This window comes from Parasteatoda tepidariorum, chromosome 6, assembly GCF_982258835.1.
Source record: "Parasteatoda tepidariorum strain Cologne lab strain chromosome 6, Ptep-v5.0, whole genome shotgun sequence".
Lineage (NCBI taxonomy): Eukaryota > Metazoa > Arthropoda > Arachnida > Araneae > Theridiidae > Parasteatoda > Parasteatoda tepidariorum.
Window position 1 is genome coordinate 24606729 of NC_141760.1, and position 101660 is coordinate 24708388.

Here is a 101660-nt window from a genome sequence, read left to right on the forward strand (position 1 = left end):
AATTTTTAAAATAAGTTTTCAATTCTTTATTACCTATTTGCAGCACTATACTGCGACGTACTTACCATTGCAATTAGTATTAAACAACATCAATTCACTAGTATATAAGACATGCTAACTCTATTTAATCTTTAGGTACCTTATGATCAATGAAGGTTGATATTGTAGATAACTCTCTCTCCACAGTACTTTCATTGATTTAAATTTGAATCTTTATTTTTCTCACTGGAGTCATTTTGTTGATGAGTCATTAGACTAAGAGTCATTTGTTGTCATGTATATCATTATCTTCATGTTTTAGATAGCCATTGTTAGTTTTCCTATTAATACATTAACACTGAACGTTTTTATTTCAGTTATTTAAATAAGGTGAATTCATTTCACTTGTGAAAAGTGCATTATAAGGAAGAGGAATTTTTTCTAATAGTTGAAAGCACATTAAACTCAGACTGGCTTAATCCTATTCACTCCAAATAATTCTTATAAGTTAAAATTTATTGAAAAGCACTTAACTTTTTTGCTAGAGCTAAAAATTGTCTTATACGAACTAAAAACAATTTAACTATGGAGACATAATCCAGATAAAGTAGACTCGAGAAATAAATCTGTTTCAAAACAAACATATTTTTTTAATCTTGTTTTCCGAAAAAGTGATTTGTTTGTAAAGTCTTTTATAAAGTGTTTTTAAAACCAATATTTGTTTTAAACACAAAATATGTATATATATATATATATATATATATATATATATATATATATATATATATATATATATATATATATATATATATATATATATATATATATATATATATATATATATATATATATATATATATATATATATATATATATATATATATATATATACATATATATATATATATATATATATATATATACATACAGTCGAACCCCGCTATAGTGAACACGGTTTATAGTGAATTCCTGGATATAGTGAACGAAATGTTCAGTCCCGTGCTTTGCTATACACGTATAACGTTATTTTTTGTGGATATAGTCAACCAAAAAAGTGAAGAAATTGAATATAGGGTAAACCAACCAGTGAAGGAACACGACCCAGTGAAGGAACATTTCATATATATTGATTAAAAATAAGAATTTGAAAGTTTTTCGTTAGATTGATTGGTAACAATAGCTTACTGCCAAGCAATAGGAAGTCATCTAGCAATGTTTTGGATTACCTGCTCAAATATACTTCTCTGGAAAAAATTTTGAATTTGTTATTATCTCTGCAACGCCTTGTTTCTTTGAAAAAATTATAAGGTGAGTATTTGTACTTATATGTTTAAAGTGGAATTAATTGCATGTAAAAGTTTTATTTTTCTCACTGTGAAAAGGAGAATTCAAAATATAGTTATTGAATTTACGTTTTATTTTTTTTAAAGCACCATAGCATAATCAAGTACTGAGATAAGGGGGTGTTTATTCACTGGATCACCAAACGATGAAAAACCAGTGAAGGAACAAGTGTTCCTTTACTGGCTTTTTTTCCCAATTAATGAAAATAAAATAATTTTTTGAATTTTTTTGTACTTTTGGTCATATTATACATCAAAATTCTGTTTAAAAGACAAAAAACAACTTCTAACCAGTGAAGGAACAGGCATGTTCCTTCACTGGATCACCAGACGATGAAAAACCAGTGAAGGAACAAGTGTTTCATTACTAGGTTCTTTTCCCAGTTAATGAAAATAAAATAAATTTTTTAATTTTTCTGTACTTTTAGTCATATTATACATTAAAATTCTGTTTCAAAGACAAAAAACAACTTCTAACCAATGAAGAAACAGGCATGTTCCTTCACTGGGAATACTTCCAGTGAATGAACAGTAATGTGTGAAATATGATTTTACATGACTCTAGGATGAGTACTTCTGCTATATAGAGGACAACCGAAATTTTGTTAAAAATTGCATGAATAATTCCTGAAATAATTTCAGTTCAAAATGTAAATTTAATAGTTTAATTTATGAAAAAATTATAATTTATATTTATTAATGGGGTGTGTAGTTGCGTCAAATGTTAGGCAACTTAATAAACTATGTTTACAAATCGAAAACTAATTAAATATAATCATAAAAATTTGAATAGAACATTGTTTCGCTGGCTTTTGCTCAAAGAACTGATAATAAGTTATCATTATAGGATATCAGCGTGATTATATAATTTATAAAAACTACTTTACTATGTTAGATTTTAGAAGCAAGCTCCTCAACAAAAAACAGAGTTAAACAGAAACGATACTCAATTTCTTCAGAAGCTTGAGAGGGAAATCCCTCAAGATATGTTGCAAATTTTTAACGCAGCATTGACTGAAGAGTCTAATATCGAAAATGTCCAGGAGCCTGTACTTTTTTCAATATGGAAAAAGTACGTATTAAAGGAAGACCACTTGGTTAAGTCAAACTTAGGAACTGAAGCTAGTATTGATAATGAATGCATCTTAGATATCGAATTTGAAATGAGTCCTCATGCTGATCCTCTCTTAGTTGAAAAAACAAATGATTCTATAAGTAAAATCAGTACTTCTAAAGATCCTCTAGATACAAGTCAACAAGAGATGGATTTTCCTCAAACTTCAAGACACCTTTCCCCCGTCTATTTTCGAGAAAGGCGTTGTAGAAATGCTACTGAAAAATCAGAAGAAGTTTGGAAGAACCATTTACATTGGTCAAATATTTATGATAAAAAGAAAGGTCAAATAAGAAGAAAAACGAATAAATTACCTTTTGCTCTAACTTCAGAGAAATGGCAAAAATTTCAAGAGGCTGAAAGATCTAAAAAAAGTTAAAACAAGAGAATATGGAGAAGAAAAAAAAAGAAAAAATACTTAAAAAAGGAAAAAAAAGCTTCAAGAAATAAGAGGAAAAAGAGTAAACTAAAAGGTGATAAAATGATAATGATAATAAACAGCATCGGATGACACAATGATTCAGATTTGATTGTCAAATTATAAGAAAGAATGATTTTTTAAAATTTATTTTGTATTTAACATCACTTTAATTTCTAGTTCATGATTACAGAATGAAGTTAGCATTTAACAAGTACTTGTATGTTATAATTTCATAAATAGTCTTGTTTTTATATATTTGTATGGCTAATGAATTCATAAAGAGCATTAAAATATAACCAAAATTAAGTGTTCCCTTACTGGGCAATTTTGTGTTCCTTCACTGGTAAGAGCTGTTCCTTCACTGGGTCTTCTTACTACTTGTTATTTGAACCTCCAAAACTTTAAAACATTATTATGTAAGTTCTCTACAATTTTTTTACATAATTTGCAATTAGTAACAAATATGTTGACACTGTCATTTAACTAAAATTACGAAATTTGAAATTAATATAATTTTTTAAGAGGCAAGCGAAGCTTAAGTGTTCCTTCACTGGTTAGTTTACCCTAATGAACATTTTTCTGTCTTCGACTGATTTTTTTCTTCGTTTTTTTTTTCGTAATAATTTTGAAATTCCCACTTCGAAATAAATACATATACCTATTTTTAAAACCATCTATAGAGGGGAATGTAGCGATTATAACTTTTTCTTGTTGGCTTCTTTTATCTCACTTTCACATCCCTAAACAAACCGAGAAAATGTTGCCAACCCAGGCAGATGATATACCTGTAAGGAGTCAGTGGGATCAATACGCATTTTCTGTCAGAGGGAATGAGTAATTATTCATTATTGGTCAAAGGGTTGGACACCATGTGTTGATAAGGCCCTCATTTCAACTCCTTTTTGCTCTTAGTTCAGTTAAAAAAATACTGCAAACAAATGTCTCAAATTTAACCATGGCGAGCAGTAAGCGTAAAACGTTCTCCATTGATGATAAAATGGGCGTAATCAGGAAAATTGAAAATGGGGGCAATCAAGCTGATATTTGAAGGGGAATATAAACTATCCATATATGCAGCTTGTAACATATGGAAAAATAGGCAATTAATAATTTCTGCTCCTAAAAAAAATTTAGATGGCAGAAAAAAGTTGAGAAAAGCAGATCACAGGAATGTTGAAGAAGCATTACTGAAGTGGTTCACGATTCGAAGAAACCGCAATTTTCCAGTATCTGGACAAATGTCGATGAATTTGCTAAGCGATTTTATGAGACTACTTTTATGTGCTCTAATGACAGGTTAGACACGTTTAAAAAGCGGAATAACAGAAATTCAGGAATAATTATCTGAGAGAAAGATTACTAACTTTTTTTGTACGTAAGACGAAGAGTAACACATTTTTTGAAATAACGTAAAGTAACACATTTTTTGCTACTACATAATATTTTTCAGTCATTTAATTGAATAATGTGTAATAAAAGGGAGGAGTTTGGGAACTATTAGTTTAATTGCCTACGTAACGGATATAGTGAACTCCCGGTTATAGTGAACCGAAATTTCGGCCCCTTGAAGGTTCACTATAGCGGGGTTTCACTGTATATATATATATATATATATATATATATATATATATATATATATATATATATATATATATATATATATATATATATATATATATATATATATATATATATATATATATATATATATATATATATATATATATATATATATATATATATATATATATATATATATATATATATATATATATATATATATATATATATATATATATATATATATATATATATATATATATATAGTTTTTAAACATTTTCAGTTGTTGTTGTTAAAAAAAATTTCCCTTACCTATTTGCCTTCATGACACTCAATCAGTGTGAATCAGTAATTGATTGGACAATACATAAAAAATTTTCAATTCGTAAAACTTTTATTTTACTAATAGAAAAAGTAAAATTTTTTCAATTCGCTTAAAAATTTCTCGAGATATAGCGCAATACGCAAAAAGTAAAATGAACGTTAAGGGGTCCAAACTTTGGATCGTTCTCCTGCCCAACTATAGACACCATATTTCTCAGATTGCTGATACCCCCTATCTTTTGGGGGTCGGAAATACAAATCTGCCGAAAAAAAGGTATGTTTATTCAGAGAAAGTCTGCTTTTGTTTCTGATTTCGTAACTTAAAATATCATCTGCACTTATTAATTAGCATATTTGAGGTCACCCCCTCGAGTCATTAAGATTGAGTCCTAGAACGCGAAAATCTGATCAATAAATCAAAAGTTATTCAGGGTTGTCCGCTTTTTTGGGGGGATACCTGCAAGCGACGTAGAGTGGGTATCTTGATCGTGATTGGTTGCTGAAACGTGGTATTTGTTAGCTTTAGAGACTGCTCTTTTCATTCTATTTCGAGTAAGCCATGCCTGTCAAGTATCAGTTCTTTCCAGTGACACATTCTATATTCTTTAACGTAGATTCTTTCACTATATATTTACTCAACACACAAACACAGGCACACTTAACACAAAGACAGGAACGAAGCCATGTAGAACATAAACAAACTAATTATGCATCGAAGTTGCCAGGTACACAAAACAAAAATATATCACGGTTAAAATAAAAGGCATAAAAAATTAATAAATCTAAGTTAAGTAAAAGATATAGACGAGAACGAATTATATTTCAATAAATTCGATATGCGATACTGTGCTGTATTTAATTAACTTCACGTTAATTAACATATGGGGAGAAACTTAACTTGACTTTTAACACGCCATTTTGCTGATAAACAATCAGCTGCCACTGACGTCATGGGTCACATGTGTGGGATAGTGAAGATTTCATCTCTCAAAAAAATTTCGAGTCGAACGTTTTGTACCACCGATTCCACAATTCTGCTTTAAAGATATATTTTTTGAGATTCATAGCAAACTGCTAATCTTAAATATATTTGTTTATTTCATGTTTATATGAATCTAAAACTTTTTGCACACTATGATAAATTATCTTACATAAAGACAAAAATCTAATTGATTAAAAATATTTATTATTATTATTGTTTATATTGAAAATATTCAAAATAGTTCCATTGTAAGATATAAAATAATTTTATATTTTTTAACTATCCAGTTTTAAATGACATAAACTAAAACTTGAATGAAATCATCCACATAGTTCTTCATAAAAGAATATTTAAAAAAACTAATTTCGTATTTTGTCAGTGGAAATTATATCGTCTGAAAATTCAAATATTTTCAACAATTAATAAATAAAATAATAAAAATTATAATGTGCATAAAATTATATTTAGATAAAAAAATGTTTTATAACTATATACAAAAAGTTTTATAAATCGCTTAAATTACACTGTAAAACATTCCGGATAAAATTGCAGTAAAAAGTATAAGCACTATTTACCTTAAAATTTATTATTATTGGGATATGTTACGGAGCCATCAATCTGGTATACCATAATTTTTACAGTGATAATTACCGTAAAATAACTGTATCTCTCTATTTAAATAAACATTACTGTAAAAGTTACGGAATAATATTTTATGGATGAAGTAACCAAAGAGTTTACTTTACTAGTTACTTTATATCGTAATTAGATCTGGAATATTTTGCATAGTTCCAGAGAGAAATATGTAAAAAAGAAAATAACATTACGGAGTTCAAACTTTTGATCAATATACTCAATTATTGGGACAATATTTTCCACATTATGATTTCCACTCCCATATTTTAAGGACTAAAACTCTCATATTTTAAGGAAAAAATGCATTATTAAGCAGTTTTGTTTATAAAAAATAAAGTACTCTTTTGCATCGAACTTGATAACTTTATTATCTGTCATAACTAATTAGAATATTTAAAGTTAGACTCTCGAACCATATTACGAATCATATTGAGTGAAATTCACAAATACAATATCAAAAATTACATCTAATACAAAACAGTGAACTGAAATACAGTATCAAAAGTTATAAGTGTCATGCACGCACAAAGAGGATCATTAAGTTTTCTTCAAGCGCTGCAAGGGCAAATTGAGATTATATCGTATTCTTAACTATTAAAAATAATTTTAAATTTTTAATTAAATTTATCAAGATGTAAGAATATTCAAAAGACCATTTAAAATTTGAAGTGTGAATTTTTTCTAAAACATTTCTTATGGTTTTGGATTGAGTAATGTAAAAAAAATCAATACCATTCGTCATATAAATACCTTAAAACCGAATAGTAGAACGAAGTTAATGATAAACAGGTGTTAAACAACAGAAAAAAGCATTGTATTATTATGCATATAACTTTAATGACTGATTATTCTTAATAAGAAAGGTTTTTCTTTTTCAACAAATTAGTTTTGTTTTTCTATTCGTAGTCGTGAAATGTTTCTGATGAAAAAGAATTTCATTTGAATGTTTTAATTTGAAATATTAAATAAATTATTATCCCTTAAAGCAATTAAAACGTTTAAATTTGATTTACAGCCAATTACATTTTTTTTGCTTTAAATAAGGAGAATTACAAAATTTAATATGGTTATATTTGTAATTGTGATTTTGTATTTAATTTTAAAATGTGTTTTGACTGAAATTTCTATATTATTGCAAGCCGTATACATTATAAAACCTACAGATGGTAATAAAATCACTAAGATAATAAAATGTATTTATTTCGTATTTTAAGAAAAAATTCCTCTCAGACTCCTGTGTATCTTGAAACAATTCAAGTTCTATTTCAATCAAATCAAATTTACTTCTTTTTTGGGATTTTCTTTTAACAAAACACCCATGAAATTTAACTTTACTTCACAAGTCATTTTTGAAAGTTTTCTTGATGCAATAATTTTTCATTAAATTTTTCCATTGTTATTAAACTCGTAGTGTTATATATTTATACAATTGAGTTATTGATAAGCATTTCATTTTTTTACACATTTTTTACCCATACATTAACACTTCATACCATTGAAAAGATTGATATTTAATGATATTTCGTTAACTAGTTTGATATTCAAGGTCATTCAAGTTAGTTGTGTTTGTTTATTTTTTAAATTAAACTAATGATTCAAAAAATAAAATTCATTATAAATAATTAACTTTCTCAGAAATAGAACTCTCACTTTTGACGATTCAGCAATCTTGAGCTATATTTTGTTGATTTGGAGAATACCACGAAATCACGTGATTTGTGACGAAATGCGAATTCTCTAATGTAGGAAGAAAATGTTTCCTCAATTACAAACTTCTTCGTAATACATTGTTGGAGATTATTAACTAGAATGACAAAATTAGAATGAATACTAAACTATCGAAAATTAAGTAGTAAAGTAAGCCGACACGTCTATATGGTGGTCAAGGAATTGTCCGCGTACCAGAAGGATTCCGCGATCGAATCCCGCGTCGGACATGGGTGCAATTTATTCTCTCGCCTCTCAACCATTGGTAAAGACAAAAAGTTAGTTAAATAGGTTCCGCAAGAACTGAATGAAAAGAAAATTCTTTTCTTATCTGCAGTTCTTAGCTTTTAAGAAATAAAAGGGAATATTTTTGAACAGAAATATCACCTGTGATGAAAAATGGATCTTTTATGACAATAGGCATCGTTCAGTGCAATAGTTAGATATAGATGAAAGTCCAAAAACAATACCAAAAACTCCGCTGCACCCTAAAAAGGCAATGATTACTGTTTAGTGGTCTATGTCCAGAATAATTCATTATAAATTTTTAAATGCTGGCGAAACAAAAACAGCAGAGAAGTGCCGTGCAGAAGTTGAATTTATGCATGAAACATTACGTCAAATGCAGCAGAAACTGGGAAAAGTATCCCTTTTGATTTATGATAACGAACGACAACGTGTTTCACTGATCGTTACAAACAAGTTAACCGAATTAGAATACGACATTCACCACATCCACCGGACATGTCTCCAACTGGTAATCACTTTTTTTTTAAAAATATTTGGACAACTTTCTCTGTGATAAAAAGCTCACCAATCTAGAGCAGATCAAAAAAGACTTTCAATATTTATTGACACCAGAGAGCCATATTTTCATGAAAGTGGTAGCCAAAAACTAGCAACACATTGGCAAAACTTTGTTGTGATGATTTTTACTTTGATTCATAAAATAGTTTATAGAAAAGTTATGCTTATTTAAATTACAATTATAAATCCGAGATTTCATATGTAACAACATAATATATTATAGAGTTAAAAATATGTAATGAATGGGCACTCAAGAGTTAATCACTTTCGATTTTTTTGATTTCTAGTCTTTCGAAAAAAAATGATTTTCCTTTTCTTCTGTTTCTTGTAAGAATTAAGTTATCTGAAACTACAAAAAAGTTAGTACAGGAAATGACAGATCAGCACTCTCCCAGCAAGTTCAATTTCTTACTTCTCCTTATTAAAAAAAATGAATCATTTCCGATGAAATGCAACGAACTACATTTTTTGTTCATAAACAAATATCTTTTCCCTCCAAAAAACATGCAAGAAGCCAATTATGTTTTATTAATATTTATAAAGACACAATCATGTAACTGTTTTTATAATCTATTTATTAATTTTTTACGTGTAACATAAATCTTACATAAGTGCACAACTTAATAACAACTATAGATCATAACGATTCTTTGACTATAATCTATGTCACTATATCAACTACTCAAAATTCTAATGTCTTGATATACTTTTGCCATAGAGATAATTCATATGATGACGTATGCAATCTATTAAGTTTTAAGTTGGAACAAAGAAGCTATCTAGCTTACTTGAACTGTAACGATATACGATATAATTTCGAAATGATCACGCACTTCGGTTATTTTTCTGAGAAGTAGGCAACGGAGATATAAACAAACTGGCAAATTACAGATTTAACTTTCTGTCAATCGATGATTCCGAACAGAAAGGGTTCATCGATTATTTCTTTTGTTTCGTTGCTTAGCATTTGAAGTTGAAGTACATATGTATGTTAGTTTCGATATGACTTAATATTTAATTCTTTTAGCTTTTTAGGACTTTTCAGCTTTTATTTGAAAGATTGCCAATGAGGTTAAGTAGGAAACATACTAGCTTTCATTTATGAGTGATTAACATAAATTTTTTTCAAATGATACATTTTTTGAGGGACTAGTTAAAACTGTTTAAGAATTAAGGTCAAACAATTTACTAGTCATTTAACTATTTAGAATAATCTTAATCACTCTGATTGAAACTAGGTTTTGTTTTCTTCTTTTAAAGCAAAACTCTTTAAAGAATTGTTGTTAATAAGTTAAAATCAAATGCATTTACATTTTTCAGTGTTATACCTAATATATTTTTTTATATTTTATATCTTCGTAAACTTATAAGTACATACAGGGGGTCCCAGGATTATTGGGACAAACTTTAAGGGGAGGGACATCTCAAGTATTCAGAATTGCATATAGATCGGAAATGCCATGAGAAAGTAGTATGACAGGTACAAGAAACATAGAGACACAAGACTGAAATCATTTGAAATATTTATTGGTCAAAGATATCACATGTGATGTGGTTGATGATCTGGGAAAGCGTCACGAGAGATGTTCGAAATTTTTACCATTTTTAGCGATGCGTGCTTTACAGCATAGGGTCCGGCGGACTCGCTCTAATGCATCTAGATTTCGTTGCATACCAACAGTAGCACAGACGATTCATGTTACCAGATCTATTTCGGAATCGACAGATGTTGCATCTTTCAGTGCATCCCCAAAGAAAGAAATCCATGAGGGCTAATACCAAGAAGGCGTGGTGGCCGAAGAACTGATCCACCAAGCCCAATTCAGCTTGTGTACACCACCTAGTGGCGACCATGGGTTGTTATGCAAATCTGAATATTTAGAATGTCCTCTACCTGCTTTTAAAGTTTGTCCCAATAATCCTGTGACACCCTGTATATTCGAATCTGATCAAAATTGGGACTTTCTTTAATCGGAAAAGTTTGTTTTAAATTCATTGATTACTTGTAGTGGTTTGTAGCATAAGGATAGGACTTAAGTAAAAGTAAGTTGTTTACAGATAAAAGTTGAGCTATTAATTTTAAGGATCGGTTAAATAAGTCCAAAAATCTACACACGATTTTACACATTCATTAAATATTTATTTCATTTTATTTTATCATAATACACATCTCTACTTGACTTTTGAAACTTTTTTTAAAGCTTTTCCTTATACTCTTAAATTTATGCTTAACGGTCTAAACTTCAGTTTTTAGGTCGAAATTTTTTTTCTATCTTCGTCGTCATCAAAGTTTATTCCTTTAGCAATTTTTTTCAGTTTCGGAACTTTTTTCTTATTTCAATTCTGATATAAAAAATTTCTTAATATCTTCGACATCATCTACGCTTATACTTTCAAAAAATTTTTCAGTTTTGGAACTTGTTTTTAAATTTCAAATCGGATGTCAGGAGTTTCTTATTATCTTTGACATCATCCATGCTAATTCTTTTAGCAATTTTTTCATTTTTAGAACTTTTTTTTCTTCAATTCTAATGTCAAAAATTTCTTAATATCGTCGACATCACTTACACCTACTCTTTTATCAATTTTCTCTGTTTTGGAGCTTTTTTTTTAACCTTAATTCTGAAGTCAAGATTAGCGTAATATTTACGCTATCATTTACTCGTATTCCTTCAGAATTTTTTTTTTCAGTTTTGAAAATAAAAAGAAAGCTTGATGGTGAAAAGTCCAGATAGCTTTTACAACGTACTCATTTTTTTAAAAAAAATATTGATAATAGTTTACAATCGGGAACCCTTCCTATTTTGGTGATTTGAAAAAAAAAAAGCAAGATATCTGAAAATATGCCAAAAACCAATTACGTAACGGAAAGCAAAAGTTCCGGTAACCCGAAGATGACTTCATTGAAATCAAAGATAGCAAAGAATATCAAGGTAATCAGAAACGGGGGTTTCAGCAAAACTGAACGAAAATTGTAGCCAAACCAAGCGCATCTCGATTCCACATCTTAACAAGGCTTTTCGAACCTTTTTCGCCAAGGAAAATATAAAAGCAGCAGTTTAAATGCCATCCAATTGAAGAAAAGCTTTAATTTTGAGCATTTTACTGTAAGGAATTATCTGTGCTTTAGAATGGACAAATAGCTAAAATATTTTAAAAGTTATTAATCTCTTTTAAAAATCGCCAATTTTGGTGACATTTTTCCACCTACATGAAAATTATCAAAATCAATGTCTTATTCCTATTTTTTTGCAAATTCTTATGAGCTCAGGTAATGCAACATTAGAGTAAGTTTCTAAATATTTAAATATCAGACCACAACGCTTTTCATTTTCTCAAAACTATAGCATTTCTCCATATTAACTCTTTGCGCCATTTTTAAAATAATCATAGAGGGCGCTGGCTAAAGATGGGCTAAAATTGGCCTAACGGTCATGAATAACTGTTGCAGGTGCACATCAGTTTAGAAAAAAAGCATTTTATTCGCAAAAAAAGCATCATTTCATGCGACTACAGAGCCTTTGAAAACAGCCCACAGATAAAGCCAGGGAAAACATTATTTTTCTTCTTAGAACCTGCTAAACTCGAAAGCATTCTTTATATTTTGCACACGAGCTAAATGACTTCTATGAGCTCAAGTAAAATGATTATTACATTTAGGGTTTAAATCAAATTAAACTTACAAGTAGAATACATTTGAAGTAACTTTAATAAGTTGCTGATAAGGATTTTAATATGTATTTTTTGGAATTTTGATAGGTAATTTGAATTTGAAACAATTCGAAGATAATAAAAACAATAACTGCGAATTTTCAACTGTGTGATACTGCGAATAACAATTACTGTGAATATTTAACTGTTAATTTTAAATATGCAGAAAAATAAAATGAAGTGTAAAATTGCGCAGCGTTAAAATCCCATATCCTAAATATTGTTGGTGAATTTTTAATTAATTTTAATTAATGTTTAATCAAAGGGCCTTATGTGCCTAAATTACTAGGGAAATCATTAGTTATTGATTCATGTATCATTACGATAGCATAGTTCGGCAGTTCATTACCGGCAGTACACAAGACGAATCCGAATCAAGGATTTATCAGTATGTATCATATCGAGGTGTTTCAATAAATAAGCGAGGACACGACCTGAATATTTTAAAGTCTAGTCAACCTTGACTGAGGATTAAAAGTAACCATGGTAACACATTTCAGTGTGCAGGACATTTTCCAATCTCATGATGATTCCGACTGAACCGTTGAATTTTAAAGCACAATGAATTTGTTACAACTTAGATTTTCGGCTTAGCGAGACTTCTGCTCTTTCCTAAGTAATGTGACTTATTCTAAATAGTAATTATTATCAAACTCTGGAAGTTCTATTAATGAGGAAAAGACATTTAATGTGTTCGAAAGTGAACTATGTTATCCATCATTTATTTAGTTTCAGTTTATTTTTGATGTATGAAAAATAAATTATTAAGTTTCTTTGGCGTAAAATAATCAACCATATTTATATACAAATTGCATTCATTTGTTTTTTTAAATGTAATAAAGAATTCTGAAGAATTTGATTTTATTATAGGATAACAAACTTATGTTAGTAGTCTGAGTAGACTTCAGATATTAGTTTATGAAAACTACTAATTTTACTATTAGTTCCATTAATCTTATGAAATGTGCATCGTTGTATCATCAGTTGCTATGAATAATTATAATAAAGTATAGTTAGTAACGAGTGAATTAAGGAAAAAGGAATGAGTTCATAAAGTAAATAAATGAATCGATGAATTAAAGCATAATTAACTTTTTTCTTGCAAATCGATGAATTGGCGTATTTTTAACAAATCGTGGTATCGACGTATTTTTAGCAATTCAGGAAATCGGCAAAATTTTAGCAAATCAGCGCATTATTGCATCAACGAATAGGCGATAATTAGTGAATTAATTAGTAAATCGATGAAACAGAAAATAAGAAAATCAATTAACCGTGAATTAGAGAATCGTCACATTTACAAAGACCAGATGAAAAACTTTGTTGGCTCAAGGGATAAAGCGTTCGCCACCCTATGACGTGACCCGGGTTCGAATCCTAGCGATGGCTGCTCGACATGAATTCCACACCTGGCTCGTACTAACTACAGTTCTGACGTAAAACTATCATCAGTGGTAGATGGATCATGGGTTAGAGTCCCATCGTCGTCAAGCTAACCGGGGAAGCGTTTCGTGGCTTTCTTCTCCGTGTAAACAAATGAGGGTTAGTTCCATCAAAAAAAGTCCTCCACGAAAGCAGATTACTCCTACTACTTGATCATTGAGTTCCCTTGTCTTCTGAATTGGGTTCAAAACTACAAGGCTATGGGGTTGAACTTTGGTTGTCATAAACTCAAAATTGGGTAGGCTGCTCAACAATACGCATAAAATAAAATTGGAAAAAGACCAGATAAACTGGATACTAAAACAGCAGTTATTTGTCATAATTATGAAAAGAAGAGTTCAGTGATTGATAACCAGATCAAGCTAGCTTAGCATTTTGAACAACAAACATGGAAACTACAAAACTACAGAATAAAAAGCTAAGCAGTTAACAAAACAGATGTTTAAGAAATATTCCAAAAATATTCTGTCCTCAAACCATATCAAGTTAAGACATCTCCGATAAAACCAAACAGGTACCAATCACGCTTAATGTAAAAAGAAGAAAAAAAATATAGGTCGAATTTTGCGAATGCTTTTTGTAAGAATGCCATCAGTAGCCTTAACATAGGCCCCAAAAAGCAATCTAAAGAGAGGCAGACCTAGGCTATCATGGAGGAGATAAGTAAAAAAGAACGAACGCAAGCAGGTTGGACAAGGTGATTCGAGATTAGAGACTGTACTGGTGAGGTGACTGGCGAAGAAAGTTAAGGGCCTTATGTGCCACAGGGCACGAGGAAGGTAAATACATCTGCTGCTTCAATTTATACTTAAAAGAACACTAATGAGAGGAACTTTTTGCTTCTCAGTTTTAGATTTACTGTGTTAACACCCTCCACTTTCTTAAGCAGCCATACTTGTTTTTTTTTCTATTGCCAGTATTACAGATACTTTAGTAGCCTCATGGTGTGTTTTAATGTGAGGGTGGGGAGATCTATTGATAAATAATATAATTTTTCATCAAAATATGTTATATATAACTTTTTAAGGAAATTAAAGAATTTAATATAATGATTCAACCCCTACTGTATTGTCTTGAGGTCATTTGTTTCAATTTTTAACTCAATTCATCTTAAGAGACATTAGCTGGATGTTGTATTTGCATCAGTTAAGATTTCTGTCCTCACCCATCTCGTCAAAGAGACTTATATCATAAAAATGAAATATTACCCTTTTTTTCAATTAAAATACATATGACGTATTGAATTAATTAATGATAAATATGATAAATGTTCACAACTGTTTTAAATTACTATTAATAATACTTTTACTAATGATATTTATTAATGATAATTAATTAATGATAAATGTCCATCAGCAGCAATTTTAGTATGAAATATTGTGTTATGATTTTTTAGTTTTAAATCAAAATAATAATAATAATTGAAAACCACGCCTCAATTTTTCAAAATCTTTTAATAAATGTATGCGTAACGCCATCTGTCGAAAACATTTCTTGAATAAAATCAGGAACCCTAGGAGGAAAAATGAAGGCCCTGCCACATGAATTTGCTGCAAGAATTGCTTAAAAGAAAAAAAGAAAAGAAAAAAAAACGTAACTTTTTCTCTAATATATATTTTCGCGAACCATAAGACTTATATAAAATGCATGTACAGTGCTCCAAAAAATAAACAAAACACCTTAAATAACTTTTGATCTAATGATCGAGTTTTCACATACTAGGACTTATTCCTGGTGGTTCGAGAGAGTAACTTCAAGTATGCTAATTAATTATAAAATAAACTTGTAACTTATTTTATAGTGCAGACGATATTTTAAGTTATACGAAATCAGGCACTAAAAAGTACTTCCTCTGAATAAACTTACCCTTTTTCCGGCTGTTTTGAATTTTTAACCCCCATAATTTAGTGGGTAGTAGCAATCTGGGAAATATTGACCCAATAGTTTGATCAGGAAAGCAGTCAAAAGTTTGAAGCGCCTTACTGTTGAACTTACTTTTGAGTATTTCACCAAATCTCGAGAACTTTTTAAGTTAAGAGAAAAATGATTGCACTCAAATATAAAATTCGTTTATTCGAAGATAATTCCATGCAAAAAATAACTTTTAATAAATATTCATTATTTTTTAGTATTTTATTTAGTCATGATCAGAAATATTTTGGTATGTAATGTATACAATTTTACATTATTTTAAAGAATGTGATTTTGCATGGCAACATACAAAATTTGTACTAAGTCGCACGAATAGTTCCCGAGAAATCTGAAAATTTGAAACTGAATTTTAAAAAGTCAGATATTTAAAATTCGATTTCTCAGGAACTATTCAACCAATTTCTTCAAATTTTGTATTTTGACTTAAAAATTATATTCGTTAAAATGGTGAAAAATTTTGTAAACCTTACAATTTAAATTTTTTCGACCATTAGTAACTAACTTATATATAATATATATTAAATATATAATAAAATAGTATATAATAAAATAATATATAATAAAATATTATATAGTATAATAATATATAATTAAATAATGTATGGTAAAAAATAACTCATTATTATTAGAAATTATTTTTTGCAGGAAATTTTCTTGGTATAAACAAATTTTATAATTGTGTGCAAAAATGTTTCAAGTCGTTTAAAAAACTAGAGATATATGCGAACTAAGCAGTATAATTATCATTATAGGGATACAAACTTTGGACAGCTCTCCTGACCAAACTATGAAGACCATATTTCCCACCTCCTATATTTAGAGATCTACCTCCGATATTTAGAGATCAGAAACCTAAATCAGTTAAAAAATGTTTATTCAGAGAAGGTATATTTTTGCATCTGTGATCTTGTAACTTAAAATATCGTCTGCACTAACTAACTAGCATATTTGAGGTCACACTTCGAATTATTAAAATTGAGTCCCAGTTCGTGAAAATCCGACAATTAGATCAATAGTTATTCACGGTGTTTCGTTTATTTTGTTACGCTCTGTACATGTACAAATATTTCATCACACCACAATGAAATCTAAATTCTAACTTTCTCTTATTAGTTTTTTCTTCGTTTGCTTTTATTAACTTTTTCATTACAATTCTTTTTTCTTTCAAATTTAATTTTTTTATTTGATTTCAGCCAATTTGTGACTCCCATTATAATTTTTACTTAACAACACCAGTGTTTAAAAAGTTTAAATGTTATGAGGTTCTCTGTTACAAAATATTCTTCTTTTTTAAACAGCTTCAGACCGTGAGAACTAAAAACTAAGCCAGTTGTAAATACTTTTTTTTTTAAACTTAAACACTTCAAATACATCAAGAAATCGGATATTGGCATTGAAAAGATTGGTATTCGATTTCATCTAGGATAGTCACAAATCAAATGTCGAAAAAACACCAAACGAAGAAGCGAAATTGCTTCTACATCTCATTCAACACATCAGAAGTAGGGTTGCCTATAATATAATGTCAATCATAGATGCACGCGACCGATGAGTACAGGCCTTGATAAAGCATGAAAAAGGGAAAAATTCTAAAAAAAAGGAACAAGTCATCGAACATCCACTGGTAAGGGTCTTTTTCCTTTTTATTCGAGGGGAAACAGGTGCCTCCTGTTCAATAAAGGGTGTCCAAGCGATCGATTATGTAATCCCAGTAGCCCCCCAAAATGTACCACCCCTTCCTCTGCGAGGTCGAATGGGTGCAATGTTTCCGTATCCCCTCTTTCCTCATCTGTTGCTTATTATTTTTGATGAAACAGCTGCTTAACCCTATAGAGCGCATCACCGTTTACTTGTTGCTCTGTTGTTTCTGCGATGATATAGCTTTTATATTGAAGATAAAAACCATATTCAATGCTTGAATTCAACCCTATTTTGAGGTAAATCCTATAACGATATTGTCTAAGTTTACTATAGAGTTTTTCTTTTTTATTTGAAAATTTAGGGTGAAATCTACTATTGTTTGTTCGATCCATATCTTCCTACATACAACTTCCTTTGACCTAGCCTCCAATATATTGGGAAAACATTTGGCATAATTTAATCATCTAAAAATAATATTTTAAGATTATTCTTTCTCCGAGTATGTTTTTACAAAAAAATTGTCCAAGTAAAAATATAACTGTATTTATCCCTGTTGGTCAGAGTTTTTCATTATAACTTAAATAACATTATAAACTTAAATTTCAAATTTTAATTTCGAATTATGTTTGCGTAAATATTTGTATATTATATTAATATAAATATGTTTGGATAAAATCTCCATTCTCCCTTAAAACTGAAATAATTGGATTCCTGCAAGTAGACTCCATCATAGGTAAATCCTGTCATTTGTCTAAGCCAATCAGGTTCGACACACATGTTTGACGTCACTTACAGGTATCCAATTAAATCTGATTTTAATCACCCAATCAAGTACCGATCAATACCTAATTGTTCAGAATTCTTTGATTAAAATTTGATTCGTTGATCCTAACTTTTGGATGCCACAATATACTTAATCAAATACAATTAATCTGTTGTATAAACTCAAAAATAAGAAAGTAGAAACTAAAAAAGAATGTTCATTCCGTAAACCTTTTAGAATGTCGCTTGAAAGAATTTAAATTGGGCTGGATTTATTGGCTTTATTTAAGTCAATAATAAAAGAATTATAAGACTTCGTAAAATATTTACAAAAATTAATATTTCAGCATACCTATGTCAGTATATATCTCATAAAAATTTAACACACTTCTACTTCTATTAAATTTAAATTTAGCATTTTAGGTATAAATTTTAAAATATTTTTGGAATACAGCTATGTTTTAATACACTGGTTATCATAAATTAAGGAAAATTCACAAAAATCGCGATAACTCAAGAAATTACACATGGAATTTTATGAAACTTACCCACAATATACAACACATAGTAAGGTATTAAACAACATAAAAAGAAATTATCAGACATTAATAGTAGTATAGAAATTAGCACATGTATAAAATAAACAAATTGGAAGTATCGGTTTGCAATAGAAAAAGTACCTTTAATATGGAATATGATTGCCTCTAGAAGCAATACAGCACAAACAGCGATGTGTGATGCTTTCAATTATGCGGTCTATCAGTTCAATAGGAAGTGAGAGCCATTGCTCTTGTAAAGCAGTTGCAAGCGTGGCAAGGGTCTGAGGGGGCGGATTGATGGCAGATACACGCCTCCCTAGAGCATCCCAAACGTGCTCGATAGGATTCAAGTCCGGGGATCGAGCTGGCCACTCCATGCGAGTAATTGTTTCCTGTTGAAGATAATCATCAACAATGCGAGCTCTGTGTGGTCTTGCATTATCGTCCTGTAACAGGAAGCAATCACCAATTGCCCCGGCATATGGGCGCACATAAGCATCAAGGATGTTGTCTCGATAAACCTGAGCATTCACGGTTCCCCTTGGAAAGACATGGAGGTATGTGCGCCCTCCTAAGGATATGCCTCCCCAAACACAGACACTGCCTCTTCCGTATGCATCTCTTTCACGGATGTTTGATGGATGATAACGGGTCCCAGGTTCTCTCCATATCAAATAACGTCTACTGTCACTTTCTAGACTAAACCTGGACTCATCCGTAAAGAGAACAGGCCTCCATTGATCTGACGTCCAGTGGACATGTTGTCGGGCCCACTGCAAACGGTCTCTCCTATGGCGTGATGTGAGCGGCACGCAAATGGCTGGTCGTCTCGCATACAGACCACCTTCGTGGAGCCTTCTGCGCACAGTTGACGTTGACACCAACCTTCCGGTGGCTGCAGCAAGAGAGGATCTAAGATGTGTCGGAGTAGCGGTTCTATTCCTGCGTGCACTTAATGTCAAATATCGGTCATCGGCACTGGTCGTAACAGTTGGCCGTCCTTGACTGAACCTCCTAGATGCCGAATCTGTGGTTTGAAATTGCCTCCAAAGTCTATGAACCACAGATGGACTCACATTTAGCCATCTGGCCACTTCTGATTGACTCTGCCCTGCCTCTAGTCTCCCGATGGCTCTCCATCGTAGTTCTTCAGGCAAATGATGCCTAGAGGTCATTATTACGAATTGGCTATCTCAGATTTTCAATGTCGCAATCACAGTAAAATTTGTGTGCTTTCTCTCAAACTTGGACTTTTATGCTCCAGGCAGATGACGTAAGCCGAGTGCAGCGCCACTAATTTGCATATTGCAATTTTACTCAGCTACTCTTAGTGGACAACATATGCAAATTTTGCACGGTTTGGCTTACTTTTGAAAGAGTTATCGCTATTTTTGTGATTTTTCCTTAATTTATGATAACCAGTGTATATTTTGGATATTAAATTTTTATAACGTGAATATCAATTTAAGTTCAATATAAAAGAACGTAAAATAAGATTTTCAATCTCACAAATAGTCAAACTTTAATTTCTAAAGAGACGTTTATACTTCTTTTGTGTTTATAGGTTTTCTCAGATAAAGTTTTATTTCATTCCAAGAAAACTGCATTGTTCGAGAATAAAGCTAAATCGTAAATTTCAAACTGTCAAAGTTTAAATCTTTTGTAAATGTAGGAAATACATCTTCATGTATTCTCTATCTAGTTAAATGTTCTATAGTCATGTCTTAAAAGTGTTAGAAAATACATATTTTATTCGATAGCTTTTTAGAAAATTGTTTTTAGAAAATGAATGAATAATTTAATTGAGTAGAAGAAATTCTATTTACTAGTCATAAATCTTTTAATTTTCTCATTCATTAAAAAAATTATATAATCAAAAATTAAAGTTTTACAAAGGACATTCCTTTTTCTTTATAACCATCGTTGAACAGTGACCCTATTTCGGGTTAACGACTACTAATGTTCAACTCCGTAACCTTGTAATTTTGAACCCAATCCAGAAGATAAGGGAAGTATTGGGGAAAAAAATTTCTTCATAAAGGACTTTTTGATAGAACTAACCAGATCTTGTGTTTCATGGCAAGGAAAACCTCCAAAACCTCCCACGGTTAATCTGGCGGCAGGAGGACTCTATCCCATGATTTTTCTACCACTTACGATATTTTACGTCAGCACTGCGGTCAGTGCTGGTCGAGTGCAGAATTCGTATCTCCCAGCCATCCATGGGATTCGAATCCGGTTCACCTCATTGGAAGGCAGGCGAACGCTCTATTCCCTGACCCATCCCGGCTCGATGAGAAATTTAAAACTAATGAATATGAATGTTTCAACATTAACATAGTTTTTTATTATCACTAGAAAGCTCCGCACCCTGCTTGCTCCACTCGCCATTTCCGGTAATTGCTTCTCATTCATTATTGCTTATTCTTTCTCAAACGTAAATATTTACCACAAAGTACTAAACATTTTGGTTTCAAAATATGCAATTATGGTAGCTTTATGTACGATATATTAATAGACTAGATTTGAAAAATAATCATCCGTACTTGAAAAAAACATTAACCTAAGGAATATAGATCGTGAGACTAAAAAAAAAAAGCAAATGTGAAGTAATTTTACTCTACTGGACTCTGCTCCTTCTATCAACATTTAAATGAAATGGTAAATGATACTGTAGCTTTAAATAACGACACTCTACATTTCTAATTTAGAGTCTCTGTCATGTTTTAGTTTATTTCTATAGTATTATATCATGAGTGTTAATTGCGCTTATAGCATGAAGGAATAAAATACTTCTCTCAGTGTAGTTAGTTTTATATTTGCGTGTTTTCTTGCTTCATTTCAAGAAAAAATTATTGAAAAAAAATAACATTGCGTCAATTTGTGTTAGTGTATCGGGTTTTTTTTCAGATTGAGTGCTTATGAAGAAACATAAAATTTCTTGATTAATTCTAAATCTTAGATTTTAGATCTACTATTCGTAAAAAGTGTTTCTGTCACATTTTTATTTACTCCTTTTCATTTCATTCTATCATATGATAAATTCTATTATGGACAGAAAAAGGGAAAATTTACAGTATTAACGCTTAACAGAAACTATTTTTTTAAAATATTTTTTAAATTAAAAGGAGTTACGTTACATGTCATCAATAAAAATACGAGTATGTATTTTATTCAAAATTGGAATGAAATTAAAAGCAAGAAAAATGGTGAGTTAAAAAATATTAAAATATTTTAAGTAAATCATAGTTTACCTTAGAAAATATACAGTGCGCCTAAGAAAAAATGACCACCTTGAATATATTTTGATCAAATGATTAGATCTTCACGTTCTAGGGCTCATTTTTAATGGTTCGACTGGGTGACATAAAATATTCAAATTATTTAGTGCAGAAGATATTTTAAGTTACGAAATCAGATACAAAAACTGCTAAGCTTTTTTAATTCGCTAAAAAGTTCTCGAGATAAGGGGAAGTACGCAAAAAGTGAAATTTACATAAAAGGGTTGAAAATTTCGACAGCTCTCCTGATCAAACTATTAGGACCATATTTTCCCATTGCGGCTATAGCCTATATTTTGGGGGTCAGAAATCCGAATCCGCCGAAAAAAATATATGTTTATTAAAAGACGACGCAGTTTTGTGTTTGATTTTCTAACTTAAAATTACGCTAGCACTAAAAAAGTAGCATATTTTAAATCAACCACTCGAACCATTAGGATCGAGTCCTAAAACGTGAAGATCCTATCATTAGACCAAAAGTTATTCGGTGTAGTCCATTTTTTTAATGCACTGTACTTAGACCTTCATTTACATACAAAATTCTTATAGAATTAGCATTTAAGTATTTTACAGAACCAAAATAAAACGATTACAAAGTACTTCATAAACTCAATTAAAAATAATAAAAGAAAACGATAAGCTCATAATAGACCTTAAAACCAGCTCAAATACTAAAATCAAGCACATGCGCAAAGTACTTGACATCACGTTTTAAATGGCATTTTGACAATTGCAATTACTTTTTTGCGATGTTTGCTGCCATTTTAAAAATCAAAAGAATTTCTTATTTTTTTTTAAATCTTACGTTATCTTCTTGTTTTTATTGTTGTTATCGGATTTATTTTTGTTATTTTTATTTTTTTTCTACTATGAAGCTAATTCTCTTTTCGTTTTGTATATTGCTGTTTATTATTTTTTTAACTTCAAATTTGTTATTTTTTTCATTGTTTCAAGTTACTAGTGTTCATAGTTAGTGATTTTTAATTCTATCATAAAGTTTTTCTGCCTGTAAAAAGTCATTTTCTGCCTATCAATGTCTTCGAAGATACGCTAGTAAGAGACGTCCTGATATTATTGACATTGTAGCACCAAATTAAAAACTTACTCTCATAATTGTGATGTTTGCGACGCAAATAACATTTCGGAAAGAGTTTTAGAAGAGCATTTAAGGACACACAAAACTGATGAGTGTGCTAAAACCAGATAGTGGCACACTTAACCATGCAAAAAAATCAGTGTAGGGTATACCGAGCAGTGGCACTTAACTTTAAAAAACGTCAGTGTAAGTCACTTTACAAGGTGTGGTATCGGGGGAGCGGTACATGGTTAGGCGAAAATTCCCAGTTGTACAATTTTGCTAAAATCCCGTTCTTGGTTATCAACATATTCTTTGCTTTCATTCATCAGAACTTTTTTTTTATCGCTATGCGATTGATTCTTGGTTTATTTTCGTATATGGTGCTTGTTTTTCTTTTTTCTTTTTTTTCTTTTTTTTAACTTTAACTGTCATTATTCTCTTAACATCACTTGATCTACCTTTATCTATAGCTATTTTTATCTCTCTTCTCTGCAAAATTCTTTTTTTAAATTCGATAAAAAAGAGTTAAGTTGTGATATTTGAATACAAAATTAAAATTTTGCTATCTATTTTATACAACTTTTTTTTGAATGTCTGTTAATAAATTAACATCAATAATGAAACATTAAGAGAGTATTTCTTTTTGATATTATTTATTTCTTGTTATTCTTGCTTGTTAATTTCCCGTTCGCTGATATTATAATTTTCTTGCTGATAAATTAACATCAATATCAAATGTTAAGCATTTAGTTTAGTGTCTTACCTGTTATATTTGTCGATTTAAAAATAAACCAATATATATGGGAAAAAAATAAGAACCAATCACATAACGGTAGCTAAAAGATGAGGTAACCTGAAGGTAACGTCAGTGAAAGCAAAGACACACAGTAATACCACAGTAGCCAGAAACAAAGTTTCTGCAAAACTGGAAGAACATTATCACCAAACCAACAACCACCGATTCCAAACCTTAACCTACATTTTACTTAGTATGAAGTAGATATTTCAAGATACGTATAACACCAAGCCTACTTCGAACGGCCAAGGGTCTCGCAGTGGACTGATCGTTAAGACACGGTTCCCAGCAGATCACCGAAGTCGAGCATCACTGGCTGCGGTCAGTGTGCGAGTGGGTGACCACTTGGATTAGTCTGCGTAGGGACCGAGGGTGTGCGCTATTAAACTGTTCTACCGTAAAGTGCTCGACTTCGGGTGCAGGTCGTCGGGCCACCGAAGCGGGGGTGCCATCCCTTCTGCAGAGGATCATAATTGTGATGGCATGTCTTCGGATAATCCTCAGGGATGTTTCCCAGACCGTCGCCTATAGCCCATTGTGCAGCTCTAGTGCGACGTAAATGAACAAATCAATCAATCAATATTTAAAAATCAAAATTTTTGATTTCACAAGTTTCCTTTTATTTTTAAATAAACGAAACAAGAACCTAATCAATGGTTGTTTACATAGAAAGCACTGTCAACCTTCCAGAAACATTCATGTTCTCATGACAATCCATTTTGGGATATTGTTACAGTCTGTCCCGCAGCAGTTTAACGGATCTAGTTCAGCTTTGGAACGGCGTAATAATTGCATCATTAATCAATTGCTAGTGAAATTAACTTCAGCATTTTGTGCTTAGGTGAACCTTAAAAATAAGCATACTAATAAAGCACAAATATGTGGTTGAATAGTATTTGGAAGAGTATTTGTGTGGAAGCTAAAGTGTAGATAAGTTCATCAATATAACTACTGATTAAGCTTTTTGGTGCAGCGTGACGCTAAAACATTTTGGATTAGTGTTGTCATCTTGCCTCGCCTTGAAAAAAAAAACGTGTCACCTTTTCCCCTTCTCTAACATTAAAGAGAAAAATATGTATTTCTCTGTGCTCTGTTCAAATGCTGTGCTCTGTTTTCTTTCCTCATTTCACTATTGATATTTCTCACTTTAACAAAATTAAGCTACTATTGAAACTTTTCATTCGGTATAAGTATAATGAATTTTGAAAATTGTAATAAAAGCTAGCGATTTCAAAATTTTATGTATAATTTTCTTCCATAATGAATGTTTTCAATCGCGATTGCTAAAAATCTCAAACACTATTGCACCATAGCCAAAATTAAATATTCTTTCTTCAACTTAGATAGGTAAGTTACCTTTTGATAAGATAAAAATATTCATTTCTGAAAATATCGTTTGATTTATAAATTGTTTTAATAACATTTATCAAGTTTATAAAAATATTTTATCGTTTGCTTTTTCTATTTCATATATTCAAATGGCACCAGAAAATTTTTATTATGTCGAATATTTGTATTTACATAACTGAAGACGAAAAAATATTTGTAATGCCCGAGATCGAAGCCGGATGCAAAACTCAAAACACATTATCTTTCAATTTAATTTCTAAACCTAGAAGAAAATTTAAAACGAACTATCAAGAAAACTTTTTCCAATAACGGTAAGATATTTATTGTCTTATGGAACAACGTGACGTATCATTTCAGTTATCCTCAAGAATTCTTTTTCATGAAATTAATTTTTTTTCAATATTATCGAAACTAATTTTACTCTTGGATCATAAAATTAAGTTTATTTTTCTGAATAGAATTCGTTTTCATATTTATATGAGCATTGATGTATAGTAATAATTTATTGACGTAACTAGTTTTCATAATACTTTTTCAGTGAACTGTAAAAAGAAGTTTTATGCACCAAGTCAACTAAATAAAATATTGCAAGAATGGATATATTACTTTTTCTGAAAAATGATATTTGTTTAATAGCGTTTGAGATATTTTGGGTCAAAACTGAAAAGCTGCTCAAACACAGGTTTTCCGGTCACATAAATAAATCCAATATTTAATAAAATTTTTGAAATACTTTTTCTTCCAAATAAAAGAAAAAACTTAACGAGCCATTTCATTTTTATAGTGATACTTTTTCCCTTGAAAAAAAAAGTAGCAGCATATTTTATAAATAATTCATAAAAAATCTGCTTCTTAAACGAGTTTATTTTATTTAATAGCAAATATTTTCAAAAATATTCACACTAAGTTTTAAATTAAGGAAATTATAAATAGAATACATTAAAAATCAGATATTGCGTAGTTTTATTCATTTTTATCGTACAACAGTAGAACTTCTTCCTGTTTGGCTAAAAATAATCTACTTTTGATATAATCATCGTTAGTAAAAATTATAATTTTTTTTGCCAGCCTTTAGCCTATTTTGCTTGAAACTCAAAAATTATTTTTAAATTTTATAATTTAAATTTTGTGACGCATGAGGAAAAAGGAATGTAAAAGAAATGTAATTATCTGATATTTAATGCAAACAAAAGAACCTCAGTATTAAGCAGCTAGTCAAACATTTTTAGTGCGTCGTTGATTAAAGACTGCATCATAAGACAAAGATACTTATACTAGGTAATCAAGTTTTATTTATGTGATTTCTGATTCTAAGTTTTTTATGAAGCCTAACACATATATATGATGATAATCAATTAATATTAAATTAATTGTTTTTTCCCTCTCTGTCTCAAAAAATCATAAAATTTTATATGATTATCATTTACCATAGGTGGATACTAAAATGTAAATAATGGAACTTGCTATTTTTTGGTATTAAAATTAAAAGCAGCACTTCAGGTGCAGTGAAAGCTTAATAAATAAATGAGTATCCTGAAGTAAAGTTCACTGATTTTTTTCCTCCTTAACATAAAAAGATAATGGTCTAATAAATAGCTTTCAAAATTGTCGCTGTTGTATTTTTATTGGTCAAAACATCATATTAATGACCCTTAATAGAGAGCCAGATTTTTTTAGTGTCATTCAGCACAAAATTATTTAAATATTTATATTTTCCCCTTATTTAACAGTATTTATCAGTAATATTTAATTCTCATCCTTTCTTACAAGGAAAACTAGGGAAGTCTGACTCGCCAATTTTGAAATAAACTAGTGGGATGTATGCCTTATGAGGAATAATTTTCGGGGGCAACATTCGTTTCGGCCCATAGAAGGTCCTGTGAGAGATAAAAAATAATTCAATCTATAGAAAAATCGACATTTTATAACTTCAATGCAGACTATTAGTTATTGCAATTGTTTCATACTCCAATTAGATTGTATGGTTAATTAATTAATTTTCTAATTAATAAATCAATTAACAAATCAATTAATTATTAATTAAATATTAATTAATCAATTATTAATTAATTGATTGATTTGCAATTACATACTCCAATTAATTTGGAAAATTTTTGGAAAAAAAAAGTAAAAAAATTTGATGTCAATTTTTTTTTTTAATTAACCTAACAGGTTTTTCTGAAAAACTACAGATATATAAAATTTTCAAAATCAATTTTGAGAATAAATATGCATTATATAGTACGTGAAAGTAAGTACCAGAAAATTAATTGGAGTATGAGATAATTACAATAACTAATAGTCTGCATTGAAGTAATAAAATACCGATTTTTCTATATATTGAATTATTTTTTATCTCTCACAGGATCTTCTATGGGCCGAAACGAGTGTTGCCACCGAAAATTATTCCTCATAAGGTATACATCCCACTAGTTTATTTTAAGATTGGCGAGTCACACTTCCCTAGTTTTCCTTGTTAGTATTATTTTCTGCCATTATTACGTCTTTTTTTTACTTTAAGTATTATTGCAAATTAAAGGATAAAAAAAGATATTCCATTAAAGTAATCAAATGGATGTTACCTTATTGTGTAACATTTAATAATAAATATTTGAAATAGTAATATGAATAATTAACCATTTGAAAATTATTAAGTGATAAATTATTTAAATTTGCTTTTATTTTAAGCTTTGTGGGAAACTGCAATCGGTGAACATATGCATTTAAAATAATAAATAAAAAATTTAAAACTTTATTAGGAAATGACTTGTTGCTCTATTACTAAATAATCTCTTTTCCAAAAAACATGGAACGAATTTTTATAGTAATAAAAATTAAATAGGTGTTGCAAAACCAAAATTGTATATGAAGTTGCTATGGTAACCGAGCGAAATGGTTAGATTTAAATTTAATTTCTGTAGAATCAAGATTTAAATTAGGGAAATCAAAACTGCGTTAATACAATAAAAAAAAGTTGGTACTTTTTAATTTAGGGATTTTTAATTCTATTTTAGCATTCTGTTTATCGTTACAAGAAAAAAGGAATTGCGTAGTAATCGTGAGAGTTATTGAGAAGAATGAGAAGGGTGAGGGACCCCCTAAATTAACTTAAATGCTTTTGAAAAATAAAGTTGTAAATGCTGGTTAGTTGTAATAAATAACTTTTGAATCATGAAAAATTTTAACCTCATCATGGGTAACAATTTTCAATTGAAACAGCTTTTTAATGTTATAAAATACATCCATAATGAAATTCAATAGTAAAACCATTACCGTTAGTAGTTTAGAATTCTTACTTTTTTTTCCTTCATTGTAAGGTAAAATTTTAAAGACATTCTTGGGTCTTTAGTTACACTCTCTTTAATCAACCTCATCTCATTTATCAGTCCATCAATCAAATTATAAATGTAATCAATAAAAATATCAATGTAATCAATAAAAATATCAATGTAATCAATAAAAATATCAATGTAATCAATAAAATTATCAATCACATCAAATTCTTTTATCACTCTAAATCTAATTTAGATACACCTTTTGCCAAGAAAAGTTTTAGAAAGGTTATGCAACTCTCGTTGGGAAAATGTAAGCACATAATGGAATTTATTTACTCAGCATGAAAATGGATTAAATCAAAATTCGGTAAAATTTTCCTTATTATACAATTAAATAACTGTATAAGTTAATTCTTTCAAGACGTTGCAAAGCAAAAATAGTTACTGCACAGTTTTTTTTAGATAAAGCCTTTCTATTTTAGGGGTATGTGGTGGAACCACTAACACCTACAATTTTTTAGTTAGGATTTAATAATGTTTTGTTTGATTAAAATATGCGAATAACTACAGAAGTGAGTAGGATCGTTGATTAGATATCAATATCTACCAGAATAACGAGTTTTTTAATTGAAAAATTTAGAAATTTCCCCGAAAAATCTCCAGTAAATGGTATATGGCATGAAAAAAACCATACAACATAAGGGAATTACTCCTCCATACTTTTATAAAGAATGTAATTTTAACTACACTGTTAAATTTTGATATCAATCGAAGATTGTGTCAATTTTGAAGCTTGGGTGACTTAAAATAATGAATTTTCGATTAAAACACTTCTGAAATTTTCTAGACGCACGCTGTAGACTAAGAGTGACTGCTACAAAAATAAAAACTTGGATACTCTTACAGCTGTTAAACCTTCAGGCATATAATTTTAGAATAAAGCACTGTATATGAGAAAAATGAAGGAAACAAGAGAAAAAAGGATTTTTTTTTGTCAAAGTTCTGGAGTGGCCTAACTTCTTTAAGATATATTTTAATGAACCAGAACAATTAAATTATCGTAGATGTAAAAACTTATGAAGTTTTAAATTAGAGTGAAAACAGAGGATCGTAAGCTCGATTATGTTTAAGATACCGTAGGCGCAAGTTAGTTAATATCTTAACTTAACAATTCAGCATTTAGTAGCTGTATGTCATTCTTTTTTCGTGACACACTTCTTCTAAAATACACAATCTTATGATTTGGGTATCATGCATCGACTACTTTAATAAAATGATAACTATTGTCGTAGCATATTAAATCTTGTCAATAATAAATGCCTTCTTTTGATCATGTATGTCTGTTATTAGTGGGCCATAACTGAAACAATGAATGAAAGAGTTCTGTATGACTGTGAGACATTAATCTCCAGTCGATTACGCAGAACACCGAAGTCAAGCATCACTTGCTGCTGTCAGAAAGCGGGTGGGTGACCACTTTAATCAGCCTGCGTTGGGACCAAGGTGTGCGGTATTGGTCCTCGTTAAATTGTTCTACCGTTAAGTGCTCGACATCGCGTACAAGTCATCAGACTACCAAAAAAAGTGAACTATTCCTTCTTCAGAGGATCAAAATTGAGATGGCTTGTCTTTGGATCATCCTCAGGGTTGTTTCCCAGACCGTCACTAATAGCCAAGTGTGTAGCTCTAGTTCGACGTGAATAAAGTATCTACCAGAAGATAGTGGGTTCCTTTGTAAATTAAGATTTTTGATTCTTAAATTAAAGGAACATATACGATTTAAGGCAAACCTGCAGATTCATATTTAAATAAATTACAACAATAAGTGTATGAAACTGTTGTAAATAGGCTAAACGTTTTCTGTAGCACTCAAACTCATGTTCTCCTGTATAATTAATTGGTCTGTTGGAAACTAATGTTGGGTCACTCTAAATCTTGCCATTGATAAACACCTTCTTTTGATCATGTACTGCAATTATGAGTTTTTCATAACTGAAAGTTTTATATTTGGATTAAACTTTTTCTCTCGCAAGCGAACTCATGATCTTGGGTATCAAGTATTGGATCTTTTAGTCAGTTGGAAACTAATGTTGGAAAACTATAAATCTTGCCATTAATAAATGCCTGCTTTTGATCGTTATAAGTGGTTCATAATTAAAATAATAAATACATGAAAATGTTGTATTTGAGCTGTACTTTTTCTACAGCACACGAACTCATGATCTTATGTAGCAAGTGTTGATGCTTTAGTCAGTTGGCAACTCATGGTGGGACATTCTAAATCTTGCCATAAATAAATACCTTCGTTTGATCGTGTACGGCAATTACAAATGGGTCGGAGCTGAAACAATGAATTAAAGTTGTTGTTGTTAATTTACGTCGCACTAGAGCTGCACAATGGGCTATTGGCGACGGTCTGCGAAACATGCCAGAGGATGATCTGAAGACATGCCATCACAATTTTGATCCTCTGCGGAGGGGATGGCACCCCCGCTTCGGTAGCCCGACGACCTGCGCGCGAAGTCGAGCACTAATGAATTAAAGAGTTCTGTATTACTGAGAGACAATTGTCCCCAGCCGATTACTCTAAAACGTGAAGATAGTGGGTTCTTCTGTAAATTATGATTTTTGACCTTCAAATTACAAGAACATATGAGTTTTTAGGGAAACCTATAGATTCATGCATAAATAAATTAATAATAAGGGTATAGTACGTTAAAAAAAATTTGTTATTGTTACATTTTGTCAGCTTAGCTGATATTTTAATGAGCACATCCGCTTTTCATGGAACGAACCTGCAACTTTCTACGTCGCAATTTAGAACCTAATTCAACATTGTTATATCTAGCAATAATGCGATAAAGTAACCGAAAAATAATTGGAAGGACTATTTATTACTTAATAAATAAAAATTTCTATCGATCTTAATAAAATTTTAGATAAGTCTTAAAATTATTATAATAATTAAATATTTATAAGGAATAGTTTGATATTTTTTAAGCAGCATGTTATCGTTCAAATACATCCGCTAAAAAATGTTATTCCTTTTCATTTTAAATTTTTTTAAAATTAAATGTATTATATATTTCTCACTATTTCTTATACAATTATTTCTGCTTGCTGAGTCTCAAAATTATTTGCATTGCATCGTTCTTTTATTTCTAAAAAATCAAAAAATTTTTATAGCCATATCACTAAAGAACATGCAATTAAATGCATATGCAGCAATATATATTTGAGCCCTAATCCCTCATTGACGACGTCAGCTGGTACCACGCATGCGCCCCAATCTCACGACCTCTTCTCATCGACAAAGCCGATTTGTCGAGGCGACACGAAGCAATGCAGCCCCGTTGTGTGCGCTGATGACGAAGTGAAGAAAGGCAAAAAGGCCCAGACGATGCGAAACTGGAAATAGTTCTCGTGCTCACTTCACCTTCCCTGGGTTCTCTCTCTTTCACTCCCTCTCTTCTCTTTTTATTTACATACTCTGGGGATACATCTTGTTTATGTTTCACCTTGCATTTAGGATCAAATGATACCGATGTAATCGCTTGGGTGTTATTCTTTCCATTAATTTATCGTCTGAAATGGAATTTGAATTTTTCCTGAGAGGCTTAGCATCTAGCTGCGATAAAGTGAAGTTTGTTTTCTTTCAAAGATCGTCTGTTGGAACTATGGGAGTACGATGCTTAAATTCAACATGAAGGTTTATGTGGGGATAAGAAAATGCCTCTGCAGCAAATCCGGGTGACCCCCGCTGATCGAAAAAACACAAATGAGAAAGAAAAAGTCAAGTATGATTCTAAAGTAAGTTAAATTCCTAATAATAACTTGATTATCTTTGATTTAAATTTAATTATAAATTAAAACATTTCACAAAGTTTCCTTTTCATGGTTACAAAAATTATATTGGTTCATTAAATGTATTCCAAAAACTTCATTTTCAAATTATTTTGTTTAATCAGAAGATAAGTAAAGAAACTTATGTTATAGTTATAAAAAATTTTGTCTGGTGTAGTTTCCTTCACGTGTATATGAAACAATATTTTACTAGGGGAATTTACCTAACTATTTATAATTCTATGATATTTTTCCTTCATTTTTTTCCAAATCCTAGCTTTAAACCTGAAAAAATTCATGAGTTAGAAATTATTTACTTTAAACTAGAAGATCTGACCTGATTGAATATTTTGAAAAAAAAGTAGATTTCAAAAAACAAGAAATTTAAAAGTATTTCGAAATAAAATATTTTAATCGAATCAAACAAGTTCTTTAATAAATAAACTTATCCTCAGTAAATATAAATAATTAACATAGTCTAAACCACTCAAACAGTTTTTAAAAGTATTTTATCTCTGGTAAAAATACGATTAGCTGGTTGGTTGTATCAAACTTTTCTGAAACATAAAAATGTAATAATAATATGTAACAACTTTGAAAAAAATAAAAAAATTATATAGATTTTAAAACAAAAAATGAATTTCTGTCTTAAAAACTGTTTTAAAATGCTTATATTAATTTAAATTTTGGAATATAAAACCATATTACGTGCAACATTGTAAACAATATAATTTTGAACAATAGAGAAAAAGAATTTACTTAATCAGTTTACTAAGTGCTGTAAATTATGAGCATTTAGGTGTAAAAAACAGTATTTGATTTAAAAAAGACGTTTAAAATTTTCTCAAATTTATAAATTATATCTTTGCAATGACTTCCAAAATATCAACATTACTTGGATTAATGTAAAAATACTCAAAACTGGAATCTGTCTTAAAATACCAAATTTGAACGACAATGCAAATTTAGAAGCGCAAGAATTTGCATTTAAAAGCACAAGAAAAAAATCCTGAGAAACGAATAAATACGGTGTTATTTAGTCTGACAAAATCTGCTAAAGGTCAATTCCCTATTTTGGGATATTTTTCTGATTGGTCTAATATCCAAACAGACGCATTGTGAATGTGTCACTTATCTACTTTTTGCAAGTGCATTTTAAGCTAGAATTTCTATTCAAGGAAAATTCGTGCTATTTGTTTTTTTAGCACCAATTTGAAACTTAGAACTTGGTCTATCAGCAATCTGACTATAAAATGTTTTACACTTTTTATATTAAAGATACAGTGAAAAAAAAAGTGAAAGGAAATCAATAAAAATGAAGTTAAATGTCAACGTTTTTAATTATAATTTTCCCTGATTAACTTACATAAAAATCACATATTGTATTTATATTGCTTTGTTACGTATTTTCTCTCAGAAATATAAGATTTATTTTTAAAAAAAAGATCATTAGAAACATTATATAGAAATATTATTATAGAAACATTATTCAAATAAAACACAGATTTTCCAAATCTCTAGCACATGGGTTAGCGATCGATAAATCACAGCAACTACTCCTTTATAAATCCATTTGCAACGGAGCAGGGGATCGTTGAGAAATACTTTTCGTGGGAAAATGCAGCGGTAATTCCGAGAACGCTAATGATATTTGGAAAAAAAGCGTGAATGATAAAGCGTGTTCACATATGAAATATTTCAGCTGTTTAATAAAGTTTCTGCTAAAGTTTAATGGCTTAATAAATGCTAGTAAAGTCTGGCCATCATTCAAGTAATCCATTTTAAAAAGCAATGACTTTAAATTTTGAAATTCTGCACTGCTTTTCCAAATGATAAAAAATTACGGTGCACGTGTTGCTAACGATACGCCATGATCTTTCAGGTAGTACACAAAGCAAGAATCCAAAAATTTTATTGGAAAATTAGAAATATAAATAAATTAAAGGTAAAAAAAAAAATTAAAATATAACATTCCCATACTAGATCAAACGATATATATTTCTCTTAATATCAATCTCGTTTTCTATTTCTACATTTTCTCTCTCATTGTGATGATTGATGATGATATGCCAAGAAATATCAGGAAATCATTAAAAGATAAACTCGTTAAAAATTTAAGTTCATAGAAACGTTTTACAAAATCTTCCAAATAAACTTTAAGACGTACCTTTATTTTTAAACTTACCATCAATGGAGTTAATGCGTCAATTATTTGTTTTTATTTTTACCGTGTCAGGAAATAAGTGGTATAAAAAATGAAACAAGATTTTTTTAATTTTGTAAGAAACTTATTTTTCCGAAATTAAATTTTCACTGTTGAATGAAAAAAAGACTTAAAGCAAAATCCTTATTTGTTTATGACAAAAAAGCTAAAATAAATATGTTTCGAATGGCAAAAAATTACATTTCTTAAGGTTTAACAAAGAAATTGAAATGTGAAAAGCACGTATTTTAAAAACAATGAAGTCTCAAGCAATAATAAATTTTAAATGATTATTACTGTTATATAAAATTATGATATATTACTGTTATATAAACTCAAATTTAAAAATAAAATTTTTTCACCTCTTCATTCTTGCCCGAAGAATTTAGTCTAAGTCAATCTTAAAAGTATGGAATTTAGCATAATGAATTATTAAAAAAATGAATATTTTCCTTATCAGTTTTAATTAAATTAATTGTATTAATCATACTTTCTTGTATCTTATTTATAAAACTTATCTCCGGTAAGGTTTTAAATCTGAACATGGCATGTTTAAAGAAACTAAATGCATGTTTAAAAAAATGAACTCTATTCAAAAAGCGTATTTACGACAATGAACACAGCTCGTAATAAGTGTTTAAGAAACAAACATAGCTAGTTAATTGGACACAACAATTGATTAATGACTCATTTAAGTTTTTCAAACTTAAATGAGTATTGTTCTTTTTTAAAAGAATTAACAAATGAATTAATTCGTACTATATCATCCATTTCCATACATCACTCTGTTCACTTTACTAAATTAGTCTTTTTCGAAAGACTTTAAAAGACAACAGCAGTTTTTTTCAAAATTTTCCCTGGATTCTGTAAATTTATAACAGTTCAGTTAATTTACGTTGTAGGAATTCAGAGTTTGGAAACTCAAGTTTTCATTTAAACTGAATATGAATCAAAATTATCAATATTAGTAGCCGTAAAATTAATTTTACAACTCTTTGAAATCATTTTCGTACTCAAATCAATTTCAGTGAAACTTTGACTCATTGCTTTTCAGCTGTTACAGTGTGTAGTCAACTGGTAGTTTTTGAACTATAAATATGATTTTGTTTTGAATTTTATTATCCAAAAAACTATTTGACTGATTTAGTTCAAATTTTGCATTTTGTCATATAAAGTGAAATTACTTAGTTTAAAAGAACGTAAAAACATGGCCATTATAATTCAGATCGTTATTAAATAACAATTTGCATAAACTTGTATTTGAACAAGAGTTTCGCAACTATAGACAAATACCTTTTAATTCTCTTATATAGTTCCAGATGCATGACTATTCTGAACTAATCATTATAGATTAATTTTTGAGGCTACAAACTTTAATGTCTGAAAACAAAATGGATTTTGACCTTTTCTACATTTCAAATTAGTGTTTGAGTTGCTAAACTTTAATGTTTTTTTTTAAATATTTTTAAAAAGAAGTGCTTCTAAATTTCAGCTTACAGCACAAAAATTACCTACAATGCTTCGATCTCTTTTCACTATATTTTCAAATAACTTTAAGAAAAAAAATGTCAAATCTCTAGAAATCCTTAACTTTAAGTCCAATATTGTTACATGCTTTGTCATAACAAATAATGAGATAAAATAGCATTTTCATCCGGTCTGTAAACAAACCTTTCCTCCCTTTATTTTTCGTAACTTCAATTATTTTTAGAAAGAAAGATTTGACAGGAAAAAAAAGAGCAGCAGAAAATCAAAATAAAAAGTGGAAAAATTGGCAGAGCTGCAGAGGCTGGTGTAGAAAGTAGAAAATGTTTTATGCAGGAAAAGATGTGATTGATAGTGACAGACTAATTTGAAGTTCTTGTTTATTTTTTTATCACTCTTCTTTTAAAAAAAAATTCTGGTTTAAAAAATTTAGCAAACATGCACTGTATTTAGCAGCTGATGAGAAGTATTTTTACCATCGATTCTCGACAAAATATCTTATTTTTCTGCGTTTTTTAATATTTTTCTCTTTGTTTCCAAACGGCTTGGTTACGTGTAAACAAAACAAACTTTTTTTCTTTTAAAACTAATCGAAAACTTTCCCTTTTTTTCCAATTCTTTTTTAGTGTAAGAATTCGTCGCAGTTTAGGTAAGGAAATGTTTATCAATAATGACATGCAAGACTGAAAATGACTCTTAACATTTTTTGCGTCAAGGAAAGAGCTGAACGCATCAAAATATGTTGCAATATCGTCTTCATTATCTCGTTCATTTTTTAATGAATAAGTGTCTCATTTAACATCCGTTAAAAATAATTTAGATTTTCACCGTGGTTTTAAGGTATAACTTACTCTACAGTTACTCTTATACAAACCTTTTTTGTACGTTAATTCAATTTTGTAATCGATCTACTAGTTATTCTAAACAATTTATTTTAAAACTCAAAAATATTTCTTAAAATAAAGTACACAGAATTTCCATTACTCGATTGGGCATAGTTTCATTTCCACTTCAAGTTAAAAAGAAACAATAGTGAGTTACAGTTAAGAACTGAATCATCTTGTTCAAAATGAACATAACAAGATAGGTTCAGTGAAAGCTTTACATCAATATGGATCGTTGCAAATAAATTGTAAAATATGTGTTAGATAAAATAGTCATTTTTACAATGTGCTCTTCTGCATCAAACAGCCTAAAAAAGTTGTTCCCTTATTGTTTCGATTAGAATTTTCTTCAGTTTTAAATTTTAAAGAAATCACTAGAAATTTTTTTTCTCATTATTGATTGATTACAACGGATTCATTAAAACTGTGTTGTGTTAATCTGAAAGCAGTTTGTTCGGGGATATTAAAGTCCTAAAAAGAGAATAAATTTTGTTTTAAGTCCTATCTCATGAGGATGTATTCTTGCTCTTTATATCTGTAGATTAGTGATTGAAATGATAATGAATGATAATCGATCGCAGATCGTCATTCATTAAAAATTCTAAATAAGCGTAAATTATTAATCTATTATAATATTCTCAATATAATCAGAAATTCGATGCTTTTCTTTTGTAACCTCGTAATGTCATCTACTTAGAATGAAATTAAATATGGTTGTTTTATGAGTTTGGAGATCATTGTAGTATTGTATAAAATAAATAGGGAAAATCAATATTTCTTTTCTCACTTTTATAATTTTTATATTGCACGCAAGGGATTCACATTTGTTAACCTGAATTTTTTTCACATTTTTTAATGTGAATTTTTTCTCATTTGCTTGAAATTCACTATTGTTTATTTGAATACTTTGAAATTGACATCTAAAATTTATTTATTTCGAATTCTCTTAAAACATGCTCGTATATTTTTCACAGAATTGTACTAAAAATCATAGAATCATGTGTTGCAGTTAGCTGTAAGAAAATTTACTTAGTTTTTTAACAACACTTTTAAAAATTAGCGTTTTTTTTATAGCTCAAACGTAATAAAAATTAATAAAGCTAAGCGCCTTTACAAAAGTCATTTTGCGTTTTAGAAATGCTGTTTCAAGCAAAAAACGGCCTAAAAGTAAGTAAGCCATAAACAAATTTACTAGTACTAACTACTATGAGGTGAAATTGCTGACAACATGTAAGGATATATTTTATGAAAATTATATTATAAATTACAGTAAAATAATTATTATATGAAAATTATAATTAAAAGTTTTGAGAAATTCAAGAACTCATCATACAAATTGATTCAGTTGATGTGGCTAAAATTCCATTGAAAACTAAGCTCCGATAGCTACAGACTCTATTCCCTTCTAAGAAGCTATAGTTCATTCCGCTTTGTGACTATAATAATAGGCTTTTTTGTTAGGTATGTTGTCCCAGTACTTGATCCAAATTTCATCCTCCTCGCAGAAACTTTTAATTTTTCATAAGTTTGTTAGATATAAAAACAAAATAGCTAACATTAAAATTTGTTGCTGCTTTATTTAATTTGCGATTATGTGCTAATTTTTATTTTATGGAGTTTTATGAAAGTTTTAGCATAACAGTTCTGTTTACAGTACTCCTCAGATTTCATTGAAAGTATTTTTTGTAATTTTTTTATATTATAAATGTGTATATTTTAATTATTTTTAATATATGCTACAAAGAGCATGTTAGAATTGTCTTGAGTTAAAATGTTTCCCCCAATCACAAACCTAAATATAAATTTTTAGAATTACTAAACTCATTAGAATTACTTATTACTAAATAGAATTCATAAAAACCTTCTCACTACTATGCGAATTAATATTCAAATTTGGAGAAAAAATTGAAAACAGTTATTAAAAACAAATCACAATCAAGGCCAATTACTGTTGATGTGGAATTTATAAAAACCTACTCGCTACGATACGAGTTCGTAACCAAATATGACAAAAAAAAAAATTAAAAGTTATTAAAACAAATTGCGATCAAGGGCAATTGCAGTAAAGGTGACTCATAAAATCTTACTAGTATACGAATTCGTATTCAAATATGAAAAAAAATTAAAATTTATGAAAACAAAAAAGTTATGATCAAGGCCAATTACAATCGAGGTAGAATTCATTAAAACTTATTCACTACTATGCGAATTAATATCCAAATTAGCATCAAAATAAAATTTAGAAAAAAGGTTATTGAAACAAATCACCGTTAAGGCTAATTACAGTTAAGGTGGTGTTGAAATTGTAAAAGCTTATTTTTGAGAAGCATAAAAATCTCTAAGAATTGTTCTCAGCTTAAGTAAGCAGGGTTAGATAATTGTAACTCCTCCTCTACTGTAATAAACCTCGTTAATGATTCGTCAGTAAAGTCTCGATACTTTTTATTTACATTCATTTCTATTACTCGTTTGAGATCTTAATGCTGCTGTTACTTATGGCAGTTACTACAAGGTTTTCTATATATCTCCCCGACCAAAATATTTTGGCAAGGCTGAAAGTGTAGTGCAGCCACCGTAAGAAAATGAGTGGAGACAAAACCACGAATCGCGGACTGGAAAAAGAAAGCATCTGAATAATGATTTTTTTAGTGCAATAACACTGAAAATAATTCTCCGTCAATCAATCCTCTTTTTATGGAGGCTTCACTACACACTATCAGAGATTATTTGTTTTCATAATAATTAACAGCTAAACAAAACAGTTTTTTTTTTACTGTTTTGTAGTTTTTACGAATATTGAAACAACCAAATGGTTTTTGAAAAACGTATTTAAAGTATTATAATATTTTTTTAAGTTACAATCAGGCATATGTCTTTCACATATGCATTTCATTAAGGTGTAGGATATCCTGGAAGAAAATCAAAATTAATTTCATTGAAATTTCCTTTGTCTAAGTGATTTACAGTTTATGTTATGCTGCAGATATTTTAGCAACTTTAATATAAACTATACGTCTTTGTTAATTGATAAATTATTCAAGTTCTATGTTTAAAATTTCAAAAAATTTATTGACACGCATTTATACGTTTGGAAATAAAATGTTAACAAAAAGACGCTATAAAATTCATAAAATAACTGAGTTTTCATACTATTACTCTGATTATTTATTATTAAATTACTAAACAAACATCTATAATATCATTAAAACAACTTGAACATTTTTTTTGTATCAAACATAATATATGTTAACGCATATAAAAGTTATAGTCATTTCCCCTACATCTAATTTCATTCAAAACTCCAATAAAGCTGTTCAGGATGCATCACAATAATCACAAATGACTTGTAATTCAGTGTAATATCCATTATCTTCGCGCTCTTTTATTGTCCAATTTATCTCCATGCTTAATCGTAAAAAAAATAACTCTTAGAGACAAAGATCGTAATAAACATCATTATTAAGAATGCAACTGCAATTTATTTTCTCACGTGAAAGTAAGGTTTTTCGGTTGTAATCTTAAGAAATAGGCCTTTTATGTCTGCGTTTAATACAAGAAAATAACTGTATAACTGCTTGCAAGATTTAAAGAACAAACTATAGATATATCTATACTACAACACATAAAGAAATTTGACATTTACACCTTTATTGCTATTTAAGAAGAGGCTTAGGGCTATATAATAAGCCATATTTTCAGGTTGTTTAGGGAAGCGTTTTTTAAGATCATTAGTGTAGAAAAATACCATGGTTTTCAAGCTGGCAATAATATTTGTGTATTGTTCTGTTGTCTAGTACTGCGGTTCCCAATTTGTTTCCGTTATGGAACCCTAAAAGAATGAGTTTCTTTCGGTGGAACCCCGACTTTTTAAATAAAGTATGCAAAAAAAATTTTGAAAATATTAACCAATAAAAGACTACTTTATTTTCTAAATACTAACTTAATAAAATGAATGAAATTTTTTTCGTCTGAACATTAATAAATTCTGTTTTATGTTCGACTGTTAAATGCGCAGTCCTGGAACTGAATCTGGTCTATGTATATACATAAGCAATAAATTAGTAAAATAAGCCAAATTATGGTTTTCTTTAAAATGAAAATTATAAGGAAATGTTATAAATGTTCAAAATGGTTAATACAGAAACATATTTTCTTATCGACGAATTGAGTTATTTCATTTTGATCTGAAAAGTAATATTGGAAATACTAAGGAAATATTTTATAAATTCATGCGTTTTTCAACATGTATTCAAAATATTGTTACCAGAAAAATCAGGTTTAAAAGCAATGCCCTTTATTTTTCATTGGCATTTTGCTTCAAATAGTTCCATACATGCAACTGAAATGTTAAATAAATAATGGCTTATTTATTGGGTATAAATGTAATTACAAGTTTCCAAAGTCATTATTGGTCAAAAAAAAGTTCTAACTAACGGAACCCCTTTAGCTTTTCCACGGAACCATAAGGTTCCACTGTATACCATTTGAGAGCTGCTGTTCTAGTAGAAAGTCCGGATGTTCGAATAATGCATTTCTAAAAACAATACTTAAAGACAGTTTGATATAAAAGTTTCATTTTCGAAAATAAAGCTAATAATAAGAAAGCAAAAATATTTGAATTTCAGAGGGAACATTAGAGAAAACAATATCTTTACACGTTACTAGTACTAGCTTAATATCCGTCTTTCCAACGAATTTTTTCTAATAACTACTGTTTATAAGTGCTTGTAATTACTATATCTTTACTATTTTTAATTACGGCAACATATTGTAAAATATTAAAATTCTTAAGAATTTTATCCCTCGAAAATAAAATTTCCATAATAGATAACATTGTAACGGCTAAAAGAATATAAATAAAAATAATACTAAATAAAAAAAATAGATATCATAAAGGAGGACTGAGCTGGAAAAAAGATTGAAAAATCTTTTTCCTTTCGTTTCGCTCGGAGCAAAAGAAAACATGTTTTTTGCTTAGATTAAAAAATCATTATAGCTAGTAAAATTAATTTTGTTTCGCCGATCATATTTTAAATTAGAATGAAAGATTAATTTCATATTTTTTTCCTAAATTGTATATTTGTTTATCCTGGATGTCGCAACTTAAAAAATATGTAGAGGTAGTCATTAAATAGCTTTTACCAATTTTTTTGTAAAAAGAAACAAGTTAGAAAAAGTGAGAACTTTCTTTTAAAGGAAATTGTGTAGAAATTTTATTAAATACTATTCTAGGGTGCTTCGTTCAAACCAATAAACCCCACATAAGAACCCAACTAGTCATTACTTTAATAATTCGATAGATAGATAAATATTTTAATACGTAATTGAAACCCTGTATCGTTAAACTCAGCATCTACATTGTTACATTTTAACTCAACTCATACACTATTTTGATAACTCAATAGATAAGTTGGAATTTGTGCCATTAAAACCCACATTTCCGCTCATCTCCTCATTATTTAAATAATATCTTACTAAAATGTCTTATAAAGGTTTCTTTTTATAATTTTAATAAATTTTTTTAATTATAAATTCTTATTATAACTCTTTTTATTGTAACGCATTTTTCATATCTTTTTATAATTTATTTTTATTATAAAATTGAGTAAAAATAACGAAATAAATATTTAATTTAAATATTTCTTGTGTAGATAGCTTACGTCCTATTTTTTTTACCTAAAATAATATGAATGATTTGAAAAATAAACTGAAAATTATCGCTTTTTAAAAAAAATATGCTCGTTTATTTTGTAAAGAAAGCTGTTCATCTGTTTTAAAAGTGATTTAAGCAAGGACAATTATGTTATGCTAACATACTAAACCGAGAAAAATACAAAAGAATATGAACTTCAATCTGACATTAATAGTCTTTTTCATTGTCTTTTGGTCAGTCACTATAGTGACAAGACTTCGTATAAACTGTTTTAACGATCATTTTAATGTGTCATATTCTTTTACGACCAACTCACGCACAGGGCAAAGAATAGTTTCATAGCAGTTGAAAATAAAATTTTAAAATAGGTATTAACTGTTTCATTATCACAAATAGAAACACTTTTTTTTATTTCATTTAATCTGTTGAGAACAAAATGTAATTTTAAAAAAGTAGTAAAACAGATGTTAAAATTCATGATTGGTAATGTTTTATATGCATATATTTAATGTATGAAATCGAAAGTTAATTTGTGGATGCTATATATTGTGTAAAAAGACACCTGTGAACTTGAACTTGAACTTGAAGTGTTAAGTATATTTTTTAGTGAAGGTAGAAAAACAAGTTTTTTTGAACAAGAAATCTGAATCCGTCGAAAAAAAAGGTACATTTATTCAAAAAAAGTACGTTTCGTGACTCATTTCGTAACTTCAGATCCACCTCAAACCGTTAATATTGCGTCCTAAAACGTGAAGATCCGATCATTAGATCAAGAGTTATTCAGGGTGGTCTATTTTTAATTTTGTGCTTTGTACATTATCTATATAACCATTTTTGTGCATCCATACATTATATGTAGATATATATTAACAAAGTGTAGAGATATATACGTACATACTATATACGTACATACTATATAGATATATACGTACATACAGAGATATATACGTATATACGTATATATATATATATATATATATATATATATATATATATATATATATATATATATATATATATATATATATATATATATATATATATATATATATATATATATATATATATATATATATATATATATATATATAAACCTTTTCTTCTGAGTGTATGCCACGAATATAATTGACATCATAACAAACTAGGCGAAATTATTATAAAATTGCTTTAAATGTTACCATTTAGTTCAAAATAAGAACTTAATATTAATTAAATTTAGAAAATAAAAAATATCGCAATATACTATTTTGTATTTCGTGAATTATTTGTGAAATTCACATTTATGAAAGAAACAGATGATCTCTGCATATCTATTTTTTACTCAATACGAGGGTTGCTATTTATATTTCTGGCCTTGGCAACAGTAAGTGTTGCTAGGCGACCGCAGACGATTTTAATCGAAAGTTTGATATTTTTAAACATAAATTCAGCAGACGATTTACTATTATAACTTCATTTGTGTTGTTGACAGTAAATTGAAAAGTTCTTCTCTTTCAAAAAATGGAATTGAATCGTGAACATTTTCGTGCCATTATTTTTCATAACTTTCGATGTGGATTGTCAAGACAAGAGTGCTTCGATGAACTTAATTCTTTATTCAGCGATAAAGCGCCATCCTACAGCACTGTAAAAAATTGGTATAACGAATTTAATCGTGATCGATGTTCGATCCAGGACGAATCCCGTGCAGGTCGTCCAAAATCCGTTGTTGTGCCAGAAAAGATCGATGCTGCGCGTGAACTGATAAAGCAAGATCGTCATGTGACATACCGTGAGATAGAGGCGTCTTTGGACATTAGTATGACTAGCATCAATAAAATATTGCATGAACATTTGAGCGTAAAAAAAATTTGTTCGCGTTGGATCCCGCATAATCTGACAAACGCTCAAAAAAAGGCTCGTGTCGATTGGTGCAAGGAAATGTTGGAAAAATACGTTCAAGGTACATCAAAGGCTGTGTATAACATCTACACAGGTGACAAATCATGGATCTATGCATATGAGCCGGAAACAAAACAGCAATCAACTGTATGGGTCTTCCAAGACGAGGCAAAACCAACAAAAGTTGTTCGAGGAAGAAGCACATCGAAACAAATGATTGCCTGTTTCTTCGGCATTAACGGTCATGTGGCAACAGTGGCGTTAGAGCAACGCAGGACGGTCAATTCTGAATGGTACATGACCATTTGTTTGCCAGAAGTCATCGGAGAAATTCGAAAAAAGCAGAAGAACAGGCGAATCATTCTTCATCATGGCAATGCGACCTCTCACACATCGACTCAAACAAAGGCATTTCTGACGGAGCGAAAGATCGAACTGATGGGTCATCCGCCGTACAGCCCTGATTTGGCACCCAATGACTTCTTCTTATTCCCACACATCAAAAATAAATTACATGGACAACGATTTTCGAACCCCGAAGAAGCGGTTGATGCATTCAAAAGGCATGTTTTGGAGTTACCTCAATCGGACTGGAAAAAGTGCTTTGAAAATTGGTTCAAACTCATTCAAAAGTGTATTGATCATCATGGAGAATATTTTGAAAAACAATAAAACCAATTTCGATCCTACATATTTGTTTTTTCATTATTAGGCCAGAAATGTAAATAGCAACCCTCGTATTGAAAGAAGTTGGTAACATGTATAAATTTATATGTATTGAGAAACAAGAAATGTAACCTATTTTCGTAAAATTTAAAGAAAAAAATAATCGAGCTTATTGAACAGTTTACCCTTTAAGAAAATTGAAAAGTGTAAAAAAATAAAAATAAAATGTATATAAAATTCTGAAAAACCCCTTATTCCTATTTACGCTTTTTACTGTACTGTAAGTTTAAGATATCTTTAACAAGATTAAAGAAAAACTTTTTCCTTTACTCGTTCAAAAATAACTAATTTTAAAAATTATCGGTGCATTCTTTTCGTGAAGCACTATTTTATTTCAATCACTTTTCGAAACATCATGACTTAACCTTAAATTTACTCAAATTAGTTTATTTTGATTCTTTTGCAAGAAAGTAATGATTTTGCTAAAACATAATTTTTGAGCTGATATTTTTGCCAGAACACAATGATACGTAAACATTTAAAATAACATTATTGAAAATAACGTTTATAAAAGAGTTATTTCATGAAGCTTAATCACGTTTCGGCATTTTAATTTTAAGATTCAAATTACGTAATTGTGATAGGAGTATTGCGTTATTTTTAAATCAATGTTTTTTGTTATTTTTCTTGTTAACTTGCGCAATTGAGATGAAAGTATTTATTGCGTAATCGTATCGGAAAAAAAGTACAATTTAAAGATCGAAATTCGATGAAATGAGTTTTAAAGTGTTGTAGTTTAGTATTGCATATTTAACAAACAAATATCAACACCAAGTGATTTTTTTATTTACAAAAAAATTATTTAAAAAAACTTTTTCAGAGACTTTAAGAGGCTGAATTTGATGCCATTTGAATGTCTCTTTAGTTATTTGCCCACTCCCACCCAAAAAATTTTTATGCTGCCAATAAAAGATAGAAAAAGATTGCACTGGATTCACAATAGGAAGACACGGGCATATTTAACTTGGTTAACACCTGGGGTCAGCTAGCATTTTTTTTTTTTTTTTGTTGCTTAGTTCTGCTTCTTCCTGTCCAATTTCCCCCGATTCTCCTATTTAATTCGGAGAACAAGAAATAAATAGTAGGGGGTGAGAAATTTCCTTGTGATATTTACTAATAAGGAATCAAAAATAGACATTGTTCCGAAGGGAACTATAAATTTAATGCAATCCTTGTATTTGCACTTATTTTTGCACTTGATAATCTATCAAATCTGAGAAGAAATCAAACTATATCATTCAACAGCAGCAGATACAAAAATAAAAAGAAATTTTAAGTTATTTCGTTTGTGTCTGTCCAGTTTACATCAGAAATATACAAAAACATAATGATTAGTTGCGCATTCAAGTAATCCGTATGCTGGAAATCCTTTAGTTTTCAAAATGTTTTACAAAATTTAATTTTAGTTTCGAACACATAATTGTTACACATGTTTAAAAAAATAATTTGTAAATATCATGAATTAGAGTGAGCATTTCATAAACTAAATATTTTTCTTACTATTGCTAAAAATACCGAATGTTTAATAAGGAAATAAAAAATGAATAAAAAATGCATAGTTTTAACCTTTAAAATATTAAAGAAAAAACCTTACAAAAATTATAGCAAAATTAAAATGATTGCAAAATAATTAGAAAAAGAAGAAAATACAGGGAAATGACGACTGATTTGAAATTGACAAATTTTAAAATATATGCTTATTTGAAATTTAAAAAAATGGGGTAAAGTAATTTAGAAAACATTTAAGTAGCTTGTTGCAGAAATTTTATGATACACTTCCTGAAATTTCTTGTAAGTTTAAAAAAAGTTTATTTCATGTCTAAGGATTACTGTAAACCTTAATTAAGAATGAGCTCGTTCTACAATTGCGTTAAAAAAGAAATATATTTTCCAGAAACTAATATAGTCGCACTAATCTTGAAATATCTTTTTTTTAAGATATACAGATGTCTGTCAACACTTACTTAAAAAATAATTGACGGAAGTAAATTTTCAAATATTTTCTAGTTTTGTTTATTACCACTTTCTTGATTTAACAAAACTATCTCTGCTGTTAGGGCTGTAAGCAATGCCCATGGTTTTTGTCATAAGAGCACTTGATACATTTTTGTTCAAATAAATGCTATCTTTTTAACTGGGCATACTTGGAGTCTTAGGCAAACTGTCACAGGTCATGTTATTCCTACTAAATTTCACCAGTAAATGACATTTCATGCGAGCCTGATTTCCATCAACAAATAAGCATTAAACGAATTGTGTTGTTATATGTCACCTGCTCGCCACGTTGGACATGTATTAGTCTGGTTCTTTTTGAAATGATTTATTTTGCTGTTTTATCTTAGTTTATGTATTTATAGTAAGCGTATTTAAAACTCAGTTTATTAATTAAACTAAAAGTTAAACTGTATTCCTAGTAAAATTCTTAAAGTGGAAGTAGGTGTGATTTTTTTTTTCATATTGTACCAAATTATAAAAATGGTTATTTTAAACCTTAGTGGCAAAATCGCGCAGACGTGGCGACATTGTCGCAGATATTTACTGAGTTCTTGCAGAAAGATTTTTTTTGGGAAGAAAAAAATTTCGGGTTGCTTTTCATCAAAAATTTCCACGCAAAATTTGAATCGTGCATTTAATCGTTTTTTGGAATTTATGCCGATATCGTAAATTCATTTTGATTGTATTTTCGGAAGTTATAGGCATCAATTTTTACGTGGCTTTTAGATATACTTCAGGAGATATAAAAATTCGAATTGCGCATTTGATCATTTAATTTTTAAGGCAACGATTCTGTCGATTTTTTTTAGCGGTTATTGCCTTTGTTTTCCACATTGCTTTTGATTTTTAAAACCATATATGTATTTTATACAATATAATTTATTTAAGCAATCGAATCTTGAAATAAAACATGTATTTGAGTAAACCCTTTCTGAAGAGTCCGATTCACGTGATTTGGTAGTCGATCTGTTTTCGTTAATTACTGCAACAGATTTCATGATATAAAATTATTTTTTTAATGTGATGATGATTTGCAAAATGTGATAAAGGAAATAATTAGTGCGTCTCTTCCCCCCCCCAACAAAATGCGAAAATATCACCCATATTAGAATGAATTAAATTAAAATTAGGATTAATTAACAACTTAAAAAAAAACTCCAAGCAGCGTTTTTGTTACCTTACATTACTAACATACATTTTTGTTATTATAGAAAGTATATTACAGAAAGATATTAGTGCTAGAGAGTTTTGTGGCACGAAGCCCAAAAAAATTCTGCTACAGGGTTTCAAACCTTATCCAATATAAAACTTATAATGTCGACCTAATAGTAGTGTTATTAACATAAGTTTTATTAACATTGATTAAGTATTGATTTAAATATTAAACTCAAAATTTCAATAAAAGTTACTAGTACGTGAATCTTAATAACCTTAATGATAGTTTTCATTGCAACTTAGCATTTTATTATATTTGAATAACATGATACATATTTTTAGAATCTTGTAGTCTTTTGCATTATTTTGCGACCTTTAAGTCATTAACAGTATGTCTTTTTTTTTACCTTTCACAAATGAACCACGCGTCCAATCAATTTCTCTGGTAGTTCTCATGCTAAGAGCGCATTTTTTAAAATAAATATTTCATTGCTATCTTTGTGCATTTGAGCCGGAACTATTTATTATATACTTGTTACAATCAGTAAATGCATGCACATTCATTTAATTTTTTTCAAAAATAAACGCATCTTCATCTTGAAATGAAGACAATTCTGTCAACATTTTTGTGCACTTCACTCAAAGAAAAACAACGGAAGAAATTTATTCGCGTGAGAGTGCAAATTCCATATGCACGTTTCTTTTTATTTCGTGACTAAAAATATTCTTATAAACAATCTTCCCTGAAGATTTGACGAAAACATTTGATTTTAAGCATCTGAATGTTACGATTTAAAAAAGCGTTTTTCCTTCAGGTAATTTCTTTATTTATTTTTCATGTTTATTAAATGGTAATTTTTTTTAAATTTATAAAATAATTAGACTGAAAAAAGAGGTTAAATTAAGCATTTATTATTAAGCGTTTGTGGGTTATATACATGTTCATGAAATCTACTTTTAAAACACTAAATCAATACTTTTAAAAACAAATAATCATTTTATAAATTATAATTTTCCAACAATCAAGCAAATTTAAATGCGTTTTTGTGGGCCAGTATTTTCATCTACTATTGACTAATCATATGTTGATTTTAAAACTGAAATTTTTTTTACTACTTCAGAGCATAATCGTGAAGCTTTTTGCTTAAGTAAAATCCCAAACTAGACCTATGCAATCAGGGAAAAAATTAAAGAATTTGTATTTTAAACGCTGAGTGATGTTTGGATAGTTGACAAAAAAAATGTACGAAAAATATTTGTATTTGATTGACAGTATTTTATAGGCAAAAAGTCAAAAAATAGCACTTAATTCACTTTATGTGTCAATTAATTTCATGTGTTTAAGAGATAGTTAAAATATTATCCTTATATTTGAGAAATATTAACCTAGTTGTCAAGTAAATTTACTTTTCAGATACCATTATTAGAAAAGAACTTAAAAACTACACAGTGGGGCTACAATTAATAAATAAATAAAATTTCCTTAAAATCTGACCAATTATAATTGATGTCCATTTGAGCAAAAAAATCATCAGCTTTGCGTTGATTTTTTGTGATAGATAATAAACACATGCGACAGTCCTTATTTTCAACTTCTTTGAGATAATTCTTTAATTTCGAGTAGGCAATTTTTAAGTTTACCAGTTTCTTTTTCGGTTCATAGAAATTCAAAATATTTTATTACTTCAAATATACCGTTCATAGAAATTTAAAATATTTCTTATTTTATTATAGTTATATTTCTTATGTTCCGCTCATAGAAATTTAAACTATTTTTTATTGTTTAAAATATTTCTTTCTTAGCGAAATAAAATATAAATAAGCTTGGATATAATTTTACTTTATAAAATGTTCCTGTTTTTTCATCGCCTTACCTTTACTTTGTCATTGACTTTTTTCTACCTATAGTTTGACATTTAGAAGCCTAAATCGATTGACAGCATTTTTAGCAGCGATTGAACATTCGTCTTTCATACTCAAAATTTTAAGAAAAATACCGAATTAGTCTTAAATAGCAACAAAAATCCGTAATTTGTCTGCCTTATCTAAATTATGGATGGCTATTCGTCCCTTTTTTTAACAAAGTTATAGTTATATATCTTTTTTAAAAAAAACAATTGCAAAATACATATGGAATACATATGTGCCCTTAGTTTAATTTTGAACTATCTGAACAACTTTTGAGTGTGTACAAACATAAAAAGTTCTTATGCTAAAAATTCCTAATGATAACCCACTTTTTTTTACCAACATTGTGTACTCGTATCAGTACATAGCTTTTAAGAATGACTTTTATTGAATACTCCTTTAAGTAAATGAATACGTTGTATTTAGTCTTTTTTATACATATATATTCGATTGTTAAAATATTAGCTTTCAATTTTTTAAGAACAAATTACTATCCCAATTCAATAAACTGCAACTTTTTGATAAATAAGAGAATTTGAAGAACATTCAGTATTAATTGATAAAGAATGTTCCTTTGAATCCATACTAAATTTATAAAACTCAATAAAATACTAATAAAACCCAAGTCTCATAAAGAAACGAGGGAAATTTTAAAGAAACAAAGTCGAACAGAAACACACAAATAAAATACATTAGGTATAAGTGACTAACAAAGAAGAAAGTAAGCAAAACAGACATTAGCAAAACGGCAGAAGAAAAAGAAAACATCAACTGAAACTGAATTAACGAAAAAAAAAAGGAAAAGAAGTCAGTTGTCAATATTTTTAAGACGAATATTACAGTCAAACTAGCTAAAAATTAAAAGAACAAAATAAACAACTCGACCAAAAAAATTTAAAAAAAGGAAAACAATCAAACTAATTTGACTTACTACATGAAGAATTAAAACAAACAAAACTGATGGATAAAGAAAAAAATTCTTGTATTATGTTAATTCAGCTAATATTTAAAATTTTAAGCAATGTTTAGTACTAAACAAAACGTCGCAATTGCGTTTCAGACTAGTTATAAGTCTCATAGAAAAAAACCATACCAGTTTCAGAAATAATCCGAAATGGTATCCTGTGATTTTTTTATTTTTGTTCACAATGAAATGAAATATTTCTGAAATGCTATATGATGTTATGAGATGTTATGAAATATTTCTATGTTATTTCAGAAATATATAAATCATATTCAAAAGCGGTTGCAGACAGTACAAAGTTTGACGTTTTATAAACAGAGCATGTATGTTTTGCACTCTTTCGAAACGTTTTTGTACTAAACTTTTTCAAATTAGTAACTTATCTATATCTTAAATACGAAATTTTATATTGTGGGATTTGAACGACTTTTACGTAACTTTAAGTATTTGATAAAATGGTTTAATTACAGTTTAATGACTAGAACAAATTAAAAAATTTCCGATAATTTTGCCTCTAAATTGTTTAATTTCACTCTAAAAATAAAAATTTCTAGTAACTATATAAATTGCATTATATTACAAATAAATTCTGAGTGACTTAACCTTCCTACTTTTTTTAAGTAATTTTGAAAATATCTTTTATCAATGTAATTATTATGGGAAAAAAGAAGATTAAAGTGAAGTATAATGTACCATAAGTCGTTTGCGTTATTCACTAATGGCGGGTGCGGTGCTTTACAATGCTTTTATAACCTTCTTAAATGACTTTTTAGAGGTTTCATTAGTTTCATTGTTGTTGTATTAAGATAAATATTCATAATGTCACGTTATATAATTACTCTCACTTTCAACCTTTCCAAATTTGTAAGCGGGATAATGATGAAGATAAACGATTTTTATTATTCTATTTTAAAAGCCGTACACACCCGATGGGGTTTTTCTTAACTCAAATACTAATATTTTTTGAGAGAATCTTCTTCATTCTTTCATTAAAGATCAAATTCTGGTTAAATTTTCTTTGAACAGAAATCTTTAATGGTTATATTTAAAAAAACAATTCTAAAGTGAAAACGAAAAATCTGTTAAGAAAAACGACTTTTAAATTTTTGTATGCATCTTTATTGCAAAATAAACGTTATATATTAAATAAATGTTTAAATTAAACTTCTCTGTTGACTTCTCACATCTGTTGGTGCTTGGTTTCAGTATCCAATATATCACCGAAAGTATGGTTATTTATTAACAAAGTTTGGTGCAGTTTAACTGCATCCGGCTCATTCACTGTGAACTTATATAAATACAATAAAAGATAATCTACAGAAAAGGTCTATCATTTTTACCTAAAAAAAATATCTAAAAAATCTATTGAAAGGAAATTAAAACTCTATTAAATAAATAATATCAAAAAACTGAAACGGTAAGAAATAATTTGATTAAAAAAAACTTCATTGTTTTCAAAAATATGGAAATGCAAATAAAAGGCGTCTCGTTTCAATCGCCCAAAAATAGGCACCCATTATCACGACTTGATCAGACGTGAATGAGAAGAAACGAAAACGATTTGAAAAGTAAAAAGTAAAGTTGCAAAGGAAAAATGGGAAATAAGGTGCAATAAATTATTTCTTTCATTCACGTTTGGCAAGTCTTGAAATGGGTGCCTATTTTTCAGAGCATGAAACCTATTGACTTTTATTTCTATCTGCATAGTTTGTACTCTAATGAAGTTCTTTAATCAAGTAAAAACTTGATTATTAAAGTAATATCTAAGTTTCTGAAGGAAAAGCAAAACAAAATTCTAACATAATAAAAATTCTAACATTCTACATTCTAACATAATAAAAATTAATGTATTTTTATATTGATTTAATACGAAACTAAGAATCACCTTCTTAAAACTGTTCCTTATAAAAAAATATAGAATCTTGTATATTTTAAGAAATATTTCAACAGGGAGAGTAAAAGATATATAATAAAAATAGTTTTTAACTTTTATATTTTTTAATTTGTAAGGATAATATTTTGATATTTATTTAATTAAAATCTCATTGTTTCAAACATCCATCATCGTTTATTTTTATTTCCTGGAATAAGAAATATCACCAGTTTTATTTACAGTAAGTTTGGAGAGGCATTGCGAGGTATGACTACACTGTAAATACATCTTTCAAATTTTGCAGAAAAAAACTGTTAAATTATGTACCAGTATAAAATCGTTTTATTTCATCGAGAAACACTGTTATTTAAAAACGGATGCCTGTTTTTCAGGCAAATAAGTACTGTTATTTTAAACGAGATACTCTTATTTTGAAAAAAAAATCTAACTACTTCAGCGTTGTGGTCAGTGCGAGCCGAGATTATTTTGTGAAATTATTTTGTGAAAAACAGCCTTAAACTGTCAAATATGCGGAGTCTATAAAGAATCTGGCATTTTTTTGCAGAGCGTGGGTAACAATTTAAAACAGAAAAAATCTGTGCCTTTAAGTAATTTTATCTCTAAAGATGTTTTTTCTGTAGAATTTACAGTTATTTTTTACAGTGTAAAGTGTATATGTATCTTTTCACCATTTTTTGTTTCTATGGAAATTTTAAAATGTTGTTTTGTACTTCATTGACATACAAATAAAACTTTCACGCAGTAACAAAAACAAAAGATTGATTGTTACTAAGCCCAGTATTCAAACTTTTTTTCCCTCGGGAAGAACAAATGAAATCCCGGAAATAAAATTGATTCCTGGAAATATCACCTTGTTTTCATATCTTCAAAGTAAATGCATCAAGAGGAAAAATTATGCATTTATTTTTATTTTTAATTATTTAAGTATTAAGTATATTTCGAAATTAAACTTTACATTATTAAATAAAATAAATGCTAAAATATTAAGGTTACCAAATAGTTATTTGTTTAAAATAATATTGATGATTTCTTCGAACTTTTTTAGATCACTCTTAAAAGTATATCTTTATTTAACTATGTACTATTTTTATGCACTGTTTTTCAAGAAACACGCACGGCCAGCTTATTGTAATGCCAACTTAAAACTGAATTAAACTCCATTTAACTCAGATATATTCAGTATCTGCTAGAAGCCCACCCAACTTCAGATTGAGGGGTACCAGCTTATCTGAGAAGTAAAGACGGTGTGTGCGCAATGTTGACCAAATTGAAACACTCATACCGTTGATTACTAAATTGTGGCGCCTTAATCACCATGACTCCTCTGTCCTACAATGACCTGTTTGCGAGAAATCTTTGCTATTTCAATTTAGATATACGCAAACAAAACAAGAATCTAATCTTTCAAATTCATGCGGTCACGACGAGTTTTCCTGCAGCATTGGATTTTTCAAATTTTCTTAGACAACAAAAACTTAATATATTTTAATATTGAATTTTTCGTGCAAATAGAGAGAAAGATATTTATGTTACCGATCTTTTTATACATACATCTTATTATTCATGCAGTTTATTTCATAGATAACTCTTCTATTTTAACCATTTGTTTATACCATTTTCTCATTTCGAAGATAACTTCTGTTGCATTTCAAGCAGTAAAGAATGAATGTATTTATTTAACGAATGTTAATTTCAAGGTAAATTCAAAAGTCACTAAGCTGATCTGCGCGTTGAAATTGGACAACCACTAAAAAAACTTAGATGAATGTTTTTGTAAATTTCTAATTCTATTTATTTTATTATTTTGAAAGGCAATACATTCGTACAAAATTTTATGGATTCTGTTTTAAAAAAGTTTTTAAAAAAATTTATAAAAGTCATGAAAAATTCAATACATTTTGAATGATTTATTGTGATTTTAGAAAGTCATAATATTTATTAAAGTTTTGAAACAATATAAAATACAAAGCAAAACCATTACCGTTATAAAAAAATAATGCCAAGCAATTTTTATAAAAATTGGTTTCCAAACCCTTAGTTGAAGCTGTCAGTTGGTAAACTAAATCATGGATTTATCATTTAAAAAATTTTAGAACTTTTATTAATATCGTGCAAAACATTAGTTGGTATGTACTACTTTCCAATATTGCTATTATTTCATAAACAACTTTGATTTTTTTTTAAAGTTTTGAATGATATAGAAAACCTTAAAATGTTCAATAAGTATGTCATTTTTGTTCCACAAAATATTCCACCAAATAATACGAAATGGAAATTATTAAAAGTTAACAATAAAAAAAATTTGTTCTTAAAGATTCTTATAAATTTAGTTACAATAAAGTGCTTTTAATAATGGAAATTTACCCATTACACCATAAATTTTAATCTAAACTCATAACGATTCGTTCACTTACTGGTGTGATACAAAATAATATTTTAGGAGTGCATATAAAAAGTTTTTTTTCCTCGAATCCAGCTGGTGAAACTGAATGTTTACATTTATTTTAGCAGGATAAGTTTTGACCTGAGAAGAGACCGAAATAGACTCCTTTCTATGTTTATTTTAGCATCGTGAACTTTTTTGAAACTTTCTTTTTTAGACCCCTCATTTATAAAGATGAGAAATTCTAAGGTTGCTTAGTTTGTTTGTTTGAAATTTTTTTTTTTTTGAATTTGGTTGAAGGTTATTTGAAGTAGGTCAAGAAATTAGGTTTTGAGGTTTTGTTTTTGTTTACCATCCTTACAAATCATTGAAAAATGCAGATTTATTAGCGAATTAACTTCGAAAAATGCAATCTTATTTCATTTCTATTGATTGATTAATAATAAAACTTCCTAATATTGTAAAATAAAGAGTAGTTCAAATATATAAAAGTTTGTCATTGATTACAGGATTCGATATGAGAAATGTAATTTTGGTTTTGTTTACCAGTTTTTACGAGGCATTGCAAAATTGAGATTTGCTTAAGAGAAATAACCTTTGAGTTTTGCAGTCTTATTTAATTTTCAGATGATTTATTATTAATAAAATTTCTTATATTGCAAAATGAAGGATAGTTTAAATACATAAAAGTTTTCCATTGATTATGATTCTAAATAACCATTATTTATTAATGTTTCTGCGTAAACATTTGTTTATTCTTTTTCAACAACGCTAAAAAATTAAAAAATTCATCCTATTATATATATATATATATATATATATATATATATATATATATATATATATATATATATATATATATATATATATATATATATATATATATATATATATATATATATATATATATATATATATATATATATATATAAACTGCTGTTTGTAGAAAATGCAACACCATGAAGGAATCATCAGAATCAAATGAAATTCGCAGCAAATGTCAATTATAGGATATTATACAAATTAATAAAGTTTCAGAGCCATCGCGCGTGCGTGGCGCGCGCAGCGCCCTCTGAATTGATGCTGAAAGCGTATAAATAAAGTGCTGTAGCGGGACGTTGAAAATAGTCTATGATTATTTGTTAGTGGCAAACGTTTAGTGAGACCTGAGTATGCCTCCACGACGGAAGAATAAGAAATTCAAGCAACTTACGGAGTTTGAACGAGGGAGGATAATCGGCCTTCGAGAAGGAGGATTTTCCTATCGCGCAATAGCAGCTCGTATGCAGCGGAACAGTTCCACAGTGATGCGAGTTTGGAAGCAGTGGACCGACGAGCACCGAACAACTCGAAAAACAGGCACTGGACGACAGAAGGTGACGTCAGAGCGCGATGATCGACACCTGCTCCGCATGGCGGTGAATGATCGCACAGCTTCCTCCAGGCAGCTGGCAGCACATTGGTCTACTGCTACAGGTGTACAATTGTCGGCTTCGTCAATTCGTCGTCGTCTGCTGCGCCGTGGATTGCGTGCAAGGGTGCCATTATACAGGATTCCCCTCACGGCGGATCATCGACGGCTGCGTCGGCAGTGGGCTCTTGAGCACAGAGACTGGCGAGCTGATTGGCACCAAGTTGTCTTTTCAGATGAATCACGCTTCAATTTGTGGACCCATGATGGCCGTGTTCGTGTTAGACGTTATGCCGGTCAACGCTGCCTTCCTGAGTGTATTATTGAACGACATAGTGGTCGAACACCCGGAGTTATGGTCTGGGGTGCGATTTCGTATCATGGACGATCCAATTTGATACGAATTGAGGGTAATCTCAATAGCAACAGATACGTCCGTGAAGTGCTACAGCCCGAAGTCGTTCCTTTCCTTCAAGGCATCCCTGGAGCTATCTTTCAGCAGGATAATGCACGCCCACATGTTGCGCGGACTGTTAGAGACTTCTGTTCAGCACAACGCATGCAACTTCTTCCTTGGCCTGCTTATTCGCCGGATATGTCGCCTATTGAGCACGTGTGGGATATGGTTGGTCGGCGTCTCACTCGTGATCCGCGTCCTGCAGTTTCCAAAGACGAACTTTGGTTGCGCATACAAGCGATATGGAATTCTCTTCCTCAAGCAGATATTCAACATCTGTTTGACTCCATGCCACGTCGTATAGCAGCACTTATTGCAGCGCGTGGTGGCTGCACCAAATACTGATTTCGGACGCTTAATTTGTTTCTTTTGTTTTGAAAATTTCATCATTTATTTGTATCAGTACAAGTCGTTTCTGCATTAAATTTCATTTGATTCTGATGATTCTTTCATGGTGTTGCATTTTCTACTAACAGCAGTTTATATATATTGCAACAATCAACTTTGTATCCTTGTAATTTCAAACTTAACCTAGCCTTCGTGGAGGACTTTTTAATGACACTAACATTCATTTTCGATGTACGGAAAGGAAAACCACGAAAGCTTCCAATGGTTACTTCGACGGCAAGGTATTTTTACGAGAGTACTGTGTTTGGTGAGTGACAAGAGTAGGATTTGGACCTCGGACCCTTCACTGGAAAGCGATAGTTCCATTCCCTGAGTTATCGCTGCTCCATTCAGTTTATTGTCATGGCATGTCATTTTTCAAAACCGACCCATTTCAGTTTTTAAATTTTTGAAAAATCTTTGTCGCATTTTTTTAATGCCCAAGTATGCATTAGTTTCCGTTCCTTAAGATTTTTGAGTGATTCTAATCAAAGCCTGCTAACCCCCAATTTAGATTTTAAAAAATATTTCATAAGCTTGCCTTGAATTGATGCCGTCAAAGCTTGAAATGCTTTTTCATTATTAAAAAAATTACTTTCTTTGGAATTATCTGAATCCCAAAAATAATCCATCAAAAATTATAAAACGTATGCATGGCCCACTTTTCAACCTTCTTATAATATATAAAAGCAAATTTCCACCTAAAACGCATAAAATTGGTGTTTAAAAGTAACTATTGTTCCTAAATTAATAATAAACTACTTAAGCTCCATTGGAAGTTCAAAGGATAAGTTCAAAGTTCCTTCGCAATTTTTTTTATGTAGTTTTGCTCCTTATTTATTTTGCTCTTTTTCAAAATTCTAGCATTATTCTCAATTACTAAAACAATTATATTGAATGATTTTCATGTTTTTCATTACTACATTAAAATCACATTTTTTACTAAAACTTGGTACGGAAATAATATTTTTCGATATGAAAGATATTCGATTAAAATAAAATATTAAAATATTGTTAATTAAATTATGGACTTAATAAATTATTGGATGCAAACTTCTTTTGTAATTATTTTTATATTTTACGTGAAATCAGATTTTATAGTTTTAAAAAGAATCACCTAAAACTTAAATTTCAAATATAATTATTAAATTTAAAAATAAAATTTTTTCAAGTTTTTATTATTCTTCCCTGGCGGGACATCCCTGGGTGGGCCTTGTCCTTCTCTAGGAGTTTCCTCCAATTGTCCTTTTGTTAGGAGACTGTCTTAATATTTCCTTAGTTTATTTAATATTAAAAAAATTATATATGCATTTTAAATTTCAAATTATTTTACAAAAAACTGTCAATTTTTAAAACTTTGTCAGTCCCCTAAAGATATTACTGTATATAGCAACAAGACTCCTCATTGCACAGTTGCTTGATAAGGAGCCTTTTTTATGGTAAATACCGTATTTAATAATTTTTTCCGTTTATTTGCTTACTTTTTAAATCAGTGGTATCATTTAATAATGCGATACGAAATTGAAAGCATGAAATATATTGTATTTTGAGATTGGCTCTTGCTACCCCTGACTTTATTTAAAAAGAATTTATGTACCACATCCTTATTCACACTAAATCATCCATTCGTTGTCAGAAACTTAGCTTTCATTCAATTGAAGCTTTTCTGAGTTACTAGAATTCGAACAAAATAGTGATTGTAGGAATGTTAGAAATGGAGTTTATCATCAAACATGTTTACGCAAACAAATTTCTGTTAACATTCAGGTGATAAAACTGTTACTTTAGTAAAATAAAAAATAGCAAACAACGATATATGTGTCAAACAAATGCGTTCATCTGTGTTGAATCTAGAATAATCGGGTGGATTGAAGTTTCTTTGTAGACCATTTTTTCTGTAAAACTGTTTGATTAGTTTAAATATTTGCATTTGAAAAAAAAATTCTACTGTCTACAAAGCAAATTGTCTTAGAAAAATTAACGGCGTATCCAAATATTTATTATCATAACAATGTTTAAGAAGAGAACGTCCTACGAATTTTTATACCTTTTTGAAAAAAAATATTATTGTCTGAAAACGAGTATTAGTTACTTAAATAAATATAAAATAACTTAAAATAAATTTATTTTTGTATATCACTAGCACATTCCAAGTTACAATTTTATTCAAATATTTTTCTGAAATATAAATATTTTCTTCCCAGTAAGTATTTGTGACAGAAAAACCTGTTAAAAGATCAGTAAATGCTGATAAAATACCATATATGAAAAATAGATTTATGATGCACTTGCATAATATAGATTATATTTCAATATTTTGTCATTCCATTAAGATAAAACACACAAAACCAAACTCTTAAGCCTCCCAAGCTTTAAATAATGGCATAAAATTTAGAAGCATGTAGCTTTGAAGAAAGTAAATTCATAAACGTGACAAAATTATATAAAAAAATTTCAGAAAGTTTTAAAAAATTTAAGAATTTATCTACTTAAAGTTTTTCAATTATTTTTTTATTACATAATGAAAAGATAAATTTTAATTTTTATCACTTTTTTACGTATGCTAGAATATTTCTCATTATAGGATATTTCCTCAGAACTTTACACATATGAAAAACATTTAATAAAATATATAATATGTAACAATAACAATAATATGTAACATAATATTGTTGTATATTTGTATATATAATATGGAATTTTTCAGTTTAGTTCCATCAATTTATTTAATGTTACTTAACTAAATTTTTTGGTAGGAAATTTGAAATTTTTGACGTATATCCTCAAAGAAAAAATTAAAATTGAAGAGTGCATATTTAAAATTAAACCCAGAATGCAAAGCAGAAAGAAGTAGGGGAAAAGCACTCAAAAGGAAAGCAGAGTATTTTATATTTTTAAAACTTTTAAAAAATACGCTAAAAATAATTTTCGCTATTTTCTTAACGATATACACAGGACGGACGTATAAATCCATAATAACATCTTAATTTAAACTGGGTGATTTTCAAACGAATTTCGCAAACTATCCTTTCATCCTCTTAACTATACTATCATCAGTTTACTTATCTTCAAGGGTTTCCAAGCTCTTAGAAATTACATTTTTTTGAAGTTAAATATTTCCATAATCCCATTCCACTATTCTTACAATATGAAAACAATGGATACAAATATGAGCGACTCAATTCTTTACATGCTCTTTAAATCGTTACACTACCGAGAGAGGGCAGTACTGTTTGTTGTGATTTTGCCGCAACTCATCGCACTGACATCTCGGGGGGGAAAAAACTGAAATTCACCGGCACTCAGGTGTTATTGAGTCGCCGTAATTTATTAAATCATGAGAAATATGCATCTTACTTCCACATCAACTTTAAATTTCGGAAAGAAATCTAATTACGCTAAAATAGAAACGAAATTCATTCCAAAACACAGATGAGTGATTCAATGGAGCTTTGCGGAAAAGCCAGTGCCGAGATTCTTCCATACCGTCTGCTGTAGTATTGATCAGTGACGTACGGTAGAAAAAGTTAAAGAGAGATTTTTCTTTTAATTCATTAAAAGAGAGAAGAGGTGGACCCTCTTTTCGTAAATCCATGCTACGGCAATCCAGGTAAGCTAGTATCTTTACGATATCAGTGTTTATTTAATTAAAATAGTAACTTATTCACTTTTTAACCTGTTGCCTCACAGCGTAGGATTTCTTTTATTTACCTTTTCTGTATCGTAGTTTTAAGCCTCTTTTTATTTACACTTAAAACCAGAGCTTGGTGTTGTGCGTAACGGAGTGTCATTCCGAAGTATTTCTAAGCGATTTATTTTAATAAAAAAAATTTATGATGCTTTGAATTTATAATTATTAAATTTTTTTTTTTTTAAAAATAGAGGAACCTCACACTTTGTTTCGTGGGATGTTACCGTTCATATCCTCCGACGTTTTATAGTTCTAAAACCACTGCCTGAAATAGTAAAACAAAAATATAAGTAGTAGGATTAACTTACATTTTATAAAAAGAAATTAAAAACACGGAGATTAAATGTAGTGTATATAACTGTTTAGACGTATATAGAAATAATATTTAAATGTATGATTTTTTATCTAGATTGATTATCTTGTTACCTTAAAATTAACAATACGCAGAAATAATATATTTTGCAATAAATATTATATTGTGCACATTTTTTTTTCTTTTATTGGAAAATTTTAGTTCATCTTTCATCTTCGAACTCTAGTTCGAAGAGTGAAATTTACAGTTTTCATCAAAATATTCTGGATTTTAATAGAACTTATTTAGAAAATTTATTCTTTTTTATAATTAAATAAGTTATACTTAAAATCTGATAATTAATGTAGGAATTTTGAAATGAAATTAAAATTTTTAAAGCAAATATTCGGTTTCTAATTTCAAAAAGAAAAATAATTTTTTAGTTTTTTATATTTTATGCAAAAATGTCAAGATGCCAACCTTCATATGTAAAATACGTAGTGTCAATTCTAAGTAGCACATCAAAAGCCTTGTTTTAGCTGTATAGAAATCTTCATTTAGAAAAATAAGATTTTATCCTTATTCCTGTTCTTACTTAAGGTATTCGACTAGTTTCGAAAACTTTTTTTTAAATATTAATGTAAAATTTTTAAAAAAAAAAACTAGTTCATTTGTTTTATTATATTTAAAAACCTATAAAACTAGCAAAAAAATAACTATTATTTACATGTCCATTTTTAGGTAAAAATAATCCATTTTTTGCATAGACGCTGCACACACACAAAAAAAAATTCTATGGTCTAAATCCAAAACTTCTTTCAGGAACTTATTTAGATGGTCATTAACTATATTTTGATCTATTACTTTAAAAGCAAGTGTACATATACATATTACTGAGTTAGGGATCTATGTAGTTAAAAAAGCAAAGTTTTACAAATGTCCGTACTTGTCTTTGCAAAAAAAAAAAAAAAAAAAAATCATGCAAAAAAAAATGAAATTCTACATTTTTCTTTGTCTGCAGTTCAAAACAATCCGTGCTATAATCATTAATATTCATGAAAAATTGTAGACAATTATTTTAAAAACATGGTATATCGTATTTAAGGGGGTGTAAAATGGAATAAATCTGATTTTGGGAAAAACGCATTTAAAGACTTTAAATCATTAGACTTACTTGCACAAAACCAGCTATAACTTTGTAAATAATTGGAGTTCAAACAAAAGTATAGTGTTTTTGGAAAGTACAGGAATTCTAAATTTATAATAAACTCATTTTCGACAATTTTGCCTAAAATCATGTTTTTGTGCTAATCAGATATCTTAAAAAAATTAAGACATCTGTTTTTCCTGTTAAATCTGATGCTATTTGAAAATAATAATTATAACATGCAAAAGAAAGTTTTATTATCTATATCTTTTTTCAGGAAAATAAACTTACCATTTTGTCTAATTTTACTCTATTTCATATTTTAATTATCTTAAGTCTTATAGTACCTATCATATTTAAAAAATTGGGCATGACTTTTGTTTGCTGCACGTTTGCTCAAGAAAACAATTCAACTGTAAAAATTTAAATTTTGCATGTCATTATTGTCAACATTTTAAGGCCATCTTTTTATTGGTACCTATTTACTATAAATTTTTTGGAAAGACTTATTTTATTAAAATTGCATTGGCACAGAATATTCTCTTCTGATCTTGTGTCATTAACCCACATCGCCTTAATTTGATTATTGTTTAAAATGCATCTTCGGTACGTATTTAAAATGTCTATTTGTTAAAATTTTAATTAATTTTAAAAAATTAACTGCCTTTTTAATTATTTCCTCCGAAAGGTTTATTTTTGAATAATAGCATAACTGATTTACCTGATTATCAGATTTTCAAACTTTTTTTCTGTAACTTTGACGCATTATAATCCTATTCATATATAGCGCCTTTAAAATGTACTGTTTGCAAAAAAATGAACCATCCTAAATAACTTTTGATTTAATGATCGGATCTTCACGTTATAGGATCGTAATTTTGTAAAAGTCGTGTTTTTAATTATTTCTTATTTCATTTAGTAATTATTTCTTATTTCATTTAGTAATCAAGAAAATTTTGAATTATACCATATACCATTTTTACATTTTAAAGAATGTACTTTACTTTCCAAAATACAAAATTTAAGCGAAATCGATGGAATAGTTCCTGAGAAATCGAATTTTTAAAAAGTCATGTTTATAAAATTTCATTTCTAAGAAACTATTCGACCGATTTTGATCAAAGTTTGTATTTTACCATTTAAAATTATATTCTTTACGATGATGTAAAAATTTGTTTACCTTACAATTCAAACTTTTTTCTTCTATTATTAAAATAAGTAATAAAAAATAATATTTATTAAAAGTTATATTTCCAAGTTATATTACCTTTAGATAAATGAATTTTAAAATTGCGTGAAAAAAAAAATTCAATTCGTTTGAAAAGTTCTCAAGATAGTATAAAATACGCAAAAAGTAGAATCAACATTAAGGGGTTCGAACTATGCCTTCCTGCCAAACAGAATTGGGACCATATTTCTCGTATTGCGGCTACTCCCTACACTTTGGGGGACAGAAATCCTAAAAAAACGGTATATTTATTCAGAGAAAGTACGTGTTTGTGTCTGATTTTGAAACTTAAAATATATTATTCGAACTAGATCAGTAACTTAGTTCAGCCCTTTTTTTCAGATAAATATAACATTTCCTTAATCTCATCCATTCCCGAATTTGTATTACATTTAGTTAAAAACTAAACTTCATATTTGCTTACCTTAAGTATATAATGTTGATTATGTTTAGATTACATACTATAACAATTTCCGACTCTTTTACCATTAAATTATTTATTCAATTTTTTTCAGTCCAATCATTTTGGAAATTAATATAGCTCAATACCATGACCATCGTTAAAAGCACTGCAGTTTCTTGGTTATCTCAAGCAATTGTCAATAGTTTTTTTTTATCTTGAGCAATACCATGCTCAAGTTTGAAATTGATTATAATACTTGTTTTTGCAAAAATATTTATATCCGGTATTTTTTTTCCAGCTTATTTTTATAGTCATAACAACTGTCAATGTTTTTCAGTTCATTTGTTTTGTTAGAGCACGCAATGTCATTGTGTGAATATCAAAATTAAATCTATATCTAATTTGCATTGAGTCATCCAGGACATTAACTCTGCACGTGGAAATCGATCAATAATGTCATTTAGTGCACGACTACTTGGCTAATTTAAAACAAGAGTATTCAAATGTTTATGAATTACTTTTCATGCTAATTTATTTACAATGAATTCGTAAAAATTCCCTCGTGTATTCTTAGAAAAAGTGTAGTTTTTGTAAAGCCATAAACTTAGTTTACTATTCTAAGTTTTTGTGACTACTGTAAAATTATAATAAACATTGGTAGTGTAGAGCAACCATTGCATAATGATTGGAAGTTAGTAAATTTTGAAGTTTTTTTTCCTAAATAATTTTGCCTCATTTTATAAACAGCGTCGAATAGCCGACGCAATTTCAAGTTTACGACTATCTCTATTTAAATCATATCCTTTGAGTTTTGAGACTAGATTTTATCAAGATTTTTGTTTTCCATTTTTCGGAGTTTATAGTTGATTTTTCATGTTAGGATTTATTTTAAAATATACACAATCGGCTCCTCCTTTGCAAAGGCCTCGGTTTTATTTTATTTTATTTTACAACTGTCGTTGAACAGCCGACTCGATTCTAAATTTACGACTGTCAATGTTCACCTCTGTCGCCTTATAATTTTGAACCCAAACCACAAAGCAAGGGAACTTCTGGATCAAGCGTTGGGACAAACTAACCTACGTGATTTTGATTGAATTAACATGATTGAATTAACATGCATTGAAAAACAACGAAAACTTCCCATGGTTAGTCCGACGGCAAAGGAATTCTGACTTATGAATTTGTCTACCATTGATATTTTATGTCAGCACTATGGTCGGTGGCAGGCTGAAGCAGAATTCATATCGACCAACTATCTGTGGGATTCGAACCTGTTCAACCTCATTTGGAGGCGAGAACTCTAACCTCTGAGCCAATTTTGTAAATTTTTGATTGTAAAACCTTTTACAACCAAACCTGACATGATACAAAATAACCTGGATAAAATATGAAAACTAGACCTTGTTTTAAAAAAATCTTTTTTTCCTAATTATTGTGATGTATCTAAAATATAATGCTTTTTTTTATTTTTAATGTTTTATTACTTCGTCAGAAAAAGCATAAACTGAAATCATAAGGGAAGGCAAAGGAAACGTAGATATTAAACAACCCTTAAAATTAAACCAGCTGTCTAATAAAACTTCTGTTAAACAGACAAAGGTATAAATAAAACAGTCCTATAAAGATTAATCTAAGGATCTATTGCTAAATAATGTAATGAAAATCTAAAAATAGAAGTAGTAATACTGAGTGCTAAAGCAGCTAGATGAATTGTACTAACAAAAAAGACAATCTGGAGAAAGTCCAGTTCAAACGAAATAAAAAGAGAAGTCTTGGCGCAAAAGAAAAGAAAAAGGCTATTTGTCTTCAGTTGCCTTTTAAACCAAAGAAAAAGATGTTTTAGCAATACGAATATTACATGCTTTTGAAAAAGCTATGTAGATTGGTATAATATAAGGCAATACACCTGAAAATACATAAAATGAATAAAACAAAGCCATATCATATGAAGCAATGAATAATACACTTCTGGTCGTTAAGATTGGTACACCAAGAAGGTAGCACGCAATAAACTCGTAAATTTGGTTGAAATGATAAGCGAACGATTAGATTTTCAAAACATACATGCAAAACAAGCGGCAATAGCGACACATAATATGCTCATAAAACAAACTTTTGGTGGAAGTTTCGCCTTATTCAACTTACATTTAAACAGTATTTTTGGCTGAAAAGGACATTGTAATGCCCTTAGTAAGAAATAGAAAGGACTACCAACACGTGTATGACTTAGATAAAGAACGAATTATAGCCTGCTGTGTAGTTAATGATTTATCTCAACGCAATGTTGCCGCTAGCGTTGGCTCAGATACATTGACTGTCCGCAGAATATGAAGTCAATGAATTCAGGATAATCATATGAAGCTTTGGGCTAGATTTAGGCTGCTCATCACTCTAGCAGCAGATAAGGCAAACATCTTATTCTCATTGATAGTAGGTATCAGACCACGAACCATGAACCGTTTGCAAGACAAAAAGCTTCTGCTCGAACAGGTTGGCGACGTAAGCAGCAGTACTTTCTGTTAGAGCGGCAACCAGGGATTCTTCTACACTTAGCTCTGTATTATAGATTGCAGAACCTTCAGTGGTGTGATCTGGGATCAACATCCAGCCTGAACCCATGAATTTCAGCACATCAGCTTTACAGCCAAATCTCGATTCTGTACAGAATCATGACGACAGCTATCCTGTTTGGCGAAATCATAGAAACGCACGTTGCTAAATTTCTTGAAGCATCATGCAATTGTTGTTGCATCACCATGAAGTACTTGCAGTGATTATATGGAATGTTATTGGATGCATATGTCAGTCACCACTAGTTCGTTTACTTGGCACTATGAACACCAACCGTTAAATTTCAAACGTGCTAAGACCCGTGGCTCTGCCCTAACTACCCACTCTAGCGCCATTTTACAGCAGGAAAAAAGTCCTGTACTTCCTCGTTATAGAACATGTTCGACTGATACAGAAAATGTTATTTTGGTTTGCACATTTTCCTTATCACTGAACAATAAAAAATGCGTAGTTCATGGTTGCCGACTGATCGGATCCAATCAGTCTTCGATGAACTATGGCACAATCTTAAAGTTGTATTTACTTAGAATCCCAAAACTACCATACACCATTGAATAAACGCTGTTATTTCTGCTAGATGGGACAACCTTGTGCATTGATTTCTTATTTCATATAAATTTAATCACTTCTTTTTTTTTCTATAATGTGCGTGTTTAATAAATATTATGTTATTTGTATTCCATCATGAGTTTTGGAGTTTTAGAGGACAGCTGTATTGAAATTCCCAAAGGAGAAATTCACTTACACGCAGTCAGCAGCTGGAAAATAAATCAATTTGACCGAAATGAAGGTACATTATTACTGCAGTTTCAAAATCATCAGAGAAAACTGTATATTCACTATAGTCGAAGTATTTAAGTTTACAGAATATTTTTTTATATTTGTATAATTTTATTTTATTTTTTAATTTAATTCTTCATTTTCTTGTAAATTTTTTTAAATAGTTAAAATTAATAAATACCATACCATGAAATTCAAGATTAATAATAAACTAAATATTTAAATAATATATGAGCAAAAAAATACCGAATGAGGTAAAATATTTTATATATTTACCTATGCATATTAATAATTTCATAGCAAAAATTATCATATTAATAATTTAATTAATTTAATTGGGATGCTTTTGTTATTAATGGTGAACGAGTTTCTTATTATTAAAATTTTTATATAAATTATTTTTATAAGAAATGTTAACATGTGTAAAATATTATAATCAAAAAGTATAAAAGTACCTAATTTTATCTTATCTCAACCTAATTTTCTTTCTTGCATAAGTACTAAGTAGTAAAATTGGTTTGTATAAGTAAGACTTTGTTTATTGAAACTAAAAGTATGAATAAACAAAACTGATTGCATTTGCCAAAATAAGAGTACATAAGAACTGATATTTGCTAAGTATTTCCTGTCACTGAATCTATACTAAAAACGTGTCCCTGTTAAGAAGTAATCTTACGAAATAGATGAATGTAAATAATTTGCGCAAAAATAACTGTCTTGAAAGCAGTGCAAACTAGATTTATCGGTAAACTATGATTAAGTATCTATATTTGGCAATGATTTTTATGGCTCACGTACGGTAGTAAACATTTCCTAAATGAAGTATGGCGCAGTCGCAAACATCTACCTTTTGTAGGAAATAAATATAAAATAAAACGTTAAGTAAATATCTGTTTAATAAAAATTAGTCTAAAATATCTTTTAAATTAGTCAGTACTATTACGGCATAATAGCTTTATACTCTTAAATAGCTTTTAACATAAAATTGCAGCTTTGATGATACTGAATAAGTAAACAGTATCTCTTCTACATTAAATAATTTGAGACGATGATGTATGTTTAAAATAATTGCATTGTCATGATGGAATTTTAAAAACTTGAAATTTTTGAGGGATTTATATTCTTGAAGGAACAAGAGTTTCACAACGCGAAGACAACCCACTTTTTTGTTTTCTTTTTGTATAAAACTAAGTCAATTACACCACGTTCAATTGTTTTTCGAACCCCTTTTAAATAATTCCTTTTCCGTTTAGCGCAGTATAGCTTATTCCGGCTTTTGAGCCTTAAAACTTAACATTCAATCCAAAATATAAATTATATTTTTGTGCATAAAGGCTTTTTAATAGAGAATGAATACAACTTAAACATTTACTACACCTGGAACTCTATATTATAATAAATAAAAAAAATTATGCTCTTAGTCAAGTAACGAAACGTTTTACAAGACTTTCCAGTTTAATAAAACTTTAAATTTAATTAAAATATGTTAAGTTACTCTATATTGTTTTAAGTAATTCTATTTTTTTTCGTTATATGACACAACTTAAGCTGAGACAATAATTTTTTTAATATATTTACATTTTTTGGTTAAGTGTTGTATATCACAAAGTAAGTTTACAGATGTTTCAAATTAAAATCATGCTTAAATGCTCTAGATTTTATTTATTTTAAATGAAAAACGGATAAAAACATTCATAGTCATTTTGTTCCAATTTTCTCCTGGGTTATTTATGCTGTAGGAGGCTCCACCCATTGCTCGTTCTGCTTATCAACCCCTGTGGTTTCTTTATTAAAATTCACAACAAATAAGAGGTAGTTAAGCTAAACAAACCAACCATTTGAAAGCTGCCAGCATTCTCTAATAAGCGAATAATTGTGATTATTGATATGCGAGCTAAGCAAATTGGGGTAGTAACCTAGATTCCAATGAAATCATCATGTAACTTTGTAAGTTAACAATCAGAGTATAAAGGCCTCAATTTTTTCTTTACATTTTAAATTAATATAATAACGAACTGACACCCAAGCGTATACGCTTAAGATCATTGAAAAAAGTACCAACGATTATCAGTAACTTTTTCAGGAATTCTATCCCTACTTTTTTTTCATTTACTGATTGTAAAAAGGATGGTATCTTTAGCGTCATTGATAAAAATTCAAAATGCAAGTTGTATTAATAAATTAAAAAATTTAAATCAATTTAAATAAAAATGGATCATATAACAAGTATTTCATTAACTTTCAGTGCTTCATAATTTTTAACTCTTTGACGCAGATGGGACACCGGTGTCCAGAGTTGCCAACTGCTCCGGACACGAAAAAATAATTTAAAAAACGGTAAATAATTAATTAATATAATAACGAACGTTATTATATTAAATTAATATAATAACGAACTGACACCCAAGCGTATACGCTTAAGATCATTGAAAAAAGTACCAACGATTATCAGTAACTTTTTCAGGAATTCTATCCCTACTTTTTTTTCATTTACTGATTGTAAAAAGGATGGTATCTTTAGCGTCATTGATAAAAATTCAAAATGCAAGTTGTATTAATAAATTAAAAAATTTAAATCAATTTAAATAAAAATGGATCATATAACAAGTATTTCATTAACTTTCAGTGCTTCATAATTTTTAACTCTTTGACGCAGATGGGACACCGGTGTCCAGAGTTGCCAACTGCTCCGGACACGAAAAAATAATTTAAAAAACGGTAAATAATTTCTTACTAAATTTTGCAAATACTTGACTAATTTTGCCTGCTTTTTAAAAAGTTTAGAGTGACATAACTATAAAAAGTGGTGAATTATTTAAACCTACGAATAATTTAGAAATAGTGGTAGATAAAAATCTAATAAATTTAGTTTATTTAACCAAGAATTACAATTAATAAGCTACCACTTAAAAATATTTATTCGCTGTCCGGAGCAAGTTGGCATCTCTGGGTGTCCCTTTTTATATAGTTTTTTACTGACGCTTTAATTACAAGTAAAAATATATTTTGGTAAATTTTAATTATAAAAAACACTCGAATAATAGTTATTGAAAAAGATAAACGAAATTATATTTGTATTACAATGTGAAATCCAAAAAAATTGTTTTAATTTTTTTGTCATTCATATTCAAATATTTATCAGTTTTTTAAATTAAAGAAAATCCAATAATGAATAACTGTTTCTTTTAAATCTAAATAACTGCAAATAAGTGCAACATTGAAAACTTATTGCATGGAAGTGAGCTCACTTTGGAAGATTTTACCTTTCACGCAGAAAAAAGCACAGACGTTTCATGCTGTATTTCATAATTTATTACAATACTTAAATGCTTAATATAATACTTTTTTCACTAATTTTGACCTAAATCAAAACAAAATAATAAAGTGTGAGAATTATGTTTAATAAAAAATTCTGCGTCAAACAGTTAAACATTGTGAATTCTAGCACTCCCATAAAACAAAATCTGCATTAAAAACAGTATTAAATTATTTTTATAAACTTTTCGACTTTGTAAAAGTAGTCTCAAATTCTTTCTGTAGAGATCTCGGGCATTCAATAAATCAATCGTAGGTGCTGTAAATCATCTTCGTAATTAATACCTTAATCAGAATTACGGAGGATTAAATAAGGTATTTTTAGATTAAAAAAAGGAATTTATGAATTGATTGCAGTCGATAACTTCTCAAGCCCACCCATAACGCCCAAAGCGATAGTAATGAAATGATCGCTATTTAGAGTTCTTTTGAGAGTGGGAGAGGCATTCTCCGGTATTTTTACATAACTGTCTGAATTTCGATGGATCGATTTCTCATAGATTCACATCATGTTTAAACTCATGCCTGTGGTTAGAAAATGCATCTATTTTTATCTGCCATCGATTACAATTGCAAGTCTAATGGAAGGACACGTTATGTGCCATTTTCAAAAAATTGATCAAATCAGACTGTTAGAGGTGTTTAGTAAATGATGTTTACTGACACTTTTGACTGTTGAAAACCGCCTTATTTTAAGTCTTAACAAAATAAATTATTCCATGCTGACGTTTAATCAGAATGTGTTCTTAAACTTAGGAAATTGTTCTTTCAAAATGTCAGCTAATATATCTTTCTTCTAAGCTTTTCAATTATTTTTTTCTAAGTTTAATTTATTCCTGAAATGTGTGCCTATTTATTTCCATGTAAACTAATTTATTTATGTAGATATGCAGTTTGTAGTCAGTTAAAAATATTTTTCGCAATAACGAATACATAAATACATAATTGTTTTTACTTTATAAATTCTTATGTACAGTGCGCAAAATAAAAAACGGACCACCCTGAATAACTTTTGATCGAATCTCCACTTTCTAGGACTCAATTTTAATGGTTCAAGGGGGTAACTTCAAATATGTTAATTAGTGCGGAAGATATTTTAATTTACGAAATCAGACCCAAAAACATACTTTCTCTGAATAAACTTTTTTTTGTTGATGGATTTCAATTTCTGTCCTCCATAGAGGATAGCAGCAATCTTTGAAACATGTTCCCAATAGTTACGTATTTCACCATATCTCGACAATTTTTCAAGCAAATTAAGAACAATTTTCACGCAATTATAAACTTAATTTATCCAAAAATAATTCCATGCAAAATATAAATTTTAGAAATCTTTTATTATTTTTAATTATTTTATTTGATTATCTTCAAAAAAAATTTCAAATATAAGGTATACAATTTTTATATTAAGTAATGTAATTTTACACAACAAAATACAAAATTTGTGCAAAATCGGGCGAATAATTACAAAGAAATCAAATATTTAAAAAATTGTATTTTTAGAATTTGATTTCTCAGAAAATATTCATTCGAATTTGCTCAAATTTTGTATTTTATTATTGTAAAATTACATTCTTTAAAATAATATACAAATGGTAAACCTTGAAATACAAAATTTTTTGGTTATTATTAAATAGAATAATTAAAAAAAATATAATACTTAATAAAATGTATCTTTTGCATGAGATTATTTTTGTGTAAACAAATCATATAATTGCGTGCAATAAATATTTAATTCTCTTAAAACGTTTCAGTGATATGGTGAAATTCACCAAAAGTACAATTAACATTTAAGGGGTGCAAATTTTAGACCGCTCACCTGACTAAACTATTGGGACCATAATTCCCAGATTGCGGCTACCCCCAAAATATAGTGCCAAAAAAACCAAGTTCAAAGTTTTCTGGCCTAGACTGATAGAAGGTTCAAAAAATCTTTAAACTCATGTACTTAACTATTTTTCCTGCTGATAAACCTTTAGGTATACTATTTTAAGAAATTAAGATTTTAGATGATAAAAAAAGCAATTTTTCAAAACTCCTAGCATATTTTAACACCTTAAAGTTTTAAAGAGCTTGTTTGCATATTATGTATTCTCTCTGTACGAAAATTTCCAAAATGTTAGCATTCCAGACTTTACTAAATTATAAACATCGAAAATGCTGAAAATTAGCTTGTTAATTTGGCAAAAAAAAAAGATTATTTAGCAATAAAAGCAAAGCTCAACGACAACAAAGAGGGGCAAAATTATAGTTGGGTATCGATTTTGCAGTCTCTTGACCATCACGCAAAGGCATCATCAGAGTTGGCGAGATCGTACCAGGTGATCTTAAAATCATTTCAGAAATGGCCAATCCATTGTCAGAAAAATAGAATGCCTCGTTTCCCATCTACTATTAGTCCTTTCATTCATTGCTGTTCTCTCTCTTTCTATCTATCCTGCTTGTGTCATAATGTTATTAGTCAATCAAACTAATGCTTTCTTTCCCCTTGAACTTCTCAGTTTTAATGGTGAGGGATATGTTTTGATTTTATTCTCTACCTGAAGCAGTGTTTAAATATTTATCTTTATGCAGTTTTAATGAGAAGGAATTATTGAGTTGTTTTTAAGTCTAATTGTGAAAGATTAGACAAAAAAAATGGATATTTGTTAAACATACGCTGAAAGAGAGATCTTAATCTGAGAGTTTCTGGAAAGAAATCCTTATTTATAACTCTTTAGTATAGCCCGAAAATAACCTCGGTCACTTTTTTTATCGCTTTATTTATTCATTTATTATTATTTTTAAATTATTAAATGATACAAATACATCAATGTAGAAAAACTCTGGAAACCATAATTTTATGTTTAAAAGGTTTAATGAGTCCTTTCAAAATTTTGATCTCTCAGAATCCATCAATTTGAGGTGAGCAGATTCATGTGAAAAGAGAGTTCTTTAACGATTCACATATTTTAATGTTTTAATGTATATATTTAATATATTTTACCTCCTCAAATATTTTTAAATATTCTTTAAAGTCAATTTGTTTAACTAAATTTTGTCGCTATTTTATATTATTGATATTATTGAAATAACTTTTTATAACCGTAGATTATTTCTATTATAAATTTAGTTCAAAAATATAATTCAATCTAAGCAAAATAAAGTTTTAAAAGGGGTTATTAAATGAAATAGACCTATGGATCACCGACTCATTAGGATTGAGGAAAGTTGATAAGGATTGAGGAAGTTATTTGAGTCTACCGGCCATTGCCTACTAAATGAAAATTTGAATTTTCAGGTCGAGTTAAATGGTCGAAATTACGGGCAAATTAAGGAGAATGTTTAATTTCTTTGTAATATACTATTTCCCTATAAAATAGCATCGAAATATTTGCTTGGTGGAAAAGAATGCAGGTCGAAATTCGAAGTCTTGATTTTTAGAGGCAGTTGTTCTCAATTTCTATTCGGTCATGAAATCCTAAATAGTCGACATTCTTCCAGACTTCAAAAATGAAATTCTTTAGAAGTTACAAAAGTGTTAACCACTGAAAAATAACTCATTATTTTGAAAATATTTAATATGAAGGATGGAGCCGTGATGGATCCCCGTTTGTCTCCCAATGAAGTATGAATCCCACCGATGGCTGTTCGATATCGAACACATTGCACCAACCACATACCACCAAATACATTGCTGATGTAAAACATCCTCAATGATAGACGGATCATGAGTTAGAGTCCCATTACCATCAGACTAACCGTGAGAGGCTTTCGTGATTTTTCTCACCATGCAACACAAATGCAGATTAGTTCTGTCAAAAAGTCCTCCGCGAATCCAAATTTCCCCCTATACTTGATAAAGTTCTTCTCCCTTCCCTTCTGGATTGGTTTAAAAGTTACAAGGCTACGGAGTTGTACATTGGTAGACGTAAACTTAAAATTAGGTTAGCTGTTCAACGACGGTCAAACCTGATGATTTAACTCTGTTTTTATTGTTAATTCAACCACCAACTTGTTTTCTTTTTAATTTTTATTAAATTTTATTTAGTATAAAAACTCATTAAATATTTTTCGTTAACGAGATTGTCTAGCAGAAGTTATGAAAGTTAATTCCTAATATTAATTAAGATTTTGAATAGTTTTGTTATCACAATTTTAATTTCATACCTTAATTGGACACTTATAAAAGTAAATGTAGCTAATTAAAATTGAAATAACTTATTAAAATTTTATACTTGTAAAGGTAAATATCTTCTCATGTAATGTCGCTCAATGGTATGCATTTGATGAGATTTTCAACTTTGACTTATAAGCTTAATCCTATTATGCAGATATCACTGTTCTGATGCTATCAGCATAATCCTAACATCATGTAATTGCTAATTACATAAAGTAATGCCATCTTTAGTTTTAAAACTTTAGCATACCTTCAACTTATGATCAGAATCAGAAACGTAATAACAGATGAGAATAATATTAAAAAAGAGATAATAAATTAATATTACAGCTAATGCCTTTAAATCAGATGAAAATAAATAATTTACTGATAAATATTAACTTTTTTAAGCTGGTGACAGTCAACGATATCTGTAACTTTCTCTTTCGGTAATATTATGTTACTTTTTTGCCCAATGAGACTGTGCAGAACGATAAGACAACAATAGCATTTTTATGATACATCGAGAAATATAACACATCATGGGTATAGTACTAAACACCTGTTTTCAAAACTTTGTGCTTTAAATTTATGATATACTTTATGATATTGATACCTACGATGTAAGATCTTCCCAAATTTAGTCTATTCAATTAAACATGAATATATAACTTCAGATGTTTTATTACTAATCAATACACTAACAAAATGATTTTAACTTACTCACTGAATAGACGTTATTTTATTTTTATTTTATGAGGAAAAAAGAAACGGATTAAGCAAGATTTAGTATGGTATCAATAAAATGTACAAAAGAAACATTTTCTTGAAAATTCTGTTCATTTCTTCTGGAATGGTTCTGCCGCTCCAGAAAACCGAAAAGATATCTTACGAAATACCTTCCGTCCACTTAAATCCGTATTTAGCTTCCACCTACGTTCCATCTGTAGATAGAAATGGAATAGTGTCAGGGATTTTGTGCCCATCTCCAGAGATTTCCCGGAAAATCCAGTTATTCCTTCTTTAATTTTGTTTTCCAGTGAGAATCAGGTCGTTGGATTCTCGGTCCTGGCAGAAAATCGATGGTATAAAAGAATACTTTTCTCTCTATTTTTTTTAAGTACTTTTTCGTTTGTTTTTGTATCAAACACAGAAAATTCTTCGGTTCCTTGGCTTACGAAACATTTGCTTCGAATCAGTTTTGATTAAGGGAAAGGAAAATTGTTTGAACTCTTTTGATAACATATGTTGTTGTTTTCTTTTGTGCCGTGTAATAAGTTAACGCAAGTTGGCATAATTTTACTGATGGCTGAAACAATAGTGAAATCTTTATCGCTCCTTTTAATTTTTATTTATTTATTTATTTTGGTTAGTTAAAAACGCATGTTGAAAGACAAAGGTGGGGGTCTTCCATTTAAAAAGACCGGGATCTAAAAGAAAAAAATACTACATACACAGAGCGATAATTTTACATGTATGTAAAGTATCCGACAGAAAAAGAAACTTTTAATTTTATTTTAAAATAAAGCTTGTCACGTTAATGGGGAAAATTTAACAGAAAATAATTTTGTAATTTGTCATTGTATCTCAACATTTCCCTTTACCCTTATTTATACACTGTCAGAAATTTCCTTCCCTCGTATTCCCTGGACATTTAAAGACTATCGTTCAAATATTTGAATCAAAAATTTCATTGCCTGGTTTCTTCAATGAAACATTTGTCGACATTAAAGTGATTGAATATTTGAGTAACACTGAAATAAATTAATGTTATTAGCGAAATTAATTTTTATAACTTCCCCTAAAATATTAAGTTAAAATTACTACAATATACTCTCGAGTAGTACTAACATACCTTAAACATTTTTTTATATTTTGTTAAATCTTTCAATGTAAACTATAAGTAAAAAAATTTTATATATTCCAGAAATAACTTCTAGAATTTAGTATAACCTAAGTTATACTTAACCATAACAATTTTCTGTGTATATGATCGGATCTTATGGACCTATTTCCACTACATATAGGCTAGAAGTAAAAATAATTTATAAATTTTTTTCATACAGACAATATATATTTGCATATATGTATGTTGTATGTGACATTAATTTTCACATATTTTTTTAAATAAATAAAGTAAAACTCTAGAAGCTTTTCTTTTCTTAAAATTCTTTTAAAATAAAAAGAGACCGAAAAATTCTAAAAAGTATCGAGTACTTTTTGAAACTAAACATTCAAAATTCCACAAATTCACCATCTTTCATGTAAAAAAATATTTTATGCCTTTCCCCCATCTGTAAGTAAAAATGCACAGCAAAAATAATTAATAAATACATTTTTAACCATGCTTAACTGCACACTAAGAATATTTTTCTTTTCTTCTAAATTTTCAGTCAGTGATTAATCTAATTGTCTGTGTAATCATTGAATAATTTTTAATAAATATTTTTTATATAACTAGTTCAATTTTTGGTAAATAGGTTTTCCACAGCATTATGCGCTAAAATATCGATCTCATATCTAGCTCTTCAAAAGAAAAGAAAAAAAAAGGTGGAAGATTAATGGCGCTAACCTTGTTACCATTCCTTTTCGCTTTTTTTTTTTAACCGTTCGCCCTTTTTTCCTACACCCATACTCTAGAGTAAAATAAATGTCAAAAAAAAAAAAAATATCTGAGCTAAGTGACACAGTCCAGAGTTTCATTAGTCAAAGTTACTACGTGCAATTTACTTTACAGTACTATTCGGCCGTGAGAAAATCGATTCACTTTGCTTCTAATTAAGAGAAAATACTTGCTTTTACCTCGCTTTTCACAGTTAATGATGATGATTTCTCCAACTCGACCTCAACTTTTAGCGAATCAATTCTCCCACTTTAGGGGCAGAGATCTGATAATTAAATACTCCATTTTGATGATTATGTTTCCTTTTTTTTTTCCTCTCTCTCTCTCTATTCATCATTTTAAGTTAACGGAAGCTAAAAAAAATGTTAGCTTTTGGAAAAGGTAGAAGAAAATTTTTAAATCTGTTTGCTTTCATTGCATTTAATCGTGTTAATGGTTGCTTTTGAATTGTAATATAAGAAAAAAATTGTGTTTTAACCCTTGGTATGAGGATATTTCAGACATAGATACATCTATGCAATTTATTTTTTTACTGGAAATTAGTCGTAAGGAGCGAAATTTTCTGATGGAATTTTCTTTTAAATTTTCATCAATTTTGATTTTTAAAAAAAATAAATAAATAAAAATCCGACAGAAACAATTTTTGAAAATGAAAGATAATAATTTCTTCGATCTTCACTGTTGAACGGGGTTTTCCCATTGTCCTTAAAAGTATCTTTTTCATGAATTTTAGTTTTCTGTGCATCACAAATTTTAAAAATTGAAATTGCACTAATTTTTTAAACAGGAGGTAGGAAGCTGTGAAAACTATCAATATATTAGATAGGCTAATTTTCTAATTAAGAAGTTATATTAGGCTTAAATGTGCTAAGTAATGTTAAGCCTAATGTTATGTTTAGTTTCCTTTTAACTGACAGGCAGTGAGTTTCACTTAGATCATCTTCCAACTACTCCTGGTATTAGTTGCTAAATGTATGCATCCCAGACGTTAATTTGGCATGTTTAGATTCAAATTATTTTTTTTTAAAATATTCCAGATGACTTGGTAAAAATTGCTTATTCAGTCAGAAAATCTTTATATATAGACTACATCAGCACGAGACCACATTGCTATGTCTCATTAAAGAAGCTCTATCGGAGACGCAAATGGTTTAAGTGTATGGCTAAATTTATTGATTTTATTTTAATTATTTTTATTTATTATTATTACATCGTGGAGCGGAGATAAGGATATCTTGACTTTCATTCAGAAAGTGTAAAATGATCTTTTTTTGATGTATAATATGCATATATGGCAGTACTTTTACTTTCGTTACTTTTACCGCCGGTACAAGTAAAAAGTACGTACTTTTACTTGTACTTCGTTACTTTTTAAATTTAGTACTTTTACTTGTACTTTCGTTACTTTTTTAGGGAAAAAGTACAAGTATTTGTAACGGAAATGTCGAATGAAATCGTTACTTTTTTCTAAAACTCGGTGAGCTTTCTAAAAAAAAATTTATTAAAAAAAATGCTTACGTTTTTTTAATTTATAAAATTAATGTGCAATATATATGCATTCACAGCTAACTTCGTGCTTCAATACCTTGACCTTTTAAAATTGTCATTCCTGAAAGGGAAAAGACGACTCTTTTGATGTTGGAAAAAGTGTTGGATTTTGTTATTACGTTTCTCAGTTTTCTTTTTGAACTCACTAATAATAAATTTTTGTCTTAATACATTTTTTACTAAATATATTTTTACCTAGTACATTTTTTACTAAAATTATATTTATGCCCGACTTTGTCAAGCAACGCCCAGTCAAATCTCTAAGAACTTCAGAACTATTGTGCTATTGAAAACTATTATAATTACTATTTTAACTCTTGAAAACTCGAAGGTATTAATTTAACCGCTGATACTAAAATTCGTTTACAAATTTTAATTATTCCGTTAGGCAGAAATGTTCGGAAAATGATTTTCTCGCATTACTTCAACATTAGCCATTGCTACAAATAAAACTGTAGACTGTTCTGTTTCAACTTATACTGCACATTCAATTATTTTTTACTAGCTCAAAGATCACAAAGCTATCTAAAACCCCGTGTTTGCTTTGTTTATGTTTGTGTTTTTAAAACGCTTTTCTATAGAGTAAAACAATTTTAAATCAATGGTAATTTAAATAAATAAAAATAATAAACTAAAAATTACAATCAATAGATCAAATTTCTTTTTCGTGCAAATTAATAAAAAGTTTGACATTAAAATTATGTTTGATTTTAAAATTATATTATATGATTATATTATAAAATTATATTATAATATTCTTCCGAGTTTAAAAAGAAATTAATGTCCATAACTTTCAAAATTAAATATAATTAAATAAATAACAACAATTTAGCAAAAACATTAACGAGCATAAGAATATTATTCAATAAAATTTTAGGTTACTTTGAATTTTCGATTTCCTAGAAATGTACTTTTAAATCGTTACTTTTTTTGTTTAGTACTTGTACTTTTACTTGTACTTTTTACTCGTTACTTTTTTTAAAAATACTTGTACTTTTACACGTTACTTTTTAAAAGTAACGTTGCCATATATGATAATATGTGAGATATTAATGAATGACATAATGCACGATTTATATCAATTTGCATTACGCTCTATAATGTAGATGAAGAATGATAAAATGAAATCATTAATATTTTTCTCACATGTTTCTAATTCATTGATCAATGTATGTCATATTCATACTGTTAAAGATGCAATATTTTATTGATGACAGTCAAAATTTGCACATTTTGAGATTGTCAAAAATTAGATATTATAATAAAACTGACATGTTATTTATTACTGCAGCAATGATTGAACGTTTCAATTTTTGTTCCTTCTTTCAGCACGAAACCTTCAGTCCTGGGTCCCCGACGTGCCCTCGCATGGATCGTCGCCACTCGTCGCAACCATCGACGGTGTCGAGCTCCCTGGGGGGGAACGTGGACATTTGCCGCATCTGTCACTGCGAGGGAGACGCTGAACTACCCCTCATCTCCCCCTGCTTCTGTGCTGGCTCTTTGCGCTACGTCCACCAATCCTGCCTCCAGCAGTGGATCAAGAGTTCAGACACGAGATGCTGCGAACTCTGTAAATTCCAGTTCATCATGCACACAAAGATCAAGCCATTTCGAAAGGTCTGACTTTTTTTCTGCTTTATTCTTAAAAAAAGAAGAAAAACTTAAATTATTATGGCGATAAACACCCTTAAATGGATCGGGGCCTATAAAGGAATTGGGATTTAGATGTATACAACAAACATCAAGAAATTACAATTTAGTAACAATTAAAAACAAACAGCTCCTTCAGTACCTTAACCTAATCCCACCCTGAGACACAAAAAGACAGTTACAAAATTTCCTTAGAAATATGAGAATAAAGCTTTCACGTGCGAAAAGTGGGGATGAGAAAGACAAAGTAGACAAAACCTAGTAACGAAATAGAGGATAATAGTACTCCCTAAGAAAAATCAGTCAATCGCTTTGAATCATAATATCAGTACCTTGAACGATAAAAAGGGATAAATCTGTTGCAACCTTAATATAGGCTTTAAAATGAACCATATTTCCTTTCAGGTTGAACCATAGTATCGTGTAATGAAGTTAAGAATCATGAAGGACGATTAATGATTTCGCCAAAAAAAATACTCAATAAAATTGCTCTGAAAACTCACATTGATAAAATGTATAGTAAATGCCCGAGCTGTTAAATATACATCACGCACACACATTCCAAGCCTTAAAAACATCAATAAACCTATCTTTAACAGACAATCTCGTAATAAAGTCACCATCAACATATCTTAATTCTTACCTTCTACAACATATCCAACCGTGTCCTCACTTTTTGCAACCTTTACATGTTAGACGAGGTACAACGCTTACCAACACTTCATTTTTTAACGTGGTTCGTGTTTTTTCTTTTTTTCAATTAACATTAAGAAAAAAGTAGAAAACCAAAAAACTGAATCTATTATGGGATTTTTAAACAAACAGCTCTTATTTACTTCCTCCCTAACACGACAATTTATGTAAAACGATGGTCATCCTAACTATTCAACTCCAAAGTTAACTATCTGGAGCCTTAATTTTTCAATTCTACAATCCAAACAATTTAAATCTACAAGCAGCGATCAATTTTATAAATGGTTGACTCGAGAAATTATTCGTTTAATTTTGTGCTATTTTTAAATGAAACGTGGTAAAACAATGCGATCTTTTCCTTTAACAAAAAAGTCATTCTTGTGCCCTAAGATTTTAAAATGAAGAAATATTTTTTTAACATATTTCTTACACAGAAATTCTTAGAAATTGAAGAGTACGTAATAGAATGGTATGAAATATGGGCAATAATAAAATATGGAAATTTAGTTTTCCTACAACTATTAACATTACTACACATCTATTAATTTTAGATTCGTTATTATAAAAACCACTAGTTTCATTTAACTTATTCAAATTATAAAACTTTTTTATTCATATATCCGCACATCATATGATAAAATAAATAAAAAGCTATTCAAGTACTTAAATGCTGGACAGCTCTTGTAATCTCAGCTGTTGTTGTGCAAGTGCAACATGAGTATTGATTTACAGTGACTCTTTAAAACTTACCCGATTTAGTGCCAAATTAAAAGCAAACAAAATATCTAGGATATGTTTGATCGCGAAATGTGTGTCTGTGTACACAACCTGATTCATTTCTGAACTATTTATAATATTTGGATGATACTGAAAATGTGCATTTTTTTTTATAGACTATAAAATTTTAGAACAATATTGTTGCTATTAAAACATATACTTGCTTAGCTCAAGTCATGACTATTTTTATCTTCTAAGTTTATTTTGCGTTTAATTATGGGTAAAACAAATATAACTCAACTATCTTTGATTTATTAAACGAATACATTTCGCAGTTTTTTTAAGAACACTTAATTAGTATTTGGTGTGAATCTATTTGAAATGTGATATTGATTAATTTATTTAGATAAAATTAAGGCAATAAATATCGAAAATAAACTAATAAAATTAAAGAAAATTACATTTATTTTCACCTAAAAAAATTATTTTCGTTCATTTATAGTTCGAGAGACAGCATCGCATAATACACATCGCATGCAAATAATTCAGCTCTTCGCAAACGGGAGCAGCCATTTTGTAATGAATAAAAATTGTCTCAGTCCTTTCTCAATTAACCTTTTTATTTCAGACAATTTACAATAATCCCAGATTCTTATTAAATATCCTTATTAAAGGCTTATATCAGGAAGCCTAAGTATTTCCTAATCAGCCTGAAACTCTTTATGCTATCACAATTATCACAATGTGCCAACGCACCATTAGGTTGATTAGAAAATTATCATTCGTTGCACAATTAACTTCATTTCAGAATATGTGCAAAAACCACAGAGTGAAGGTCTATATTGCAGTGTAATAGGAAAATCAACGTAAGTGACAAAAATTCAAATTTGAGATTTTTATATATTTGACTTTTTGTATGATAAGCAATATATATTGCAAAAAAAAAAATCAGTTTTTATCTGTCTTCTAAAATTCTATTTTAGCGATAGAAAGACTTCAGGCAACTTTTCTCGAAATCTATCGTGAAGAACTTGCGTTGTTTTTTAAATTGCATGGCGGTATAGTAAAAAGTCTTATAAAAGGTTTATTGAAATACAATTAAACAAATTCAGTTTGAATAATTATTTGCTAATTTTCTAAGAAGCCCGAAAACGTGCACGCTAGTTACAATAAACCTAAAAATATCAGAGTAGAAATACTGAAGACTTTTTCCAATTAGCGGGGTACATTGCAAAATGCCATCCATATTTGCAAAGAGTCGGTTTTTTCAATTAGCCTACAATATACATACTCTGCAGCTTAAAACAGAATGATTGACCTTTATTTTACGTGATCATCGACGTGTTAAGCATCATATCATAAAAATTCCGACTTTAAAATGACAGTCAGCGGAAGAGATTGCATATGAAAAAAATAAATTATCAGTTTAAATGTAACACTCGAAAAATAGCAAATTTTTATTTCATTGTTAATTAATCATTTTTCATTCTCACTTTGTGTTCAATAAAAAGTATTTAAGTCTTTAGTTGCATATCTAGACTAGCATATAAACGGTAATTATTTTTTTAAAGCTTGCAGTAAGTTTTCTAAAACAATTGCATGTTTTCGAAGAACTTTTATGTATTTGATTTCGATTCTAACTTCCATTCAGTATCTAAGACTTCTGATCAGTTACATACAGCAAACAACAACTGAAAACTGTACTATAATTCAAAGTTATATAAAAAAATTTGCTATTTCTGATATCTGAACATTTATTTCATAGGTTAATTAATTGTGATAAAACTTCTGTCTACAATAATATGGTTGTCCCACGGAAATAAAGCCGTATTGAATGTGTGCCGTAACTGGACACGGAGCAAACAAGTGAGAACAAAACACGAATATTCGAAAAACCCATATGCAAATACATATTCACAATGAGTCACTCGCTTATTGTCTTATCTGCGCTGAAAAGAATAGAAGAAATGCGTTATAAGAAAAGGGGAAAATCTCCTTTTGAGTAAATACAACTGCTGTTAATAGGCTTATGTATCCGCCAAGTTTATTACCTCAGATTTCTATAACGGATTCATTTCAGCCTCAGACTGAAACTGCGTACCATCAGCAGATACAGCCTTATTGAGAATACCCTCCCGCATAATCGTCGACAATGAAATCAGGGAAAAAGGCAGACCATTCCACTACATGCATTATATTATTCAATAACCTATATCGTGAAGCTACGCTCGTACGATTACGGAGGTGTTATCCAGCTGAAAAAATTGTACTTGGCCATTAGTTCTCTGCAAAGGGCAATAAATGAGTTCACAACATTTCTTAACCATAGACGAAACTTTCCCACAGCATTAATGAACCTCCACGTTGCTATATATTAAAAAAGAAATTCTCTTTTATTTTGCTTTGCAAATAAACTATAAGGCCGTAAAGGCCATCTTAATTCGTTTCTTTTTTACTCTTTTCTGTTAACGTATAGCTTTCAACATAAGCTACTGTTTAATTATTTTAAATAGCAATTACTTATACTACATAAAAAGAGAAATATTAAGTGAAATCTTCCGTAGTTGACAAAAGGTGAAAGCTAGTTAATGATGCGAGAAGACTTTTGATAATCATAGTAAAGTTAACCTGGCTTTTCTCTCCGACCGAATGAGTGCAACCTAAAACCAAGAAACGCATTTATTACCATTTGTAGAGAAGAATAGGTGCTCCAGGATGAAATTTCCAGCACTGTAACGTTTCCATTCATGTTACGGAATCTTCATAGTTACAATATTTAGAATAATATAGTGCATCCCATGCTATAGCTTGCATTTTTCTCTTATATCAATCCCGAAGAAAACGTAAAAAAGCAGGCTCAGCAATGTTGCCAATGCTTGCTAATGGTGGACAGTTTCAGTCTGTGATTGAATTGGAGGTTGCCATCATTGAAACCTGGGTTGACATTGATGCTACTGTCCTCTAGAGATTTGTATGTGCCGCATAGTATATTCTAAGTCGTGGGTAAATATAGCGGATAAATTTGGTATTAATAGCACTGATTTTATTTCAACGAAGCACTTTTTCCTTTCTTTTTTAAACAGTCTCGAAACAAAGAAAAGTGTCTGGCAAAGATGCAGATCCTCAGACTATTAGAGACAATTTTGCCTAGAACTTTTATGTGTTTGATTTATATACAACTCTCGCAATTATTCATCTACTACTATTTCTGGTAAGCCAGTCAGCGAGGAGTAAGAACCATGCCTCTTGAAGACGCAGTAATAATCTGTGGTAAGCCATTCTGTACACACTTTGCCCATATCTTGAGCAATTGACCTTAGCTTTGATCCGCATAATAGCATCTTGAGCTGTATAAATTCATATATGATTCGAGCACCAAATATTTAACACGAGAAATCATTTGTTTTATAAAATGATGAAAAATCATGTAGTAAAAGAAGTTGATCCAAAAAGACTAAGTCGGAATACAATGTGAATAAAGCACAAATTAAGTTTAGAAATAATCTACTATAGTTTGGTTTTATGAACAAGAGTCTTCCTCGATGTCTAAAAGCCGCGCATTTTTCTAAAAGCCGCCTCAGTGTCTTTTGGTGTTAAGACACTGAAGGAGGTACTTGTTTATAGGACTGAAACTATAGTTCATTGCTGTACTTTATTTTTTCTTCATTTAGATTGTTTTTTGTTTTAATAAAATTTTAATTCAATGGATTAAACAAAAAAGGACAATTCAGTTTCATGCATATCACATGTTATTGCTTGCGCAAGTGACGCGCATTTCCTTTAACCGACATTTAATGGATTTATTTATATTTTTAGTGGGAAAAGCTGGAGATGTCCCCTGTTGAGCAACGAAAAGTGCTCTGTTCCATCACTTTCCATGTGGTAGCCATTACGTGTGTGGTGTGGTCCCTGTACGTACTCATCGACCGAACTGCCGAGGAGATGCGGACGGGCGTTCTCGAGTGGCCCTTCTGGACTAAGCTGATCGTGGTTGCGATCGGATTCACGGGCGGACTCGTCTTCATGTACGTCCAGTGCAAGATGTACGTGCAGCTCTTCAAGAGGTGGCGAGCCTTCAACCGCATCATCTATGTGCAGAATGCGCCTGAGAAGTGCTGCCAACAGCAAGCTGTCTATTCCGCGGCCGAGATGACCGCTAACGTACTCGCAAAGAGCGAGGAGAAGCGGTTCTCCCCGGACGAGGAAGAGTTTCACAGCTGCCAGAGTGGCAGTAGCGAAAGTGTTAGTGACGGCGAGGGCCCCAATGAAGAGGGGGCTCCTACCGCCACAACTAATGCCACCCTCATCTTGGCCAACGCGGCAAAAACTGGATCAACCAAAACGACGTTGACATCTGTGACTGACAGTGCCCCGACGAATGAGGACGCTCTCGGTGGTCATCCCCTCAGCGAAGTTGTCGTCGTTTCGAATGTCGAAGACGATCTTCCACCCCCACCACCCTTGGTGGTCAGAGACGTCACCCCATGCACAGGGGACGAGGCGTCTCTGAGGGACGCTTTTCTTACTAGGCAACTGCAACAAACCGCCAGCTGAGGGTCTTTTAGACCCTTGTAGACAAAGTGATGGATGTTAAGCCATGATCACGTTGATTCCTTCGCACGCTGCATCAATTCCTCACCATGTTCTCTTATAGAAGATCTTCATTCTGAGACAATTGGTAGCTTCTTCGATTAAATTTAAATAAACATGGCATTAATCGGTTTTCCTAACTGGATGGAAGTATTTTTATTCAGAAATCATTTTTATTGATCAGTAAAAACTGTAGGCTTCACTAATCAGAAAGTCGATGCACCTGAGAATCTGATTGGTGCAATGAAGCTATATAAAGTTTTGCGCCATTCTGGGAAAAGAAGCTACGCCGTGGTAGAAAACTTTTCAGGAGTTTAAAATTTAAAGTATTAAAAAAATGAGTGTAAGTAAACCTTGAAGTTTTGAATACTGAAATTTTCCTTTTGATATTTTTAAATAAACTTTGGAAGATTTACTTCCCTACTGCGTTATCCTGAGTAATAAAACCTTAATTTGTTTGCATTTTGGTATTTTGAAAAACAATTTTTGCCATTTGAAACAATTAAAATTTGCCATGAAGTGTTTCACCCGCGGTATCGAGTCCTCTTAACTACATATAAAATTCGTACGAATAGAACTTAAAATAGTAATAAAATTAGTAGCTCATGTTTTTATTGATGGTCTCATGCTTTATATCAGTTAATCTCAAATTTTATAAATTAATTCATTTAGAGGATCATTTATAGAGGGATTAAATGTTGAACTTTGAAGGGTAAAGTTAATTTCAATTTGCAACTAAATTTGCTGAATGCGAATAAAAAGCATACTAATCCGCAAAACAAGTAAAACTGAATACGTAGCTGCATGCATTTACATTCTTAAATCAGAGTCTAACATTATACTTTCGCGAGTCAAGGTGAACTTTTAAACCTAGTTCATATAACTTTGAATAGAATTCGGCACAAATTGAATTTAAAATAAAAGCTTTAAGTCATTATCTCGATTTTTAAAATATTTTTTAAACTATTCATTGATTATTAAAGTTTACTTCTTAAATTTTGCGTTGAAAGCACTTCAAAAAAAATTTATACATATTCATATACTTCTAGTCTTAATTAAATACTAAGTGATAGAGATCTCACGCGCATCACTCAAGGAATTAATTAGTATCTTTAAATATTAGTTTTTTTCTCAATTTACAAAAAAAAAATGCCAATAATGAACTTTTTCATGACAAATGATCACTTGAAGCGAAGCGTTGCGCTGAGAGCATTTATCAAAGAATGTCGGTTGTCGCAGATATGGAGAAATTCAGTTCACGACCAAGGCAGAGTGCCAAAGAATCAGCGTGTGTGACTGGTTTATTATTAATCATTTTTACCAAAAAGCATTTTTTGATTTACCATCATAAATAAGATATAAGCCTCCAGGAAGTGAGGTACGCTTCATTTTATCATTACTTTCGGGTTTTGTTAAGCTGTGATCATTGACTTTTATTGAGAAAAACTGCAAGTGTGCTTCATACATTAGTCTCAGAAGAAAGCGGAGTTAGTGTATATTTCTTCATATCCTTTATCTTTCATTTCTTTAAAATAGATGTATGTCTTTAATGTAGAACTTCTTTTCATGTTTTTGCTGTCCCCAATATCAACATGTTTTTCCTCTGGTTAATAATTTATGAGCTAAGCATATGAATGAAGAGCTCCCCTGCTGTTTTAATAATAGATTTATATTGTAAAGAAATTGTATAAACTGAGAAATATTTCTGGTAAATTTTGTTTTGCAAAAATAACCATTTTGTTATATGTCAGTCATCCTAATACCATTAATACTAACAAATTCATGTTTACTTGCATTAACGTTTTTTTAGGGAAAGGATGGTGATTTTTCTCTAACTTTCGAGTGAAAATTTAAAAAAAGAAACTCAGTTTTATTGGAAAAAATATTCCTCTAAATTTCGAAAAACAAAAAATATGTATCTGGAATTTCCAAAGTGTTAATTTTTTTTGAACATAAATTTAACTTTAAATTTCAAAAAACTGTAATTTTCTGAATTAGTAACTAACACGATAATACATCCAATTAAAACCTGATAATTCCTCATAATAACTATGAACTCCGTAAAGAAAAATTTTTCCAGTGCTTTTATCCCAGTTTTAATGAATAATCTTGCATTAAAAAAAAAGTTGTGTACATATCATGAATTGCATAGTACTATATAGTGATAAGCCCTACTTTTTGTAATTATTCAGCAACAGAGCTTTTTTATGTCAAGCTGTTCCGTAGTATTGTTTTAAAATAGGTACTTTAAAAATTTAAGAAATTTCCAATAATTGGCAGCTTATTATACAGAAAAAAGTATTTTTGCATACTCAAAAATACTGTTTTTCAACAAAAAAGCTCTTTTAAAAATATTTTTAAAAAATATGGCTTATCATAAAGTTGCTCCAAACATTTCATGTATATACACATACATAAATATAAAAGTTATATAAATTTATTACTTGTTAAATTTAACATATTACATTTGTGGTGTAACCATTAATTCCTTCAATTATTCTTTCACTTCACAAAATCTCTCTAGTTTTATAATGAGATCCTGAAAATATTTTGGAAAAAAACTTTTATGCCATAATAATGATATAGTTATGCCATAGAAATATAAAATCAGCACATCTTAAAAATTTGCTGCATGCATAATTTGCTATAAGTATACATTTCAATTGACTAATAAAATATCCATATCCAAGTTTATTATATTGAGAGCAATTTGTAAAAGTAATCAAAATGGTATTAGGATAACTAGTTAAGTCTTAAAGAATTTCAGGCCAACAATTTAGGCTAATAATAATTCTGTTTCTGAATTATATCTTTCAAAGCTGTAAATCCTACTGAGCATTCTCTTTTATGTAGTTCTGTGTTTTAATTAGTTCTGTTTTTATGATGTGGTTAGATTGGTTTATTTTCTAAGCTTGCAAGACTAAAAAAAGCTGTGTAAATTGTAACTTTATAAAAAAAAATGTGTTTTTGAATATGTGAAAAGCTACTATTTCATCATTTTTGCTGAATCATGAGCTACGTGCTGTTTAAAAATCAACAGAAAAGGTTTCTTTTAATTTCATTAAATTAAGCATTTCGGTAGAGAAATAAATTCTTACGTTTTGGCACAAAGCTTAGAAATTTTAAGGTGCATTGTTTCTTAAACAAAAAGCTTTAACATCCATTTTCAAAAATTTACTCTTATGATCTAGTCATAATACATTTCACTGCATTGAACCAAATTATATATGTAAATAAAGCGCACGCTGCTGCTTGTATTTCAGTATCGTACTCTAAATCGTGTTGTATAAAATTGTTTAATCCTTTAGGTCAGCGGTTCCCAGATGGTGTTCCTCGGAACCCTGACGTTCCTTGAAAGGGTCATAAGGGTTCCCAGTGATTTTTTAAATCAGGAATAATTTTTGAAACTTCTTATTTTATTTTATATTATGACTTTATATTTATTATTTATGAAATTATTTAAGTAAAATGCCAATAAAAAAAGAAATGGCAAATTTAACTTTAAAAAAATTCATTAGTATTTCTCTTCGAACTTTCCAATTCAAAACACTATGACCTAATTCAAGAATAACGGATTTCTTTAATAACTATTCTCAACTTTTATCAGAGTTATTTTTTCCGTAATTTAGCTTATTTTAACCACTTTCAATAAATGCATGCACCAAAAATAAATTCAGAACTAGACTAGATACAAGCCTGCGAGCACAACTGTTTGACATAAGTTATTATTTTAAGAGTTTAAAGGATGAAACGATTCTTGAAAAAAAAATCATTCTTCAGATTAAATATAATCAAAATAATTGGAAGTCTTTCTTTGATCAATGTATTCGAGGCTGCTAGTACATTTTATTCATACTTTTGGGAGTTCCACCAAAAGATGTTCCATCTATTAGTTCCTTAGAGGAAAAATTGGGAACCGCTGCTCTAGGTTAACATCTAAATTATTCCTTGCATTATTTTATTACGCAAGGTCGGTGGAAAGTTCTAAATAAAATGGTTATATTTTTAGAACAGAAATTTTTATTTAATCATAGAGTAGACAGGATGAGTATATAGACAGGTTTTTAATTTTGTAGTCTGATAATAGTCTGCTTCGAATGTGAGAGATAACGTGACTTGTAAATCTACAATTATTTACATAAGGTAAAATAACTTTTTCTAAGTTAGAACAAAATAGAAAACAAATCGTAGCTAGTCATCGTTTAATTTTATGCGAAAATATTTTTTAAAATGTATGTTTAGTTTTTATGATGCTTATTTTTAGATTACATACTTATCCGGTATTTTTTAACTCACAAAATTGAAATATCAATCTTAAATAACCAAATGGATATTTTTAATTACAAAATCAATCGAAAAGCTTAAATAATAACATGTTAAACAATATTTTTAAAAACTGTCAAATAGTTCGGTACGAGAACTTATTATAGATGAGTCTAATTAACATTAATTTATATTACTAAGTTTTTCAGTGAAAAACATGTTTAGTAAACATAATTTCACTGACACTGTATGTTGTAGACTAATTTTAAAAACTCCAGTTCTTTGCAAATGTATCAGGCATTTTGTAATGCGGACTCATTTGAAAAGTGTTAATCTTTTTACAATTAGCTTTAAGATTTTATACGATCAGCTAATATGTCCTTAGGTTACTTAAAAAAACATACTAATTCATACATCCATCCTGAATTTGTTAAGGATCATTTCAATAAACCTTTAATAAGGCTATTTACAATGAGTTTTTCCTTCTGTGGGTTTATTCCAAATTGCCTAGAATAAAATTAATATAGTATTTGAGAAATTAAATAAGCTAGATGAGAGATGTCTTATAAATAGAGTATAACAGCTCTCTGCAATTTTCCTAAAAAGTGTCAGGCTTTTTAAAAAAACACTAGAGATTTTTCCATTCAACCTGATGCATTAAAAAATGACGGTGACTGATTTCAAGAGAGCTGATTATTCATGCAACTTTAAAGTTGATTTTTACACATTCACCATAATACCGCTTAACACGTTCTTTCGATAAGCTTTTCAATTGTTATTGCTTCTTAACATGTGATACATCAAAAATAAATATACTTTGATTTTTTTGCAGATACTAATTTCATCAAAAGCTGTAAATAGTTTTGTATATTTATATTATGCTTATGAATTTTATATAACAGCAATTATAATCTATAACGATGTACTTATTTTAAATTAAAAACATTTCGATTAGAACGTGTATGAAGCTTGCTAACTGGTAGATATTGCAAGCTATACCATTACGTGACGGAATATAATTTTTTAAATATTCTTGCATGATCAACCGCCAGTAAAATTTATTCTCATAAAATTTTGTTTTTTATTGAATAATAATTTGTAAACCAGCTATAATTTTGTGACAGAAGTGTACACATTAGGTTTACACAATTTTATGTATTTGTTATTTCTAGTCTCAACGATATTCCTAAATTGCATATAATAAAGAGCTTTCTCATCATCAACATTATGCTACTGACTTTCATAATGCTTTAAGAGACAGAAATACGAAAATGGGTTTTTGTTATGTGCTCATAGTTACAAAGTAATAAAGAAAGCTTTAGAAGTAATAAAGAAAGCTTTAGTGATTTCTCTGAAATCAATAAAGTTCTTTCTAAAATGTAAAACGATTGATTGAAGATTTATCTGTCAGACGAATATGCAGAATGAAGTAATTCTATCATATTCAATTTTATTTCCCTTAACAATTTAAATTTTTATGGAAAAAGTAAATTATTGTCTACTGCATATGTACTTAAAGTGAAACTGTTCTTTTCTTGTAAACAATAACGTGTGTTTTAACAAACACAACTAACTGTAAGTATATATTCTAGTCAAAAACTCTATGTACTGTCGTGTCATTCAAACATACGACTGGGTGTTACTTTTACATAAGATATCACGTAAGATCTTATATCATTGAAACTTTTGTTTTCTGTGGAACTAAATACTAAATTAAACACTATCTGGAAAAAATTCCCATCTAGATCACCAGATTTAATAACCTGTAATCTCTTCTGTTTTTTTACTCTCTGGAACGTAAAAAGAAATTTTTTAAATAATATCTAACCCACTAAATGAATCTCTTTTATTATTTTGCTTTTCGCCGAGCCGGTTTTTTTGGCGTATTGAATTGCAATGATTAATTGGAAGTTTAAAGTAACCATCTTAAACAACTGCCAATGTATCAACGCACATTCTACCCGATGATATAAATGAACCAAGATGAAATTATGGAACGGGATTTTCATTGAACGTTATGCATAAACAAAGAAATATTCATACATAAACTAAATTTATTAACTAAAAACAAGAACACAACCATCTGATCTGACGGCCGAGAATGAAAAGGTAAAGCTGAAAAAATGAAGAACCAAATTACAACTACAGTTGTCAACCGAACGTTGCCAACGGTGTTAAATAAATTTAACACTTTAAATAAAGTTAGGTGAGGCTAGATCTATAGCTCACCATAGTTATGTGTTGGCTAAGAGGAAAATATTATTTTTTTTGGTGGGAAAAAATTAAAAACGTTATATAAAATAATAAATATAAAGGAATCCTTTATTCCCTAATGACAAAAGCTTTATGGAATAAATATTAAGTTTTGCATTTCAATGTAATAGGATCGTACGTGAAATCGCAAACTTTGTGTGATGCTTTAAGAAACTTTTGCTGAAGGTCGAGATGTGTATAATAATATTGGAAATAAAACTTTTTTAATGATATTTGTATGCGTACTTCAATTTATCAATGATTCCTTTCAAATCAAACGATAAATAGATATAAATTTTCTTGTTGGATGTTTAAGATTTATTACAAGAATTATTATTGACTCAATGGTTATTTGAAAAGTAAACTCTTTCTCAACCTTGTAATTGCAATTTTGAAATCAATCATTTTGTCTAAACACAATAAAATACCAACACTAGCTCCAGGTCTAAGAGAATAACCTTTGTTTAAGCGAAATTTTGCCAAATTAAAATGAAATTTATGGAACATTTCCTCGGTTGCTAAGCAACCAAGAAGTGCTATATAAAGCTCTTCGGTTGATTTTAACCAACTATACCCGATTTTTCACCCCTGTAGTTTCTAAGAAACGGACTTATCTTCCAAGAAATTTTGTAGAGATCTTCGTTTCAGTCCTACTATGACCACTGGTAGATAGAGTTGAGTTCTCTTTTGTTGTGCTATTATAATAACTCGTAAAAATTTTGAGTTTCGTTTTTTTTTTTCGATTTTTAGCTACCTAATTTGCCTAAGAAAAAGACTATTAAAATTCAACCAATGTTATAATGGACCTCCAGTTGTAGCTGGCCATCAAAGTTGCGAGAGATGTGAGGAAATTACTTGTCCCAGTTGCAGTAAACTCTAAATTATCCGCTCAGTTGATAAATCATAAAATGTTCAAAACATATTGCCCCTGCAAATGTAATTATTATGATAAATCACCACTTAAAAAAAGTTTTTGGTGATGAATTCCTATTCTAAATTACGAATTATTATGAATGTGTAATTAAAAATAACCTTAGTTACCTATTGATTAATTTTATTCATTAATAAAGTGAACTTCCCTCTTTCTTCACTCTTCGATTTTTAGACCTAATCTTAAACACTATGACTTTGACGCCTGCCTATTAGTGTCACTTTGATTTTTGCACTTTGTTCATACAGCCTATGAACCAGAGTTTCCCTCCAGAGTTGCAAATAAGTCATGGTTACGATTCTTATTATTTCACACGAACTTTTGTTTCATAAATAATTCTTCTACTTAAACATTAGTTTACTCTATGAATTTTCTTATTTATAAAACAAACTTTTGTTTCATTTTACACAATTTATATTTAAAGGGACTACGCAATTTTAATATTATCAATTTTTTTCTTTTTAAATCAAATTTCTTTTTAAATAATTGCACACATAATTTATAATATAAAATGTTGTTTAATTCTTTTTTTTCTTAATGTTGTTTCTTTATTAATATTGTTTAATTAAGTTTTTACACATTAAATAAACACAGATTTACCTTAAATGAGGTATTTAAATTTCAAATATAACAACGTTTTTTAAAATTTATGTTTGCATTGATTTTTATCATAACAGTATTTTTTATGTTTGTGCGCAAAATTTAAGAAAAACTACTTAATCTAATGGAGAAAAAAAACCGTGCAGCTATAAATCTATAATTTAAGCCAAAAATATTTTATTTTATTCTGGAAAGTTTTATTTTATAATGAATTAATTGTAACTTTTTAGTGGTAAATATCAACATATCAATGAAAAATAATCTATCTTATTATATAAAACGCTAATACGTACGTATGTATCAATAAAACCGATGATATTTCTTTTCTCGCGCTGGCAACAGTTTTCATTTTTAATTGATTGGATTCGGCGCGCAAGAGCACGTAGTGAGCAACCAGATAACAATAACCAGAGTGAGCATTATCAGGTTGTTCAATTCAGATTCATGCACTAAAAACATGACAATATTTAATTTAAACTCAATTAGGAATTAATTAATTAATTGAAGTGAGAATGCTTTAAAGGGCCGCTGTTGAATTGATATTTTTCTACTGGGAGCTACCTAAACGTCTAAAAAACGTTTAAGTGTTTGTATTGAATGCATTGAATTTTTTTATATTTCGCGTTTATTTATGCGTTGAATTTTCACGCTTTAAAATGCAGAATATTAGTGAAGCAATATTTGATAATTTATTTTGCTAATATGTTTCTTATTCAGCTAATGTTTTGATTTTTTCCCCATGTACAATCTAAATAGCTAATATACTTTTTTAAAAGCCAATAAGAACATTGGTAGAATTCTTCTACATAAGTACAATACTATATCTTTGATGATAAAATACTATATCTTTGATGATAATATATTATGTCTTTGTGCTAGAACATTGTGTTCATTGGCGAGCGAGCGCAGCGAGCCATGGTTCACGGCGTGAACCACATAGGATTGCGTAGCAATTCTCGGGGGTTGGCGAGCGTCAGCGAGCAGGGGGCGGAGCCTCCTAGTATTCAAAAATTTCTAAACCGATACATAATCACTTTAATAAATTATATTCATAAGTTTTTGTGTTATGAGGGCTATGTATATCATTTTACCGAATTTCGAAAAAAAAATCAAATTTTAAATTTTATTTTCGAAATAGTTACTGAAATATAAACTTTTTTTTAAACTGGATCTATATAATGTATGAAAAATAAGAATTTTTACGCGAAGTCGAGCACTTTACGGTAGAACAGTTTAACGAGGACCCATACCGCACACCCTCGGTCCCTACGCAGGCTGATCCAAGTGGTCACCCACCCGCACACTGACCGCTGCCAGTGATGTTTGACTTCGGTGATCTGCTGGGAACCGCGTCTTAACGATCAGTCCACTGCGGGACACATGTATTTGAAGTTTCATCCGGTTCTATTCAGAAGAATCGGAGCTATGGGTCTCTGAACACTGTCAGTTTAATTTTAACTACCCCGTACTTTCCTATGATTTGATAGAAATTGCATTTGAGTTGGAGACGAAGTCGAACAATTCAACGACCGACTCAGCACTGTCCTGCGAAAAACTGTTTTTAGATAAAACGCCACTTTTAAAGATGTACAATTCCTTAAAAAAAGCAATTTTATTTCTTAAAAAAAAAGTACTTGCTGTCGTAAGGTTGTTGAAATTTATACGAAATTAAAAAACAAAGGAGTAAAGAAAAATAGGAATCTCTACATTAAATCAAACAAAATATCACTCTTTGTTTTTGAATTTTCTTATAATTGTTTGATGAACATAAAAAGTTTAGACAGTAAAAAAAATGTTTGCTTTTTATTTCATATAAAAATAAGTTAAAGAAATAATTTTTATATTTCAGTCTTTCCTAAAAAATATTTATAATGAATAATTAAACATTGAAAAACACTTAACAGTTACGAGGTTAAAAAAAAACAGCATGGGTTCCTATTACATTCCCTTTTCCTCTATCGCTTACGTAAATATATGTTTTTCAATATTTTTCCCTTCATGCATAATTTGCAGGTATCGATTTAATGCAATCACTAGTGTATAATTAGTGAACACATTTATATTTTTCGAAAAATCTGAGCAATCGTGAAAACAAGATTTGTCCTTGACTGCTCACATAACGGAAACTTCTTTTAAATCATATTCTTACTTTTATTGTTGGTTACACCATTCATTTTAATAATACGTTTTGATATCTTCAAGGCTGTTTGAACCAATACATTTTTGCTACGGATATCACTTTTTTCCCCTTTCTGAATTGAAAGTCATTATTACTTTTCAGTTAAACAATTGACCGAAATCATCGTCAATAATGAGGTTGTTGGCTGATAGGTGTAAATTGTAAAAATCACGTGTTAAGGATTTTTTTTTTAAAAATGTTTTTTTATGTTTGTTTTAAGATTCTTTAACCCTTTTTAAGGCCGTGATAAGTATACTTACTGCCAATTTTTAAAGTTCATGTTAATTTTTCTACCACTTTTAGTTCAGGTTTCCATTTGTTAATAACTTCAGCTTTCTTGAAGTGCGTTTGAATAAAATTGGCAACCATTTTTTAATATCAGAAAACTTATAAAAGTTAAATGCATTATTCCTTCTGAAGTTTGCAGCATATATAAAATTTATTTAATAAATAACGAAAAATCAAAGTCAATAGGTTCCTAATAGGTCGAGGGAAGTACACTTACCACCAAAAAAATGGCATTAAAATTTAAATTAATTTTTTATAAGCTTGAGTTTTGAGTGAAAATGAGTTTTTCTTTTCTCATATCAATTACTATTCTTACGTGAATTTCAATTCTAAAAATTCTCCAAATTACCTTTACTAGAAATAAATGGTACAGTAAAGGGTTAAATTATGTACCCTAGATTTTATGACCAGAAAAAATATTTGAATTCTAAATTTTTGTGCAAATCATCCTGGTTCTACTACATAGTTCGGAAAATTTCAAAAGTTGCAGTTACGTTTTCGAAATTAGTCGAAGACACGACGTGATCAAATCTTTGCTGGTTAATTTCAAATTCAAGCAATGTTTAAAAATATGTTCTTTACAAAAGTAAGTTGGATTATTCCATCGTATTACAAAAAAATTATCGGTCATTTTGGGGGAACTTTAGCTATCTTTTAAGTTCCTCTTTTAACTAAAATCATTTTTATAAGTTTTACGCTACGCTATTATATAGTTATTCCTATATACAACTGTAAAAATAAAAATAAATAATTCTATCTTAAAAATTGCGAATGCTCTTAGTTCGGTCGTATACCCTTCAAAAATAAAGACTTCATCGAAAGAATTTGTACGCAGTAAAGCCTCCATTTCTCTTTATATTCCATAGAAAAATTAATTTTTACATTTCACTGTTTGGGCATCTTTCAAAATTTTGATTTATCCCAGTGTTTTAGTAAAATTAAAAATTCTAAATATGCTTATTTTTTCCACCGTTATCGAAAATCTTTCTCAAACAGTCTAAATTCTTTTTATCAAAAATGTCACTTAGTACATTCTTCAACTAAGTTGTTTATTTTATTTAATAACGTCGTAGAACAGCCGACCCAATTTTGGGGTTTACGACTACTAATGCTCAACTCCGTAGCCTTGTAATTTTGAACCCAATCCAGAAGACAAGGAAACACCTGGATCAAGTAATGGGAGGAATTTGTTTTCGTGGAGGACTTTCTGATGGAACTAACCCGCATTTGCTTTACATGGAGTAGAAAATCGCGAGAACCTCCCACGGTTAGCCTGACGGCAAGGGGACTCTAACTCATGATCCGTCTACCACTGAGGATATTTCACGTCAGCACTGTGGTCGGTGCAAGCCGGATACGGAATTCGCATCGACCAGCCATCGCCAGGATCGAACCCGGTTCACCTCATTGGAAGGCGAACGCTCTATCCCCTGAGTCATCGCTGCTCAAGTTGTTTATGTGCAATTATAATTTGTAGCATATTATCAATAACACATTGAATGCCATGGAGTCACCGGTGACTGGCACTGAGTTTGTTCATAGTGCCACGGGGGTTACCGGTGACCGGCGAGGCCAAGATTATTAGAAACACATAATTCGAGTAAATTTTTAATTCTTTTAATTTTTTTACATTATTTCCGTTACTAAAATGGTTTGAAGAAATTAATGCAATATAGAACACGCAAAAATAGTTTTATTTATTTACGCAGAGATGCCAACTTACTTCGGACAGCGAATAAATACTATTTTCAAGTGGTAGTTTATTAATTGAGATTCTTGGTTTAATAAATTCAATTCAGTAGATTTTTTTCCACCACTATTTCTAAACAATTCGTAGGCTTATATAATTCACCACTTTTTTCTTCTATGTCATGCTAAACCTTTTAAAAAACCAGTAAAATCTGTCTAATATTTGCAAATTTAGTTTCTAGTTATTTACCGTTTGGCCAGATGTAGAGCCACATGTAGAATTAGCGTGGCATTCAACGTGTTAAAAATGTAATCATATTCTGTAACATAAATTTGAGAATGTAGCTAATATGTCCTGCTTCCCCCAAGTCCACTAAAACTCTAGGCGCACTTTTTGATAAGCTCAACCCTGAAGGTGTGATTAAACAATTCATAAAATTTATGTATTTATTTAATTTGAGACAAGTAATCATAATTTGGAATAAATAATCAATTACGTCATAATTCTATGAGAACAATATCTTTGATGTATTGGGAAGCTTTTATGTTTTGAAAAATAAAATAAGATATTAGAGGTTAAAAAGAAAATAAGCAACATTTCGTCTTGTCTCAATATGCTGGAATGAAACCAGTAATCACTTCTTACCGGAATTTAATTCCGAACTCACTTTTTCAGAATTATGAAGTTATGCGACGGTCATTCTCAGGCGGAATTCGATTTGGTGCCGCTGATAATAGGGTTAGCAAAAGTTGTTTTATATTTCTATTGATGTTCGAAATTCCTGTATACCATGTTAATCCACTGTTGTATAAAGGTCTTCCTTAAACTCTTCTATCTGATGCTGTTTTCCTTCAAATTCTGTTTTTCTAATTTCTTTAGACCACCTAGTCTGTAGTCATTTTATTGATCTTTTAAAGAAATTCAGGTTAAAAAAGATTGATTTGAAAAACACTGTGGCTGAAATTGACAAAGTAATAAAGTTGCAGTTAATCTGAATGATATTGTTTCATTTCAAATAAACTACAATATCAGGATGATATTGTAGTTTGCTTTGTATATAGGTTATTATTTATTATTATTATTATTTTTGACAAATTGGTGAAATATTGAATGAAAAATAATCTTAAAAATGCTTAGCAATCAATCAATCAAAAACAATAAACGTGATCAAAAACATAAGTGTAATAGAAACTAAATTAATAGCATACACTAAAAAACTTTTTAAAGAAATCGAATGAAAATGTATGAACTTATCGAGTTACATTGTTTTAAAAAGCATTATTTAAAATTTAAAAATGTCATTCAGTGTAAAATTTAACAATCCGATTGCAAATGCTATGAATTTCAATTTTTAATTTGTCTAAAATGTAAAATGTGCCCCATTAAACTTGAAATAAAATCGCAAGGAGGTACAAAATTTGAGTTTGTTCCCAGGTGCTGTAAACCTTAGTACGTCTCTGCGAGTTCAAAATCTTATTTTATTAATATTCCGATTTAAATAAACTCGGTCCCACAGTGGACTGATTATTAAGACACGGTTCCCAGCAGATCACCGAAGTCAAGCATCACTGGCTGCGGTCAGTGTGCGGGTGGGTGACCCACTTGGATCAGTCTGCGTAAGGACCGAGGGTGTGCGGTATTGGTCCTCGTTAAACTGTGCCACCGTAAAGTGCTCGACTTCGCGCGCAGGTCGTTGGGCTACCGAAGCGGGGGTGCCATCCCCTCTGCAGAGGATCAAAATTGTGATGGCATGTCTTCGGATCATCCTCAGGGATGTTTCCCAGACCGTCGCCAATAGCCCATTGCGCAGCTCTAGTGCGACGTAAATGAACTACAACAACAACAACAATTAAATAAACTCGTACATTGATGATGTTTGTGTTTAAAACAAGGGTCTCTCATAAATTTGCATATAGTTTGCTCGAAAAATAATGCCTGTGAGACGTTCAAAAAATCATGCCTGGATCCGATGGGTGAAACAGATTAAAAGGTATCGAAACAGGTTAATTTTTTTGATACATTGCTTCGAATAAGATTTCCAGGCATCGAAAGCGTCACGTAAACCTTTTCCATATTATCCTCTGAGGTGCAAATCTCATTTACTTCGTCAGTTACTCCGAAATAATGCCAATTCATACAAATTAAGATCACAA

At 29.5% G+C, this 101660-nt stretch overlaps 1 protein-coding gene across 3 annotated transcripts; it reads left to right on the forward strand.

The window, feature by feature from the left end:
* Positions 1-24948: 24948 nt before the first annotated feature.
* On the forward strand, positions 24949-89166 carry LOC107452098 (E3 ubiquitin-protein ligase MARCHF8). Of its 3 annotated transcripts, none has more exons than XM_071178896.2 (3): positions 24949-25404; positions 80980-81270; positions 86530-89166. In XM_071178896.2, the coding sequence occupies exons 2-3, from the start codon at positions 81019-81021 to the stop codon at positions 87265-87267; spliced, it is 990 nt and encodes a 329-aa protein (XP_071034997.2). In that variant the 5' UTR covers positions 24949-25404; positions 80980-81018; the 3' UTR covers positions 87268-89166. The 3 variants fall into 3 exon arrangements, with proteins under 3 accessions (XP_071034997.2, XP_015923891.2, XP_015923892.2); XM_016068405.4 differs by lacking the exon at positions 24949-25404 and adding an exon at positions 31978-32492; XM_016068406.5 differs by lacking the exon at positions 24949-25404 and adding an exon at positions 61129-61521.
* Positions 89167-101660: the final 12494 nt, after the last annotated feature.

Bases quoted from the DNA above. Each gene is read 5' to 3' on its own strand.
- LOC107452098 (XM_016068405.4), top strand. From the start codon at position 32,412: ATGCCTCTGCAGCAAATCCGGGTGACCCCCGCTGATCGAAAAAACACA. The intron at 32,493-80,979 runs GTAAGTTAAATT...TCCTTCTTTCAG, and splicing joins AAGTCAAGTATGATTCTAAA to CACGAAACCTTCAGTCCTGG. The intron at 81,271-86,529 runs GTCTGACTTTTT...TTATATTTTTAG, and splicing joins AGATCAAGCCATTTCGAAAG to TGGGAAAAGCTGGAGATGTC.